This window comes from Mytilus californianus, unplaced genomic scaffold, assembly GCF_021869535.1.
Source record: "Mytilus californianus isolate M0D057914Y unplaced genomic scaffold, xbMytCali1.0.p SCAF_11, whole genome shotgun sequence".
In the NCBI taxonomy this organism is placed as follows: domain Eukaryota; kingdom Metazoa; phylum Mollusca; class Bivalvia; order Mytilida; family Mytilidae; genus Mytilus; species Mytilus californianus.
In genome coordinates this window covers 49297336-49441514 of record NW_026262593.1, presented here as the reverse complement: position 1 = coordinate 49441514, position 144179 = coordinate 49297336, and the positions used below count along the sequence as shown (strand labels likewise).

The following is a 144179-nucleotide window of genomic DNA, read 5'->3' as shown; positions in this document are numbered from 1 at the left end:
TAAGGAATTAAAATGAATTTGGTAATAAAACAATAACGCTCATGCATATAATAAATGTTAGCTTATAACATAACTCGTAAAATGTTGTTTCTCAAAGCTAAGATAACTACTAATAAAGAGATAATGTCTTGGCAAAAAACGGAAAACGACCAACATGCAAACATCAGTAAAACGAACAGAACGATGTTTTGTGCTCATATATATATGTATTGACAAATCTCATACACTCACGTTGTACAACAAATCTAATCATTATAAGACCAATATAATATGAAAATATTGCATTGCTTAGCTGCATCTGTTAATTTAGAATAAAAGATGAATTTCAATCATATTAAAAGCTTTAAATAAGAAAGATTAAATGCAATACGTACTGACTTCCTGACAAATTCTTCAATTACGCATATGTGCCTGATCAAGTCGTTTGTGAAGATGATAAATTTCAATAATAGAAAATAAATAGATGTGGTAATTTTGTCATTGAGACGACTATCCTCCGCAGATCAATGGAAGAATTATATAACTAATGAGAATTGAATAGTATTTAACAATAATCAAAATTTACTAGGACTGCTCCTTCTCATAGATTTTGAAAAAGCTTTTGACTCTGTATCATGGAATTTCATTGAAAACGTTTTGGACTTTTTCAATTTTGGCCCCTCTATAAAACACTGCATAAGGACCTTTTACAAAAATATGAGATCTGCAGTTTCTCAAAATTGTTTTTTATCTACATTTTTTGAAATTCAAAGAGGTTGTCGACAAGGGGATCCCATTATATCTTTCTTTTATGTGCAGAAATACTTGGAATATTAATTAGAAAAAATAAAGAAATAAAGGAAATTAAAATAGATGATACCGAATATTTGATCTCTCAATATGCAGATGACACGTCAATTATTCTTGACGGTACACCAGAATCTCTGGATGCATCTCTCCGCCTATTACATAAATATGCTGAAATGTCTGGTCTCCATATGAACTTGGACAAGACAAAGGTGGTGTGGATGGGGAAGAAAAAATATAGTCAAGACACCATGTGTCTAAGGTGGGGATTGGAATGGGGTTCCAGTAGGTTCACACTACTAGGAATAAACTTTTCGGTCAATTTGCAAGAAATGGAATCTTTGAACTATTATCCTAAAATAAAAGAAATTGAAAATATAGTTAATATTTGGTCTAAACAAACACTTACCCCAGTGGGAAAGATAACAATTATCAAGACACTAATTATTTCAAAATTAAATCATCTGTTTTTAATATTACAAGCACCATGCTTTACTACTCTTAAACAACTTATTCGTACAATATACTCATTTATTTGGGAAAACAAGCATGACAACATTAAAAGGGAAATATTATGTCTGGATCATAAATTTGGGGGCTGAAAATGCTAGAAATTGAATAATATATCAAAGGGTTAAAACTAACGTGGGTCCGACGGTTGTTAAAAAACAATAAACAACTCAAAAAGCTAGTAGAAAGCACAGAAAATATTAATATTAAAAACCTATTATTTCTAGGTCCTTCAAACAGATGTAAAAACCCCTTTTGGAAAGAGGTTTTAAAAGCGTGGACAGAAATGCAAAATAAAATTATACCAAAAAATGAAGAATATTTTTTAGCAGACTCACTTTAGAATAATGAAAATATTAAAATAGGAAACACATCTGTTTTCTATAAAGACTGGGCTGATAATAGTGTTTTGTTGATAAATGATCTGGTAGATAATAAGGGTAAATTAATGTCTTTTGAGCAATGCAAATATATATTTACGAAATTAAATCTAATTTTCTGGTTTATAATGGGGTTATATCAGCAATAAAATCATATCAAAATTATCTCAAACATAATGACTCTATAGACAGTCTTTATAAATTTCATGGACCAATTCTTCCATATAATTTAAGAACATTTTTTTATCAAAAAAAAGGTCAAAAGATATATATAACGTTTTATTAGAAAAAAAAAATAGTACAGGGCTTAACTGTGAAGATAAATAATCTCTAAGATTAAATGAAAAATTTGATTGGAAAAAAGTGCATAATATACATTTTTACACCACAAAAAGCTCTAAAATTCATTGGTTCTTATACAGAATAGTACACAGAATCATAGGCACAAATGAATTTTTATTCAAAATTAAGACAAAACAAACAGATAAATGTACTTTCTGTAATGAAGCTATTGAACATATTGAACATTGAGCACATATTTTGGACATGCTATACAATTTCAGATTTATGGATTAAACTTAGTGATTGGATTTATAACCAAACACAAATAATAATTCCCTGTAATATAGATATTATTTTATTTGGAAATTTGGGATTCAAAGGAAATAATAAGATAAAAACTTAATAATACTCCTTACAAAATTCTATATTTATAGAACAAAACTCTGTGAAAATCAGGTAAATTTTACAGGACTAAAAAATTACCTCAAAGAATCTCTTACACTAGAAAGGAATGTATTTTTAAAAAGTAACCCTTTTCATATGGTCAATATCTGCTGGGACCCCTGGCTTCCAATATTAGAAGAAGAATTTTTTATTATAAAATAATAGGTACTTTGTGTGTACCTGAATTACTTTCACTTACATTTCTTTACCTTATCCACATCACCATCTATGTTATAATTTAATACTGTTATATAGATATAGGAAGATGTGGTATGAGTGCCACTGAGACAACTCTCCATCCAAGTTACAATTTATAAAAGTAAACAATTATAGGTCAAGGTACGGCCTTCAACACGGTGCAAACATTTGCAGCGGGATTAAACGTTTTAATGGTACCAAACCTTCTCCCTTTTCTGAAACAATAGTATAACATCACAACATAGAAAAACACACTATAAAATATCAATTGGAAGGCTTAACTCAATCAAAAAACGTAAATTAACACACAATGAACGAATAATTTTGACCTGTGACACCTGAATGCAAATACACAGTTAATAAAAAATTACAAGGGATAAATAAGTAAAGTCAAAAGTAAATAAACAGGTTCAAACAAAGTTAAAGTATGTTATCACTGTGAAATTTCAAACAATTTATAGAAAATCATCACTTTAAAAATTTGAAGAAACCTGCGTCATATTATACACAGGTAAATGAAAATAATTTTGTTGTTATGTATACTTCTTCTTCTGTGTGTATAAAATCTTCCGTTTAGGAATACCAAGAAATTTCTTTAATATCAATTAAACTAATCTAACACTTGGTACATATTGGGTGAATATCAACAATAAAAATATTCAATTAGTGCTAGATAAAACTCCCTGTACAGGTCCAAGAATAGCATCTAAGGAAAAATGAAATAATTTTGATGTTCATAGTTCGAAGAAGTGAAAATTTGTAGTAATTAAATACCAAATAATCAAAGCTGGTATATAGACAAGATCCATGTTAACATTAAATAACAAAAAAGCATTACAAATAGTATCAACAGGTCAAATTAAAAAGAAAGTACGATTTGAGAGTACTCGCAGTTACTAGTTCAAAGCCAAAACAATTAATAATAAAAAATCATGCATCAGAGACTAAAATCAACTAAAATACATGCCAGGGATTTAGTATTTTAACGTCATGAACAGTCAAAGAAGACATGACTTGTGCAATGCCAAAAATAAATGTATCGACAGGTAGTAGGATAGTTAGGAGTGACTTCTTTATAGATACAAATGAACGTGTGTTTGTCTCTATACATCCCGTTTGAAAAGAAAATACAAATTTAGTTATGTTTTAATTTGCTAACGACAAAATCGATATTAGTGCCAATGTAAACTATATTCAGAGATATAATTACAACATTGGTACGATAACCCTTACTAAAAAGTTTGTTTAAAGGTTCGATGAGTTTACACGGATCACATAATGATTTCCGCGCTTTAAGTACAATATTACCATAAAATTTAGGATGTGAAATACCATTTTTAATAAGTTTTTTACAGGTACAGCCAAATTTACTTATCAAATCTTTGTATCTAAGAAAGAATTTAGTAAAAGTTTTAAGTAATTTATGGTAACGAAATCCCTGACTTAATAATTTACCAGTGATGCATTGATTACGTTCGTTAAAATCTATGACATCACTACACACACGGGCATAACGAACGAGTTGGGATATATAGACACCGTATGATGGAGCCAAAGGCACATCGCCGTCTAAAAAAGGAAAATTTACAATAGGGAATGAAAAATCGTCTCTTTTGTTGTAAATTTTAGTATGGAATTTCCCTTTAGAAATTGAAATGTCTAAATCTAGAAAAGGACAACTGCTGCTGTTTATGTTAGATTTAGTTAAAATAAGTTCTTTTGGGTAAATTTTGGTAGTATATTTAGAGAACTGTTGGTTTATATGTATGCTTGATGTTTCGTCTATGTTTATTACTACATTTATGTTCCTCTTAGTTATTGCCTGAACGAAAATAATCGAAAAAAATCCTTTGTGAGCTGTAATGAATGCTGTAAGTAAGACATACTTTTTTGTTTTTTGTTTTTGCTTTTTCCCAAAATTCCTAATTTCTGTGATTTTTGTTTATTTATTTATTTATGTTTCTATTCTTTTTCAAATAATATGGATCATTCTATATTGATAATGTATTATTTGGATATATTATAATTTATAAATGTATATATTACATGTACAGATAAAATAAAGTATAAGTACTAACCAAATTAATTATATACTACTAATGGTTAACGAGGCCTGGATAAGGTACCGGTATTTGATGTATCCACTAACAAATGTCAAAATTACGAATAAAGTATGATTTACTATGAACAAAAAGAATAATCAAAATCTATACCGTGTAATTAGCTATAAAATGCCCATGAAGAACGAAAGGGACGTTGTAATGGTGATCACTAAAGTCTTCAAGCTGATACAGAATAGTCGTTTAGTATAAAAGATAAAGAAATCAGACTATCAAATAGTATGAATATCAATCAGTCCATTTACTTAATAAACAAACGATTTAGTCTTGGATGCATGATTTTTTTTTATTAGTTGTCATTGGCTTTGAACTAGCTGTCAGTAACTGCGAGTAATCTCAGATCCTTACTAAGTGTCTTTTTGTTGTTGAGATGTACAAGTACCCGGTCACGTCCATTCTGTGTTTTTCTTAATTGTATTTCTATTATTATTCCACTGTTTATACATATTGATAGTTTGATCAATATTTGATTGGTTGAAACTATCCCACGTGTCATTGAACAAATCTTCATATTCCCTTCTGAGGATCATATTCCCCTCTGAAATGTCAGGATTACATTACGTTACGCGCGGTTAATGTACATAACGTTTTGAACTTCTTATTCTTCTTAAAATAGTGATAGCAAAAATCATTATCATGTTCAAATTTATTTCAGACGATAAAACAAAAAGACTAATAATGAACTTTTGTTCCGTACTGTTTATCAATGTGAATGTCATGTATAGTTTAACTTATAAAAACAAGCGGATAAGAAAAAAAAATGTATGTAAGATAATAATTAAATTGTATTGATAGTAAACAAAGCATGGGCAGTGGAATAAAACATCCATTTCCCTTTGCCTCCGGAGATATGAAGATTTGCTTACCCTCGAAAAATCATATTCCCCTCGTGAAATATGAATATTCTTGGGTGAACAAATCTTCATATCTCCCTCAGGCATGGGAAACATGTTTAACCCCGCCACATTCTGTATGTATGTGCTTGTCCCAAGCCAAGAGCCTGTAATTCATTGAATGTCGTTTGTTGCTGTGTTACATATTTGTTTTTCCTTCATTTTTTGTACATTAATAAGGCCGTTAGTTTTCTCGTTTGAATTGTTTTACATTTATCATTTCGAGGCTGACTATGTGGTATGGGCTTTGCTCATTGTTGAAGGCCGTACGCTGACCATAGTTGTTAATTTCTGTGTCATTTGGTCTCTTGTGGAGTGTTGTCTCAATGGCAATCATTCCGCCTCTTATTTTTAATATTTGTCAGCGCTTATTGTAGAGCATATGATAAGTCCGCTAGAGAAACTAACCATAACATTATTTCTCTACCGTTTATTTAGTTTCCTTGTTCGAATCAGACATTTTAAAAAATGTAAGAACATAAAATAATATTCTCATTTACGAGAAAGTGTACAAATCAATGGCCGTAGTTATTTATGACAATACTCTGCAAGAATAAACGGACTGTGGAGAATATATGTTGATTGCGATAAGTATAGAATCTTAGTTTGATTTGGTTTTGTGATTGTCAGAAGAAGACGCCGAAAATTTACCACGAGATTCTAAAAGTGGTTGAGAGAGAACACGATAATAACTGCAGAATAAAATTAAACACATTCTCACCTCCGCAGCTGGTGGAAATTTTTTTAAATTCCTTCAAAATTTAGGTCTATATATTCAAAACTGCCAAAAAAGATTACTTTGGATATTTACGAAATTGTGTAACTGGAAACATAACATTAAGTGGTGATCAACCAGAGGACAAAATCTTCCCAAATATATAAAAGTATAGAGCTCTTTTGATCTAACGAAAACAAGACGTGGTAAACTCATCTGTAAAATGCAGCAAATGGTAAAAGAATGACTGTAAACAAGATCAATTCGGAGTAACTTGTGCTGTAGGCAATGCGGCAAATTATAGCACAAATCGATCGATTGTGACGAAGAATTTAGTCAAAAGGATGAAAAAAGTAAGGCAAAATGCTAAGAAAAAGAAATAACAAATCTTTGCAAAGTGTTGACCTAAAACTATTCGGAAATGTTTAAAACCGGTAAAATAGTGGAAGAGGCACAATACAGCTGTTTTTCGATACATAAGCTAACATGATGAGTAAAAAAAAATAAGAACCAAAGTAAAACTAATTTATATGGTTTATGGAAATTATATACAAACATGCAAACATGTGATATCTTTAAATGATAACCATCTTATAATAGCTGATGATTAAAGTAAATATAAGAAATAGAAAAAAAGAGTACTATGAAAATGTTTATTTCTCAAAAAGCATCATGTACAAGAATTCAAGAGAATTGATGACAACATCTTGTTTCAAGAAGTTACAAATTAAATAAAGCGATTGAAAGATCAAAATTAAGATGAAATTAAATATTCAATTAATGCTATAAAAGAAAAACTCAAAGAATATACAAACAGATTGTACAAAAAGACAGAGGATTAAACAGGATTAATTTCTTTGTAATCAATCAGAAAGAAGCATGCATAAATTCTTTAAAGATGGTATCTAGCCGGAAATGCATTGAATATTATTTATCACTGGAAGTAATTCTTCATAAATAAAGACAAATTAGATTAAATGTGTATTGCCATACAATTTCAACTTAAAACATTGTAAGAACTGACTTAGCTATTATGATTTTTGGCTCAATATTTTTCTGTGCCTTCCAAAAAGTTGTACCGCCACGCTAAAGAAAAAACGTTGCATTTCTTGTTCATAACTTACTAATATTTAATGTGTTTGGGATGATAACGGAAAAATAAAGAGACAAAGGTTCCTATGCTAGTACACATTTTTAAAACAGAGTATTTGATTTAATTGATTTCTTTTTGATCATTTAAAAAGAAGCGATCTCTATTGTTTAAAATATGGTATCTAGCCCGAATTGTCATTGAATATTATTTCTCTCTGGAGATATATTTTCATAAACAAAGACAAATTAAATGCTAATGACATATGATTTTAATTGAAATAGTTGTAATACCTGGCTTCCCGTTGGTTTTTTGTTGTTGTTGTTTTTGGCTCTTGTAATTAAGTCAATTCGGTAACACGGTCAACCTATATAAAAGCAATACATTCCAGATTCATTATTAAAACATCATCCATCGACTTATGTAAACGTTTGTCGTAATTTAAAAAAAACGACTTATATTAAATCGGTGTTATTATATTTATAGACTGACTAGATGCCAAAGACAGAAACCACCGGTAGATGCAATATAACAAATTTTAACAGTTGCTTTCCGTAAAGTAAATTACTAGATACTTTATCGAAATATGATATAGATTGACAAACAAATCGCTGTACTTGTACAGGCTTAACATTTTAATCAGAAAATGATATCTAAAGGATTCTGCACACAAAGAGGAGTTTTATGTTTACTCATTGGTATAGGTAAGTTTGAGGGTAATATTTCTAAGGGAATGTTTATTAGTGCAATCAGCAAACGATTGCAAAATTACATGTTTGCTATGCCTGGAGAGCATTGGCACGATTTCTGTCAAAAGCAATCGATTTATAACTAATAAGGAGTTTTTTGTAATCTATTATTTATTGGTTACTCTGTCTGCTTTTACTTTCTAATAGGTAATAACATTATATTTCGATTACTTTCAATTGCATGTTACAAAATAATTAGATAATTAAACCCAATAATGCCGCTCAATGTCCAGTTCATTTTATCGACGGGCATTTCAAACTTCTTATTTCGGGCATGGAATTATCATTTTGATTGTATAAATTCCACATTTAAAGGTTATAAAACTTTCATTTGAATAAAATATATAACCTAGGACAATACAATGTAATTCTTTATACTTAATAAGACATAAGTGAAAACCAAATCTTTATGTCAGTAATTTAATTTTTTTTATATTATCTGATCGGAAAAAAAAAATTAAAATTCTTCATCAACTATCTACATATATAAACATTATATATATTTGAGTATAAAAATGGGATATATTTATGAAGAACCGAACAAGAATTGCAATGCGTTTGTTCATTGCAGAGAAGCATTTGTATCTTTTCGTAATCTTTAAATTATATTATCACTAGTAACCCGATTTTGGATTGATCGACCAACTAATGCTTTAGTCCTATTAAATAAATATTATTGAATATATAACTACGATTAACAAAAACCCCCAATTTTTTTTAATTCATTTCAATTAATTTAAAATTATTTTATACCAGTCAAATAATTTCCTTTGTAGCCATTCAACTTAATAAACTACCTGGTTAAGCTCCGTCACATCAGTAAGCTACGCCCCCGTTCAACCAATATCAAGCTGGTATTTAATCGTTTAAAACATTATTCAGATCCGTTTAAATTCACGCATCGTTGTATTGGTAAATTACCGAAAAAAAAAAATACGCCGATCTGTTCAAAGACAAAAAGACCAAGTTGATAAATATTCCGTATCCACTTCTCAACTTCACAAATAATACACGATGGTCTTGGAGCATATATTCTAGGTACGGACGTTGTTTATCATCTTAATTACGTGTTATTTGTCTTTGTAAATTATTATTTTTACGGTCTATTTTTGGTAATATCCATTTGACGTGGCTCGGTACTTATACATCCCCTCATTGTGTTATTGTGCTATAATATTTTTTTGTATTCTTGTCTTTCGTTTTTGCTTATGTGCTTTGTCTATATGCCTTTTTGTTATTCTCTGATGACATATTTGTTCGTTTTTATAGTGATTAAGATTATAACACAGTGTTGACTGCTGTACCCATATTTTTGACATTTTTACCTATTATGTTTGTTTGTTTTGTTCACGCATTGTTGTCAATATAATGGAATTTTATGCAACTGTCATAAAAGTGAGAGGTTTAGCTAGTTATACAATCAGTTTAATCCATCATTTTCTACATCAGAAAATGCCTTGAACAAAGTTAGGAATATGACAGTCTTTATCCATTCGTTTGATATGTTTGAGCTTTTGATTTTGCCATTTGATTAGGGACTTTCCGTTTGAATTTTCCTCGGAGGTCGGTATGTATGTTATTTTACTTTTCCAAACGTTATCGATTTTAATCAAATTTTGTACTCTTTTTGATGGAGAAATGATATTTTAAATTTATATTCTTACCTTATTAGTCATTTTTATGTGCGGCATAAATGTATTCCAATCTCTCGTTTAGTTATAAATATATATATATATATATATTTAAAGTTACCGACAATTAAAATATTGTTTTTATCGAATAAAAAAACTTGATAGATAGTGAAAATGTTGAATGTATTTAATTCATTTTGTAAACAGTTAAGCCTTGGTTCAAGGGAAAGATAAATCAACAAAGCAATTTACTTTCAAATTTCCTGTAAAGTTGAAATACCGGTCACAGGTGCAAATGTGCATTCACAGTGTTAAAACTGCAAATATAGAAAAGAAATAAGCGTAGTTACGGTTGTATTTTAGTAATAGCATGTTGTCTACATGTGAAAGAATCTTTACAATAAATTGATTTAAATGAAACTGAGCGTATATACGCGACTAGTTGCAAGACACATTACAATACATTGCAAAAAGGTCCTCATTTTTGTTTCAATTGTTAGTTATATATTTAATCCTTCATCTCGTTCGACCCTTACACCTGACTTAATCGGCTATCAAATCGAATTCTTGATTTGATTTTGAGTAACACTGATTGTTCTTGACAATTGTCATTGGACATTACGCAAACAACATGCAATTAAAAAGAAAGTGTTTCCCGATCTTTTAAAAAAATCATATTGAAACATACGGTTTTATTTTTTATTCTATATACCCGGGAAACTAGTATTTCTGTTACTAGATAACAACTGATAATATCGCTCGAATATTAAATTGAAATTATTCATGAAGTGGATCATAAAACACCGATACCTTAAAGCTACTGTAATGATTCAAACGTATCAGTTGTCAAACCAAAAATGTTCAAAATATATTTAGATGATACCATGAATACCAGGAAATGGTACTTGTGTTTTTAATTTCTGCAATCTAGAAAGCCGTACCATAATACAATTTTATTAACTTTAACTACATCAACACATATCTTGATTCTCAAACAAACATCTTTCTTTTATACACTTTAATTTAAATTAAGTGTTGTCATTTTTTTTCGTATGTTCTTTATCTTTATTGATGAACTTATTTACGCAGACAATGCAGCCGGCACGTGTTAACACACGTTAAGGTTCATTCCTCGATGGTTCATGTTTTCGAGCAGATTTTCAGTGTTCATATTTTTGATTTATAAATATGTTTATTATCCTCCTTTACGATATTATGAATATGCATGAATATAAATACAAAATATAATATGATATTAAGATAACATTTTAATTGTGAGAAGATGATGATGAATATATAAAGAATTGAATAAAATGTATGAATGAATAAGTAAATACATAGTTCACTTGATAAACAGTTACATAGATAACTGAGTTGGTATATGAAATAAATAAATGTTCACATAAATCAATTATTGTCTATTTATATATCTTCAATGATCGCCTCAAAAACAAAAACAAATTAATTTTTCTATATATATATACAACAAGAAATTACTAACTACTACATTTGTTGCAACCTTACATATGTGTCACGTTGATGTCAAATATAGGGTTTTCAGATTTCAGCATATTCTTCTTAACTTCTGAAACAAACTAATAGCCACTGGATGTCATTTTGGCAAGTTCATCTAGAACATACGGCATGTTACGGAGTTACACAAGATTAAAATGGTATTCACTGAACATGTGATGAATTTATACAATGATAGCAGAATTTTGAATCTCTGTGAGTATTCAACTTTAGGAAATTGGATGCAAAAACACAAACATAGAGGCTTAGGTAAACATCATCCCTCTGTTTGATGGAAAAAATTCTTTAATTGTCTTAAAAAAATGAAAACAACACGTTATTAATTTCATGCTTCCGAAGCGCATTTAAACTTTTATATTAAATATATATATATCGATTTTAAGTCTGTTTTAATTTTCGTGTTGGAGTTCATTTAATTACATTTTTATAACTAATTCTTTCTCATTTATGGACAATAAAGAACGATTAAAACCGTAAATATAATGCATAACAGTGTTCATATTCGATAAAAAGAAAACTGGTCAGTGTTACATTGCGCAGAAAAACATTAATTTATTGAACCAGTCTTTTCACTCTGAATAAAAAATAAAGAGGTGTGGTATGGTTTCAAATGAGACAACCATCCACCAAGGGTCAAATGGCAGCGATAAAATCAATTATAGTTCACCGTATATCTTTCAGCAATGAGGAAATTCCATACCAAATAGCCAGCGATACAAGGTCCTTACATGAGGCATGGCAATGTCAAAAATTTTTTTTTTTTTTCATTTTGCTATGCGACATATTTTTTATGTAAGTAATTATTATCATGATATTTTCAAAAAAATATTGCAAAAAACAAACAGAAGATAGAGACCGTAAAGATACTTTTAAGTCGACTGTTTTTTTTTTATTATATTTTGTCTCTCCTTACTGTCATGATAATATGCGTTTTAAGAAATGTTCCTTTTAAAACCCGTAAAATCATTTTAATTCTTTCGTATTTATACTAAATACAAATACATATAATGTATGTTATAATTATTGTCAAACAAACAACAGTCATGTATGAATCTTTTTCTATCTTATGCTGTCGTTCTATTTAAGCAATACGCAAATTAATAAAATACCTGGTGATCTGGATAGGGCTTACGGAAAAGATAATAACGGAAAAAAAGTTGCAGAAAAAAGGGCAGGAGAAAAATAAGAATAGAAAAAAAAATAGGCCAAGAAATAAGGAATATTTAATAACGGGTGGTTAATATATAGAGAATAGGCAAGACAAAAGTAAAACATATATATAGAAATATTGTCTTAAATATTAGATAATGGAGAAATGAAGGATCCACATTAAGACCCTCATACATGTACCTGACATATTGAATGAGACAAATGAAATTTTACTGCTTCCGTAATTTACTCGTGAGTTCTTGTCCTTATCTAGTATAATAACAATTGCAAAAACACGCCATATTTACCTCGATATCTTTATCAATAACAGAATAAACAAGATAACATCAGTGAAGATTGACCCAAAATATTCTTCGGGCCCGATTAGGTGGTGTTACGTCTTACAAAGTCTATCAAAATTATTTTTGCAAAGAATTCCGGTGCTAGGGGCTGTCTTAAACTTGCATTGATGTTAGAGTTTTTTTTTAGCTCCGTGTTGAAGGCCTCACTGCGATTTTGAGATGAAGAACAGCAATAAAAGCGCTGTTTCTTTGCTTTTTGTGTGGATTTTTTTTGTTGCTGTGCATGTATTGATCTTGTGTCATGGATGGATACCCAGTATCCTTTGTTTTTCTATCAAAACGTAAAAGTTAAAGAAAAAGTCATAAGTTATGTTCTATATTTATTTGAATTGAAATATTCCTCGTTCGACAATGTATTTCTTGTTCAAAGGGCGATTTGCAATATTTTTCCATCTCACTTTCTATATGTCTTGATCCATTGGTTCTGTTATACAAAAATATGTATATCCTATGAGCTAGCCGAAAGAGTAGTTAAACGTCTCTATAAGTCCGGCCATTCGTTTGCGCATGCAAACAATTTAAATATCAGCAACAGTGGCGAAACGTGTTCCGGATGAGGTGTCGTATTTCAAACGCGCGTATGTAATGTAAGTTCAAAAATTAAACTATGATTATTTAATATATTAATGATAAATGAGTGTTGTAAGTACATGCAAATAAAGCTTGTATGATACAGTTGTTTTTAAGTGTTTTAATATCGAAACTGCATAACTATAAAATGATCATTGAAATTGAGCATACAAGATTATCTTAATGTATAAAAGTTTGGCAAGGCGGCTAATGTGTTTAAACAAATGCAGAGTAGTATAAATAATATATTTATTAATTGGCATGTATAACTACTACTTAGATATAGTAATAAATCATGAATTATTCTAATAACATAAACCACATATTGGTATATTCATATATAACTACAACGCTGATCATCCACAATGTATAACTATAAAATGAATAGTTTTCCCATACAATTTTAATGATAAATGCTACAAGGACAACACATGCATTTATAATTGAACCTTTATTATTGATTGTGGCGAGGTTTCTGTCATTTTACAAACTCCGTGGATTTCTTCATAATCTTTCGATCAGTTTATTTGATGTCTAGGGCTGTCATGTCAATAAATGCTGGTCGTCCTTTGTTAATGTATGTTTATCATTGTCATTTTGCTTACTCTCTTCTGTTACCTATTCTAACATCGAACTCAGACTTCTTTTAAACTGAGTTTTACTGTGTGTATGTTTATTTCACATTGACTAGAAATATACTGTGAGGGTTGAGAACTCACAAAACAGGTTTATTGGCCAGGTGATGCCCGCATCCGGGTGTGGAATTTTCTTAACGCGTTAAAGACCTATTGGTGGCCTTTGGTTTGATTGCTTGCTCTTTGACACCTTGCATGTTTCAATTCTCAATTCTTTATTATGAAAAAAAAATGTTGATGGTTTGCATAAAGAGCATAACAGGGCTTTCTAAACTATTTAGCACTAGGCTAGAGGTTATATAAATGCTATATTAAAAAAGCATGATGATTTATGATTACAATTTTTAAACCTTGACTTGCACAGACATTTAGCATTATTTTAAAACAGAAAACGGAAAGTCCGTTATCAAATGGCAAAATCAAAAGCTCAAACACATCAAACGAATGAATAACAACTGTCATATTCCTGACTTGGTACAGGCAGAATATGGTGGATTAAGCCCGGTTTTATAGCTAGCTAAACCTTACACTTGTATGACAGTCGCATACAACTCCATTATATTGGTTATAGATTAGCTGGATGGTACTACTTCAAAAGTATGGTTTATTGAATTTTATCTTGCAAATAACAAGAGTGCAAACAACTGTTTTCTCTGGTTTTCATAGAAAACAACAAACGTACACATACTATGTTTTGTATCTGTACAGTATAGATCGTTTATACTTAAGTCACCTTGCATTCTTGCTCTATGTCCTGCAAACCGTAATATTGAAAATACTGTTAACATTGTGGTTCGTTTTTGATGTCTTCAATATTTAGTTTTAATGGTTAAGACAATGATAACACCACACTATAGACGCAAATATGAATTATAAAGTCGTGTATGAAGTCAACTATTTCGGCAAAAAAATTCTACGAATTTCATCAGAGAGTTTCATCACAATACGGAGAGCTAAATCGTCTTTACAAAATACAACCTCGCTACATTGAAAATAAATGTTGAGCATGTTTATAATAAGTATTATGTGTTATAATGCATAATCTTGTTTATAAGATATATGGCCGAAAAAACAGGCAAATCATATGAATATTGTATAATGTATACTTTTTTGTGGACATTTAATTAAACATATATTATTTTGTTTTCATATAGGCTAGCATGTAAATGTTTTCATACAGGTATGTGTATAATTATTACACCTTTTTGTAATTTAGAATTTTAATATATTTTTAGACTCATTGAAGTATTCGACAGCGTACACTGCGAGTGATGCAAATACTATTCACGACTTATTGTTCAATCAGTCTGGTTACAATACACAAGTATTACCAGACTACCCAGTAAATGTAAAGGCAGAATACAACTTGATGACTGTCAATTCACTCGTAAGTATGTTCCTTTTTTCTCGCTGTGCTGGAAAGTTGTAAATATGTGCCAATTTAAAAAGAAAAAAAAAAACAAAAACAAACTTCAAATACATATAAAGACAACTGTGGATAGTTATGAAAAAGGCTGAAACAAAAGAAAAGGAATATTTGTGGCATGCAAACGTCGATAACAGCCGTTCATACAGGGCCAAAATTTTTTAAAATATAATATTTTACAACACAAAAGTCCCCTAATTAAACGTTGTTCAGTGGAAAACATCTTTAAATGTGTTCACGTAAACGATAGTAAAACCATGTGTTCTTGTGCTCTGAAAATATGTGTTATATTATAAAGGTATAATCGCACTTTGTAAATATTAATGTGTTTTGTACTGACTACTTGTAGATCTTTCCTAACAGCATTGTACTTTGGACATGATTTACTTTGAGAAATTACCACAAAGTAATGCATTCTGTATTCTGCAGAATAATTACAAAATAGAATTTCTCAACCCCAATAGCAAAATCTCGTGAAAAAATGAAAAAATTGTAACTAGGATACAAATGTTATAAATTATCTTTAAAAAGTCCAAAAAAAACTGACACAATTGAACGTTATCAACCAACGAAACAAGTAAAAATTGAATGTGCATTATTGTGTTTGAAATAGTTGTAAGTAACTTTATTTTAAATCGTGCAACTTGAAAACGGCAGATATTCTAAGTTTGAAATAAAAAAACCCTTGCCAGTTTATTGTAATAAATGATAAAACTAACAATGAAGACATCCACTGAAGTTAATCTATTACATGTTGCATGCATTTGGATGTTTACCAACATATAATTACATTTCGAGATTTCAGTATTCTTATATTAGTTTTTTTCTCTAGTTGTCCAAACTTTATACATGATTAAAACAATTGTATTTCCTTACAAATCAGTTTGCATTTGATATATCTAAACAAAGTTATTTCTAGTGTCAACTGTAATTTGAAAAATATCGTTGATTTAAAATCCGAGGTGTATCGGTTTATCTCCTGTAGTCATATTTAATTCCCAAAACGGATATTCTGCAATAATAAACAATAAACAATACACTAAACCCATTAAAATTAACATTTATTTATAACTTTCTTTAAATCAGATTCTACAGCAATATCTGTTCATGGCTTAAGAATAAGATACGCTCGATTTTCTGATTTAATTTAGTTTCAAATGGGTCACAAAAAGAGTACACACACCATATATCGGTTGTAACAGACAAAGAGTAGTTGCACCTGTAAAAATCAAATCAGATTGCAAATTTATATCTCTTTGTTTTTATATTTGTGTTTGTATGTCTTAATTGTTTTCATTTATAGCATTACATTATTTTAACGCATCTGATAATAAATACCAAAGTTATAAAAAAAAAAAAACGATAATTTTGCCATGTTTTTTTTAAATTTCTTGAAAGGTTACATATTATTTCAAAATCAAGATTTCAAAATAAAATAATCAGTTATGCAAAGGTTAAAAAATTGTTAGAGCAGATTTTTAAATGTACTCATTGCAAAAGTATGTGACACCCTTGGCTGTCCAGGTTGCCAATCTGCTCCATTACCCTCTCAGCTATGTGCGATTTACATATTGTTGTTTGAAAAACGTAACTCCTAACTAAGAGCAAACCTTTAAGTTGTACTTTTTTTCAATCTTAAATTTGAACCAACACTTTGAACAGAGAGTAGCAGTATTTGAAAACCGAGAACAGGGAAAATGTCGAATAGAAAAAATAAATAAAACAAAGACGATTATCATCTAAAACCTGCCAGTTTCATCTGTCTTTTTCGCTTGTTTTAGTACCACTTTACCTTATTTTATTTCACAAATTGGTTGAACTTTAATTGTGTTATCTATTTTAGGATCTTAAGTCACAGATATTGTCTACATCAGGATGGTTTACCGTGGTAAATATATCTATTCATGTTTTGATACATTTTAATTTGGTCATAGCGAAGGTGAAAAATGTAACTATTTTGTGCTGAAATGTACTAATAATGTTTTAATCATGGTAATTATATATCTTTTTTCATTCTATCTTTTTACAAATTATAATTTTTGCAAGCAAAGACTCAATGTTCTTGTGTTATGCAACAGACATATGTTTGAACAATACGTGTCGTCCATATGGGTAAACATGGAAACTCAACGACGAGAGAGAGCTGACTATAATTTCCTTTCTTGAAACTTTTGAATAATTGAGTTGTTCGATTCATTGGTTAAAGAACAAGATATGATATAGGCCGTTTTTGCAGAATTTTGCAACTTTGAAGTTAAAACCAATTCCGCCTGTGGAATGAATTGCAGTATCTGCTCGTCCGCGTAGCACCTTATTTTATTGTGTTATGTGCTTAAATCTGTGCAAACTTAAACATGTTAAACCTTGAAAAGGCTATGAACGACGAATCTACAATTTAGTCATGTTTGGAAACAAAATTTGACATCAGCGCCAACGTAGACCATCCTGAAATTATCAACCATCAACTCTACTCTTATGTATCTTTTATTTAATAAAATATCATGGTGGTCTACGTTGGCGCCCATGTCTTTAATTTTAAAAATAATCCGATTGTTAACAATTTTGTCAAATCCATGTAATACGTCAAACGAAACGGCACGGGTTACGAGATTATTCTGGGGTCCACAATTAATCAGAATATCACATACGAATAGCTTTTACGTCGTATCCAGCCATCAAGACATGTCACTCTTAAAGATAATATGTTGTACGTGTAATTAAACCCAGGCAAAAAAAGTCTACCACAGTAGAGACAACATCGCTTTATTACATAAACACAGAGTGGTGTCCCTTGAAATATGGTGAATTAATTTCCATTCATTTTTATTTTCAAACATTCAATTAAATCTTACAAATGAATTTTATAATAAGTTCTTAATACATTTAAACTCTTTTTGTAATTCTGAAGTGAATTGTTCATTTCCTCAAATATATTTTGCACTTCAAAATTTTCTATTTTACCATGTACAGAAAAAAAGATTTAGATATATTTATTTCTTCTACAACACAGACCTATAGAACAGACAAAATTCTTGTGCAAAGAACAGTTGATAACAAAGTAATGTAATAAAAAACATTGTTCCATGAAAAGTGCAGTTCCTTTACATAGTAGCATTTCATTAACTTAGCTCTTGTTTGGATTCTCAAATACACATACTACAAAAAAGGCTTAGTTTCAACATATTTTACTTGCATAAATGCAAATTGAATATGACCCATGGCAAACACACTTGAAGTCTGTGCTAAGTATTCGTGAATAAATATGTGTATTTATTTTTGCCATTTCAAACATTTATAACTATTTTGTCTAAAGTTCTATCTATAAAGAGAAAATCATTGCATGCCAAACCTATACCTTATCTCGGAATACACTGGTTCCTAGAAGCATGGTATTACAAAACAGGTACTTCTGAACTGATCAATATACAGATAAACTAAGCCCTTTTATTTCAATTTCATATTTTTATGACCCCTCCCCCCCCGCCCCCCACGAGAAAAAATGTCGAGCAGGCAGATTAATTTAGACCTGTCCGTCCATCCACCCGTACGTCCGTCTGTTTGTCCTTCCGTATATAGATACACGATATGTCTGGCTATCTCATCCTACAGTTTTTGAACTAACAGCTTTAATATTTTGTAACATGAATGGTTATATTTCTTTTGATCTTCTAGTGAGTTAAATTCAGTCATTTTTAGAGGAGTGCGTTAACTGAATGATTTTTTAGTTTGCACTCTCCAATCCCGCCTTTGATGGCTTCTCGTTTGAATAGTAAAGAATGAGAGGAGCTTAAACCAGTGCATTAACTTCCATCTCAAAAGTAATTAATGCACAGTCTGGCTCCGCCTCCTTAGGGTAGTAATTAATAAAAGACTAAAACAAAATGAAAAAGAAATGACTATAAAATTTCCTATGTACAGTTATTATGCTTGGATACCTGTTTTATCGTGTCGAAATTAAAAGTAGTCTAAGAAATATACGGCACTTGATATTTATTAATTTTCTTAATTTTTAAAGGTATATTTCCGTGTATTGATTATGCTTCAAATATTTGTCCCTGGACCTTTTACGCATTCAATACGGAACCATTTCAATCAATCAATCTTTTCCCAGTTCTTGGAAATGAAAGAAGATTATTAATTACTTTCATAATTGGTATTAGGAAATGTTTCCTTTTTATCACAAGGTCAATTGAAACAACACGCCTTTTTTCGGAGGCGAGGGCAAATAATTGAATCGAAAAAAATTTTGCATTAATGTTACAAATCATATATAGCCACGCCTTACTCATTAACATATTTATTCCACTCAAAGCTACGCTTTTCGTGAATTAAATAAGTTAATTTGTAAAAGGCGTGCTATATATATAACTTGTAGCATGTTTCTACACATAGTAGAGGTGTGCATGTCCACAGGATTTTAATTTTTTTTCAAATATTCTTAAAATGCCAGGTATTTGGGCTTAGTCATTTTTTTGGTACTAGCTGCATACAGAGATTGTGTTTTTTTTTTCGGCTCTCTCCTACAGTTTTTGAGCTACATCTTTATTATCTAATAGGTTTATTGTACACATAATGGAAGAGTGTATGTCCACAGGATTTAATTTTTTTCAAATACTCTCAAAATACCAGGTATTTGGACTTGAAACATGAAAGTTGAAACCTTTTGGCTGGACATTCAGTCCTGCAAATGTAGATATTCAGAAAAAAAATAAAAGATAGATCATCATACATAGTATTAAATTTATAATGTCTTATGATCAGGCGGGAGCATCATTTGTGTTTTACAGACAGCGCAACAATTTCCTGTTGTACTTCAACATCACTGTTTTTGAAATCTAAAGTATGTGGAACTATACTCATGCATATGACAGAGCAAAGGGGGGCATCGTTCATATCCATTTGTTTTTTTGTTTTGTTTTTATTATTCAATGGAAAATTTCAACAAAGTTTCAACTGGCCCGAATAAGTGGTTCTATATCTGTAAAAGCAAAGACTTGTCATCAAAATGTGTCAGCGTAAGGCTTTATGATACCCTGTGAAGAAGCACTCATATGTTCTGCTCCGAACGTTTGGTTAGTATACAGCACACTTTAATTGTTTTCTTGTGCTAATATGCATGATATATTTCTGATTGCATTTTAAACACAATTCAGTCATCATAATAAATATGGGCAACTGGTTCAAATATATGCACTTTCATAATAGCAAGAAATAATGTTAAATTATATCGTTTTTTCTATAATTTAGTATTAATATTATAGTCCTTTAAGAAGTTGCAGTGTTGACACTTTTGAATTTCTTAACTGGTTTTCGATGTCTTTAATCGGTTAATCTATATTTTCTAAAGAAACCACTTGACGGCTTTGTATAAATCAGGACTTTGCATGGTTGTGGTTCAAAGTGTGTCCTGTTATTGTGTCCATTTTCACTAATATTAATTAGCCGCAACATTAACGTTTTAATGCAGTATGTATTCGTTTCTAATCAAATTCAAATATTTGGGGGTTTCATAAAATATTTTTACCAAGCACATATGTATATGTTTCCATATAAACATTAGCGTCACATTTTGGATAAAATAAGGAGATGTGGTATGATTGTAAGTGATACTATTCATCGGCAATCAATGTGTTAATTTCAGGAAATCTCTCGTAGAAATAATGAATTTTCAGAGAAAGTTGAAAATGTTCATGAAGTTCGCCTTCTTCGGCTAAATCTTCGTCAGTGTTTTTTTACGTCTTGAATCCTGACTTCGACGAGAACTTTGAACTTTGCGTTCAGTATTACTTTATTTAAAATATTGCTTTTAGTGTTAAAAAGTTCACAGTGTAGGATAATTAATTTGACAAACAATGGCATTGCACAAGCAACGCGTATTTGTTATAAATACTTAAACCGTATTAATCAGATACTGAATTGTCAATAGTATGTTTCACCGCTATGTGTTTTTTTAATGTAATCATCATGTAAATGGTACTGCTAATGCTATATTCATAAATTCGACTATTATTTATGAATATGAGTGTCACTATAAAGCTTCATTTATTTTACCTAACTTGTTAATGTAAAGACTGTTCATTTCTTACTGTTTATTATTTGACAATCTGATTTGCATTTATGCATTTCTGTGGAATAATCTGACCAATTTCTTGATAGCTGTCTTTGATTTAATTCTGTTTTTTATGTTGCGGTTAACAACATATGAGTTAATATGCTCGATATTAACTTTATAAAAATACAATAATGATGTCAAAATCATACTTCAGGTAACAAAAAAAAAACATTTAACCGTTGCTAAGCACTATCTCGATTGCTAAATTGTTGATTAGCATGATGTAAAATTGAATTGCTTTCATTTCTTACTGCTCGTTATTCTTATAAACCAATCTGATCTGCTTTTAGTCTAATTTGTACAATAAAAAAACAACTGTATTTTTGTAGTTAAATTTAATTTTATCTTTTTTTGCTGTTGCTAAGCAACTTTTGGGTTGCTATGCTCAATATGAACTTCTTAATAAAGAATAATGATGACTTAGACATCATATATGAATGAAAATCATTTATGGCAGCTAAATCTTCAAACATTGCTATATTTATACCTCATATGGCAGAAATTACAAATTTTTGAACCGTTGCTAGGCAATATTTTTGTTGCTAGGTTGTTGCATTTATTAAACTAAAATTGAAGTGCCTATTCATTTGCAACTTCAATTTTTTGTTAAACAAATAATACTATTTTGAATTATGCTAATTTGTAATGAGAAAGCAATGCATAAGTGATAATTTGGCTATTTAATAAAACCGTTGCTAGGCAACCTTCCTTTCACCGGAACACAAAAATAAATTATTGTTTTGTCTAGTTTCTATACAAAGGCTATCAATGATCTATGTAAACTTATTCGGGAAGGGAGCCAAACGCGCCCCTTATCATACCTTGTCCTTTAAAGGCTAACGATTTGTACAACGACACTGATAAAGATAAAAAATACTACTAATAAGATGACATAAAATTGAATTGACAAATATTTTGGCACAAACAAATGGTATATCTAATATAGTAAATATGTGTCTATACGAATAATAAAATAACTATCTCGAACAACAACTGTATCAGTATTATTTGAATATTGTTGCACTAATCATTTAAATGTATTATGTTTTCCTGTATTCCGTATCATCAATTGACGATTCGATATATATGGTCATGCTTTTATGATGTTCAACACTTTATTGTAGCTATATATATCATATGAAATTATAGGTGTGGAATGATAGCCGATTAACCTGGCCAAAGTCATCTTATGGAAATAATGAATATATATATAAAACGGAGGACTTAGTTTGGCACCCTGAATTGATTGTACAGAATTCGTAAGTAATTAAAGCAGTCTTCTTCATTTCAATAATTTATAATACATGACAACGCGAGGCTTGCTAGGTTTGTTAGAAATAAGTTCATATAAATGTTTGTATGGATAAAAAAGTTAACATTGACAATAATTAACAGCGTATAAAGAATGAAAACATTTTCTACATGTGATTCGTCCGGGGCGTTTTTCTAGATTCACCTTCATCAGGAACACTTAAAGTCATTTAATTTATGATCTAGAAGAACCAAAACAGTTGTATAAAAACATGATCTAAAACATACCGAATTACTGACTACTGAGCTAATGATACCCTCGGGGACTGAAAGTCCACCAGTCGCAGTATCGACCAAGGATTGTAAAAGAAAAATAACACTTTATAAATTGTATGCGTCCGAAGCACGTTTTTGAATTGACTTTCATCAGGAACGCTCAAAGCCGAATAGTTTTAAACGGAGGATGAATAACAAGTAAAATAACACAAATACCGAACTCCAAGGAAAATTCAAATCGGAAAGTCCCTTATCAAATGATAAAATCAAAAGCTCAAACACGTCAAACGAATGCAAAACAACTGCCATATTCCTGACTTGGTATAGGCGTTTCCCTAAGTAGAAAATGTTGGATTAAACCTTCGTCTTGAATTTATTCAAACAATGTAAGATCGATTAATTTTAGTTTTTATCTCATTGGGATTCGAAACCCTGCATATGAAACATCATGACAACATCGCCGGAATTGTGTCCAGCACCATACGCAAATTATATATGAATCAGTTACCACACAAAAGATTGATTGTTCGAATATTTGTTGCATTACGTTACTATTACATGATATGACCACGTATAAAGTTTAAAAGTCTACGTCATGTGACATGGATGTCACATTTTTCCCATATGACAGTCAAACCTGTGACATAGAATTGGCTAGCTGGGGCTTCCCTGCAGACGCTGTCAACCTAACATTCTTCAAAATGAATGTAAATTTGGAAGCCTACAGAACAGATTAAGAATGGAATCTTGTTTCGACCTCTCAGCATCCAAATGAGCTAATTGAAGACGACCTGGTGTTTTCAGAACTATCGTTCCGAATTGTTTTAAAAAGGCTTCCTGGTCATTACATTATGAGTGTCATATATCCGACCATTCTTACTGCCGTATTGACATTCGTGACATTTTTTCTGCCGCTTGAGTCCGGACACAAGATCGGATACATTCTGACAGTGTTACTTGCCTTGGCGGTTTTGTTGACGTTATTTTCAGACAGTATGCCTACAACATCAAAACATACGTCAGTTCTAGGTAAAGTTACATGTAAAGATATGCATGCACAATAATTGTTATGTCTACATTTTTAACCAGATTCCGTTGTTACAGTTATGTCATTCTAATAATGTATCGAACATAGTGACAAGGTACGGAGATGTAAGATACATTTTTGGAATTTGGTCCATTATGGTGGTAACTCAGTTGTATATTATTATACTTTTCACTATGGTTTGGACACGTGTTTGATTATAATTATTTCAAGGTTCTATTAATGTTCTTCAGACTGTTGAGTATACTGAATTATCCCAAAAGCTTCCGAATAGTACTTAATGGACTGGAAGCAAATTATCTGATCAGTACTGAAATGACCGCAATGAATACGTCTGAAAATTGTCTGAAAAAATGAACATGACTGAATAATTTATTGTTCAGACTTTTCGGATTATTTTAAGGTCACAATTACCGATTGAGAATTAAATCATATTATATGTAATCTCATCTCTTACGATTCTAAACCTGCAGTTAAAGTTTTTATCAACAACGATTAGTAAAACTGTTATATTTTTTTCGAATAAAAACTATTGGTTTTCATTTTTGTGATTTCAGTGGTATTTCTAACAGTAACATTAGGAATGGCCTGTCTTGTGATTATCTTCACGATATTTATCATAAGACTCTTTCATCAACCAGAACACGACAAGGCTCCAAAATGGATGCATTTCTTGGCAAGGAAATTTTTGAAGCTAAAATGCAGATCCGAAAGAATAAATCATCTTGATCATCTTGAGCAAAGTCAGATTACTGAAAATGACCCCCCAAAAGATGGAAGAGACTGCTTGGAGAGTAGAAAGCCATTTACACCATACACCAACAAGGAGTTAGCAGAATTTTTTGATTATTTTCTGTTAGGAGTTTTTACAGTTTTATATATTTTGGTTCTTATATGTTTCCCAATAGTTCTGAGCTCTTAAACATGATGTAAAAAGGACATTAAATGTAAAGAAAATGTATTTTTCAAATATATTATTATACAATTAGTTTAGTAACAGAAGTTCCTATTTTTTTGACATTCATAATGCAAGTTGAGTTTTGTCACTTACTGTATCACATACCATTGCACAAATCAGTTTAACTTCTGTTTTTCCTGCAGTTAGTGTAACTTGTTTGCACAAACGCTTTTGTAGTAATTCAAGGCATGCAATGGCTTCATTGCGCTTTATCGCTTTACTTATTTCAGTTATGCCTATTTGGACAATTGTTGCAGGCAACAACTATCCGACATGTCCAATGCATACATTATTTTAATGCAGCATGTTTTGATATTGTGCTTAAGCAATACACATGTGACCGATGTTTTCACTACGTCAGTTTTAAACAGTATCATTTATGTATAGCAAAACGCAACACATGAATTGTCGGTTTTTCAATTTTAGAATTGCGATGTTTTTGAAAACATTTTTGATAAAGTTTTTGATATTTTTTTTTCAACACATGCATGACTAACATCATATTGTTGTAACACGTGTAGCCCTGCACCACGCTGTATGTGTCTGTCCCAAGTTTTGAGCCTGTAACTCAGTGTTTGTCGATGATTAATGTATGTCAAACTCGATTTTCTTACTTATTTATTTTTATAAATAAGAACATTTGATTTCGCATCTTTGATTTTTAATAGCTGACTATAAAGGATTGGTTTTGCTCATTATTGAATAAAATTGGAAAATCTATTATTGCTAACATAACCACAATGCAAACTATAGTGGTCAAAGTCTCAATGTGAATCGTATCACATCTCCTGCAATTATATTACCTAAAACATAAATATATATATTATGATACAAAACACCAAGCCTTCTTTATATTAGAATCGATACATTAGAAAGCATGTAGATATTTCCATTCAATAGATAGTACGTATTGACTGCAGACGTATTATTGTGTACCATGTTAACACTAAAATACAGCTTGCAAATCCATCCAAATGACATGTTGGTATTTTATTGTGTGAACTTTTATTGTTTATTTGTTTGCCGCCGCCATCCAAACGCTCTTCGTTTGTTGTCAGTGCCTTAGGGATATATATATGTGTTATTATCTGTGTTGTAATTGCTATTACGTAGATTGAATTGATACTTTTGATTTTTAATTTTTAATGTAGATTTTAAGTTTATTAGGTTTGCTACATTTGATTGCAAATTATTTGATTGAGATTTATCCAGTACGTTTCTAACATGTCTAATATCCCATTCGAACTAAACTGACATATGATTTGAATGTTCTTATATACCATCCTTACATATAGGTTAATTGTTATTTTCCGACACCATTCGCATTTAAACTTAACTTTTTTTCTTTTTTTACACCATGCTGTGGAGTGTTTTATCTTCCCTGGTTGACTCCATGATAACGTATGATTTAACTGCCCTTTTGCCACTAAAATAACGTAAGGATTAAATCCATGTTTGTTACTATTCTGACTTATGACTCATCAAATCTTTCTCGCCATTTTGACGCATGGCTAATAACCATTTTGGTACCATGCTTACGTTCGGTTTACCTTCATGTTTCGATCTGTTCCAAGATAATGAAACAGTTGGAATTAAACCTGAATCTTTGTCCTATTGTCAACCTCAAATTTTACAGCAGTAACAAACCATTTACCCTGTTATGCATTTAAATCGAATTCCTATTTTACATCCATGACTTGGTATAGGGATTTTGTACAAAAAAGAGTTAGAATAGGATTAGGAGACTTATATTTGCTTATATATAAATAGATATTAGATACACGTCAGTGCAACACTACAACTTATAAAGACACGGTAAAGTTCTGTAAGCATAATACAGTTAGTCGCCAGCATTATGTATGTGCATGTCCAAAGTCAGGAGCCTCAAGTTCAGTGGTTGTTGTTAGTTGCTGTATATCATATTTGTTCATTATTTTGTACATAAAGCAGGCGGTTAGTTTTCTCGTTTGTATTGTTTTACATTTGTCATTTCTAGGCCTTTTATTGTTGTCTATGTGTTATGGGTTTTACTCATTGTAAAAGGCCGTATGGTAACCTATAGTTTATCTCTGTGTAAGTTGGTCTCTTGTGGAGCGTTGTCTCATTGGCCCTCATATCACATCTTCTTATATCTATTGATCATGTTATAGTTTATTATTTCAATTTCGACAATGCTGCTCGCCGTCGCCCGTCATTGCCATTGAGCAGTGGAACCATGAGTGAAATTAATTTGATTATTACTGCTAATGTGCTATGTATTCCAATTATTTGTTTAAAACAATGACATAACATTGAGTTTCTTGTACACACAGAACCTATTTATGTTATTGATATTAACACTTAATCATTACTACAAAAAATAAAAGAATTATAGCTGCTTCATTTTTATCACTCCTTGTTTTTACCCGTGTTATTAAACTTAAGTTGAATCAATAATTTGTTTTCTCTTATGGTTGTGGCCTGTTATCTATTTATTGCATGGAGAGATATTTCTCGTATTACACTTCATGGAGTGCGATACGACAAAGTGATGAGAAAACTGTTGGCTTAGACAGCATTATGAGACGATACTACAACATTTTTATTAATTTCGTTAGATCATTGGTGTTTCTCAAAGGTTACGACAATGTACACTTCGTCCATGACAGTGAACATATGCGATTCCTATAATAATATCAGGCGCGTTGCTACGTTTACGTCAAAACGCCCGGGCGTGCACATGATTTTTGGAGGAAAAATATTGTGATCCAGATCAATTTAGGAACTGTTTAAAGCACACTGCAATTGTAATGTATTCTTTGATGACTCGTAACTGAAGTGACGAAATTTACTTTTTATTCAAATTTGTTCATTTTCTGTCAAACTGTGAATCTACTGTGAATATTCTACTCAGATTACTATTGTTTAAAGCAATTTAGTATCTGCTGGGATAAAACATCTGTGGCTTGAATTTTTATGTTATATGAAAATTAATTATTTCATGCGTCCATTAACGAAATTTTTCCGTAAAAAGGTGTGAAAATTATATGAAGTTAAGCTAATTAATAAAACTTGCTTTTTTAACTATTTTTATAAGTTTTGATTTTTTTGTCGATTGATTGATTTACTCAACATCTCCTTTTAAACATATTCTAGAGTAACTGGTTTGGACATTTTCCTCTAAAATAAAGGACCATCATATTCCATATCAACTAGTGTTGTCAACGGTTAATCGGTTATCCGGACCTTTTTTCAATTTTAATAGATTTGATATAAATGGGTATTGTTGAATTTTAAAACCATCGTCGTGCTACTTAATGTACTAGTAACAGATCAATTGTCCAGTTTATTGATTACTATTGTTAACCTCGAAAACATTCCAATTAGTCAAAAATAATTAGCACAAAGAAAACTTGTCTAATCAGCTCGGAGCAAGATCTTAAGTAAACATAATTAGCTTACATGCATTTTTTATCAGTTAAAAGCTGATTTAATATTACGATTAACTTCAAAATTTCACTTCGATTTATTATTGTCCTCGGCGTTCTCATACTTTAAAGTCAATGCCGATTAAAGAATGGCGAAATACAAGTTATAAAATTTGAATTAATGTATACTGGGTGGTACTAGTAACACGCTTACTCTTCTGAAATTGAAACACTTCACAGAATTTTCAGAGACACCAGAACAAATGAAACAATCCTCGGTTTCAGATCTAGATTTTGTCACCTCGCCAAGATCGAGAGGATTTTAATTTTCTCAATCTCAAGATGATACAAACGCCATAGTAGTCATATACTTATTGGATTTATAAAACATAAACTTATCCGGGAATCCACAAAGCCAAGTCGTAAAATACCCATAAGTAAACTTCAGTTCATCGTATCATAAATCCGTGCATTTGTATAGTACTGAAGATAAGGCCTCTACGCATCTCCTAAACTACCGGTTAACCTGTTAATCGGTCGAAAGATTATCCGAGTAACCCGTTTGGCAAAACTGTTCAATTTGACAACACCAATATCAACACAATGAAATCAACATGAAAAAAACCCAAATCAAACTTTAAAAGAGAGGCGAAAGATACCAAAGGGATATTCAAACTCATCAGTCGAAAACAAACTGACAATGCCATTTCAAAAGACGAAAAACGACGAAAAGACAAACACCATTACATAAAAGACAACATAGAAAACTAAAAACTTGACTATACCAACACTACTTAAAACCTGGGGTGATTTCAGGGGTCCGGAATGGTAAGCATATCCTGATTCACATGCAGCTCTCATTGTGTTGCTCATGTAAGTAAAAACACGGTGATAAGTCTAAATCGGTAGGTCAAATTCGAGGAAAAGAGGACGCAATTCTGGTGTCATGGAACACGTCTGTCGTCATCAGTGAAACAGTCAACCAACTCATGATAGCGATCTTTAAATTTTCGAAGGTATTCTTTCAACTTCCCAACTTCTTTGTTAGTAGCAACCTCATTCAAGGAAATCATGATGCAAGTTCTGAAATATCGTATCAACTGGGAGATATATACTCCATATGTAGGTTCTACTTGAATGTTGCTACATAGAAATGGAAATTTCAAAACAGTAAAGCTGAAATTATCTCTTATGTAGTAAAGTTTTGTTCCCAACGGACCAAGTATGTTGCTATTGGTGAATTTTGAACTTTTTCACGATAACGCGTGAGCTAATGTGGGTTTCGCCCCTACCATGAGGTCCTCTACCCAGGGTTCGCTGGGGGCGGCCATCAGACCACTCGCCAAGGTTCGTGCGTGAACTTAAAAATAGCCTTGCTACTTCACTGAATACACGAAAAAAACACACTTTTCACCTGACAATCTTCTTTTTGTCATATTTCTTCACATTCTGAAGCGTACACAAAGTTTCGAAATGTCTAATGGTTAAGTTTGACTCTGGAACAGGACATATAACGTCATACCTGGTATGCGCAAAAGACCAGATCAAGGATTCACTGGTTTTTTAATTTAACACAATGAGAGTGCTGACCATACGAGAAATAGGTTTAACAACTCGTAAGAATTGGATATCGCTTGATATCAACTCTCGTTATTTAATTTAATTAGAAGTAACAAACTCGCCAAAGGCTCGTTTATTATTGTATTGAAATTAAATAACTCTAGCTGATATGAAGCTATATCCAATTCTCACTTGTTATGAAACCTATAATAATATCGCAGAAGTAAAGATTTGTTTTACATTAATGAAAATGTCAAAATCAATATCAGATATAAGCCCTGTTCCTATCATTTCTCATAAAAAAATTTCACTCAAATTTCATAATTTTATATATACTAAAATGTTCCTAAAACTGATTACTCCAGTTAGTGTTTTTGAGCTGAACGTTTTTACAAAAACAGTATTATTAACGTTTAGGTTTGTTGACAAAACCCTAGACACCAACTATAGGTGCGTATGATTGGATAATATCCCGTATGTAAATTGTGTTCTTTGTCATTTCATAGCGTACGTACTACATGTTTATTGTACATAATAACTACAGAAATCATATAAAATCAAGAAACTTCAGATGTCAAATTTCCAGTAGACTGAAAATACTTCAGATTACGGATTCAGTTCGACGCTTAAATGTATGACGATTTTCCAATTTAACTATTTGTGATTAATTCCATAGGGGTCTAAATCAAAACTCCAAGTGCTATGAACATTGTTAATCTGCACTATCGTATGCTGTGGAGGATTCGTTATGGTTTAAATTTGCTATCCAACGTGGAGTTTGCAAACATTACAGATGAAATGAAAAAATGCTATAATTAATCATAATGGTTGGAAATGTTTTGTATACATAATCAAGGAGTCTTAAAAATCTAAAGAACAATTGGTAAAGATCCAAGGTATACCAATTAGTTGGAGATTTTGTTTTTAATCAAAAGTACATGTAGGAAACTAGAATTATGTTTTAGTTTACGCTCACATTTCTCGCCTTCTTTACTAGTCATGATTTATTTATGTTGATTATTCTAAAGATATAATATTACTACACGTATCACCTACACTTAACATCACCAATGATCCACGAAAATAATACTGTCAAGCAAGATTTAATGTAAAGGGTTAATTAAACAAAGCCAGACAGACATGTGCACCTTACATACACCAAATATAGCTGATCTATTGCTTATAATATACAATAAACAGATCAAACCATGAACACGTGATATTGACAAATTAACCATGAAAATTCGGTCATGGGTAGATGAACCCTGCCAGACTGACATGGCACCTCAGAATAATTGTATATAGCAAATATACTTGAAATATTGCTTACAGTATCTTAAAAAAGGACATTTCTTCTGAAACATAACATTGACCTACAAACCATGGAAGTGAGGTCAATGACAGATGATACCTGCCAGACATACATGTACACCATACAATCATACCATACACCAAACATAGTTGACCTTCTGCTTACAGTATCTGAGAAACGGTCCTAATCATGTAATTGTAACCTTGATCTCAGATTCGTGCATTAAAGTTGAGATCAGGTAACCCTGTTTCACGAACATGGAGGCCTTGCAAGGAACCCATGTACCAAATATGATTATCCTGATTACTCATAATATCAAATGTGAAAAATTCACAAAGCAAAAAAAAATATTTTCAAGCAGTCGCTGAACAATGAAAATGAGATCATGGACAATGACAGACGGAAACTTCGTAAAATAAGGCATCTGTATACAAAATACGAAGTGGAAAAAAAACCCGACAAAACCACGTTGTTAACTAGTACACGTGTGTACGTTTGTGGAATTTAATTATGCATCCGAATTCTTTAAAAATGCTAATATTATCATTGATGCGTTAGGCTTGCGTTCATTTCAAATATATTCTTGAAGTAGTAACCGTAAAACGAACTATTCACACGCAATTGTGCTTTGTAAACGTCACAGAATTTACGTATCCGTCTCTGGTCCAGTATTGTATCATTGTCAAGTCAACATCCGGTCTTAGGAAAATGTTGTTTATAAAAACACATGTGAAGTTCTGACAGCGTGATATTCCATCAATAAAGAGTAAGATGAAGATGGAAGTACACTTATATTCAAATTGAAGATGGCAATGAGGAATCTGTCAAAGAGACAACAACCAGACCAAAGAGCAGAACACCGACGAATGCCACCAATGGGTCTTCAACACAGCGAGAAAATGTCGCATCCGAAAGCGGGCTTCAGCTGGCCCCTAAACAAAAATGTGCACTAGTTCAGCGAAAATGGACGTCATACTAAACTCCAGAACATATAAATAAACTAAAATTAAATATAATACAAGAATAACAAAGGCCAGAGGCTCCTGACTTGGGACAGGCGCAAAATAGCGACGGGGTTAAACATGTTTTAATAGATCTCAACCCTCCCCTATACCTCTAACCAATGTAGAAAAAAACAAACACACAACAATACGTACAGTTAAACTCAGTGTAAAAGAAGTCCGAGTCCGATGTCAGAATAGTTAAGAAAAGAAACTAAGCAAAAGACAATGATACATAAATTAACAAAGGACTACTAGCAGTTACTGACATGCTAACTCCAGACCTAAATTAAACTGATGGAAAGGTTATGTCTTTATCATTTGAAAATCAAGCACAATCCTTCCAGTTAGGGGTTTAGTATCATACCATCATAAAATATAATGAGAAGAACATAACCCGTATCATGTTAACAACTGCTTTTTGAATAAATATGTTTATTTCCGATGCAAAGACCATATGAGTGAATCAGTATTAATAACAAAATAAGCCATCTTTAATGACCTGACAACAGTATCGTAACTATATCACTTCTGAATAAGTGTTAAAGGTGTTTTATATTTACGAATGGTGATCAAATTTAGTAAATGTTGACTAGTGTCGAAAACCCTGTGTAATAATATTTCAGTAATACAGAGATTTCTTTCGTTTAAATCAAATAAGTTGTTACATACACAAGCGAATCGAACAAGTTAAGATATATAAACACCATAAGATGGTGACAGGGAAACTTCACCATCTAAAAATGGATAATTAACAATAGTAAATGAAAAATCATCTTTTTTATCATACATTTTGGTATCAAGCTTCCCGTTAAAGATATAGATATCAAGATCCAGGAAAGGGCAGTGTTCATTGTATTGTTAGTATTAGCCTTACTTAAAGTATGTTTAGCCTGATAAATCTTTTTAGTGTACATACTGAAGTCGTTATTATTGAATGTCAGGTATCTGCATTAGTGTTAATCGTGATAAAAAAATGTCGATATAGTAAATAAGTAGATGTAAGGTAAATATCACTAGTCTTTGTTAAATTTATTTGCAACATGTCAAGACTCTGTGCGAGATATAGTTTGTAATAGAGTTTGCCTTGTTGTATAACGAGTTTTCGTTTGATGAAGATGCAATTAAACTCATCATAGATACCAGGATTGCAATTTTGTATTTGCGACAAACGCGTGTGTCGTCTACAAAAGACTCATCAGTGACGTTCGAATCAAAAAAGTTAAAAAGGCCATATAAAGTACGAAGTTAAAGTGCATTGAGGACCAAAAATTCCTAAACGTTTTGCCAAATACAGCTTAGGTAATCTATTCCTGAGGTAGAAAAGCCTTCGTATTTCAAAAATGTAAAGTTTTGTAAACAGTTAATTTATATAAATTATCACCATATCAATTATAATTTATGTCAACACAGAAGTGCTGACTACTGGGCTGGTGATACCTCGCATATCTTCTTTTGCTTTGTTCTGTTGTTTTATAATTTATCTAAATTGTTGTTCTAACATCATACTCCCGAAAAACAAATATCGTTTAAAATGTGATGCAAGCAAATATACGGTTTATCAAAACAATTTTACTTTTATGGTAAAACACATGAAACTAAAAAAAACCTAATAAATTGTTTAGTAACAGGTTTCGAGTTTTAGAATGCATCTTACAGTTTTCAGATTTTTTAATTTTTCAACTAAAATAACACAAATATAGTTAGGTGTAGTAAAATTGATAATGATACAAATATCTTCCAGAGGCATATAAAGAGAATGTATAAACCATAAGCACTGGAAGGCATTCGGGAAATTAACAAAAGCCATATCGCAGTTAAAGCTATAACATGCCCGGCTGGACGAATGTGACATGAACTGATGAGGAAACCAAAGTGTAGATTTATTCTACAATCGACAACCAAAAGTACAAAAAAAGGCGAGACATCATCATGTCCTATAAGACATTGTCAAATATGTTAGTGTAAATCAAAATGCATTGCGAAAAAAAGAAAAAGATGTAACAAACTCTTAACGAGTCACATTCAATGAAGTAATATTTGTCCATAACATTTTAACTATTGATAACACTTTTTCGAAGGGCAATTATAAGTTTGTTAAAATGCATTTCCATAAAATGCATTTACGCTCATCAAGTGTTACTTTAAATTCATTTAAAACCCTACTCAGACCGTTTTTTTTGTTGTTGTCATATACAATTCTATTCATCCATCCTACAATGTCTTTGTTATCAAGTAGAAAGAAACAGGAAAATGAAATATAATATTTTAAAAGCTCCTTTTTAGACGGTATCTAACATTAAATGGCATTGCATAAAATTTCTCCTTGGAGGTAACTGCTCATAGAAATAATAACACTTAAATGAAAATTAATATACATGTAATTGTAAGGAAATTGAAAAAAAAAAATATATTTAAACTTCTATTTCTACCGAATTTACTTCATTTATTTCATCTCAAATTCTTTGTAATCAAATTGCAAAAAGCAAACTATAGTACTATAAAACTGTCATTTAGCAGGAAATGGAAATAAGATATTATTTCTGTTAGGAGATATTTATTTAAAAATATAGATAATTAAATGTTGTTTTGATAACATTGTTTCGCGCTCAATCAAGTATATGTTTCCTATATGTTAATATAGGAAACTTAGAAAACTTAAGTCTCGCAAATACCGCCAAGAGATTATAAATAGACTTGACACTTTATACAATACAAATCCAAAAGAATACTGGAAACTGCTTGATCAGCTTAAATCAAAAGATAAATTTAAAACTGATGATGAAAATAATGTATCTGAAACTGATTGGTAAGATTATTTCAGGAAATTGAACAAAGAGACATACTCAAATAAAGAAATGGATATACTTTTAGAAAATTTAGAAAAAAACAGAATTTTTAACGAATTAGTTTACATCATATCTGAGAATGAAATACATAAAGCAATAAAAGAGCTTAAGAATAATAAAGCAGCAGGCTTTGATGTAATAATAAATGAGATGCTTAAATGTGGCCAGTCGGTTTTGGTGAAACCACTTAATAAACTATTCAATACTATATTCTCATCAGGGGATTATCCAACTCAGTGGAGTCAAGGGTATATTTATCCTATTCATAAAAATGGAGATAAAGATCATCCATCTAATTATAGAGGCATTGTTATTAATAGCTGTGTTGGAAAATTATTCACAAAAGTCCTCAATTTACGGTTAGATAAATTTCTTTTCAAAAACAATATTATACCCCACGAACAAATAGGATTTACAAAGAAAAAACGTACTGTGGATCACATGTTTGTTCTAAGATCCCTTATTGAAAAACATACAAAAAAGGGAGTTAACCTTTGTATGTATGCTTTATTGATTTTAAAAAAAAGCTTTTGATTCAGTTTGGCTTCAGGGGCTTTTCTATAAACTGAGACAAATTGGCGTAAGTGATAAATTTTATCATATATTGAAAAACATGTATGCCAATACTAAACTATGTGTCAAATCAGGTCATAATTTGACTGAATTTTTTCAATCTCATGTTGGGGTAAGACAGGGAGACAATTTAAGCCCAAATTTATTCAAAATATTTATTAACGAAATAAAGAATGATTTTGATATCTCTAGTGACCCAGCATTATTAAATAAGAATCCATTGAGTTGTTTGCTGTATGCTGATGATATGGTATTGTTATCTTCAAGTGAAAAGAGACTACAGACCTCTCTTATTAAGCTGTCATCTTATTGCATGCAGTGGAACCTGAAAATAAACTATGAAAAAACTAAATGTGTGATATTTTACAAGTCTGGTCGCTTATTGGGTTCAAAATTTACAATCAATAATATCACATTAGAAAATGTTAAACATAATAGATATTTGGGAGTTGTATTTTTAGCATCTGGTGCATTTACAGAGACAAAATCTGAACTTTACAAAAAGGGGTTAAAGGCCTTTTTTAAACTAAAAAAATCATTTAATGATTCACTTTCAAAAATTTTACCCTTCATTCATATATTTGACCACACAATTCAGCCAATTTTACTTTACGGATCAGAAATATGGGGTGCTGGCAGTCCCTCAAAACTCAAGGATTCATCTAATTTTTATAAACTATGTAATGATTTTATACTTGAAAAATTGAATGTAAAAAGTTGTAAATATAAACTTGGTGTGAACAGAAAGAGCACAAACAATGCTGTCATGGCATAACTTGGACATTTACCCATACAATTGCCCATTTTAATAAGCATCCTTAAATATTGGATAACTTTAGAAAAATCTGAAGACATTTTACTAAAAGAAGCACTGGCACTGTCTAAAAACCTACATGAAAAAGGTCACACTTCATGGTATAGTTATATTATTAAAGTTTTGGAGCTTCTTGATCTCACTCCCAACAGTTTACTACATAAGAGTAAATATTGTATTAAAAATATAGTCATGGGAAAACTTAAAGGATTGTATATAAAAGAATGGAAGATTAACATTTTAATGATGTAAGAAGTATTAATAACCAAACAAATAAACTTCGTACCTTTCGTTTATTCAAAACAAATTTTAATTTTGAACCCTATTTAAACCTGCTAAACTTTAAACAAAGGCAGGCATTAACAAAACTAAGAATTGGGGACCATCAGCTTGAAATTGAAACAGGGAGACACAAAAACCTCCCAGCTCCTGAGCGTATTTGTAAACTTTGTGAGGAGGAGGTAGAAGATGAGATCCACTTTCTCCTTCAATGCAAAAAATTAGAAACTTATAGAAAAACATTTATAAAAGAACTTTGCATTTCTTATCCTAATCTAAAGAAATGTAGCACCGAAAATATTTTTATATGGCTAATGGGTTGTGAGAATCTAGAAGTTCTAAAACGCCTATGTAATTTAGTAATCAGTCTCTGGACTGAGAGGGATAATATTATGTTAAAAAAAGTAAATGATGCCGGTTAATTGACCCAGTGAATCATTCATAGGCCAAATTTGAATTTTATGGCACTAATGATATTCATAAACAGTTGAATATATGCCTCAACATTTCTATATGTTAAATATATATACATATCTGGGGTTTTGCTTTTTCTTTTGTGTTTATTTTTTCTCTGTATTTTGTCGTTATATATCATTAAGAATTAATAATAATCATTGTAATACATTATTTGTAATTATTCTGCTCTCTTAGGGCGTCCTTGATTGACAATAAACATATTGTATTGTATTGTATTGTTACCGGATAAGTTATATAAAAGCAGTGTTTTCTAGATTTATCATTTAAGCATTATCCGTTGATTTATGTAGATGTTTGTTGTAATTTAGAACACAGTTGGACTCATTTGATGTCGGAGTTCTTATGTTAATAGATTGATACGTTGCCGGAAACACACATACGTTGAAGAGACAATATAACATAAAGTTACTTTCATGTATTACTGAAAACAGTTTCGAAATATAAAAAAATAAGAAACGGATAAATGTGCTGCTGCATATCCTACTTGGAATATCATGTCTAAAGGAATCAACGCAAGAGGACTTTTACTTTTCCTTATTTATATAGGTAAGAGTTGACCTCGGAGTTCGGTATTAATATTTTATTCCACAGTTTCAACTTGACATAGGTCGTTATCTCCCTATATTCTACGGAGATATTTGAATTATTTTCTTCAGTTGTAGACGTTCCTAAATTTCACGTTTGATAGTATGCACATCAAGTATACTTTTTGTTTATTTCTATATAAATGTTTTCCTGATATTCGAATAAAATATAGTTTTAGTACTTAGACTCTGTGCCATAGATTCAATTGGGTTATATAACATGAAGATTTATAAGATTCCGCTTGTTTAATTTTTATGATTGATATGACTTGAATCGTATATGTTAAGATACACTTTCACCTAACACTAGAACAACATGGAAACAACTTGGATTGAAATTCCACGTTTAGATATTTTCCTAATGTGTCCTTTTAAGTCTAGAGATATTAATTGCTCCACTTGACTAGTGCTAAATCACCGGATATGACACAGATTAACAAAAGTAACACGGCGGGTTTCACACATTGAGCACAAATTGCTAACCAATCATGAGCACTTTGGTTCTACCCCGGTTTTGTTTGGATTATTTTTTTCTATCTTTAGTTTTCCTTGTAAAGAAGTGTCGTAGTAGTTTATATTTCGTGTTTTATTATAACCCCAGTGTTTGATCGATTTTACAAAGTGGTATGTAGGGGGTTCCTATCAAAATTTGCAATTTGTATATCTTTATATGAAATAAAAAAAAAACGTAATTTAATTAGAGGGTAGGGGCATGGAAATTTCCCTGTTTTTGCCACCTTAACCTTCGTAGCTAGATGAATATGTCTAAAGTATGGTATCCTCATCAGTGGTGCTCGTGATAAAAACTGTATTTGTGGTAAAGGTAGATAACAAGTCTTTGCTTACAACAAATTGCAATTTGTCAAAACTCTGTGCGATAAATAGCTTGTAATAAAGCTTGTTGTACAACCAGTTTTCTTTTGTTGAAGATGCAAGATATCTTCTTTGGCTATGCTTGGAGCTCACCAATTTATCAGTGTTGTGTTAATAGTATACTCCCGACAAAAACATCACTACCAAATGAGAGGCAAACAGATATATGGTGTTTCAAAACAAATTTTGCTTTTTATGGTAAAACAAATTTTAAACTAAAAAAACTCTGATAAATTGTTCAGTAACGGGTTTCGAGTTTTAAAATGCATCTAGCAGGCTCCAGATGGTTTTGATTGTACAATTAAAATAAAATAACAAAAAGTGGAATTTTCAATGCTACAAATATCTACCACAGACCTATAGGGATGATGTATCAAATATAAGCACTGAAAGGCTTTCACGAATAAACGAAATCCATAGCGTAATTAAATATATAAAATCCCTAGAAGGACAAATGTGACATGATCTGAAAAGGAAACCAATGTATTGATTTATATTACAACCAAATAAGAAAGAAAATAACGACAGACACTAACTGTTCTAAGAGGCGTTGTTACCTTGGTTCATGTAAATCAAAAGGCATTGTGAATAAGAAAAAGATGTCTCAAACAAATTTCGAGTCTCATTCGATGAAGTAACCTTAAGTTTGTCTATAACATATTAACAATGGGTCACTTTATCGCAGGACAATTACTCATATTTCCATAAAGTGCATTGTTAACACAATTTAATGCAGGACTATACGTTTGTTTATCCACATTTCCATGAATTGCATTTACGACCGTAAAATTTAACCTTAATGGAAACCACTTTATGGCGTCCTTCTAAGCCATTTCCACAAAAATAAATATCACTCAAAGCTAAAAATTATGCCAAAAAAAAATCCTACAATCATGACAATAATGCAATGAATTATTAACTTGATAATACAGTAATACAATACTTTTTTTGGTTTTATTTGCTTGTTGCTGTGTGGGAAAATAAAGTTGAGGGGAATGGACTAGCGGTTACTTTTGATACCATTTCAAAAGAATTAATTGTAATACGTGAAATTTAAATTATAAACTGTTTTCTTGTCATGTCAAATTTCCTTAATAAATCGTACAACATCTTTGTTATCAAGTAGAAAGAATAAGGAAAATAAAAACTTAATATTCGACCCTTCTTTGTGATCAATTAAAAAGAAGCATGCTTAAGTCCATTAAAGATGTAATCGAGCAGAAAATGACATTGCATATCATTTCTCTTTGGAGTTGACTGGTCAAAGATACCGATTAGTCAATCAAAATACATAATGACAAATAATTGTAAGAAAAGCAATTAGAAATATATAAACTTTGTAATCAATTGAAAAGCAATAAGCTAGAATACGTTAAACATGACATTTAGCAGGAAATGGAATTCGATAATATTTCTCTGTGGAGGTATATATTTATTAATACATATAAATAACATGTTGTATTGATAACATGATTTGGGAAACAATCCAGTATGCAATACCGGTCAACCTATATAAAAGCTGTGTATTCTAGATTCATGATTTAAATATTATCCGTTGATTTATGTAGACGTTAGTTGTAGCTAAGAACGAATTCGATTTATTTGATGTCGGCGTTTCTGTGTTTGTAGATTGATACGTTGCCGGAAAAAGACATTCGCGGTAGAGACAATATGACATAAAGTTGCTTACGATAACATAAATCACTAAATACTGTAATGAAATATCCAAAACATTGAGAAGCGGATAGTTGTGATGCTGCATATAGTACTTGAAAAAAAGATGTCTAAAGAATTGTGCACAAGAGAATTTTTACTTTTACTAATTTGCATAGGTAAGTTGAGGAATGTTTCTTTAAATGTAAGGTTTACTCCATTGGCTCACGTGGCTTAAAGGGCCAGTTTTAATTTCTCCATCACTTATCGTTCGTCGTCTGTAAACCATCACACAAATGTTTTCCTCTGCAAATACTTGGTCATAAAACCAAAGCTGGTTACAATACATCTAAAAGTATCCAGGTTAAACATGTATTCAAAGATCCCTCCTGCCAATCAACATGGCTACGAAGGCTAAATCTAGATAATAGGGGATAACACGCAGGATTTATAAAATATCTGTAAACCATAAGGCCTACATGGTGTCTATTTCATCTAAAATTGTGAAGGACTTCTTTTACGAAAAATTAAAATAACAAAAATACCGAACTCCAAGGAAAATTCAAAACTGAAAGTCCCTTAACAAATGACAAAATCTAAATCTCAAACACATCAAATGAACCGGAAACAACAGTCATATATGAATGGCAGTTTGTGTCATTGGCTGTATAAACATACCGTATGCAAATTTTTTTTGCGTTGGTTATACCTTTCGACGCGTTGGTTTTTTTTACTTTCAACCTGTTTGTTATCATTTTCAACGCGTTGGTTGTCAAAAATAACGCGTTGATTCGTAATTCATACGGTATGAAAAACCAATCCGTTGGTTTTCAATTCTACACCGTAACTTTTGCACTTTTGTCAACAAACAAAAACTTTCTGACAAAGTTTTATCTAAATATGGGTTATACTAATGACTGGACCGATGACAGGACAATGACAGGTCCAAATGAGAAATTATAACTTTGTTTATTTCTCAAAGGAATTACCTCAAATTTGAAATATAATAAGATTTCATCATTTAATACATAAATCATAAATATAAGGGGAAAAAACAAAAACAAATGTTAAAAGCTTGCGAAAACGGTACCTAACCAATGTTGACAATGACCTGACTAACATCGACAATGACAGGACCAAGCGAAAATGCAAATAACTTTTTTATTTCTCAAAGGATTTATATATAGTTTTTTTTTAAATATTTTCATAATGGTAAATAATTATTTTCGCGGACTATACTTGAGGTATGCCCGAGCCTTGAGCAGGATATCTTGGTAGTTTAAAATACTTTTATAAAAATAAATAAACATTTTCGCGGACTACTTGAGGTATGCCAGAGTCTTGTGCAGGATATCTTGGTAGTTTAAATGTTTTCATAAAAATAGATAAACATTTTGGCGGACTACTTGAGATATGCCCGAGCCTTGTGCAGGATATCTTTCTTAGTTTTAAACTTTCCCGAAAGTCAATAAATTTATCGTTTGTTAATATGTTTGATAATCGTATGCATGCATTACTTTTCACCTATTCTTATACACATGTTATAGGTAAAATAATTTCTATTGCATAATTTTGCTTTCTTATACTTCTCAAACATTGACGTAGTTTTTTTTTATTGTGATCTATACATTTAAAGTCTGAATTATGCTACAAAATCAGTATTAGGTTATACACAAATTTTAGATTTGAATTAAACGCTACTTTGACTTGTATTCTCTACTAGATGTCTATTGATCATAATTGGAATTCAGCAATCTAATTACAATAATCTGATATAATTAGATTAGTCTTGACAAGTTGAACATTTGGAAAATTGGTCAGGTCAAGTGTTTTGCTAGTGTTTTTTTATTTGATCAAAATGAAAGATTCAATCTTAATGTTTCTATGATTTGAAGCAATTCCTTTTACATTTTTCCTAGTCAGGATAACGATCAGGACACAGTCAACGTTGGTCAGGTCAAATTGTTTTCCCCAAAATGTATATTTTTCCCGATATTTAGTAATATCCTACGAGAAATACATCTGTTAGTTAGCAATTCTCATTTGGACCTGTCATTATCCTGTTATCGGTCCAGTTATTAGTGTAACCCATATTTAGATAATACTTTGTAAGAAAGTTTTTGATTGGTCGACAAAAGTGCAAAACTTACGGTATGGAATGAAAAACTTACGGTATAGAATTTAAAACCAACGCGTTGGTTTTTCATACCGTATGAATTACAAATCAACGCGTTAATTTTTACAATCATTGCGTTGAACATGATGACCAATGCTTTGAAATTGAAAACCAAAGCGTTGGAAGTAAAAACCAACGCGTTAAAAGTGACAACCAACGCGTTGAAAGTAAACATCAACGCGTTGAAAATTTCATACGGTATGTTTATACCGCCAGTGACACGAATGGCCACTCATAGTAATACTCCTAATTTGATACAGGCGTTTCCTTTTGTACAAATTAGTATATTATACCTGGTTTATAGCTAGCTGAACCTCTCACGTGTGTGACAGTCGCATACAATTCCATTATATTGACAAATATTTGTGAGCAAAACAGCAGATATAACAGGTAAAAATGTCAAAGATTGGAGGTACAGAAATCAACATTGAAATATAATCTTAATCGCTGTAATAGCTGAATAGCAGCAGTAAGCTCTTGAATATCGAATGAGTCGGGAAATGTATATTCCATATACAGGTAAAGTTATTTATATTGCTGCTAAGGTGGGGGAAATTTATTTTTAAAAAAAATCGTCTCGTTTGTCATACATTCTGGTACTGAGATGACCGCTCATGTTTAATTCGAGTTATTGTCCTTAAATGACATATAAATAATTTAGAACAAACGAAATTGCCAGTCGATTCCTTTAACATGGTGTTGTCCATAAATGACAATTTCAACCTATTTTTGCATTTTCGGACAAAAAAATATTTATAGTAGATAAAGAAATTCCTAACTGTAAACATGATAAGCAAATCAAGATCTACCAATAAAGCCGTAGTTGATTAATCTATATGCTAAAACATCATATTATTAAATGTCAACAAAGTCGAAAGTTTTTAGTTGACTCTTTATAGCAGTTATAACCATTGATTAATGATTGCACTATTGTTAAACCTATAGTAAAAGTATACAAATGGTAAACAGCAAAACAAATTGACAATATCTGAAAACACGAAACATATCCAAAGTGCGAGGCAATCCATTTTTGTATCAATCCTGAACTATATTAGATTCTATAACCTGGAAATATTGTAAAAAACAGATAGATACATGAATGTTGCCTTGTTTGAATAGAAAACTACAGATATACACATAGAGTTTTATTTTGTCTGTATAGTATACAAAACAGTCACTCTGTACCCTATCGTTCTTCATGTTGAGAGAACGTTAATATGAAAAGACACTATGTACGTTGCGGTTCAATTAAAATTCCCTAATATGAGTTCATAAAGTTTGGAAAAGGAAACCAGATAGACATGTTCGATTAACATTAAATCAGATCTTACAGGAAGACTTATATTTTATAACAGCACAGTAAACGTACAACTTTACTGGGTCCTTAACTTAGCTGTAACTAATTAATCTATATGCTCAAACATTCAAATATTATAAGATAATAAATATATTTTAACAATTCATGATTGAAAAACAAAGCACAAAAAATAGTTCTGTATAGTTTACCAGTGTTTTGTGTATATATTTCTACATACCTCAATTATAACACAAAGTAAAGCATTTAATGTTTGCAAACTGTTTTCTCGTGAATAATAAAAAAATGTATTTCCATTGGACGTAAAGCGACCAAAATCAATCAATATTTTTTGCATGTTCTGTTATGTATGATTTGTTCAGTTTGTGTTTTTTTTTTATCTTTGATAGTCTCTTTTTTTATTATTCAAAACTGATTTCTATTCATATTAAGGATTTGACATTAAGAAATACACACAATTAATAATGGAAACGGGGAATGTGCCAAAGAGACAAGAAGTCGACCAGACGGCAGAAGACAGCCCAAGGCCATCAATGGGTGTTCAACACAGTGAGAAAATTCTCACAATTGGGTTGGGCGTCAGCTTGCCCCTAATCAAAAAAGTGTACAATTCATCTAAAATGGACGTCACACTAAAATCATATAATTGAACCAAAACTAAAAAAAGCAAATAAGACTAACAAAGACTACTAGATGCTACTTACTTGGAACAGGCGCGAAAATACGGCGAATGATAGGGTAAAGGTAATGGGTCCGTACGAACTATTTGTTCTGCATGCATTATATACTTGCCGTTCGGTATTTTTAATATCTTTTTTTCTGAATTGGGCAAACACTTTTGTCAGCTTTTTGGTATAATAATAAATCAAAAATATATGAAAAAAACCAACACCGTTAACAATGAGTATCTATGTATCCAATATAATATATAAACTATTTGTTGGACTATGTTGAAATGTAAAATAAGTGTACTAAAAATATACGATTCTTACTATCTATTTTTTCAAATTAAATATGAGAAAATCTGGATTGAAAGAACACAAAAAGGAATTACCACCATTCTTCCTTTTCCAAGTTAACTGTTGAAATGTAAAATAAGTGTACTAAAATTTTTCGATTCTTACTATCTATTTTTTTCAAATTAAATATGAGAAAATCTGGATTGAAACAACACAAGAAGGAATTACCACCATTCTTCCTTTTCCAAGTTTTTCTCCTTTGAGTATCCAGCAAATGAATTGTCTGTAAGCAACAAGACGGTATTGCCTGTTTATCAAATATATGATAGATTTTGGAAATAAGAAAAATCCAAATTTCAACAGAACTGACAATAATGCATGTAGTTGAATTTATTTTTACTTGGTCACCAAAGATGAGAAAAGGTATATTAACCACTTTACTCCATCTGTCATTACATCTGTCCAGAAGACGACCTTGGGAATTAATTATGAAAAAGTCTCACAACATTGACGTTTTGACAACTAGGCAAACAGCAGACCTCAAAATAAAACATTGAAAACAAAAGACTGCGACAAGAACCCCTCAGAAACCACTTAACTCGGAAATGGTATGCTGATACTGCTCAAGACGTGACGTTTGATATAAGTCTTATATATAAGTACACATTTGTTGATTTCGGGATTTCATATTTGAAGAAAAATAGAAAGGGATTGTGGTTACGACATTCAAATATACATTGTATCATTCCACTTAAAGAAACTCGAACAATTGGTGAAATTTGTTTCTTGAACATGCAAATATTATATTTTCTTTTCCATAGAACGACAGTAAATAAAAGTCACAATCAGTGTGTACAGTTCCAAGTACAGTTGAACCACTCTGACTCATGGTTGAAATTTGCATTTGTTTGTGAAAAATTTGAAAAAAACACTAGTTTTTTTTGTAATTAACTTATTTTTTGTCTCATAGTGAGAGAACAATTTCAATTTATAGTAGGCAGTGTTCAAGTTGTCATTAATAATCGACGTGTAATTGATGGGAAATGACAATATTAAAGTTTTGAAGGAGCCGCCCCTCTCCACCCCCCCCCCCCCCCCCCCCAATATTTTTTTTTAATAAATTGTCTCTGTGTCTATTTTTTGCACAGACGACCTGATATAAGTTATTTTGAATGGAAACCTCTTTATTTAATTCTGATTGATGCAACTTTTTAAATGTTCAAAAGTTCACCTATTGCTCAATTCTTCCGGCGCTTGGCCTTGCTGCTCCTTATACATCATCATCTGAATCTAAGCCAGTTCTGATACATTGGGATTTAAAATTAAGGTGTCATAAGTATTGTGCATGGTTATGCAGTTGTGGTCTTCAATGTTCGTTAGCACCTAATCTGACCCCTACAACACACATTTTCTTCATGGGTCGGCATTTCCTTACAGTTCCCAGACTCGCACCATTCCGCCAATGTCTGAACTACAGCTTTAGAAGATGTTAATGCAGCTAGATTTATATCTTCAAATTCTTGAATAGTGAGCTCAGGTTCGAAGTGGTAAGCAACAAGACCCATCTGATTTTGGATACTTTCGTTTTCCATCGCGGTACGTGTGTAAATAAAATTAGGTTTGCAAAGTTACAGATGCTGGAACAGTTTAACCGGAACCGTAGGAGTGACGTCAGGGCTAAAATAAAAATGGCTGCCTACATGGAGGCGGGAATTTCAAAATTGATAATTATAAAATATTAATTTATTTCATACCGGTACACTTTTTTAACACAAACGTTGTTAGAAATATATTTATATAATAATTTTCTTTTAATTTATGCAAAAAATAAGTTTGGTTTCCTTCTCTTTTAAGTAAACATAGACATCAAACGCACTATTTTTTGCCAGGGAAGGGCTAATTTAACATTATATGAAGTGAGTGAATTGGTGGTTTGACACCTTTCAGTGCAAAATGTTGTGCTAAGATGTCGTAAAAGTGTTGGTACATGTAGTACCCCCGAATGATTGCGTACAAAAATAAAAATATAAAATAAGAAGAATGGTAAAAACTGTTTGAATTGGTGATAGGCATTTAGTATAATGAATTATGAGAGTGCATTAATTACACAGCATTTTTCAAATTCAACTGCTACTCGTAAGTGTGCAACACAAACTGGATTGAAGCTACACAAACTTTTTCTACTGACCAAAGGATCTCTTTGGCGTATTTCAGCTACAAGTATAAATTTGACTATCAATTAAATTTCGTCTAGTAAACGACCTAAAAACAATCGATTAATAATGCATAATCATTACCAATAAACTACATGTATGTTTTACATCATGATAAGTGTGTTCTCATACTTGATAAAATACCCCTTCCCCCAAAAAAACGTTTAAAATAATCATCAAATATTTAATGTGAATAGAAACACTATGTACAAAAATGTTCTTATGAACAAATCGGAAAATGTATAACACAAACCCCAGTAATTGAGTTAAAAAAACATCGTTCAATTAGAGAAAAGGGGGATGCAATATTTCATGTTTTGCCACCTGAACTATCATTGTTTGACAAATCTGTCCAAATATAATGGAAAAAGGAAATGGGGAAAACAAAGAGACAACAACCCGACCAAAGAATAGAATGATGCCGAAGGCAACCAATGGGTCTTCAACACAGCAAGCAAAAGACCCGTACTTGTAGCTGGGCTTTAGCTGGCACCTAACATAAACGTGTACAAGTTCTAAACTCCAAAACATATAAGTGAACTAAAAATAAAAATCCTTCAAGAATAACAAAGGCCAGAGGCTCCTTGCTTGGTTCAGGCGCAAAAATGCGGCTGGATTAAACATAATTAGTGAGATCTCAACATTCCCCCTATACCTCTAGCCAATGTAGAAAATGCAAACACACAGCAAACATTTAATGAAATACTCAGGAAATAAAACGTGTTTTATTTTTTCGTTTGCTTGTTACTATGTGAAGTGAGTAGGAGTGAGGGGATTGACTAGCAGATTTACTTAAACTTATATAATTTTATTAAATAATTGTTATACGTGAAATAAATACCCTACTATATGTAGGACTGGTTTTTATTTTGTCATATAAAATTCCCTTTATTCACCCTACAACGTCTTTGTCATCAAGTATAAAGAAACAAGAAAATGAAATATAATATTTTAAAAGTTCCTTCAAAATCGGTATCTAACATCAAATGACTTGCAGATTTATTCTCCTTGGGGGGGGTAAGTGCTCATAGAAAAAAATGACACCTAAATGCAAATTGATAAACATGTTATTGTAAGGAATTCAAAAATATATTTAAACTTCTAAACTCTTTGTAATTAAATAACAAATAGCAAACAATATTACTATAAAAGTGACATTTCGCAGGAAATTGAAATTAGATATTATTTCTCTGAGGAGATAAATATTTATAAATACAGATAATTAAAATGTTGTTTTGATAACATGGTTTCGCGCTCAATCAAGGATATGTCACCGGGCAAGCTATTTGAATACCGTGTGTTCTAGATTTATCATTCAATCATTGTCCGTTGATTATTGTAGACGTTTGTTGTAATTATGAACACAGTTTGACTCATTTGATGTCGGAGTTCTTATGCAAATAAATTGATACGTCGCCGGAAACACTTATCCTCGGAAGAGACAATATAACACAAAGTTACTTTCATTTATTTAGTAGAAGTGAGAGGTTTAGCTAGCTATAAAACCAGGTTCAATCCACCATTTTCTACATACGAAAATGCCTGTACCAGGTCAGGAATATGACAGTTGTTATCCATTCGATTGATGTGTTTGAGCTTTTGATTTTGCCATTTGATTATGACTTATATCTAGAAATTGACTATGAGGGTCGGGTGAAAACAATACTTTACGACAAAAGAGATGATTTCAGCTTCCCAATTGTGAATTTTCATTTTTAAACCAAGAGTTTCAAATTGTGAAGTTGAAATCATCACTTTGTAAATTTTACGGACACCATCACGAGTTGGTTGACCGTTATGGAATGTCCGTTTCACAGATGATATCGAATATGTTCCTTATGTCGTAGCTACAATCCCGTTCCCTTTTCACGAATGTGACCTACCGAATTAGACTATTTACCCCTATTTGTGACATTTTTACTCATTGTTTTTGTTTGTTTTGTTCACACATCGTTGTCAATATAATGGAATTTGATTCGACTGTCATACAAGTGAGAGGTTTAGCTAGCTTTAAAACCAGGTTCAATCCAACATTTCCTACATAAGAAAATAAAATTGAGAATGGAAATGGGGAATGTGTCAAAGAGACAACAACCCGACCATAGAACAGACAACAGCAGTACCAAGTCAGGAATATGACAGTTGTTATCCATTCGTGATTTTACTTTTTCTTACTACAAACTGTGTATTGTACTTAGAACATCATTGCTAATGGGTTTTGCACAAGAGGACTTTTAGTTATCCTTATTTATGTAGGTGAGTGTGGAGGATGCTACGTGAAATGTCAGGTTTATTCCATTAACTCAAGTTACATAAAAATTAAAGGGCCGGTATGAACGTTTTCCATTGACGTTTTACTTTTACAGAAATGTTTTCCTCTACAAATACTGGACCAATTTGAGCAAAGCTGGTCACAATTTTTCTAATAGTTACGAGTTTAAACATTAGTCCGATGATCCTTTATGTCAATCAACATGGCTGTTAAGGCTTTAACTTGATTATAAGAAGAAACACGCAAATGTTGTTGCTTGTGTGTAAACCATTGAAAATAGATAAAATGAGCAGACTAAAAAGATCTATATACTGTCTTTTTTATCAAACTGTTCTGACGACTACTTGGGGGAGTTGTTGTCCTTAAATGATGTGTAAATAATTCAGATAGAGAAAGTTAATAGTCGAATGCTTTAAAATGATGTTGCCCATAAATAACAGTTTCAACCTATTTTTGCATTTCGGGACAGTAAACTATAGAAGATAAAGAAACTCTAGACAGTAACAATGATAAGTCAATCATGATCTACCAAAAGCAACATAGCTATAATTGTCTATTGATACCTTATATACATGATAGCCGTTACTGTCATTATGTGATGATTGATGATTGCACTTGTTTTAACACATTAGTAAAATTATAGAGTGTAAACAGCAAACCTGATTGGCAATACTATAGTGGTATTAACTGGCTGCTGCTGTATTGGCCCTGTTATAGATTCGAGGTTAGCTGTATTGGACCCGGGACTCGAACAGCTGATCGGGAATCTATAACAGGGCCAATAAAGAAACAGCCAGTTCATAATACTTTTATTAAATGATTTTACGCTTCAATTAAACTAAGCAACCTACCTTAAAGTGGAAGAATTTACAGCAATTCATATCTGAACTTGTCTTTTCGAATTCACGATGGATATTTTGTCAACATTGTCAGATGTAATTTCTAATTTCTCGTCCAAATACTTAATCTAATGCTACTACAATTCATTTAATCTAGCAAAAAACAAGTATTTTGGAAGAATAAATCAGACAGTTTAACGATTCTTGCTCTAGAATCGTCTGTTTTCTGATAATGGATCAACGGAAATGAAACAGTAACAAATATGGGAAGTCGTACTCGAAAAGGCTAAGAAATATTTCCGTTTTAAGACGTTACAAAACACTGAACAAAATTTAAATTTTTGTTATGATATTAAGTTCATATATATGAATACAAATGCATTTTATGCATAACGGTACGTCCAAAGTTAGCTGTTAAGTAAGCTTAGGCGTAAGAAAATTGAAACCGAAAGTGAACGTCCCGTATTATCCCATGGGCTTAAACGGGGGCCAATGCGGATTTTTCCGTATTTGCCCTGTCCAAAAACCAATATTTACTCCGGATTTATTGTCGATAGGAAAACGTCACCAGTATTGTACTGTATTGTCATATCATTTAATGAAATATCATTACACGCAAGTTATTCCAAATTGCGAACCAATCCCTTGTTGGGCTATAAATATAGTATAGAGAGATTAGTAGAAGGCATAAGAAAAAGATGAGTAATTCAATTTCAACCAAAACTAACATAAATGCTGCCTTCTTTGTATAGAAAACAAATAGTATACAAATACGTTTGTGCAATCAATGTTCCTTGCAGATCATTTAAAGAGTCCCAGGTAAGTTTTGGGAGCGAAACCAAATAGATATATTCCATCAATATTAAATAAAATCGTAAAGGGAGAGTTACAAAATGTATATTTCGGCAGAACAAATATACATATAACTTTATTGGGAGCTTTACTAAGCCATAATCGATTAATCTATACAATTAAACCTCCACATCTTATTACATTTTTAAATAAGTTAATTGTATACTATTCAGGATCGAAAAACAATGCAAGAATAAATAAAAATTAATTGCTCAGAGAACAATTGAAGGTCTTTCCACATCAATGTTATAAATCATTGATGAGAAGCTACTCTCGGTTTACTCAAAGTTACTTTTAGCGTCCAAGCATAGGTTTCTTCATACTGATTCAATAAATAAATGTTTCTATATATTTTTACCTGAAATAAAGGAGATAATTGTCAACTTCTTGTTTAAAAATGTCACTTCCGGTCTCACATGATAGCTGTATGCACACTGATTGCAAAAATATATGGTTTCTATGTACTTTTGCCTATAATATAAGAGATACTAGGTACTTCCGGTTTAATTTTATTGACTTCCGGTCTCAAATGATAGGTTTATGTATACATATTTAAAAAATATTTAATTTCTAGGTACTTTTCCATGAGATAAGTGTAAATATAGCTACTTCTGGTTTACTCAAGGTCACTTTTGGTTGATATTTTTCAAGGTCACATGTCAAATAACAGTCTGCAAAAGACCCTATGGCTTTATCATGTACCAAGTTGGTTTAGTAATGATAACTTGAATCATTTCAGGTCCAATAACTCTTATAAGATGTCATTGGATTGTTTCAGACCAAATGTATCATATCTTAATCACAATCAGGCAAATAAAGGCAACAGTAGTATACCGCTGTTCGAAAGTCATAAATTGATTGAGAGAAAACAAATCCGGGTTACAAACTAAAACTGAGGGAAACATTTTGCAATAGTTCTTTTACATATATCTTTTAAAATGACAGAGTAGATCAAGGAACAAGGAAGAGTCAAAATTTAGAATTTAATCTTGACCTTTGACATTGACCTAGTTTTCTATTCTTTGGACCAAGGACCTCAAATCAACAGACCCTAGTTCTCTATCACTTATGATTTACCAGTTACAAATGCATATAACTTATTTCAAATGGATTAAGGGAAATAACTCTCAAAATTGAGTCTTCGTATCGCTTCTGTCAAAATTTGACAAACAATTCTGAAGATGTAGCAAAAAATTCGGTTAATTAATTTGTCGCTTTCTTTTACGGTTACGGGTGAGATCTCACCACAAAGAAAACAGTGTTTGGGGCGATAACTCTTTACATAAAAAGTCTTCGACTAAACAGGGTCTGTCTCAAAAGCGCAATAACTGTTTAAAATTGCAAAAAATATTAGCCACATCCTGCGAAACCACAAAACAGGGCACGTATCAAATCTGGCGGAAGAAGAAATAGAATAATCAGAACAATATACAATAGGTCTTTTCACAGAATAGTGGAAAGATATAATTAGTACTGAATATTGTGTTGTGTATTGATCGTTTTTTCCACACCTCTTGTACATCATATATTTAAGTACGTTTTTTTCGCATACTTTTATTTTCTGGATATGAAAGAAACAATACTGCCAAATGGACGTTAATAAACCACAATCAATCAATTAAATATGGTTATTCTGTTCTGTAACTTTTTGTCAGTAGTGATTTCAATGGTGCAGGGTTGATTTTTTTAAATACTTGATCAATCGTTATTGTTTTCCTGGCTTAGGTAAAAATCCTCGAATGTTGTAATTTTTACTTTTCATTATGTTGGGTTTTTTTCGTTTTTTTTTTTTTTTAAATTGGAAAGTTGATGGGGTTATTTTTGATCTTTGATAGTGACAAAACTGATTACGGCTCATATTTAGGACTTGACATTTATAAGATACATGTCTACAACTTGGTTACTGTATCCATCACGCTCTTTTTCAAAACAACTATACAAGCACACAAATACACATATATTCAAATGTAGCGTCATGGCGTATACATAATTCAGTTGTATCTAAAACATGAGTGCAGATAATTACTCCAGGTCATTGTTATTTTAATTTTCTTTTAGATTTATTCAACTCTTCAACATCGTACGTTGTGAATGACGCGAATGATATTTACGCCATGTTATCCAATGAGTCAAGATACAACAAACTTGTCCCACCAGACAACCTAGATACTGTATCTGCAGGATACACCTTGCACAATGTCAATTCATTAGTAAGTATATTCATTTGTTATGTTCGCCTATCTTCAAAAAGAGGGGCGAAAGATACCAGAGGGACAGTCAAACTCATAGATTGAAAATAAACTGACAACGCCATTCAAGGTTCCCAATAAACATTGCTTTACTGCCTAGCAAAAACAAAACTGCAAAAACAAATATCAGGAACCTATACAAGCAATTATGGGAAGCTTTTGTAACCTGTAAAACTGCAAAAAAACACGACAAATAATTACTGTTTCAATGAAGATATTATCTGAGCAGTCAACCACAGTCAACCAATACGAACTGTCACATATTTTCAAAACATTCATATATTACGATGGCTCTGCTGACTGATTATTGATTGCATGTACAACAGCATAATACTATGTTCGTGTTATCCTGTAATTTTTATTACACTGGATTATTCATATAAGTGTGAATCTTATACTGATGTATTTCCAATTTGGCAAATGGATGACAATTTAAATTAATTAAAGCTGAATATCATTAGTATTTGACTGAAACGTTGAAGTTATATAGGAATCAAAGTAACGTACATGAGGCGTAACTCTTTGTTCAATTGTCTTTAATAGACAAACAACCTAATCATCCTTTTTTTTTTAAATAGAACATTTCTCGTCAGCAATATAGTTTCAGAAATGTGTACCTATATTTCCAGTGTATATAGACCTTTTATTTTTAATACTTGTCATATTCCCAATTATGTACTGGTTGATTTGCAAAAAATAGTTGCGGATCCATAAATTTTCATAAGATGGGGCCCGCTCCAGTCATACTTCAGTGATTCCCTACATACTCAACCAAGTTTTTCCCACAAAAGTTGGACCCCGGTCCCCTGCCCTCCCCATAAATCTGCCTCTGAAAAAGGGTATAACAAAAATACCGAACTCCGATTATAAATTCAAAACGGTAAGTCCGCAATCAAATGGCAAAATCAATAGCTCAAACATGCCAAACGAATGGATAACAACAACCATATGTCTCACTAGGTAAAGACATTCTCTTACATAGAACACGGTGGATTAAACTTGGTTTTTTCACTAGTAAAACTTCTCATTTGTATGACAGTCGCATAACATTCCATTATATTGACAACGCCGTGTGAACAAAACAACCAGACATAATAGGTAGAAATACTCGTAGATTGAGTTCAAACCATGCAAACCAAGCAAACCAATTAATCATAGTATTACTAAGAAAATTCAGATAACAATGTTTGAAAGCAACAATACATAAGAAATAGAGGAGATACAAAAATAAATATATATATTTCTCTTAACAATCTATATGCATAGGCAATTATTGTCAAATGGGAGTGTTGAGATAAAACAGTGTAGTTCTGACCAAACTTCGTAGAGAGTGGAAATCTCATGTTATAGTTGAACAGGCAGATAATCATTAAACTTAAATTTCAAAAATGTAGCTATCTCTAATTTTATCAAAAGTGTACATATATCAATTTAGGATTCACACGAAGAGATATCTACGTTTCATCATCCAAAATTAAAATAATAAAAATACTGAAGTCCGAGGACAATTCAAAACGAAAAGTCCCTAATCAAATGGCACAATCAAAAGTTCAATCCCATCTAACGAATGGATAACAACTGTCATATTCCTGACTTAATACAGGAATTTGATGATGTAGAAAATGGTGTATTTTCTGATCTATTTGACCATTTATTTTTACGGGTAAGGAACTGAGGCATAAAAGCCTTAGTATTTCAAAAATGTCAAGTTTTGTAAACAGTTAATTTATAAATATGACCATCGATGATAGTGCATGTCAGCACAGAAGTTCTCACTACTGGGCTGGTGATACTCTCGGGGAATAAAACTCCACCAGCAGTGGCATCGACCCAGTGGTTGTAAATAAACTAATCATAGATACCAGGATATAAATTTTGTATTTGCACCATTCGCGCTTTTCGTCTAAAAAAGACTCATCAATGACGCTCGACGAATCAAACAATTTTAAAAAGGTTAAATAAAGTACAAAGTTGAAGTGCATAGAGGACAAAAAATTCCTAATAGTTTTGCTAAATACAGCTTAGGTAAATTTTCCTCAGATAGAAAAGCATTATTATTTCAAACACGTCACGTTCTGTAAACAGTTATTTTATACTTATGACCATATCAATGATAACTCATGTCAACTCATAAGTGCTGACTACCGGGCTTGTGATACACAAACGCGTGATAAGAGAAAAAAACCAGATGTATACATTTAGTATTCAGTTTATGTTTATGTTTCATAGCAAATTTGTCTTTTATTAGCAGCTGTTATCAAAAAGTCTGCTTCTTCTATAGATATAAGAAGATGTGGTATGAGTGCCAATAAGACTACTCTCTCATCCATGTCATAATTTGTAAAAGTAAACCATTATAGGTCAAAGTACGGTCTTCTATGCATATTTGGGTTTGTTTTTGTTGCACTTCAGTGTTTAAGTTTTCCGTTGTTTTCCCTTTATTGTTCATTTGTGGAACATTCAGTTGCATTCAGAATGATGTGATAAAGTGCATTATACATTGTCATTGCATGGAAGTATTATCATGATTATATTGAAAGGAACTCCAACAAACCGATTTTAAACGTTTAAAGTGTGATTCGGCAAAATCGGATGTATAATTAATTGTCACGGAAATGACATTAACCATCATGTCACTTCATGACAAATATGTCAGCTTTGACGGGTTTTGCTGCGTTAAAACAAATAAAAAGAAACGAAACGAAAACCCACGAATGCTTTCACAAAAAAACTGAAATGTAAAAATAACATTGAAGGTTTAGTTGCTATTAATCTAAATTGTAAGATTTTTATTCACACCAGGGCCGTTGGCTTAACATGCATAACTGTTATATAGGTTTAATACCACAATTGCTTTCCCCTATTAGTCTTTATTAAATTTGAATTTTTTGAAAACTTGTTCAGTATTTTTTTTTTTGTTTTAGATAAAAACATTCTTGACATGAGTAAAGTGTTATCCTGCCTAGTACTATAGACACCATTTCACATAACATTTCATTGCCTCAGTTTTAGTTTGTTACCCGGATTTTCTCTCAATCGATTTATGACTTTCGAACAGCGGTATACTAATGTTGCCTTTATCTATAACAAAATAACCACCAAATAACCACTAACAGTTAACCAATTAAATTTTCGCCTCTTTTTTTTACCTGTGTACAAGCTTCGGTAACCATGTAACCCCAAGTTTCCAAAAGATTTTATAGAAACCCCAAATAAAAAAAAGGTTGCTTTGTTATACCTAAGACATATGTTTATGACCCACAAATTGTTTACAGCAATGAAATATAGATTAATTACACACAACTGTCGAATTCAAGGGAATATCTTTGTTCGACCTTTTTTCGTATGCAACTGGATGTGACTTACTTTGATAGTATTACACCTATATACACGACAGGCTTGAAAAGTATAAAATTCTTATAAGAAGTTAAATGAAAAGTTTTTATCTACAATTCTTATCGAGGTTCACTGCTAACTTAGACACATATTATAATTACGTGTTAACTGAGTGTCAAGTGCCAACGTATTTCATGAAATTTAAACAAAAATAATTCGAACTTTAGTTCTCCGTATCGGCGGGCGAAGATGTTGTTTAAGGGCATTATCGAGAAAAAAAGATATCATATTTTAACATAATGAAATATCGCTTGGGCAATTATCTCAGATCTCCTTTTTGTAAATTAGCCTAAATAACAACGAATTCCTTGTTTAAGGAAAAAAAGTTTTAATCTGCATCTGTTATTGATGTTTATCGCTAAATTTTTTACAAATATTTTAATTGATTGTTTCACTGAAAGTCCAATGGCAAATATTTCATGCAATTAAACAAGAAACAAAAACATACATTGCCTAACATATGTTGTAAGTCGTTGTTTAAGAACTGTTAAGCATTTACACACAAAAATAAATATAAATCTGGTTCCACTAATAGAATTTTAAGAAGAAAAAAAATTTATATTACTGAGAGCCCATCATAATAATCGTTTATAAAATGCATCCCGACGTTTTTAAAGTTAAGCCATTCTAAAAAATAAATCTATCAGACGTCAGAGAAATATCGGATTAGGTTGAAGGTTGTTTTTAACTTTTGAATTATCATATAAGGTGTAACAAGTCATCCGTCACGTTATCTGATACAAGCCACATAGAAGTCATCACGTGCGTGTAATTATTATCGAGTTTTAGTCTTTAACACATATTTGTTATTGACGTTGATAACACTTTCTTCTATTGAGCATATTTGAAAAAAAAACATAAATAGTCTTGTAACATTCGATAAATATTTACATTATGTAACTTAAATTTGAGCTATCACCGCCATCTTACATATTACACGAGAAACACATTATTTCCGCAAACACGTTACTTGAGGTACATGGGAATTTTTATATTGGATATTTTCCGATTTCCAAGTTCCAATGATTAAAACTTATAAAAGTATTTATAATATTCTTGCCCTCTTTCCGAACGCAGTTGAATTTCTTTTGCCATTCTATTAAATTATTTTTTTTAATCTTTTTAGCTTTTGTCTTTATTTATTGAACGGTAACAGGTAATCGTTTTCATGTGGCGATTCACAAATAATCGTTGGTGTTTCCATGGTTATTCAATTTGGTAAGTAGATATGACACTCGATATCAAATCACGCGATACGACTAGATTTAGTACACAGAACAGGCGAAGGCGTCGCAGATACTACTCAAAGGAGTTATCACGTACTTGACATACTTGAATGGAACCTTTTGTTTTCTTCTTTAAAAAATCAATGTGATGCCAATGTGCTAATTTTGCATTGGAGTGTCAGTCAACATTATATTTCCATGGTTACATAAATAACTGAAAGACTTCTGAAATGGTTTTGTGAGAATTATTTTGAGTTGCTATAGATAATTTCTAGCCAAAAAAAATCGAAAAAAATTATCCTTTACATGCTTTAAAATCTATAAACACCATAACCTACCCAAATTACCCAAAGCCAAGCTTAAAGAATACACGTAAAACAGAAATTTCAAAATAATAACAAATCATTTTTATAGAATATTCATCATGCACAAAAGACAGGTTTCCAAGAATAATGTTTTAAATGAAACAAATCAAAAATTGATCTTTGTTACGCTATTTAGGTGTTTTCGTTACATTTGTGCTTCTTTTTTTCCGGATAAAACATGTACACAAATATTTTTTTTTATTCACTCATAGACACCTGAGTCTAGGTATTTGACTTACTATATGTAATCTTATATTTAGTTTTATGTTGATTAACACGAGTTCTAGCGACTACTAAAATTTGTCAGTATCATATGACGTTTTGAATTTATTTTATTTCATTGATCTGTTGATTTTTCTATTTATTTTAGGATTTGAAGTCACAGACGTTTTCGACAACAGGATTTTTCACTCTGGTCAGTAAATTTAATAATTTTCTTTTATTTTAATTTGGGCAAAAGTAAAAGTAACTGCTTTTTTTTTTTACTTTTTAGAAACTGTTTTGAATTGACTTATTTGTGTTTAAATGTTAATAGTTTTCAGACTAAGTAAACTATATGATATTTTCTTGGAGCGTTATAAAATTTCATTTTTATGCCGTTGTATGAATACATCCGTATTATTACAGACTTCTGTCGTTACAAGCTGTTTCCTAGTACCGATAAACCGTAAGATGATAAACGGTCTCTTAAAGTAAGCAATAAAAATGGAGGTATTGATTTTATAAATGTATCTAGTATATTCAATGAATCTACCATCAACAGCAAAATACCTCCATATATTGATAGTACATAGCCGAAACATCTAGTTTTAGATATGTTCCATATGGTCATGTCATTACAGGAGAACTCAACATCGATGGAGACCGTGATGTCAAATCTTTTATGACTTGATGACACCGTTTCCAATCTATAAAAATGGGGACGATATTTAGGTCGTTTTTTATAACAAAGTTTTGACATCACGGTCCCTATCGATTATGAGGTCTCTTGTAGTATTCAGGTCCATATGCTCCACAGAAAGTCAATTTGTAACCGAGAGTATTACTGTCACTACCCATCTTAAAGTTGAATCTTTTACCCACATGAATGTCCCGACTAAATACTGGTTACCTTATTAAAAAAAATTAACTGGTTACTTAATTACAAAAAAAACATGTGCATAGATATACACACATGTGTTGTGAACAATGAGTGGGTTACAGAAACTTTCAAAAATGCACTTTGAATATGACATGTATGTACTTATCAGCTCTTTTATTTGTATTGGCTATTGAAACTATTGCCCAGAGATTTAGGAATACTAAAAATGTAAATGGAAATGGAATAAATGTAAAACAAGACAGGAAAAGTCATTAAGTATTTCACAATTAGCAGACGACACAATACTGTTTTGTGGTACTTGCAATGAACGAAATTAAATGTTTTGTTTCTTTTTCAGGTGTTTTATTAAATAGAAATAAAACAGAGGGATTATGCGTTCGGAAATGAAAATCATGTAAAGATTAAATTGTCGGGACTAGGTGGGGAGATAAACAAATTAAAGGAGGGTGTTTTTCGGACATGATAAAGAGAAATGCCAAAAAATAGAGTGGAATTGTCAAGTAGAAAACATGAACAAATTATTTGTGAAATGGAAAAAACGAAATCTTAAGATTATAGGAAACATTCTAATTATAAAGACTTTAATATTACCTTTGTTTGCTCATAGGAAGCATCTGTCTAACTTCATAAAATTATCTAAAAGAAAAACAGAAAAAGTAGCTATAAATATATTTGGGATAGAAGAACAGATAAACTTAAAAGAAACCTGATGATAGGTCCATATGAAAAGGGGGGTCTAACAATGGTTGACTTTAAAAAGTTATTTTGTGACTTTAAAAGCATCATTGGTAATTAGGTTCACTTGGTAAATGTCGAACTTGGAAGCTTATACCATTTAAATATGTAAATGTTTCAAACGGAAGTTTGTCAATATTTAACATAGATTTTAGTGCCTGAGTTTTATAAAGGAGTAATAAAGTCTTGGAGTTTGACTGGCGGGGGTAAACAAAACAATCATACACGTTTGCTGATATAAGAAAACAAGTAATAATGGAAAATAAATCTATAAAATTTGGTAATAAACCAATTATATTTTAGAACTTAATTAAGAGTCATCTGATTTACATTTATATTATGATCGATAATGAAATGTCGTTATCGGAAATATACATTCTAACCAAATTGAAGTTCAAAATAAACTGGATCGCTGACTTTCATAAATAAAAAAAAATCTATCCCAAAAGAATGGACCCAAGTTGTTCAAAAATTAAATTTTGTTAAAACTACATTTAATATTCAGAGAAATAAGGTAATTTGGAGAAAAAAATCATACTGAGACTACATTATTAACAAATAACATGTTATATCACTCTTTAATAAGTATAAAACAAGAGCCATCAATAGGGATACACAGATTGCTTAGATTCTTAGAAATAAAAGAAAATATAATATGAATTCATTGTACCAATTAATTTTTTAAAATATGACTGAAAATAAACTTAAAATATTTAGATTGAAATTATAACAAGATATTGTTCCAACGAAAAAACACTGTTTTTGCAGTGGAAAATACATGTAACTAAAACCGTTAAGTATAATGTTTATAACCAAGAAGAAGATTATGCACACTATTTTCTGTATTATACATATTTGGCTAGATTTTTGCAAAGGCTAGATTTTTGTAAAAAAAAATCCATGACTTCTTTAAAAGAAGTAAAATTTTGTTATTGAATTACAACATCTTATATTTGGATATAAAATCACAGAGAGTAAAAACTATATTTTGAATTATCTAATAACGGTACCTAGTTTTTCTATTTATAAGTCACATTATGTATCCAAGCAGAGAACAAAAAGATGTTAGATGTTTTTAGTATTTTTGAAAATGATATCAATAAGCGAGTAGACACAGATAGCTTTAAATCAACAAGTTCAATGTTATTGTTTATTGAAAAAATGTTTACCAATTGTCTCTGTAGTAGACAATTGTGCATTTTTATATTATGTTCATAAGTTAATATTTAGTTAAGAAAATGTCACTTCCAGTCTACTTTGATGGCGTTGTCAGTTTGTTTTCGATCTATGAGTTTGACTGTCACTCTGGTATCTTTCGTCCCTCTTTAATAAGTTGGTTCAGCTGTTTATTCCCTTGGATACTGAGTAGAGTGTTACAGGGTAAATCAAGAGAAGATTGGACTCTTGATGAAATTTGTAACGAAATAGTTGATGAATAAATATTATTATGTTGTTTCACACAAATGTTTGAAAAAAGAACTTGTTATTAACTTTGTTATAACGATTATGCAAACAATAGTATTGAATATAATAACTTTTGGAGTTGTTACAATTCTTTTCGAGGTTTTAGATCAAATATTTGTTTTTAATGGTCCTTTTAATTATGTTGATAGTTATGATTTTGTTTTCTCTCTACGCAACCCTTCAGCACAATCTTTTCAAGAAAAGTTTTCATATTTATAGAAAGTACTTCCGGTTTACTCAAAGTTACTTTTGGCGTCGAAGCATAGTTTGTTATGCTGATTTAACAAAAAGATGGTTTCTTTATACGTATACCTGAACTAAGGGAAATAATCGCAAATTTCCGGTTAAAAAATTGTCACTTACGGTCTCATATGATAGCTGTATTTACACTGATTCCACAAATATATGTTTTATATATATACTTTTGCATTTAAAAAAAGGCGAACATTGGCTATTTTATTTAAGAAAATGTCACTTCCAGTCTACTTTGATAGCTGTATTCACACTGATTCCCAACATATATAGTTTGTTGATACTTATGACTGTAATAAAGGAGATGATTTGCTACTTCCGGTCACTTTTGATCTAAAATGATAAATTAAGTAATGCCCATTTAAAAAAAATATATTGATTCTATGTCCTTTTCATGAAATTTATGCATAAACCACTACTTCCTGTTCAATCAAGGTCACTTCCCCTTGATAATTTTACAAGGTCATACAAGTGTATGTCATCCAACATTTTCCCAAAGATCTTATGGTTTTATCATGTACCAATCTGAGGTAATAATCAATTTACATTAGAATACAAATTTTCAAGGGCAATTACTCTTATAAGATAAGATTGGATTGTTTCAGCCCAAATATATCATATCTTCACCACTTTTAAGTAAACATTTTATATATAACGTTAAAAGAGTGGTGATAGATACCAGAAGGACAGTCAAACTCATAGATCAAAAATAAACTGACAATGCCATGGCTAAAAAAGGAACAGACAAACAGCCAAATAATAGAACAAAAGACACAACATAGAAAACTTCAGACTAAGCAACACGAATCCCACCAAAACTGGGGATGATCTCAGGTACTCCGGAAGGGTGAGAAGATCCTGCTCCACATTTGGTACCCGTCGTGTTGTTCATTGTATTACAAACCCGGTAAATAGTCTAATTCGGTAGGTCACATTCGTAAAAGTATCAGAGATAATGCAAAAACTAGCAAAAGTCAAAATTGAGGACATGATCTTGACCTTTGAACTTGACTTCAATTTATATGTTACGACAAAAGGACATCAAATTAAAAGACTCTGTACGGCTTACTGTTTAAGAGTTACAAAATAATAACAAAAAAATAATTTAGTAAAGGTAGAAAACTCCTATAAGAGTTCACTTAATATTTTCGATTCAAACCAGTCAAAAATGTCTGAGTATGTAACGAATAAATATGAAAATGAAACTTGTCGTTATCTTTTATGTTTACGGAGTAGAGATACAAACAAAAAAACAGTGTTTGGGAGATAACTCTTACGATAAAAAAAGTATCTTACTTAAAAAGAAGAGTTTTAAAAGCACAATAACTGTTCGATATAATATCCAAAATATATAAGCGACATCTTGCGAAATTACTTTATACCACAAGAAAAGGGTTTCGCGGAAGAAGAAAATAATGATAATAATAATTAAAAATTAATTGTTCTGAGAATATTTGAAGGTCTTTCAAAATTAAATTTCTAAATTATTCAGGAGAAGCTAGTTCCGATTTATTCAAAGTTACTGTTGGTGTCTGAACAAAGGTTTCTGATTCAATAAATATATGTTTCTATATATTTTTGCCTGATATAAGGGAGATGATTGTCAATGTTCGGTTTAAAAAATGTCACTTCTGAACTCACATGATAGCTTTATTCACACTGATTCCAAAATATATTGTTTCTATATACGTTTGCCATAAATAAGAGAGAGATATAAGGTACTTCAGGTTTATTGAAGGTCGCATCTGGTCTTAAATGATAGGTTTGTGTATGCTTTAAAAAAAAATAGTTTCTTTGTATTTTTCATGAAAAAAGTGAAAAATAAGCTACTTCCTGTTTACTCAAGGTCACTTCCGGTTGTAATTTTTTCAAGGTCATATGTCAACCAACAGTTTGCAAAAGACCCTATGGCTTTAACATGTACCACGTTTGAGTAGGAATTAATTAACCTTAAATTTAATAATGTAAGGGACAGACAATAACTGCTGTCAGATGTCGTTGGATGGTTTCAGACCAAATGTATCATATCTTCACCACAATCAGGCAAACATTTTGCACCATTCTTTTTATATATCTTTAAAGACATATGACACGAGGGACTGGTAAGAAATAATGTTAATCCAATTTTCGTGAACCAATGCATGCATATATCATAAACTTAGTCTCCTGTGCACGATTCTATCATTTTTTACGGATCCATTTTTTTAATTGTCCAAAAAATATTTCACTCAGTCAGTATTTTTGTGAAAATATGGCAGCTATTAAATGGTCGTGTTTTTAGGCCGAAGTTTACCAATTGTTACCTTTGTAAACAATCAACAAAGAAGCATGGATATTCAGGTAAGCACGTGTATAAAATGTACAATAAGATATAGTTTATTTCGATGACGAAGCGATGTTTACGTTTGTTGACTCTCTCTACAAATTTGGTTTTTCGCTTCGCTTCCGGTTATTTATAGTAAACATATAACAATCAATTCAGAGACCAATTCATGATATTAGAAACCTAAAATATTTTTAACATCATTAAAGTCCAATGCGAATCCAAGATATTTAGTAATGAGGCGGGGAAATATCGACGTGTTGATATGCAGATTGTACGTCACACTTAAACATATATGAAATGGTATTAATGTATGGTTATGCAATACGCATATTTTCACAGTTTACACTCTGCTTTCATAAATGTCTGGTAATTTCTCTCTAATCTAATATTACACGTCTTTTGTTGTTTGACTGAACAGAAACAATCAAAGGATTCACAACAAAGGAAATATCTGACGTCTCCACAATTAAACCACTAGCTAATTAATCAGAATAGCCGAACCTCACACAATATGTATATTTGAAGTTGATAAATTACAATGTGTTCGAAACTATCTCGGCTAAACATGTTTGGACTCAATAGTATCTAATGTCCGGTACGGTGCAAGCAATCAACAGACAGAGAAAAGGTAGAATGTCTTTCATTTTCTTTTTATTTAAATGATTTTGAAGAATATACATACACATATAACTACCTTCGATTCTGAGATTCAATTTTTTCCACAACCGCTCTAGATTAATGGAGAAGAAAGTCAAAAGCCACATCAAAATGGTAAATTCAGTGAACCTCGCCACGAATTTGTTTAATCTCTTTCTAAATTGTACGTATTGTACGGAAAAAAGGTATGGACAGAAAGATATGAAGCTCACTATGAGCACCTCAGTATTTGTATTTCTGTTCATGGAACGAAAGAAATGGGTCATTTCAAAATGGGAGGACCCTGTTTTTTCAATGCTGTTTACTACATAAGGACTCGGTTTTGTCTGAATATAGAACCCATTTTTGTTTTGTTTTGAAACTACACATTTATGAAAAGCTACGTTTACACGGATCTGGACATGTCCCGTCGAAAGAAATGAAATATGTAAGTCAAAAAGATGTTGTGCATACGTTATTGAAATACAAACCTGTCGTATTACAATTCATTTTTCGAAATAAGGAGTAGTCACTTTCTAATGTTATACGTATACCTTATTGAACTTATCTTTGAACTAAGTTTAAATGAAAATAAATACTTTATAGCATGTACTTTCATTTATTCCTGATGACTTTTTTCTTTACTACTGTATTGGTGTAAAAATAAGCAGATGTGGCATATCAATGTTACCATATCAGTGGAGATAGTATGCTTAACTATACTATACGGTATGTTTACAATGTATTTACTCATCCATTCATTCATTGACGGACACTGAGAGAAAGACTTAAAAGTACTCAAGTTCTAAACTTTCCTATTAGAATCGAAATAATTCTATAATGCCATGCTCTGTGCTCATTTTAACATGGGTAGACATTATATTTGCCACTAATTTATACCTTGCTGACGCTTGGTCTAAAAATATTATCAAATATAATTCCTACCTATATTAAAATGATCACAGAACATGGCCTGAAAGAATTATTTCTTTTTATAATTAAAAGTTAGTTTGCAACATCATAATGGTCCAATATCTTTGTCTTATTTAGAACAGCCTAAGTTGCAATTCATTGTGAAAAAGTAAAAATAACAATGAGATGACTTTCCATCAGAGACCAAATGACGTTAAAGATAACAAATATAGGCCACTGTTTGGCATCTAACAACGAGAAACGCACATACGGCATAGAAATGTAATTTAGGTCCCAAATGAAAAATGTAAAAAAAAACGTGAAAACTAACGACCTGATTTATGTACAAAATTAAAAACGAAAAACAAATATGATATACAGCAACAAAAGGTTATTACCGATTTACAGGCTCCTGGATACGGTACTGGCACAAACAGAATGGCGGGGTTGAACGTGTTAGTGCCGCCTACTAACCCCCTAAAAAAGCAAAACGAATTAAAGGAACAAAAAAAAGAAACTGTAAGCAGCACAACATAGAAACAAACTTTAAAAAAGTTAACTCATTTGATTACAGAGCCTCTATAGTAAATGTGCGATTGTCATATGTCTCTGTTCATTTATTACATTTTGTGATGGTATTCGGATGCAGGGGAAGAAGAGATAGTATGCCTTCCCCACGTTTGGTGGCTAGAAATTATTATTTTATGATGTTTTTTACGATTTATATATATGATGTTTTGTTTAACATAAACTCGTCCCAAACAGTGCCCCTTGCTACCCTCGGCCGCACAAAATCAATTTTATGAATACGCCCCTTTCACAAATCTCCGGTCCGCCCTTGCATATTGACAATTTTATACTTGATCAACGTGCTTAAATTGTAGAACATTTGTCAATGTACGGTAATCATTACACCGTACAAAATGAAGAGATACACCTTTTATTTGTAAAATTACTAATAACATAATCATCATTGCAATTTCTATATGGCCTGAAACTATTATACTAATTTATACTTAGTATTTTTGTAACAAGTAGGGGTAAATAGATTTTTTATCTATTAATTATTGTGATCATTTGCGCCGCATCGAATTCACCTTTTTAAGGCTATTCTGCATGCATATACATTTGTCTTATTCTGTTGCTTTATAATGAACATTTAGTTCGGAATTTTTAATTTCAAATGATCATACTGCCTTCTCCTTTAGGCAGAGTGGAACATTACGACAACCATCTTATTTCCCCAGAAAACCACATATTAAATGTGCGTCCTTCAATTTTCAAGGTCGTACACTTTCTCAGTTTTAAAATTTTAATTCACGTAATAGATATACACAAATCTAAATGTAGTTTTTGTTATCTACAAAACATAATTAGCTTTAGTTCTTATATAGCAGGAATTCAGATATGTACGGATTCAAACAAATTATAAGTTATCCTCTGAAAGAAATTGTTTTCTAATGATTCCTGAAACTCCTATTGAACGCCCGATTTTTATTTTCGTCATGCGATTATGCATTATTTTCTATGAAATGATCTGCATTGTGACATTCAAGGACAAAACCGGGTCGTACACATTGACTAAACCGGGTGCGTCAATTTTGATATGACTGATTTCTTTCATTTTTATGCACAGACATACAAATGCCCGCTATTATATCTTTCTTTCCGTACACTGTGCTCAAATAAAAGAGAATCTAAACAAATTCGAGTCGAGTTTCACTCAATTCGACTTTTTGATGTGTTTGTTTTTTTACTTAACTCTCCATTAATCTAGAGCAGTTGCAGAAAATATTACATCTCAAAATCGAAAATAGTTATATGTGTATGTATATTCTTCAAAATCATTAAAAAAGCAAATAAATAACAGCAAATCTAACTTTACTCTGTCTGTTAATTGTCCGTCACCAGACATTTTATGCTATTGCCAGAGTAGTTTAGACACAGAGATTTATTTGACAAATAAACCGATATAGAATTTGAATAGAAGGATGAAATGTAACCATATCTTATAGTATCTATAATAAATTTATGCGCACCAATATCTATCCAAAATTGAATGTTTCTTCTAAGTCTAACCTTAAACAAAATATCAGATTAACCTAGTTCATATTCAAAATAAGTATTGGTCAAATTATAATTAATATAATTATTTATAAGTAAAAGATCAAAAGAATTATAATACTCACCTTTAAAAAAAATCACTGTGGCCTGGTTTTGGTTGCTGGTTTACTACTTTTGACGTATAGACAGCTAGACCGGTAGTGTAATTTGCACTGTCCCCTTTGAAAGGGAATTATGTTGAACCGAGGTTGTTAAGGCCAACGACAGAATGATTGCTGACCTTAGATTTGATACCAGTTCCTCTATCTGTGTAGCCTTCATGTTCTTCCTGTGGACAGTTCTATTATCAGTTCGAATAATTAAGCTTCATCTTCGGAATCTATCGGTGTCATATTGCTAGCGGTATCCCAATCTCCCTCAGAGGTGTCAGATATTTTGACAAGTTTGTTGCGGTGCTTCATCATGTCTATGGTAGATGATATCAAATCTCGTGCATAATCTACTTGCCCATTTCCTATGGCCTTCAAAGTCCGAACAACATCATGGAGAGTTTCAGTATAAGAGTTAAAATGAATCTTGTAATCTTTATATTTCCTCATCAAGTGTACGTTCACTAATTTTCTCTTTCACTTTAGCAAACAATCATTTCCTCAATATTTTTACTTTGTTGATTTACAGCAGTTAAAACAGTACGCAATGAGATATATGCTTCCCCTTCATTATCCATGATTATATTCAACGTACTTTAATCGACAACGACAGCTAGGTTTGTATACGTGACCTTTGGCGTAGACTCTGTCGTGCCGACAAAAATAAACCGTCAAGTCACACAAAGCACTTAAGCTAAAACTACATCTATAAGAAGACAATTTAGAAGAAAATAATTGCATTTTAATTCATAAAAAAATCCGGCTGAAGTTATATAAATATGTCAACAAAGAAAAACAGAATGAAATAAAGAAAATGTACACAAGAAACAATAAAAGTCAAGAATATAAAAATTACCATAGCACAACAAATTGGCAGGGTAAAGTCATAAAAAAGTGAAAGATTTTTCACATTTTTTTTATTTTGATGTTAATTTCAGGAGTGGCAGGACGACCGATTGAAATGGAACACTGGTTCTAGATATATATTTGTACCAGAGAATAAAGTTTGGCACCCCAACTTGATTGTGTTTAATTTGTACGTTTCTTAAACAATTCCACTACTAAAATATCTTTAAAATATAAGTATTGTAAAGTCTACAAAAATATTTTCATATACAAACCATCTATCTTTATGGATAATTAAACATGCATTACACCTAATCATATCTTCTGTTACCACATACGTGTAGATGTATATATATCTTTTGAATATTTGTGTTGCTGTTGTTCTGTCTGAATAAAATATATCTAGAAACTCTTCTTTAAACACTGTCAATATCTATATATACACATGTATATTTGTTCCCGTATTTTCTTGTATACAATTCTTATTTAAATAACTTTTTTTGTAATTTCAAACTAGAATTGAAGAATCACAGAAGAGTCTTGGTGCTGAAAGACCGGTCCAAGTATATAATAACGGAACACTAGTTTGGAAACAAATTGCAATCTTGTCCACGTTTTGTTCCATTAATGTCTTTTTCTTTCCATTTGACCGTCACAGATGCGAATTGCAATTAGTTAGCTTGGATCTACCTATATTCGAAATCGAGTTAAAGTTCTTAAAAACGCCTCTACATACTGTAGGAACACAATTTTCAGTGGGGGAATGGCGGATTGGAACCTCAATTAGTTACGACTTTATAACGATAGGCCCAGTGGATGAGTGGAAAAAGATGCTCACTTTCATCATAGAGGTAGCAAGGTATCCTAGTCATTACATAATGATCATCATAGTTCCGACCGCTGTGATTGCTGTATTAACATTTGTTACATTTTTCCTACCGCTAAAATCCGGAGTCAGAATTGGATATATTCTGACAGTGGTACTAGCTCTGGTGGTTTTACTGACGTTATTTGCGGAAACAATGCCTCAATCTTCACGATATCCTTCAATGCTAGGTAAAATTACAGTAATTATAGACATGTTCGTACACTCAATTATGTCGTGTTTATGCCTGAAGAATATTCTAATGTCAATGCCTTATGTCATTGTTTTGTTGTTTTAAAAAGTAGTGGCAAGGGACGCACGACACTTTCTTTAGATACTGGTCTATTATATCGATGTTCATAATAATTGTTTCTTACATGTATTTACTGTCTGTTTTAACGTCGTCTAATACAAACTAGGTATCAATTAAAATCAACTGTAAATGATTGAAATATGCTTACAAGAAATGACAATTCAATCGATTAGAGATTTTAGTCAATTACTTACAAAGATGTCATCCATTCAAGTTTCCAATACTACGCTTCTCTTTACAACGCCAGTGGTCAAACTGCAATTGAGCGTTTAGCATTTCAACCACATGTTTATCTGTACTCGATTTGTTCAATCTAACGTTTTCTGTGTAGTGTTTCATGGACTTTTGATGGTCTATTTACGTTAGTCAATTGTGTTGTATGAATTTTGTCGTCAATATATAATATATCTTTTCTTAATACTTTAATAGAATCATATTGAATTATTACTTCTATATGTCGTGTACAAGTTGCAATTTTGTACAGGTTATAACATATACAAAATTATTGTACATGTTATAATTTGAACAATGCTAAAATACAAGTTATAACATGTACAAAAGTACCTCGTACATGTTATAACATGTACAAAATGTTGCTTAAAGAACAATTGTGACAATAATAAAAAAACAATAATCAAAAGCAAAAGAGGGTGCATTCTTTACATCATGCATAAAATACTACATTTTCATACATTTTAGAAACAAGTTTTTTTCAATTGTTGCTACAAGACAGAGACATGTGAAACCTTGAGTTGAACAAAATTTTCATTCTTCTATATTTACACAAGCAAGACTTACAACTGCCTTTCTGAAACTGACAATGCACAAAACCTTGCCCGCCACTCTATAATATCTTACGCACTTTCTCTCTCACACTCATATCACTCATTGGGACTTTTAAAGTTGCATTTGCCAAACAAAAAGAACCTTGTTTCTACTCAAGTATCACTATATTAGTCCAACTTTAGTTCCAATTTTCAGAGCCGCCATGTTCATTCACATTCATCACCATGCCTTTTCGACAGGGCCCCGGTCAATGAACGGAATAGGAATGATAATGTTATCTTCTTGGGAGAGAACGGTTAATCCAGTTTTTGAGTTTTTTGTCAAGGTATCAGCTTGTATCTGCTGACCAGAAAGGGCACCCTTTCGTGCACGCTTGATGTCAATATTTGAAGTTTCAGAAAAACCCTCACTAGTATTGACAGCAGGAATATCACCGCCAGGAAGCGCCCTCTTGCGAGGAAGTATACCAGTAGATGTCATGCTGAAACTTGCTTCATTAACCATGTTAGCATCACCTAATTCGATTACCATTGTTTCTGTTTCTAACTCAATGGTTTGTTCATTCTTGTCTGCTGAATCATGACCATTCAATTCACCATCAGTTTCAATGTTTGTGACAGTGAAATTGTCCGTCTCTGACATTGTTTTGTCAGCTTCAATTTCAGTGTCGGTATTATGTTCTGTCTCGTTTAAAGGGTCTTTACTATGAGTATTATTCGATACAGAACTAATCACACTGATATGAATGGACTATAACTAAAAAATTATGAAGTTCTATTGAGGTTAATGGCATGTGTTGTATAATAGAAACATATTTTTATTTTCAAATTTTGTTCAAGTTAAAACCATTTTTAAGCAACATTTTGTACATGTTATAACATGTATGAGGTACTTTTGTACATGTTATAACTTGTATTTTTGCATTGTATTTGTTTGTAATTACAAATTATAACATGTACACAACTTTTGAACATGTTATAACCTGTACAAAATCGCAACTTGTACACGACATATATACAAAAAAAAACCAAACGAACTCCAAAGGAAATTCAAAACGGAAAGTCTCTACTCAAATGCAAACGAATGGATATTAACTGTCATATTCCTGACTTGATATGTCCCTGGTTCTCTGGTATCTTTCGCCCCTCTTTTGGTACAGGCATTTTTATTATGTAGAAAATTGTGGGTTAAACCTGTTTTATAACTAGCTTAGTAAACCACTTACTGGCATGGCAGTCGCTTTGAATTCTATTATAATGACAACGATATGTGAACAAAACAAACATACACAATAGGTAAAAATGTCATTGTGCTATAATCTTAATCATTATAAAAACTTATATATTACTTCTTATTTACATAATCAATTTCCATTAGATTTAAGGATTATCGAGAATGTGTTTTTTTTTTTATTTACTTGAAGTTTATATTCAATGAACGTTTTCTTCCAATACATAATGATTTATGATTATGCGTTTTTCATGTTTGAACATAAACCGATTGGAGGTATTTTTGCATTTGATATATATGGAAATATGGAGGCTTAGAAATCAAAGGTAGCAAAAAGATGACATATTCTTAAAATAAACAGCAATGTACATATTTGTTTGTAAATATTCTTCAAACCATTAATAGGGATAATGGAAGATTATCCTTGAATGATAAAAGCAAGTTGAATAGGTTTAAGAGTACCAAAACCTCACTTGTGTGAAAAAAGGGAAGAAAGATAATAGATGGACATTAAAACTTCTAAATCGACATGGCTAAAATAGAATAAAAACAAAAAATAAACAATGGTACATTAAAACAAAATAAAAAAACTAAAGACTAAGCAACACGAACCCTGCTAAAACTTGGCTTAATATCAGGTGCACCGGAAGGATATGGAGATTCTGATCAATATGTGGAGCCCGTAATGTTGCTCATGTAAGTACAAACCCAGTATTACGTCCCATTCAGTACATCACATTCGAAAAAGGGAACGGGATTGTATTTACGACATTTCGGACATCCGCTATCATCAGTATAACGGATAACAATCGACCAACACGTGATGAAGTCCGTACAACGTATGAAGGGGTGATTTCAACTTAACCACTTGGAACTCTTGATTTTATAGCTTCCTTGTACGAAACAACCCTCTACCAATAAGAAATGATATGAAATACAAGTGATGGACAATCAAATAAACTTGGAGATATGAACTACATTTACAGGAGATGCTGGAATGATAATTCATAGAAATGAAAAGTTCACAATAGGGAAGCTGAAATCATCTCTTCTGTCGTAAATTTTGGTTTTCAACCTAAGGGAACGACCACTTAAATTCCTAGGTGGGGGACGGATTATGGTTTTTCCTTCTGATCACCAATTTGAAGAGAACATATTTTGTGGTCAAGCTGATGATTCAGTGTTAAATTTTGACCCAAAAAAAATTTGATTGGTGACTCAGACAAAAATACATATCCCCCCACCTTTTGAAGTTAAATTGATGCTCCCTTAAGTGACACAGTTGCCTTGTAATCAATGTCCAAAGTGTTGCTGGTCAATTTTATTCGAAGATTGCGTAAAGTATATTTGGCTGACTGCTGATGACTGATTATTTGAAAGTTGATATATATTTATATTTTCAATTCGTATATTTCAATTTATATTATTTGTTCGGGGATAGTGACAAATTAAACTATATTATCGAAGGGAGATAAAAAAATAAAACGGCGGATAGCAAAAGTAATATTGCACGGTTATTTTTAGAATATCTATAAACTGATTTACTTTGTGAAAGTTTTGAAAAAATATATATATTTTTGATCGAATAATTGAAGAAACAAAATCATCAACTACATTAAAAATTATCGAAAAAATTCACTAATATGATGTAATTGTCAAAGAGATAATATGATATCTAAAAAACAAAATAATTTAATGATTGAAAAAAAAAACCAGAATATATTGCAATGACGATACAAATCTGGTCCGATATTAATAATATAACAATTATAATCTTTGTATGAGGTCAATTTAGTATATATCGACCCAAAGAAGTATATCGACCTCGGAATTCGTCCTCACGTCAATATACATCTTTCAGGTCAATATATCCTTGTATCGACCTCATACAAAGGCTATAATTGTATAGTATATATTATTTCAATTGCCGTCCTAACAAACAACAAGTGTATTCTAAGATTTAAGAAAACTGAAATACTTAAAAGGTTTATTAGCAAAACCGTGATCTTTTAATTTCATATATTTTTTATTTATTTTTCTTTTGTAGTGATAACAATAACGGTAGCATTAGGAATGGCCTTACTTTTGGTAATTATAACAATATTTCTCATGAGTCTGTACAATAAACCAAAACACTGCAAAGCTCCGAACTGGATGCACTCCTTGGTAAGGAAATCCCGGAAGTTTAAGTTAAAGTGCAGAGCTAGGAGAATAACACATCTGGAACAACATCAGGCTAAAGAAGCTGACCGACCAACGGGAGAAAGAGACAACGTGGAAAATAGTGCGCAATTGAAACCATACAGCAACAAGGAGCTTGCAGCATTCTTTGATTATTGTCTGTTTGTTGCTTATACAGTATTATATATTTTGGGTATTATAATATTGCTTATAATAGGAACATCATTGTATGTTATATTTTCATAATTCGACATTTTTACTCCGAAATGAGGAGTTTTCACTGCACGTTTTCCATTAAATTTTCATGTGCAATTTTGATTTTCGATCAAATTTTGAATATTATTAGAATATGTGGTATAATTGCCAATGAGACAATCCTCCACATGAGACTATATGACACAGAAATTAACAACTATTGGTCACCGTACAATAAATAAAATCCATGCGGCTCAGTGAGTTATAAGAGGCCCCGTGATGAAAAAATGTGAAACAAAACCAACAAGAAAACTTACGGACTGATTTATGTACACAAAAATGAACGAAAACAAATATGACAAACAGCGATAAATGACAATCACCGAATAACAGGCTATGTACTGACTGGGAAGACGCATATACAGAATGTGTTTAATGTTTTCAATACGTATATTCTAATATTATGATTGACGTAAAACAAAATAACACACAGTTTGCATTTTTTTCACTATTATCATGATTGTCAATTGTTATATCTTAATGATTATAAATCTTGAGGCTGTCAAAATTGTATCAATAGCCATCGAAATTGTTTAAAAGAGATATCTATAATAAAGCTTTAGCTCTTCAATTTTTGTTTTAGGTTTGAAATATTCAATTTTTTCCTCCCAAAGTATCACCAATGAGACAAAAATTGACGAAATGTGCATGTGTTAAAGTTAGATCTACTTACCTTTCCAAATCACCTGAGATCACCCTCAGTTTTTTATCACCCCCAGATTTTGGTGGGGTTCGTGTTTCTTAGTTTTTATTTTTTTCTATGTTGTGTTTTGTGTATTATTGTTTGTCTTTTTCTTTTTTAACTATGTCGTTGTCAGTTTGTTTTCGATTTGTGAGTTAGAATATCTCTCTTGTGTACCATGTGTGTAAATTATGTATTTTATATCTTACTATACGATTGAGGTTTTTGATTATTGTTGCAGGCTATTATAAATTACATTTTCTGTTCAACTGCAATGCATAGTGTTAGAAGGCAACAAATCAATTGAAGATAAAACGTTCAACTGCAGCATACTCCAGCTCGGTAAACATTATAACAAGCTATAACATTAAATATATATCCCAAAATCTAGAGAAATTGCAAAAAAAAAAAAAAAATATTCAACATTATCAACATGAATTTTAACAGACAAGCAACTATATTAAGAACAACCCCAGACTTGTCAAAATTTGAAGGTTAAGACGGAAGAACAGATGACAGCTGCCTTTTCGGACACGAGAAGGCGACGGAACAAATAATGTGGATAATTGTATAACATTTATATTTTTATTTTATTGTATTATATATTATTTTTTGCTCGACTTATATATTATTTTTGATGAGATAAAATGCAGTGGCCATGATTTGACTTTTTCCTTTCTTTTTTTTTTTGCTACTGAACCATATTCGGTCGACATTCAAAACGTATAACGCAGATGAAAAAAAACTAAATTCGGAAATATCTGATGTTTTGCAAATTTGTATTTGTTTTTCGAGCTGTAAAGGAAATTATATGAAAAACTATGTGCAACAGTGTATGCATTTTGATTTAAATAGAACAACTGACTTGTTACAAGACTTTTGTAATTCGTATGTAAAAGGTAATATGAAAACCAATTTTCGAGGAGGGAACAGACTTGATGCACATTTTAATGTTGGACGTTTGTCATTTCATTAACCTAATGCACGTTCAAGGTAAAATAAATAGGCAAGATTTTTTATCAGATTTATAACAATCATATCGGTAGAAACGTAAAATATAACTAGGATGATCAGAAAGTTCTCTGTATGTCAAGAGTAAATTTCCCGGTTACAATAAATAAATGCAAGGAAAACAACGCAGATATGTAAATGTTTTGACTCGACATATATTTTTTTTTTTACGAATAAACTCTTTGGCGTCGATTTTTTGTTGTTGCTTTCTTTATGCTATGAAACCGTCTTTGGTCGAAATTATCTTTACGATATTTATAATAAAACTTTTTCTATGTCATTCTTGGGCCATTGCGAAGACATTTTCGGAGTTAAAGTGAAGATCCGGACGAATAAATCATCTTAATCAAAGTCAGATTTCTGACATTGACCAACCAAAAGATGGAAGAGTCTGCTGGAATAGTATTTAGGCGTTTACACCGTACACCAACAAGGAGTGAGCTGATATTTTTTGATTTTTTCCTGTTTGGTGTTTTTCAAATTTTTTATATTTTGATTCTTTTGTGTTTTACCAATAGTTCTGAGATTCTCAACATGATGGAAACATGACATTCAATATAAACTACATGTATATTATATGATATGTGTAGTAAAACACATTCTTGTTTTTAACACGTGCATGTATAATGCAAGATAATAATTCCCACATTTGTATCGCATATCAATGCACCAACTATATTTACTAATGTTGTTTCCTAGAATTTGTATAACATGTTTACACAAACGTATCGTTGTAATTTAAGGCAAGGATTGTCTTTGTTGCACTTTATCTCTTTATTTTTCTGCAATGCATACCATATTTAAATGCAGCATGTTTTGATATTGTACTTAAGCAATCACACATGTGTTCGATGCAATCACTACGTTAGTTTTAAACATTATCATTCATGTCCAACAAAACGCTACAAATTGATTGTTGGTTTTTTTTTCTTTTAAAATTGCTATGTTTTACAAGCATACATATATATCTATATCCACTCGAGACAGTTAGATTTTCAAATTTAAAACGCGAGGCTCGCCGAGCGTTTTAAATATTTAAAATTTAACTGTCGAGAGTGGATAAATATCGTATTACACGAGATTTGGTGGCGGAATCTGTTTCTTTAATGATTTTCTAACAATATGCAGGCAAACTTATTCCTTCTGCAAGAAGATGTGTTCTTTCTATGTGACGTCATCAGGCATGGTCGCCTTTTTTTATGCTGTCACAATAGGAAATGCAGAGGAAAGCAAGAAAATTCGACGTCATAATCGAATTTTAAGCAATGAAGAACTGAGATCAAACGAACCACACGTTGATTAAATGTTTTTATACAATTGGTACAGAAAGGGATAAATTGACGAAGAATTAGAGAAATACATTTATATCACAATAGCGTTGTAACACCTGTAACCTTGCAACACTGCGTATGTTTCTGTCCAAGGTTTGATCCTGTAACTGATTGTTTGTCGATGATTCATGTATGTCAAACTCTTTTTCATACATTGTACTGTTTTAACTTATGACATCTTTGCTCATTTATAGGATTTTGCTTGATTTTCATATGATGCAGACATAAATTTGCACTCAGTTTAAATGAGGTCTGGAGCTAGCATGTTTCTTCTGCTAACTATTCTGATCGGACTCGGACTTCTTTTTAACTGTATACTGTGTGTTTATTCATTGTGCATTGGCTAAAGGTATAGGGGAAGGGTAGAGATATCACAAAACATGTTTAACCCCGCCACATTTTTGCACCTGTCCCAGGTCAAGAGACACTGGACTTTGCTAGTCTTTTATGTTTTTTTTATTTAAGTTTATTTATATGTTTTGGAGTTTAATATGACGTCCTTTTTCATTGAACTAATACACTTTTTTATTGAGGGGCCAAATGAGGCCCACCTCCGGATGCGGGATTTACTCGTTGCATTGCAGACAAGTTGATGGCCTTCGGCTGATTTTTTGTTTTGCTCGGGTTGTAGTCTCTTTGACATTTTTCCCATTTGCCTTGTCAATTTTATTAGGTATTAGTTCTGCTCATTATTGAATACCGTATATAAATCTATAATGCTTACATCCCATCATTTAAACTCTAGTGACTTATGTCTCATTGGGAATCATATCAAATCTGAAATTATATTACCTAAAATACAAATATATGCATTATGATACTAAACACCCAGTCTTTTTAATATTAAAATCGATACATAGGACGGTAGAAAGCATGTATATATTTTCGTTTTATAAATAATACGCTTTGACTGATGAAGTATGATACGGTACCGTTTTATCATTAAAATACAGCCTGTTGGTATTTTATTGTGTGAACCTTTATTGTTTAAATTTTTACCGCCGCCATCAAAACACTCTACGTTTGTTCCCGGTACCCTAGGGATATTTATTTATTTTATTCTGTGCTTTAATTGCTATTAAGTAGATTTACTTTATGTTAATTAGTTTTGCTACATTTAATTATTTTATATTATTTAATTGTCTTTCATCAAGTACGTTGCTAAAATATCTAATATCCAGTTCGATATGCTTTTATTGCTCTTAAACACCATGCTTCCATTTGTTTAATTGTTCGTTTTCAGCATCACTCGCAGTTGAACTTAACTTCCCTTTCAAACAATACTATGGCCGGGTTTATATCCCCGTGTTGACTGCATGCTAACGTATGATTTAACTGCTGTTTTAAGCACCAAGGATTTAATCCCTCTTTGATATTATGCTAGCTTATTACTCATCTTATCGTTCTCACCATTTTGACGCATGGCTAACACCCATTTTGGTACCGTGCTTCAGTATGGTCGACCTTTATGCTTCGATCATGTTTTGCAACGTAGAAGAACAAGTGATCAGTAAGCTGGAGTCTCTTATTGACAACATATTAGTTGAATTAGAAGGTAGACATTTTCAACAAATTGTCGGCATTCCTATGGGAATAAACTGTGCACCTTCCTTTGCCGATGTCTTGTTTTTTTATATGAGTCGGAGTTCCTTCAGACAATTGTCAAAAACTAAAAGATTAAAGAAGCCAGATCATTTAGTTTTATATCAAGATATATTGATGATATTCGTTCCATTGTTTATCAAAATTTTCCGATTTGGTTCCATTAATATGTTATCCAGAACAAAATAATTAAAGAAACAACATCACGGCTTTCTCTGTATCATTTTTTAGATTTATACTTAAGCAGTCATCTCACTACCAGAATCTATGACAAAGGAAACTATTTTGATTCAGAAATTATTAATTTCCCCCACGTTAGTAGCAATATACCAACCTCACCTGCATATAGGATATACATTTTCCAACTCATTGTGGTATTCTAGAGATTGCAGCTATTACTCAGACTTTGTAAAACGTCGCCAGTGTATGAGCAGAAAGGTGGTGAACCGGGTTTATGTCAAGGAACATCTCGTCCATTTAAAAAAATTCATCAAATAATATCAAGTAATAAATATTCCGTATCAACTTCACAATTAATTCACGATGATCTTGAAGTATAGATTCTAGGTACTGACGTTGTTTATTATCTTAATTATTTGTTATAGTGTTCTTTTATTTGTCTTTGTGAATAAGTACTTTTGCTGTTTAGTCTATTTAAGGTAATATCCGACGTGACTCCGTATATCCCGTCATTGTGTATTGTGTTATTGTAAATTTGTGTATTCTTGTATTTCGTTTTTGCTAATTTGCTTTTTCTTGATAGATATAAGAACATGTTTTTCCTTGTTGACATATGTGTTTGACTGCTATACCCCTTTTTCTGACATTTTTACCTATGATTTCTGTTTGTTTTGTTCACACACTGTTGTCGATATAATGTAATGGTATGCACTGTCATACCAGTTAGAGGTTTAGTTAGCGACTTAACCAGGTTAAAAACACAAAACAAAAAAAGAAATACCTGTACCAAGTCAGGAATATGACAGTTGTTATCCATTCGTTTGATGTGTTTGAGCTTTTGATTTTGCCATTTGATTAGGGACTTTCCGTTTTGAATTTTCCTCGGAGTTCAGTATTTTTGTGATTTTACTTTTTTTTAGCTTTTGGATTTTCCACTTTGAATTGTCCTCGTAGTTCGATATTTTTGTTATTTTCCCTTTTTTGGGGACACTACTAATTTTTGAGGCCCTTTATAGCTTGATGTTCCTTGTAAGCCAAGGCTCCGTGTTGAAGACCGTAGTTTGACCTATAATGGTTTACGTTTATAAATTGAGACTTGGATGGAGCGTTGTCTCATTGGCACTAATACCACATCTTCTTGTATCTAAATAACAGTACACAAGACACAACATAGAAAAACTAAAGACTAAGCAACACGAACCCCACCAAAAACTGGGGGTGATCTCATGTGCTCCGGACGGGTAAGCAGATACTGCTCTTCATGTGGCAACAGTCGTGTTGCTCATGTTATTACAAACCCGGTAAATAGTCTAATTCGGTAGGTCACATTTGTGAAAAGGGAACGGGATTGTAGTTAAGACATAAGGAACATATCCGATATCATCTGTGAAACGGATATTCCATAACGGTCAACCAACTCGTCATGGCGTCCGTAAAATTTACGAAGGGATGATTTCAACTCCACCATTTGGAACTCATGGTTTAATAGCTTCCTTGTGAGCAGCAACCCTCTTTCAAGGAAATCATGATAGAAAATACTGGCCGGGGAATATCGTATCAATTGGGAGATATATACTCCGTATGCAATCGCTGCTGGTATGTTGCTACAGCAAGTTCTATTAACATAATACAGTAAGTTGCCAGTTGTGCTTTCGATCTGATGAGTGATGCCCTTTTCAGCTAGATCAAGAATCAAGAATAAAATTATTCACCAAGACTAATATCGTGTTGGTTAGGTACTGTGTTGAGTCATTGCAATAAGTCAAATTGATGGATACTGATATAGAACTGTATCATAGGAATCTAGTAACAGCTATATTTTTAGAGAATATACTCAACTTTCCATTTTGTTCTATTTGCTTCAACCTTTCGCAACAATTAATCCAATTGCAAACACTAGAATTCAAGTCGCAATATATGTTTGTTATTGAAATATTTGTCTTTTTGGCTTTGTGGTGACAGTAACATACCACTGAAATATTTCCCAAGACATAATTTATCAACATTGGAAACTGTGGGGTTCATTTGTACTGGTTATTGAGTTATATCAGAATTAATTCTATGTTTTTAGAAGAAAAAACTTTATATGAAACCCATGACATAATAAGAGTTTGAGGGACAATGATACTACTATCCTCCAGAAAACAAACGACGAAGCTTAAGGAAATGATAAGCTATCGTACGCCCTTCAACAATAACAAAAATCAATACCGTATAGTTCGTCAACAAAAAAGAACCATCGACATACAAAATACGATACAACCCAAACAAGAAAAACTAACTGCTTAATAAAAGACACTACGAAAAACAAATATGACAGACATGAACTAACTCTAATCACTTAGTTACAAATTCCCAGATTTGGACGGGCACATTAAGAATGTGTCATTGTACTCCCATTTATCCGCAAATATAAAAATACAAAAAAATTATGCATCATTTATTAGTTGTTTTTAACAAAAAGTCAAATCACAAAAGTACTGAACTGCGAGTAAAATTCAAAACGGAAAGTCCCTAATCAAATGGCAAAATCAAAAGCTCAAACACGTCAAACGAATGGATAACAACTATCATTTTCTTGATTTTTAGTTATTAATTATTATTACTATGTTTTGTTTCATTCGTTGTTGTTTCATTTAATGTTAGATAAAAGATGACAAACATGAAATTAAAACTACTTTAACTTCCAAAGCCGGGGTTGTATTCCCGTTTAGTAAAATGTGTGGGATCGACCAAACATGCACACAATGAACTAGAGTGCAGATACAGTTATAATTAGTTTGGTGTTCTAGGATATGAAAATGCTCATATTATCTCACATAATTTCTACATTGTCCATATCACAGCGAGCAATATTCCAGAAATCATCACCAATTCATTCATAAACAAAAACAAATCTAGCCCTGTTGCATTTTATTTGATTGAATATGAAATCCAAGGAATAAATTAGTACTGTGTGACTGCACTTCTACTCGTGCAGAATACAATTTATAATGTTGTGAAACAAAGGATATACCCTTTATCTTTTTTTACATGCAATTTAATATTTATTATATTTCTCGTCACAAGGATATTCATAAGTTGCTTCCTTTCTTATTATTTATGCAACTAATTGCATCTTTTGAACACCTCCATAATAAATTGTCAGTTGATAGGGGATAGGACAAACGAAATTAGAGAATACACATGTAATGCACTACAACAATAGCTTCCTATCCCGGGTTAAAGACTTTGTAATCTATTTTTTAAATTTTGATACACAACGGATGTATGTTTTGTTAACTCTGACATCCAATTCAATATATCAAATAAATATGTAATGTTATCTTCGTAACCAGGATATTCTTTAATATATAATTTTGCTCAATTTCATACATTTAATTGTTGTTTTGTTAAAACTAAATAATGCATTCCTTGGTACAAATGTAGATAAAGGATATGACATACGAAATAGGAGCTAATTTTAAATTTTAAAGATTGATAATACAGTATGAATTATATGATATCGGATCTAACACTATTAGTTATACAATGTGTTAGTGACCTAGTACAATAATAAATATAGTGGCCTATCAAAAGTGATGAAGTCTTCTATAAAAAGTCTTCCTTATGAACACTTATTTACCGTATAAAAATAAGAAGATGTGATATGATTTCCAATGAGACAACTCTACAACCGAGACCAAATAAAATAGAATTTAACAATATAAGTTACCGTATGGCCTTCAACAATGAACAACCCACACCGTATAGTCGGCAACAAAATACCTCATAATGACAAATGTAAATCAAGAAACATATTGACCGATTTATGAACAAAACAGTGAACGAAAAACAAACAAATATGGTAGACTCTCGTGTTATTATTAAGACAGACTGAATGCCCTTTGTAGGGATATTGCAGGAAAATATGCAAACCATGTGGGTTTATAGAAGAAAAAACATTAACATTGCATGATCGTGTCAGGCAAAATATGTTTTAAAAGTCAACATAAGATACATAACGCTGCGTATTAACAGTCCAAATTGTATTTTTAAAAGTCTTTTGGGTTTTCAAAATATTTGGCTGTGAGCTATCCTGGTAAAAATTAAACCAGTAAAATCTTTCTTTCGGGGTGCACTGTAAAAGTATGTTAATCCGGTTTATGACAACGGATATTTATTTCATATATGTTTGCAATTTGTTGACAACATAATAATATATATTTTCATTTCACCAGAGAAAATATCCATCTAGCAGATTTTGTTTTTGTGTTGGTGCATGCATTGATATACTACGCCATTTTAACAATTGCAAAATTGGTTAGAATATGGATATATGAAAAGCAATAGGTGTTATTTGCTTAAATTTATAAAAGCGTTACAAATAATTACGGCAAAAGATACAATTTTCTGTTCCCTGTTTTTATTAGTTTTTTGTTTTTTTGCTGTAATGTCCTTTATGACACTTCTTACGGTGTAAATGTTTCCTAACTCGTTCGCTATACCACTTGTTTTCATTGAAAATTTATATTTTAATGAATGTAGTCTTTGAGTAACTAGAAAATCATTAAGTAAGGATATTGATTAAACTTTTATATAATTCTTCCATAGATACACATAATTGGTTTTTAAGTTAAGTATCTATATCGTTCTTATTTTAACGGAATACAGCGTACAATTTTACGGTATTGCTCTTTGTAAAGCCTGTTAATTTAGATACTATGTCTGCATATTATTGATCTATGAATTAAGGATGAAATAACGTAAAATTTACAGTTTGTTCTATTGATGTGTTGTTAAATCACGTTTACATGTTAGAAGAATTGAGCGCTCACATACTTTTCAAAAATCGAAACATGTTATTCTAAACAGATAATAAAAAGGTAACACTAAAAAAAATACAAGTTTAAAGTCAATGATATTATTTATATCGTCATGATCGAAAGGAACTACTGTAAAAGGTACATTTGTAGGTTTCAGGTATATGTGATTGGCTAAGAATATTTTTACTGAAATTCAAACGATATCATTAAAGACAATGCTGCATACCCTTCAGAAATAACATACACCTTTTAACAAAATTGCTGTTTTGTGATACAGCCGTAGAAACACTCCAAACGTATTATTGTTTTTTCGTATTAAAGTACATGTTTCTCATTGACGAAAGATATACAATTATAAAAAGACTCTTACATCGATCAGTTTCATTTTTTTAATGATGCTACCCAACATTGCCAGTAGTGATCAACGTTAAACCTAAAGAGTGTTGCTGCTCTAAATTAACCTCATTACTATATGATTACAGTCTTGGACAATATACGTCGTCATGTATATGATGAACCACTCGGTCATATAACTGTTAAATCTGAAACATCATTCACAACATTAGGATAAAGAACCGTTCGAGTATTTATAAATATTGTACTAAATAAAGACAACAGTTGTATACCGCTGTTCAAAAGTCATAAATCGATTGAGGGAAAACAAATCCGGGTTAACAACTAAAACCTAGAGAAACACATCAACTATAAGAGGAAAACAACGAAACAGCAGAAACATTACCATAAACAAAATTATTCTACTATTTAACCAGTTTCCTTGTTCGAATCAGACACATTTTTTTAAATGTAAGAGGATACAATAATGTTATCATTCATGAGAAAGTGTACAAAACAGTGGCCTTAGTTAATAATGAGGATACTCTGCAAGAATTGCAGAAGATGAACAGTTGTGGTACTGATGATGGACCTTTTTTTTAAGAATCTTGCATAAGTTAGGTCTAACTATTCATAGCTCACTCAGGATTCGAATTTGTCAAAATAATCTCCCCATTACCCCAGCTAATTTTTAAAACGGTAAAAATTAGAAGCCATTGTAGGGATGACGCGCTGCCAATTAAGCTCTTAAAAACCGATCAATTTATCCACGTAGCACCATTACGATCCGTACATGCCAGTTGTATTTGAAAAGGCAAATGTATGTACTAACAATTGAAGTTCATTTCTGCATTTAGACAACATAGAATAATTGTCTGACCGGTGTAATTATCAGGTGAAATTTTCGAAAGTTCAAAAATAATTAAAACGACTCTAATTAAATATGTCGTGGAAGGGCAGATTACAAATTATCAGAGGTTGAAGACTAATAAATCTAGATTTCACACACAACCAAATGAAGCATTTTTGAATATATGCATTTTTAAGATCCACTTGTAAAGTCGGTCGTCAATTAATTTTAGTAAACAATTGCCATTCGAACATACCGACTCTGGTGTTATGACTCATTAGAAAGGTATCTCACTTGACCCGTATATTTAATTGTTTAGCACTGTGAATATTTAATGTTATTTTAAAATCAACCTGCAGCCTGCCTAGATATATGAATATAATAGAATTAGAAGCGAGATGATATATCATATATTTTTGTTTCATACGTTTTCAAGATATAATAGTCGACTCAAACACACCCAAAACACAAAAAGGTGCACTCGACTCTCTCTTTTCGATGCAATTTTTGCCCATTTTTACGATTTGTTCCCAAAAACTGTCGCTGGTGGGGGGGGGGGGTGGTGGGGGGTTGATGGAGGGGTGGCAGAGATGCAATCCAATGCTTTAAAAAGATCAATTTACTATCTTTCGGGCGGAATTTATGTTTATGCACAACAAAGATCCACTTGCATTTGCACCTACCACAATCGACTGATTTTATTAAAATTTATTGTTAATTTAAAAGTTTACAAATATCTCAAAGCTCCATACTATAATTTAAGTAAAAACACGTATATTAGATGCCTAAAATCCTAAATTTGGCACCTTAGAAACAGATGTAAACAATTTAAATATACCAATTTTGCTTTATTACCTTTTCTAACAAAGAGTCCTTTTTCGTTTGTTTAATTTCAAATGGGTATCCGCTTGAGCTGACAAAGAGAAAACTCGGATGTTTACGACTTTCTCTTACTTCAGATAGAATCTAAGGTTGTTATCAACCAGAGGACAAATTCATCTTTCAATATCTTCAATGTATACAAATTGGAAAATACAAATTTTTGTTGATCTACCGTGAATGATAATCGTGAAGCGGGTAAAAAATAGCAAAATTACACACAATATGCATTCGGGAAATATGTAAATCTTGAAAATGACGCAAAAAATGGTTGAGATTGAGTCAGATAGGGAGGGGGGAATCAAAGAACATTCAATACATTCTATAGTCATTCTATATTGAAACCAAATCCTCGCAGAAGGCACGTCAAAATTGCTAGTAAATCACACATATCAAGACAAATAACTAATTAATCTAGGCAAAGTCATGAACTTAAACTATTGGTAACGTGACAAACCCAGTAAAATAATGAAAGAGGCACAACAGAACAGTTTTGAGATACATAGGGAGACATGATGATGCAGAACACAAAGTAGACATATTTTAGTTAATTGAATTTCTCGACAAACATGCAAAAATATTATCTCCTTAACATATAATTATCAACAAATAGCAGCCGTTTAAAGTAAATTTAAAACAAAACGTATGAGAATACTATGAACATGTTTCATAAAGAATATTTATGATTATATTTTATATCTTATCGCAAGCAGTAAGTTATCAATGAAAATAGCGGTTGAAAGATGAACGATCAAAATCAGCGTTAAAGTTAAATTAAATACATCTTCAGGAAAACCTGAATAACAGTAGAGTTTAATAGTAATGTTTGGTCATAAATTGTAGTTTATCTGTTCAATGCTTTTAAAAAAGAACTCAAAGAATATTCAAACGATTGGACTTATAACTAAAGATAATTATACAATTTATTCAAACGAATGGAAGATTAAACAGCCTTTATTGCAACGTGATCAATAAGAAAGACGAATGTTAAAGTTCCCAAAAGATTGCATCTAGCCGGATATGTAATCGTATATTATTTCTCACTGGAAGTAGATCTTAATAGATAATGTCAAATTAGACTAAATGCGTAATGGCATATAATTTCCAATTTAAAACATGGTAAGAAGCGATTTCGCGTCTGTATCTTTTGGCTCATTATCTATTTTTTAAATGTTTTAAATGTGGTATCTAGCCGGATATGTCATTAAATATTATTCGTCACTGGAGATAAATCTTCATTCACAAAGACTTATCAAATTAAATGTACAATTGCTAATCATCTATGCATGCTATTGAAATAATTGTAAAAATTTACTTCGCGTTGGTTGATTTGGATAAATTAAATTACTAAATATTTTATCGAAATATAAAATAGATTGAAAAAAAAGATCGGTGTACTTATACAGGCTTAATATATTCACCAGAAAATAATGTCTCAAGGATGCTGCACACACAGAGGAGTTTTGTTTAGGTTAGTTCGGTATTAATACGTCAAAGGAGCAGTTTATGTGGTTTAATTATGCAATCAGCAAACGATTGAAAAATGACAAGTATTGAGATAAATGTTTGCTATGCCTGCAAAGTTTTTACACGATTCATAAGGAGTTTGTATTTTTGTAATCGATTGCTAACTTATTACTCTGATTTTTGTATGTAATCGTTAACAATCGATTACTTTCCGAAATGTAATAAAATAACATTTCGATTAATTTATGAAAGGTAATACTATAACATTTCGATAACTTTAGATTGCATGATACACAAACCAGTTTTATTTGCTAATTGAAAATTAAGCTGAATAAAATAATTTAAGACAGCAGAGAAGATAATTCTGTTTTAATTGTTTAGATAACATGTTTTCACGTGCAGAGAAATTTCACTTATGACCAGTGCATGATTGGATTACATCTTTCTTATTGGTCACTGATCTTTCGGGGTCAGCACGAGTTCACGTGTAAGTGCGTTTTGGTCACTTCCTTTTATCATCAGCATTTGATGTGTTAACTTGTGATTCTTATCAAACAATTTTATGGATAATTTTGGACTGGAGTGATTTCCTTTTAGCAATTTGAGGTAAAATCGAACTTAACTTTTATTTTTTAGCTATTTTATGCTTACATTCTGAACAAACGTACAGTTAATTTTTTTACCATTCTTCCATTCGGATAGATCTCACAATTTTGATTTATTAATTAATTTGGGTGTTGGTGGCGACACTGTGCGTTTGCGATCAAAATGTAATTATTTACCATACTTGTAAAAAATGATAGCTGATGATTAACCCAATGTTGTAATTTTACAAGTTACTGAATCCTTGATAGCATCCTAATGTTTGCAGAACGTATATCCGCCTTGTGTATCTGTAGGAGACATGGTTCATTTAAATTTAACTACAAATACAAAAATGTTTGCATAACGATAATGATACCATACATGATAGAATGCAAAGTTACACACTTATAGACGATGTTATTCACGATTCCATACATTTAAACACTCTCATATGAAAGAGCAAGACAGTTTAATTTTAAGGCTATGCTAATATTTATTGTGCTACAAACCCATTTGCCTTACTTGTTTGGGTAAGGTGGACGATATTTCAAATTGTGCAGAGAGCTTGGATGCTTGTACTTATGACCTCTGTGTATTTCCATTTGCAATTATGTTTTATTTAGTGTTCATTGTTTTATGCTATGTCACGAAACTCATGCTACTTTCGTAAATCTCGTCACGGTGGTTTGTTTGGAGCTGATAATTTTGCAAGTCAGCCTAATCGCTATAATTGTTAGTATTTTAATGTATGCAGGTGTACCTTGTTTGCTTAATGTTAACGGTATAAAAAGGATATGTCTCTTACCTATATCGCAACCCAATGCTTATTTATTACGAACCAATTTACCTGTCTTTGCCTGTTTGGGTAATGTGGACGATATTTTAATTTTTGCAGAGGGCGAGGTTGCTTGTACTTATGCCCTCTGTGTATTGTTTTTGCAGAGGTCTAGTAGCTTGGTCTACGACCTCTGTGTATTTACTTTTGCAAATATGTTATTATGTAGTAGGTATTGTTTTATGCTTCGTCATGAAACTCATGCTACTTTTGCAGAGGTCGTAGTAGCTTGGTCTATGACCTCTGTGTATTTGCTTTTGTAAATATGTTAGTATGTAGTGGGTATTGTTTTATTCTTCGTCATGAAACTTATGCTACTTTTTTGCAGATGTCGTAGTAGCTTGGTCTATGATCTCTGTATTGTTTTATGCTTCGTCATGAAACTCATGCTACTTTTAATTATTATTTCGTCATGATGATTGGTTTGGAATAAATTATTTTTGTAATCAATCTTTTTGCTACTTACAAAATTGCCAGTATTTTGAGACATGTAGCTAGATTCACATGTTTGTCAGTTTATAATACATGTTTTTAATGTATTATTTTATTATAATTATGTTTACTAGTATAACTCATGTACATGATATAGTTTGGGTTGCGATGAACGTAATTGATAAATTTTATGCCAATACTGTAAGGTGGTTTGCTTTTACTTTATACTAGATTTATTATTAAAAATAACAATGGACAAGACATACTTATAATATTTCAAAGTTCATACTCTTCATTTAATACATAATATATAAAAATCATGTCTGTTTAATGGTTGATTATTGAAGAAGAAGAAACTATGATAATTAAATCATCGCATACTATTCCTTAATATGCGTTATGTTTGTGGTCCAAGAGTAAGATCAAGTTTGTTTTTTAATGAGAATTTAAGTTTTTCCATTCTTTTACATTCTAATTTTGTTTATTTCATGCTTTAACTATGGACAAAGAGCACTGAGTCTGGCATTGATCTACGAAAGAACGTTTTCCCATTGAATGAAATGTGCAATAAAGCGTGATATCAACAACTTACATATACTTTCATATATCAGCGGTATGCCATAGTTCCGATAATACAAACATACGAATTTTGATGGGTTGCTGTTTCACTGACCTTACTTAATGACACATACCTAATTTCGAGATTAGAATTTTGATCCAGACGTGCGAGTCATATCAACAAGAATCATTGACTTACCAAAGCCTACTTTGACTGTTTTATGAATACAAATTTACAAAATTCGACTTCGATCAGCATTTGGATACACAACTGGACCCTAGTTCCAATGAAAGTCTAAAGCACCAATTGCTATTATTCAACCATCTCTGTAAAGTTTGCTATGTCGTTAATTGTCTTGGACTCTCATAACTATACAGCTCTTAGTTTTAGAAGAAGGAAAAAGCAAAGACTTCTGCTGCAGTTCATGGATGGAATTTTCCTATCCGTGATTCAAGGATTGAAGTCAAATGCGTTTATGGAATTTTACAGCATAAAAAGAATTAAGTTAGTAACAGAACTTTATGTTTCAGCTGTTTCGGGTCAGTATTGCCTGAAAAAACGTTTATGATCTTTATTTCATACATTTACAACTATCTTGTTTTGGGTCAGCATTGCCTGCCAAAACGGTTTATATGATTTTTAGTAATAAAATGCTATGCTTCTGTTCTGGGTCAGCATTACCTGCCAAAACGTTTTATGATCTTTATTTCATATAATTGCAAATGTCTTGTTTTGGTCAGCATTGTCTGCCAACACGTTTACTAGTATATGATCTTTAGTAATAAAATGCTATGCTTGTTTTGCGTCAGTATTGCCAGCAAAACGTTTATGATCTTTATTTCATACGATTGGGGTCTATATTGCCTGCCCTCCTGACGATGCTGTCTTTACACATTATTCAGACTGTCAATGTGGACATTTGATAGGCTACCATTAAATCGTGTTTTTAAATTTTATGGCTCGGTTTAACCTCCTGTACGCATACATGGATTGTTCGCAAATCATGTTATGGTTTTCAATAGAAAAATCAAATTCCCGATTTATATTAAGTATATTTGAAGTGTACATTAAAAGTCCCCAAGCTTATCAGTGTTGGATAAGTAAGTTTGGTGGATTCCCGTTATTTTTATAGTGGTATTATCGATATAAATTATTACTATTAATATTGAATGGTGGTATTCACTAGTCATTAAATTTCTAAAAAGCTTAACTTTTTACCGACTCATGAGTTACGCAAAATATTTCTAAAATCTCATATCAATAATAACAAAAATAACTGTGAGTTAAAAAAGTCTACATTAGATATTTATTTACTAATTTCAATTTAAAAACTCTTTCCTTAAGAAATTTAATAAATCTATGATCTTTATACAATTTTGATTGAAAAATGTCAAATGTAGTATGAGAATCAGTTGATCATGATCCCATATAGAAATAGTCAGATATAAAACTTCGTATTTAGAAAGGATCCAGGGCTTCGTAAAAATGTACTTCTATTTTGTTTGAAGATTTAAGATTAAAGATAAAGTTTCGGTTAATTAATGTACTAATTCTCCGTACTAAAATATTTAAGGGATACTATTCTTAAATGTCTAGATGTAAGACGATTTAGGAATTCTGAAACATATACTTAACGCCGATTATATTGTAATTTTATTGCTGTGGTCCTGACCGGAATAAGTTTTACACCTTTAATCATTTATATCAGTAAGTGATAATTTAAAAGTAATATCTTGGTATATGATCATATGAACTTTTAATAATTCTGCTCAATATGGAAACGTTTTACAAAAATAAAGTGTTATTTTTGGTGTACATGTATGTGAATGTCATGCTCGTAAATTTTTCAAGTTATATATAAACTGTATTCACGTCGCCAGAGTCCTCGGGTGGGGAATCCTCTCTTTTAGCCTTAGAGTGGCTTTGGGGTCCACTCTTTCAGCTTAAGATCGGATTTGTGGCAGATTTTTCTCCCCACCTTTGCTATTCTTTGTCATTTATTCAATTGATATGATATTAGTTGATGTAATTTCGTATTAATTATGTTTTATTATTTCATATTAAATATAAACTTTTATGTCAAATGTTTTATTTGCAAAATGTATTATTTGCATTTTATGATTTTGAATAAATGACCTTTTTTCGTCAGTTTAGTTTTTTTATCATATAGCAAATCAAGCTCAGACTCTGGCATGTGTATATAGAGTATGTTTATGGTATCTAGCTGTCTGTCTTCAAACCAATTTTATTTGCTAATTGAAAATTAAGCTGAATAAAATAATTTAAGACAGCAGAGAAAATAATTCTGTTTTAATTGTTTATTACTAAGACTTAAATAAAGAGTGAACTATTTATACTGTAAATTTATGATGTCTCTAGTCTGGTCAAAGGGTCAGAGTGTCCTACTTAATCAAAAGATAAATTGTTGAAATTAGATAACATGTTTTCACGTTCAGAGAAATTTCACTTATGACCAGTGCATGATTGGATTACATCTTTCTTATTGGTCACTGATCTTTCGTGGTCAGCACGAGTTCACGTGTAAGTGCGTTGTGGTCACTTCCTTTTATCATCAGCATTTGATGTGTTAACTTGTGATTCTTATCAAACAATTTGTTAAAAATTCCCACCCACATAAATCCCTTAATTTTATCTTTTGAAGTAGATATGTATATATGTTTATTTGTGGGGCAGATTTTTCTCCCCACCTTTGCTATTCTTTGTCATTTATTCAATTGATATGATATTAGTTGATGTAATTTCGTAATAATTATGTTTTATTATTTCATATTAGATATGAACTTTTATGTCAAATGTTTTATTTGCAAAATGTATTTTTTACATTTTATGATTTTGAATAAATGACCTTTTTTCGTCAGTTTAGTTTTTATATCATATAGCAAATCAAGCTCCGACTCTGGTCCACATCTTATAGATTACAAATCTGTCAATGTAATAAAATGTATAATATATGGCAATACACATGATACTATGTAAATCGGTATACTAAACAAGACAAACTAATCTGCATGTTATTGATTTAAAACTTTTGATCATCTGATTGAAAAAACAAGAGGTAAATCAAAATTCTTTATTATCTGTTTAAATATATCAACATAATTACGTATTTTGAGTATCAAAATGGGATATATTTATCAAGAACTGAAAAAAAAAGACTTTCAATGCATCTGTTCATTTAAGAGCGGCAAATGTATCTTTTCTCAATCTATAAATTATAACTTTATCACTAGTAGCCCGAAATTAGCCCGATTGACCGAATATTTATTAACCCAGTTTAGAAATTATTAATGAATAAAAATGTTTTAAATTCATTTCAATCTATCTCAAATTATTTTAATACCAGTCGAATAGATTCCTTTGTGGCCATTTCACGATATTTACGATATGGTTGAACTCCGTAAAATTAATTAGCCACACCCCAGTTAAACAATATCCCACTTGTGTAAGTTCGTTTTAAACAATGTCCAGACCCGTTAACGTTCCTGTTTTGTTGTATATGTAAATCATTCAAGTTTAAAAAAATACCTCGGTCTGTTACATACTTTATCGATTTTAAACAAATGTGTTACTATTTTTTGTAGTGAAATGCTATTTCAAATTTGTGTGAACTCATTTTATAATTCCATGCTGTCAATTACGGCATTTGCAGACACGGGTTAAGAAAATAAACAACACTTTTTAATGAAATTAAACTACTCACTTATAAACCAAAATTATACCAAACTTATAATCTACCACTTATATTTCCCTTCACAACGTTTGTCCAAAGTAGTTATATTCTATGCACTTATCAAAGAACAAAGATCCGATTAAGGCTTGTTACTCGCTATAACCTCAAGACAAAAGGACAAATAGTAAATTTTTAGCATTCTTCAGCTGAAAAATAACATCAAAAAGAAAAATGTTTAAAACTCGTTATATACATGTTCCATGATTTGACGAAACTGTCATCTGCTTTTCAACAGAATCTTTAATAATACCGTCTTTAGCAAACTTGGTATGTCACCTTCCATGTTTCTCAATTAAACGATCAGAAACACAATTTCTTGCAGAGGCAGTTGCATCAACGCTGTGCAAACTATGCAGATACAATTGTTTAGAATCAAGACTAATCAGTTAATGTGTCCAAAAGTAATTCCCTAGCTTTTGTATAAGATAAACTTTCAAGAATGTTTTAACTTAAAAAGCCTAAAGAAACGAAAACGTTTTGATCAGAATCTAAAAGACAGCTTAGCTAAATAAACGTATGTCAATAAGCAGACGACTGGACAGTTAGGCAAATTTGTTCAAGAAAAATCAACATTATTTCCCCTTCTATATACTTCAGTTTTCCTGGATTAAATAATTTATGCAATTAAACATAAGTGTCAAACATTTTTATGTTAAACATATTAAATGTTGCAATTGCACTGTAGCGTAAAAAACCTGCATAAACAACTAACATCCTTGCACACACTCTAACATTCGGCAAATGAGAACGATCAATACCAATTTTGTCTCCTATCTTCTGATGCAATTGATTCTATTTTTTTTCTTACTATTGGTCTTATCAATCATCATCTTAGTTTATTCTCACACGGATTATATTCTAAAATGACATCACGATACCACTTTATGCTATAAAAATGAGCCGATAAAACTGATTCAGATACGAATTGCTGTACCAGGCCATTAATATAAACTGCAACGGATGATACATTTGCGGGCAACGGAATAACTTTATATGTAATACACCATTCTATATATTTTCTTTTTGGAGATACCATCGTACATTTTTGCTCTACAATATTGAAAATGTTCTGTTTTTTTTTTCACTTCCGGTAAACTGTTGATTTGAATTCGCAAATCGAGAAATTTTCCTCCATGTTGCACTGTCCTGTAATGATAAAACATGAATAAAAATAAGCGCAACGAATTATCCGAATAAGAAATATCCATCATAAAAACGCAACAATCGTGAAAAGTGCATATTTTTAACAACTGCTGAATGAACAATTTTTATCCAGTAACAACACGAAGTGTTTTATTTTATTGTTAAACCGCACAAGGATCATTTTTTATTCTTAAACCGTACAACGTGCATTTTTTGTACTGTAGCCGCACAATGTGCTTCTCAATTATAAACTGTACGAGGTGCATCTCCAGTCTCTCAATCTATAAATCTAATAATATATAGATATGTCATCGAATGGTACATTCCGTAGTAGTTACCTATTGAGATACATTGTATAATTATTTACTTCATAGTTAAATGTACACCTGATAGTAAAATTGTACATTAAACCGTGCAAAAGAATGAGATCTCCTAGGAAAAAACAAACAAGTTTAGAAACTGGGACCTTACTAATGAATGGGGATTGAGCGAAACAAATTTCTTTAGCTGAACTTGAACAATCAAATTCAACAAAATATGTTATAAATTCGTAGGATTTATTTCCTGTTTTCTTTTTTTATTTAACTATAAGCCAAAAACAGAGGACTTAGGAACTACCAATACAAAGGAGAAGGTTTACAAAGGATTAACATTGGCTCTGAATTTTTGATGTCTTTTAAATCGGGCCAAAAAATTACAAATTTCACATAAAAATACTTGTGATAATACTATTTAGACAAAAATATATATTTTTTGGCACCTTCTTTTAAAATTTATGAATCTATGACCCCTTCAAAAATTCATGATTTGTATTTTAGAGTCAATTTTGGTAAATTTTTCAATAATTTTAATTGTTTTTTGGCACAATTAACCATGGCCCCCATCCACGATCCAAAAAGTTTATATATTGATGAATTTTATATCAAATGTGGAATCCTTTGGTTACAAAATATTTTGAATCGTAGGTGGCGGTCAAAATGTTTCTAAAGCTTTTAGGTCTGAAAATTGCACAAAATCATCAGATTTGGACAGAATGTATAAAATAGCCTTACTTTGGAGAATATTATGTACTTTTATGAAAAGAACTGATTTATTTAGCATTAAGGCTTTTGAAATAGACCTATTTACGAACCAAATTGTGACATTTTTGGTGTTTTATGATAATGATGATATTTTGTGCCATAAGTGAACCTTGTTCGAAATGTTAACATAGAATAAAGTACTCTGCACACTAACATAACCAGGGGCACAATCCAGTTGTTTTCTCCTGATCAGTCGCAAGCAAATGCGTCGACTCCGTCGGATCCAAAGACCCATAGTTTTGAATTAAACCGACCAATATTTTGATTTTATCTTTAAATCTGTCAAAACTTTATTTTCCCCCATCTGTTATCAAAAATATGAAAAACAAAGTAGGCCAAAGCCCAGTCGCCAATATAAAAAAAATCTACTAAAGTAATCTGCCTATACATTCTTAGTATCCACTCAACTTCAATATGTATACTATTAACTATGCAAATAGTATAACTATTCATAAATCAGGTTTCTTGCTGCCCACCTGACATATTGCATTAGTCAGTATAAAGTTTTTCAAGTTTTCCTCCTAATTGTGCAAACATATTTTTTACTATAAACTGAACATATTTAAAATCTCTCCAGAAGCTCTTTAGTCTTTGTAGTTAACTAAACATATTATGAGCAATTGCTAAAACATTGACATCAATAAAACCTGCTCTTAGGTACATACCGTCGGAAAAAAAATAATACGTTCTTGAATCTTGTATATAGGAAAACTTATAGATTTGGTAGAGAGTTATAATTACTTTTTCAAAATTCTAGTTCGGTTGTGACTTGAGAGGGAATTTAAAAATACGAAACCAAAGTATTTCTTTGTAATCTGACATGAATCAATTGACAAACAGGGCCAAAAGCTGAAATCAAAGATATAATCTTCCCGAGAACACATGCCGAATTTCTAGCAGTTGAACGGATTTTTTTTTTATTTTGAACTGTAATTTATTTTGTCGGACCTTTAATAACACTAGATACTAGATTCGAAGAAAAACCTAACCAATATAATTTTTGCAGTGGTGAAAAAATTTATTTCTCCAAATTTGGTAAAAAAAAACAGATTTCAAATAAGTATTTAAAATATATTTGGACATATGTTAACACCTTTCCATGTTGTCAAAAGCCCATCCGTCGTCCAAATACACTTTGATCAGGAAATTTGTTGTCCTCCGAAAAAATAACTAATGTTCTAACAACTTTAGTGTAAATGTGTCCAGCAGAAGATAATCCAAAAGGTTAAACTGAGAAAATATAACATCTTTCTTGTCCATCAATTCCCTAGAAAAAAGTAGATATTTTTGATGTATGGATGTATATTTATGTGGTGATAACCAGAACATAAATCGACATTAAACATTAAAAAAAATTGTTTGCGTATTGCCTCTTTAACTCCTTCAACTTTTATTTTATGTTTGAGTAAATATTTGTTAACGTGTCTCGGATCTAAAAACTAATCTCTATTTCTAAAAATCGTTGATAGTAATTACAGGATTAATAACATTTGGCTTGTTTGAAACTTCAGTAATACAACCATTTCATCATTTAATGGATTTGGTACAGTCTTATTTCCAACTGTGTATTTATAACTATTTACATTGACATCAACAGACCTTCTCACAAAAAGGGCTGTTCAAATTCCCTTGTTCTTCCGTCTCGGAAATCTAAACATCTCTTTTTGTTCGAAGTTCTTTTAATTTCAAAATTAACTTAATCATTGAACTTTACTATTACTAAATTCTATATCATAGTCATTTTTGTTCATTAATACATTGGTGGGACACTTGAAATAGTGTCTGGTGCTGATTTAGTACTGCTGAAAATACGTCCTTTATAGGGGCAGACTTGGGCAGTGTGTCCTGGTCTTTTACCCAAAAGCACAGTACGTAGTCGTACTACTGTGGTAGTTTTTTTTGCTGACTGTTATATAAATAATTCAGGATATCTGAAGTTGACAGTCGACTCAATAAAAATGTTGTCCATAAATTACAATTTCAACCTATTTCGGCATTTTTAGATAAAACTATAGTGGATAAATTAACTATAAATAGTAACAATGATCAGCAAATCAAGAATCTTTAAACAAAGGCAATATAGCATTGTCAGGTCTTACCTTATATTGAGTTATTTTCCTTTAATGATAATTAATTTCAGATTTTTACATTTTGGGTAAAAAAAACATTTTGATAAATAAGGAAAATAGGAAATATGATTGACAATACAAGATTGAAATACACTTAGCATGTTCAAAATTGGGAAGTAATCTCTTTTTGGACCAAAACTTTAGTAAAAAGAGAAAAGTAGTAAACATATAAAACAAAAAAATTAGGAAAAAAGAAGACTTTTTTTTAATCCAAAATTATATTATGTTCTGTAATCTTTGAATATTGTAAATAAACAGGTATTCACGTAAATGCTGACTTGTTTGTATAACAAACGATAGGTAAACGCATACAATACAATAAAATATATCCGTCTTCCAGTTGAGAGAACGGTTATATGAAACAAAACAACACTGTTTACGTTGCAGTTTAATTGAGAATTGCATATATTAGTTCATAAAAGGTGGGAGACCTTTATTTCGGAACAAAAAAGTTAACGTACAACCTTATTAGGAGCTGTTAGTAGTTACTAAGGCTAAGTTGATTAATCTATACAATTAAAATATTAAAGGAAGATGTGGCATGATTGTTAAGAGACAACTCTTCACAAGAGACCAACTGACACAAAATTAACGACTATCGGTCACCGTACGGCATTTAACAATGTGCAAAGCCCATACCGCATAGTAACATAAAAAAAGTCCCAGAAATGACAAATGTAAAAACATTCAAACGAGAAACCTAACGGTCTAATTCATGTACAAAATAGTGAACGAAAAACAAATAATTAACACAGCAATAAACAACAACCACTGCATAACAGGCTCCTGACTTTGGACAGGCACATACAGAATAAACATGTTAATGGGAGCCGAACCCTTAACTAATCCTGGGACAGTGGTGAAACATAACAATACAAGAACTGTACAAACAATAAACAAAAACGCATATGATCAAAGCAACACACAACAACCACTCAATTACAGGCTCCTGAAATGGGACAGACACATGTAGAATATGGCAGGGTTAAACAAGTTAGCGGGCGCCCTCGCCACCCCCTACCTGCCCCTAACTATTACCTGGGACAGCGGTGTGACAGTACAATATGAGAACAAACTATGAAATAAGTCATCAGATGACACAAATAGAAATACATATAACAAAAACGCAGAGTGGAAGTCTCAAGGTATTTATACATCCAAACAACAAAAAGACACTTAGTAAAGAATCGGGAGTACTGACAGCTATTTCAAAGCCAAAAACAACTAATAAAAAAGTCTACACGTTATTAAATGAAAATCTCTTTGTACAGTTCATTATTAAAAAAGAAAGCAAACAATATCAGTATTGTATGGTTTACTGCAGTTTTGAGTATATATCTAATTTTTATATCCCTTTATTCTACAAATGAGTCTAGAACGTGTCTTTAGCTTATTTTTCTCTCCTGAATATTAAAAAAAAAATAATGCACTGGACGTAGAGTAACTAAATAAAAATATGCTATTATTTATATTCTGGTATGTACCTTTTGTCATTACTGTTTTCAAGGATGAAAGGTTGATATCTTAAAATACTGAGTCCATCGATATTCTTTTCCGTTTTAAGGCGGATTCCTTGTATACTGTTAATATTTGCATATCATTATGTTTATGTTGATTTGGACAGTCTTTTAATTGGTTACTGTCTCATTTACATGTACCTAACACGCATTTGTTCATAACATACATACACAAAACATACATACACACCTGTATGATAATATGTACACCATTCAGTTGTATTCAAAGATGTTTGCAAAAAAATACTGCAGCTTCATGTAATTTTGTCTCATTTTTTTTTAGACTTATTCAAATCTTCAACATCGTACAGTGTGAATGAGGCAACAAATCTTCACGCCAAGTTATTTAATGAATCTAGTTACAATAAACTTTTCCGATCAGACAACAGAGTAACTTTAGAAGTAAGATACAACTTACAGTATATAAACAAAGTGGTATGTATAACATTTTTTTTTTTGAATTTCGCCTATCATTTCTTGGGTGCCAAGTAAAAAACAAAGAACAGGAACACATTTTGACAATCATTGATGGATACGAAGAATGGTGCCAAAATATTTTTCTTATATATTAAATATAAAATAAAGAGCTGTGGTATGCTTACCAATAAGACAACTAAACCGAAAGTGTCCAATTAAATCGGACTCAATCAATTCTGAGTCACCTTTAATGATGACACTGCATGACCAAAACATATACCATATAATCAGTTCAAAAGTGCAACAACAAGAAGAAATATAAAAAAAAAACAGTTCCAACAAAAAAAGCCTCCATTTTTGACAAACCAATAAAAGAAGCAAAATATTAAATAGAACGGTAACAAACAACACCACTGTGAATAAATGAGATGATCCTGGCATGGGACGGAACAGGCACACATAGCAGCTCGTGGTCATATATGTAATCATATATCTCTCAATCCTGACTTGGTACAGGCATTTTTTTGTGTAGAATATGGAGGATTGAACCTAGTTTTATTGCTAGCTAAACCTCTCACTTGAATAACAGTCGCATCAAATTCCATTATATTGACAACGATGCGTAAACAAAACAACCTTCAAACTCATAAGTCGCAAATAATCCGACAACGCCATGTCTGAAGAAAAAAAACAGTACACATATGTAGATTCATATACAAATGTATAATTGTCAAAATGCAAAGGAGAAAATAAAATGTCAAAAAGATTTAATTGAATCAGCTTTTTGAAAGCTATGAATAGTTCACTGATCGAAACTTACACATTTATCACTGTAGAATTGTTTAGATTAAATTTTTGTTAACATTCGAAATGCAACAAGTTTGTGAAGACAATTTCAGATGTTTTTACTTGGATAAATATTTTACTTCGAGTTCATTCATTCATCATTATCAACTTTTGAACCAGTGTCTCAACTGTTAGTACTTGTCAATCGTTTATCGCATATCGAACAGTTGACCCTGGTCAACTCGTTCACTTTTGTTTACTGTAATATTAATTTTTATAAATAAGCTGCAGGCAATTCTTTAAAGAAATTTTAATACGATTTTAATTTTAAGACGAAATAATAAAACTTGAGGATGTTATAACAATATGAATACAATCTATAAGAACCATTTTTTTTAATTCTAAAAATGCGAAAGACATCTACCACTATCGTTGTAAGGAATAACAGGTTTGTAAGCTCGCATGTTCAGATAGATTGCAATTTTTTCCTTCTTTGTTTACTTTTTTATTGTTTAATTAAAAAAAAAATAACCGACTTTTGACTCCGGGTTCTATATTTTTCGACAGGTTACCTTCTTTGTGGTAAGACATCCTGGTACTTGGTCAATTACGAGCAACCAAAAGAAGTAAAATCAAATATATAAACGGTGCAATTTGGGGGTAAAGTTTACCGCTTTCTGATGATTTAGTCATGTATAGAGAGCATTAAACAGTAAAATTTCCCTCAAAATTGTACCGATAAAAATCTTGAATTTACTTACTTACATTTCTCTTTCTTGACTGAGTACCAGGATGTCCAATCACAGAGAAGGTAACCTGTCGAAAAATATAAATTCCGGTGTCAAAAGTTGGTAATATGAAAATGGTCTATTCTTCAACAGAGAATACATGCACCTTCACAAAGAATAACTGACCCTTATCATTTAATAATTCCTACGAATACGATCATGCAAAACTGCCTGTTTAAACTTCAGTTTATCCCTAATTAGAAATTATTTAACGACCAAATGTATTTGACAGTTTTAGTCTTACTTATCAGATATAGTGTTTTGATACACGTTCCTTCATGTTTGATCTCAAAATACCACGATATTTTATACCAAGTGATTTTTAATGTTTTTTTGTAAAACTCATAAACAAAGCGGTCTAATTGCATGACTTAAGTAGTTTCAATTCCTCGTCTGTTATTGGTAAATATAGAGTCTTCGGAAACATCATGTACCGTCGTATTAATTAAACTCATTATAGATACCAGGATTGTAATTGTGTATTATTGCCAGACGTGCATTTCGTCTACAAAAGACTCTTCAGTGACGTTTGAGTTTAAAAAAGTTAAAAATGCCAAATAAAATACGAAGTTGAAGAGCATTTAGGACCCAAAATTCCTATAAGTTTTGCCAAATACAGCTAAGGTAATCTATTCCTGAGGTAGAACAGCCTTAGTATTTCACAAATTCAAAGTTTTTGTAAATAGTTAATTTATAATTATGACCATATCAATGACTATTCATATCTTAAATGTGATAGAATGGATTTCCGGAACAGATGTAGACAGAAAAGAAATAATGATAGGTGAAAATGCTATTATCAAAATACAAATATAATTTAATAAATTGATTGTGTCTATATTTTGTTCAAATGGTCTTTTGGTTTTGTTGTTTATCGATCTTTACGGTTTCTACTATTAAGTTGGCTTTTTTATAACACAATTATTTTCAAAATGTTCTCGGAAATGCTTTCATGACATTGAGAATTGCATTAGTAACATTTCGTAACTAGAGAATGTCCTCCTGAAAATGTGAATGTGAATTCATGCGTTATAATCAAATCTAAAATTACTTTACTATTGCAAAACTCGACGCGCAATATATTTGACATAACTGCAAATTTATAACTTTTACCGACCGTGCAAGACCCTCATAGGTAGTCAAGCTGGTTAAAACCCATTCTCATCATCAACTTTATATCAAAAACGTAGATACAAATTAGAAAAAAATATAGCAAACATGACACACAAAAGTTTGTTCAAGCAGTCCTTAAATACCAAATCTGAGAAATAAATAAGTAAAGTGTTATTTCATTTGTATTTATCACAGGTTCCCGCTCGTATTTAAATGGTCCCGGATTTAGTTAAATTTACCAACCTCACGATCTACATTGAGTGAACTTTACTGGCTACGTGATCATTACTTTATGTTGATGATTATTAAAACTTTAAATAAGAGATGTCAAATAGCTATATATGTGTTCACTCGACTTATGAGTTTGAATGTCCCCCTGGTATCTTTCGCACCTTTTCTGAAAAGAAAAGCAAGTTACTTTTTTTCAGGGAGAAATTTTAAGCGTTAATATAAATTATAAGAAGAGATGTCAGATAGCTATATATGTGTTAACTCGACTTATGAGTTTGAATGTCCACCTGGTGTCTTTCGCATGTTTTTGAAGAGAAAAGCAAGTTAATTTTTGTCAGGTAGAAATTTTATAAATCAAAATACAACCTATAAGTACCTTAAAAAAGATTAAGTTTTTGTATTAAAGAGCCGGATATACATGTTATACCAAAAGCACATTCAGAACTAGAGAGTCGAAAAAATGACAACACCATGCATATGGCTCGTTTGATAACAGAAAAGTCCGCTGAAGTATTCTGCTTATATTTTAACCCAACTAGACCTTGATATATTGAATGGTACAACTTGAACATCCTTTGATAATGATAACAGCGTGCAGTATAATTTGACATTCTATAGTCTACACCCAAAAGACCTTAATTGACTGGCAACATGTTGTGTACTTTGGACCTACCATTTGAAGGACAAAAATATAACCTTTTCACACGTAAAACGAATGTTATCGAAAGCCAGTGACAATTGCGATTATCTTAGTCACACAGAGCTTAGCCAACGTATAACTTTATTTTTCATTATACTTATCTGTTTTGAAATACGTGGTATTTTTCACGGCATTCCGTGTTTTGTAACTTATAACAGGGTCAAGTTGGAAGTAAAAATATTTGAGCAGGTTTAAATCACTATTTTCTACATAAGGAAATGCCTATACCAAGTCAGGAATATGACAGTTGTTTTCCATTCATAAGGTATGTTTGAGCTTTTGATTTTTCCATTTTTAAAGGACATTTCGTTTAACTTTTATGTTTCGAGGCGATTCAGAACTTGAAATCTGAAAGGATTTATTGTTCAGAATCTTTTTCTTTTATCTTTATGTGTGTGTGGGTTTGCTTTGTCTTTTAGTGTGTTTGTGTTGATTTTTTTCGTCTCATTTTATTCAAAAAGTATTGTTTCTGATCAGTTTGTACACATCTAAATTTACGAAATGTTGATTTTAAAATACTTTTGAAGACGACACAAGGGTATTGTCGTTTTTTCTGAGACCTAGTTTCCGCTTCTAGTGCTTACTGTAGTTTTGATATCAATGTCGAATAATCAGAATTTGGAAATATATTTCATCTATTAGTTACTATTAATTAATGGGTAACACCTTTTTTAATTTATGCAAATGATTCATACTCGATATGTGAGTATCATCTGACGTTTTTATTTGTATTCTTTTTGTTTTATTTCACAGATCTGTTGTCTTATTTTATTTTTCAATTATTTTCTATTTTAGAATTGAAAGTCACGGATAATGTCCACAACAGGATAGTTCGACTTGGTAAGTAAATCAATTTACGCACTTATACCTTTTAATGGAGCAAAATATATTTAAGCAGGAGACAGATAAGAATAATTGTATTGGTTGAATCTTCTTTAAATAATTGTTTTGACTATATACAGTATGGGTTTCGTTGGCCCATAGTTGCTTACACATGTTACATCCATACCATTTTGCCTCTTGCTCATAGTTGTCTCATTGACAAGTATACCACATCCCCTTATTACAATACTGGTGACGTTACTGTCATTTTGATATTTCAGATGTTTCTTCATCTTTTACTGGATTTTAAGCGTTAATATAAAATATAAGAAGACGTAGTAAGATTGTCCTTAACAAAATTTCCATAATCCTAATAAAATTAAAAGCGATAGAGAAAGATGATTCGCTGTGGTATGAAAATTTAGGTATGGATTGAATACCAATTTGCCTGTATCAAATCCTCATTATATCTCAGTTTAAGATGCCAATATCATTACATTTAATTTAAGTACAATTATGAAGTGTAACATTTACTCTGCCATTCATTTTCTGGTTTGGTATGATAGCTGATTGATCTGGAACAAATCATCCTATGGAGATATTGAAGAAATATTCGTACCCGAAAAATTAATTTAGCACCTCGATTTGATTGTACTGAATTCGTACGTTTTTATAAACAATTTGCATATATCTTTATGGATAAAAATGAAATGTTACTTAAACATGAATATTGACGAGCTATGACAACGTATAAAAATCTGTATATTCATATATATTGTTTTTTTGGTTCTGTCTTTATGACGGTTACTTAACATCTTTTTTAATACAGCTGCAACTTGCAATTTATGCAAACACACTTTCAAGTCATACTTTCAACTTATTTAATTGGATATAAAGGTTACTGAAGAACTTTTTTTTTTGAATTAAGTATTCGTGAATTACAGAAGAATTTTGGTGCTGAAAGAACAATCCGTTGTCAATCTAGTGCAGGATATTTACGATGGAAACCAAATGCAGTGTTGTCCACGTCATGTGCCATGGTTGTCGCGTACTTCCCATTTGGCGCACAGTAGCAAAATACAACTAGGGAGCTTCGATCATCCTTCATACGCAGTTTTTACTGCAGTATTAACATATCTTGCATTTATTCTACCACTGAAATCCGGAGCCAGAATTGGATATATTGTTACAGTGGTACTTGCTATAGTGGTTTTATTGACAATATTTGCAGACAAAATTCCTTCTGCTGCGAAATATCCTTCAATTCTAGGTAAAGTTACATTTTTTTATAGACATGTTAAACAATCATTTCTGTCGTTTTCATAAATTATTAGAATCTTGGGTCATATTTTTTTTTACAATAATAATATGCATGCTTTAGAATCTAGTTGTTTATGTAGATGACTCACATGTGCCTTATAATTATGTTTCTCGTATCTATTTCATTGTCTATTCAACAGTTTTCAAATACAATCTTAGTAACAACTAAACTCAACTTTAATCGATTGAATTATGTTTACAAGTAATGAAAATTCCATCGATTGAAGAAGTTAGTCAAATACTAAGAAGGTCTTTTTGCATTTATCATGTTTATCAATGGTGTGTACTTTATTGAAGATTTATAATATCTACTGCTTATTTCTGTCTTCTAAAAAATGAGTTTTTAATGTTTAAGCATACACCTTTTGGAGTTTTAATATATTTGATATTCATATAAAGACTAAACAGGAAGAGTTTTTGTCTTTAATTTAATAAAATATACATGAATATGAATGGAGATAAGTATTTGTTTTCATTTTTGAGAATACTAGTATACCAAATGGATGTTTTCCAATTATTTGATATACATGAATATTAAAAAAGATGATTTTTTTTTATCTTTGAGCATACATTTCTGTACATTTGAGTTATATGAAGACTAGTGATGATTGGTTTTTCGCCTTCGATATTTAACCAAATAGAGGTTTTCCTTACATTTGATATACATGAAAGTATGGACGCTTTGAAATCAAAAGGACAAAATCTAGAGGCTCTGAAGACCCTGTGTCGCTCACCTTGGTCTATGTGCATATTAAACAAAGGACACAGATGGATTCATGACAAAATTGTTGTTTTGGTGATGGTGATGTGTTTGTAGATCTTACTTTACTGAACATTCTTGCTGCTTACAATTATCTCTATCTATAATGAACTTGGCCCAGTAGTTACAGTGGAAAATATTTTGTAAAAATTTACAAAAATTTACAAAATTTATGAAAATTGTAAAAAATTGACTATAAAGGGCAATAACTCCTTCAGGGGTCAATTGATAATTTTGGTCATGTTGACTTATTTGTAGATCTTATTTTGCTGTACATTATTGCTGTTTACAGTTTATCTCTATCTATAATAATATTCAAGATGATAACCAACTAGAGGCTCTAAAGAGCCTGTGTCGCTCACCTTGGTCTATGTGCATATTAAGCAAAGGACACAGATGGATTCATGACAAAATTGTGTTTTGGTGATGGTGATGTGTTTGTAGATCTTACTTTACTGAACATTCTTGCTGCTTACAATTATCTCTATCTATAATGAACTTGGCCCAGTAGTTACAGTGGAAGATATTTTGTAAACATTTACAAAAAATTACAAAATTTATGAAAATTGTAAAAATTGACTATAAAGGGCAATAACTCCTTAAGGGGTCAATTGACCATTTTGGTCATTTAACTTATTTGTAGATCTTACTTTGCTCAACATTATTGCTGTTTACAGTTTATCTCTATCTATAAAAATATTCAAGATAATAACCAAAAGCTGCAAAATTTTCTTAAAATTATCAATTCAGGGGCAGCAACCCAACAACGTGTTGCCTGATTGGTCTGAAAATTTCAGGGCAGATAGATCTAGACCTAATGAACAATTTTATCCTCCACAGATTTGCTCTAAATGCTTTGGTTTCAGAGATATGAGCCAAAAACTGCATTTTACCCTATGTACTATTTTTTAGCCATGTCGGCCATCTTGGTTCGCCAGCGGAGTCATCGAACAATTTTTTTAAACTAAATACCCTAATGATGATTATGGACAAGTTTGGTTAAATTTGTCTAAGTAGTTTCAGAGGAGAAGATTTTTGTAAAAGATTACAAAAATTTACGAAAATGGTTAAAAATTGACTATAAAGGGCAATAACTCCTTAAGGGGTCAACTGACCATTTTGGTCATTTGACTTATTTGTAGATCTTACTTTGCTCAACATTATTGCTGTTTACAGTTTATCTCTATCTATAATAATATTCAAGATAATAACCAAAAACGGCAAAATTTCCTTAAAATAACAAATTTATTGGCAGCAACCCAACAACAGGTTGCCTGATTCATCTGAAAATTTCATGGCAGATAGATCTTGACCTGATTAACAATTTTATCTCATGTCAGATTTGCTCTAAATGCTTTGGTTTCGGAGATATAAGCCAAAATCTACATTTTACCCCTATGCTCTATTTTTAGCCATGGCGGCCATCTTGGTTGGTTGGCCGGGTCACCGGACACATTTTTTAAACTAGATACCCCAATGATGATTGTGGCCAAGTTTGGTTTAATTTGGCCAGGTAGTTTCAGAGGAGAAGATTTTTGTAAAAGTTAACGACGACGGACGACGACGACGGACGACGGACGCCAAGTGATGAGAAAAGATCACTTGGCCCTTTGGGCCAGGTGAGCTAAAAAGGGGACAATTCGATGTGTGTATTCTTAAATTGCACATCAATTTAAATATATTGGAAACAAATCTCTTTAAACATTCAATTTGCTTAATGGAAGATTGACTGCCATTGTCCTAGGATGAAGATGGTAAGCTGAACTAGATTATTTAGAGTTTGAAAACCCTTACTCGTGTAAAAGATCTTTCAAATCCCCTGTAATCAATTGTTCAGATGTTGCGTTTCTATGTCACTCCTGGATTATGTAAAGTGAGAACTGACAGAGTGTTTATGACTAAATATTTGAAAGCTATTATAAAGAACAAAATATTTATACGAATTCCACTATGAATGCAAGCCAGACCTTCATCTCAGTCGACATTTGAGACCCCCTTGCCGCACTTAAGCAGATCTCAATCGACTGACACTTATAATCATAGATCGTAACACAGCTTGGTATAGGAAGAATAGACTCGCCGCTGTGGAAAATAAATTCAAATATTTGGCACCAAATGGGATCTATGAAAAGGTGTAGTTTTAATTCGCGCAGTGCGTTTCAGTTGGGCTTTATTTCATATTACTACGCAGTCTATTCCTTTACCTTTGCCAACTCTATTATTCTAGAATTATACCAGTTTAAATAAGGGTGCTAAACATTTGAGATGTACAAATACGCAGCAACGTTAAATTACTTAACCTTTCTCATTTTTTAAATTAATATCAAACTGCTGAAATTTTAGAAATGTATCAGTTCATATCGCATATTACTTTTTTTGTTAGTAGCAAATATGTCAAGATACATGTAAGAATCATTTGACACATTACTGATGAAGAATATTAGTAAATCGAAATATGTAGCACTTGTTCATAGTTGTACCCTTCAAGACTATACTATCTACGTGAGAATGCCTTCTTAATGCGATGAATGTATTTTAAAAAGTGAATAAAAGAGAAAAACTGTTTAGGTTCATTAGTGAAATAATGATCTTTAAATGTATTATCGTTTTTCTCTTTTCTTTTCTTTTGTAGTGGCAGTATTTACGGTTAAATTAGGAGTGGCTTTTCTTTTGATTATCATAACGATATTTGTAATGAGACTTTACAATAAACAAAACGCGACGTTGCTCCAAAACGGATGCATTCCATGGTAAGGAAGATTCGGATGTTAAATTTAAAGTTAGATTTAAAGTTAAAGTGCAGATCCAGAAAAACAGAACATCTTGAACAACATAAGGCTTTAGAAGATGGCCAAACAAAAGAAGAAACAGACAACGTAGAGAATAGTACGCTATTAAAACCATACAGCAACACGGAGCTAGCAGAATTATGTGATAATTTTCTCTTTGTTGCTTTTACAGTTTTATATATTTTGATTCTTTCAAGTGCCCCAATAGCAGCGATCATATGGAGAAATAATTCTAGAGCCAACTAAAAAACAGTTCGTCATTGCACGTTTTATTCCTTACTTTCATAGTTTTAATTTTGTGTTTCGGTTAACATACATTCAATTCAACCACCTAGTTTTTTTATATATTGCTTTACCTTTATTCATTAATATAATGCTATTTGAAATGGTTATCTCTCTACCATTTGTCTACGGGCATGAAGGATATAGCTGTTTAAAATGTACTAATGGCAATAGAAATTATGTAACAGAAACATTCATTTTCAAGTATTAGCTCTATTTTGTCTTTAATTTACAGATCTAACATTGTTAGCTAATATAAAATGCTTTGGCCAATGATTCGAAGCATGAATTTGTTATGAGGAAAAAAGATTAAAAATAACACACCATAAATTTTATGGACACCACCACGAATTGGTTGATCTATACGATGTGTCTGTGTCTGAACTAACTGATGACATGTTTTCCACGTTTTAGATTGGGATTTACCATTTACGTCGTCTGGTCTTTTTAGTACCGAACGTGACATATTCCCGAATATGACTGTTTAGCTGAGCGTGAATTCGCATTGCTATAAGACGTGTCTCGGTAATTGTTTATCCGGCGTTCGTGTATTTAGGTACGAATGTTTTATTTGTAATTCTGATCAGATATTGTCTTATGTATTGTCGTTTGTTGTTATTATTTTGTATTCGTATGTAAGAGAAAATATATCTAATCACCAAGTTCATTTGTATGATTTTAGTTTTAAGCAACTATGTGCACAGGATTTATTTGTTTAACACAGTTTGATTTGAAAGAAAGGCCGACATAGTTAGTTGCACAATTCTATACTAATATTCTTGTAATTGTTATAAAATACATTAAATGACATAATTAGAAAAACAATCTTTTATATTTATATCCAATTTTTAGAAATTTACCTGTGACTTTACTTTTTGTGGCGTTGATACATTCGCGTGACAGACACACAGTTCGTAATTCTATTAAGCTGTTTTTGTGTACAGTCCTAAATTAGTTTTAATTATTCGCTTTTATTCTGTGGTTAACATGTCGAAACTTAACCAGGTTCAACCCAACATTTTGTCTTAAAATATCTTGTACCAAGTCAGGTATATGGCAGTTGTTATCTAATAGTTCGTTTCTATGTTTGTTGCATTGTCGTTTGTTTTTGTTGCACTTCAGTTTTCTGTTGTTTCGTTGTTTTCCTCTTATAGTTGATGTGTTACCCTCAGTTTTAGTTTGTAACCCGGATTTGTTTTCTTTCAATCGATTAATGCCTTTTGAACAGCGGTATACTACTGTTGCCTTTATTTAAATTGGATGTTTAACAATTTCGTGATGGTTTTCGTGCTGAAATGGAAATTTAAAGAAGAACAAATCAACTGTGTAGGGATGTGCATTTACATTATATAAATGCTGAGGATATATGTGATATTTTTTGGTATAACGCACAAATCAAATGCCATATTTTTTTAGTGTGATCATTGTACGTCTTGCTCTACGAAAGAGCTCGATCATGGTCGTTTACTAGTGGTGCATCAATCTGATGTAATTTTCAGAGGTGACGATCTAATAAAATCTACGAAAGCCCAATTTACTTTGCAACCATTAGCTATACTATTTTTAATCACGAACCATAAACACACGTAAACAAAAAGCCTATTGGATTTCGCAAAAATTATTTGCAGTATTCACACATGATCAACATGCTGAACTGTGTTCTGTACTAATTCATAAGGTTATAGTCCACAGGAAGACATGTCTCCCTACCTCGACGTATTGTTTTGCCTTCCAGCCAACCAATCTTTGTGCTTACTCTTAAATGCTTTTCATCCATAGCTGGGAAACAGTAAAAAATTGAATCCACGACCGTTTGCACTCGATGCGAGCACGCTCCGACGAGACAACCAAAGGGGTTGATTAAAAAGGGAAGAAGCTAATACAGATAGTAAGACTGCTGATGACATTTCATAGATTAAGGTGTTTCCGAAAAAAAACCTTACGAGTCAACAAAAAGTCCAAAAAAAGGGATTGAATATCAGATGTTTAGCATTAAACGAATCCAGGATACGGGCATATAACAAACGTTTTACCGGTTACTAGAAAAAAAGAGACCTAGATACCAAGAGGACACTTAAAACTCAGAAATTGACAAAAAAGTCGACAAAGCTATGGCAAAAAACGAAACACGATGAAAAGACTAACACATCCAAAACCATTACATAACTGATTATCACAAACCATACCTGATCTCAGGTGTTCTATGAGGGTAGGTGTATCCTTCTCTAGCAGTAGTACATGTCCTGTCGTTTCATTTCAAACAGCTGTTTCTTCAATGAAATGTTCAAAATTATAAAACGTTGGTTCACAGTCAACATGGTAATCAAGGAGTTGTTTGCAAGGTCGTGCAAAATTACACTTTACATATTATTATAGACAATTACGAAAAATCCTTGTTATGTGTTACACATAAAAATAAATAGGCCAACGTAGGTCTTAAGTGATTAGCAAAACCATTACTGCATAATCGGATATAAAAGGCCCCGAAATGTCAACGGTAAAACTATTCAAACGAGAAAACTACCGTTTGTTTTTATATAAAAAAAAAACAATGAACGAAATACAAATATTATATACAGCATCAAACAATAACCATTGATTTACAGGCTCCTGACTTTGGACAGATACATACAAGATGTGGACGGGATAAACATGAGAGCTGGCGCCCAACTCTCTCCCTATCAGTTGATTGGATATCTATGGTAAGTAAATAGTTCGATGACCTCTGCATTTATAGTAAAAAAGGGGCGAACAATATTATATTACGTTTTTGACTTTCACGTATTGTAGTCTACGGCATCAATATAGAGACATTAATTGCCGAAATGTGCATCTATGCAGTTAAATATGTACCAGTTATGTCATTTGGCCTGCTGTCTAATTTATATCTAATTATACGGTATAGGTGTTGAAAAAAAAAATATCACATTGTCGTACCCTTAGTTTGTTATAGTATCATCAACACCTTTTAAAAAATTCACTAGAGTAGAATTAAATCACTTTACATGGAGGCCTAAAATATACAAATGAATACAGTTTACACTAGGCTTGTTGATTTTAACCTAGGAATTTTCCAATAATATATTACACTGTTCACATAATACTTTAAACTTGCAGACCCTGTCTACACCGACATACAAGTGTACGCGAAAAATTAGGTTTATTGCATATTCAATGTGCGCAATGAATATACAACTGCAGATTTGTTTTATTTCAGTCCTTCGCAAGAATAATATAAACAACAAACAAACAATTGAAATTTGAAATTTGGCTGATTATTTGTCATGGCATTTATTCAACAATATTCAACAATATAAACCAACAAACAACCAACATCAACAAACTGGCCAACAAGTTAAAACTTGATGACAATTGGTCACTGAAGGGAAACCAACAGTAAATGCATAACAATTTCTAGCTGCTGGGCAGTTCCATAACAACTTAATAGACGATATTTGAATAAGTCACTGCCAGTTGAATCATGTTGATGATGACATTCAACGCACTTTCCACATTGAACGGAATGCCATGACGATACACATTCTCTTTTTAATTATTCCTGCAAATTCCTTGAATATCCAGGTTTCATTGGATTTGCCGATGAATATTGAAACGTCTGACACTTTTGATGATACATTACAATCTAATTGGAACATTCAATACATTTGGATCTGTTCACCATGTTATCTGAAAAAATAAACTAAAAACAGCAGCAATTTTGTTTGTTAAAGGGGGGGAGGGTGGGTTGTGTAATCTTGTTGAAAAATACTCGTGGAATGAAAATTTAGCGGGAACACGTGTTTATATATGACCAAAGTCCACGAGGCGCGTCAAAGCATATTCTTTCGTATGTTCAACTATATGGTTGTAAGTATTAAATGGCAAAACGTAAATAATGGACTGACGTACATTTGAAACACAATAAACAAATAAATGTATTTTAATGCAATAAATTAATTCAATTATTAGATCATTAAATTTTAATATTATACCCTTAATCAGGTTAGTCAGGAGCCTGTACTTCAGCAGATTTCGTTTGTTGTGTGTATTAATTTGTTTTTGTTTGTTTCTTTTTTTGTACATAAATCAGGCCGTAAGATTTTTCGTTCAAATTTATTTACATTTTTCATTTTATCGCCTTTTATAGCTTGCTACACGGTATGAGTATGGTCTCATCGTTATAGGCCGCGTGGTTACCTATTATTAGGATTATAGTGGCTAGCTTCTATTTCGTTTTGGTCTTTGGTGAAGGTTGTCTCATTGGCATTCATTCCACATCTTCTAAATATACACTAGATAGGGTTTCAAACACATTGTTCAATATAAAAATTCGGATACTCATGATATAACTATCGTTTTAAGATTGACTGAATGATTGGTCTTTTCAGACACTTTCAACACTATAATGCTATTGTGTGGCGGTCAGTTTATATATGTGAAGGGATATGGGGTGCCCGGTGAGAGCAGCCGACATTCGGAAGTAAAACAGACAATCCTAGTCCATTAAGAATGTATTTGGACGCACCTGCCACGGTCGGGATTCGAACTCACCACCTCAGTGTTGACTGGTTATTGATACTACTTCGACCATAGACCGAAGGACAAAGATGTAAACATATATAAGTTATGGAGAAGTTTATCTGATAACGAATCGTTTCACAATAATAATTTTGTATTGCATTGATGGTTTCTACATTTTTCTACATAAGGAAATGTGTGTACCAATCAATAATATGACATTTGTTTTCCATTTTTTTGATATGTTTGACACTGTGATTTTGCCATTTGATAAGAACTTTCCTTTTTTAATTTGTTAGAGTTCGTTGATTTTTTTTGCTATTTTACTTTTTTTTAAAAGACAATGCCCGGCCCACTACAGCAAGGGTAACAATGGATTTTTTTATTTACAGATCTCAGTCATATTGCATTATATTGAAGCATTTGATTAGTTCATATGAGTTTTATGACTAAGAATAAAAGTTATTCACCTAGACCATAACTGTGTTGAAAAAGGTGCTGAATCCTCGCAGTAAGTCAATTTGATGGGTACGTACTGATATAAAACTGTATTCTAGGAATCTAGTATAACATGTATTAGCTTTATAAGCAAAATGCACCAAACTGTACTTCTTTCGTATTTCCTTTAACCCTTTGCAACAATTAATCCAATTGGAAACACCAGAATTCAAGAGTGAGCAAATATTTTTTATGGAATATATTTGCCTTTTTGACTGTGTAATGCTAAGAATGTATCTCTTAGATATTTCCCTAAGAGATAATATATCAGAATTGGAAACTGTCTGGTTAGGTTGTACTGTTTATGGAGTATCATCAGAATACTACCTTGTTTTAAGATAATAAATCAACACATTCTTTGTAAGAAACTCATGGCATAATGAGGGTACGCGTAACAATAATAACACTATCCACCAGATAACAAAATACCGTATAGTCAGCCAAAAAATGCACTGGCAAACGAGATGTGAAACAACTCAATAAAAGCAATAGTATTATACCGCTATTCAATAGTCCTAAATCGATTCAACTGAACTAAATCCGGGTCACAAACCAAAACTTGGAGAAACGCATCAAATATAAGAGGAAATAAAACGGAACAACAGAAACACTGACCTGCTACAAATACAAATGCCAACATACATAAAAACGGACTATGTGATAACAATTGCCATACTCCTGACTTGGTACAGGACATTTTAAGATAAAATGGTGGGTTGAGCCTGGTTTTATGGCATATATATTTATAATAGTCCATTTCAACATATATACCACAGAATAACAACAAACAGGTTCATTTCTAAAAATACAATATGAAGTTTGTAATGGTGTTATTCGATGTTTTTTTTCTAACCATGACAAGAATAGTAATATATAATTGTGATAGTAATTGTGTAATTATTCGTATTTTATAACAATAGTTTTTCTTCTAAATAAATAAAAAAAAACAAAAAAACAAATGAATTCTGTTCATATAGTTGTTTTTAACCTAAAAATCATATAAATGAACTAGTCGATTAAAATCTTTACTTTTACATACATTAAGAAAAAGAAAAGTTGAATTAAAACCATAAACGATAAGACATAAAACAACATCTAACCAGAATTACAAATGGAACATCATAACTAAATACGTGAATGTTGGATGTACAAATACCGAGACACGTCTAATATCAATGCGAATTTACACTCAGCAAAACAGTCATATTCGGAAATAGGTCACGTTCGGTACTTAGAAGACCAGACGACGTAGATAGTGAACCACAATCTAAAACTTAGTACAAGTACAAATGTCGGTAGTTAGTTTGGACACAAACACATCGTATAGATCAACCAATTCGTGATGGTGTTCATAACATTTACGGAGTGCACTTTTTAATCTTTCCTCCTCATATCTTTGTTGGAGCAGTTTCTGCGTAAGGAGCACACTCCTGTATATGAAGTCCGTAAAGTGTGAACATGCACGAGCATAACGTATCAACTGAGATATGTAAACACCATACGATTTGGTAGAGGGTATGTTACTGCTGAGATATGGGAAATTGATAATTGGGAAGTGTGAAATCGTCCAGTTTGTAATAGAATTTAGTGTGAAGTCGTCCATCTTTGTCAATATTGAGTAAAAAATAAAAGGTATGAATCAGTCCTCCTAGTATCAGTAGTATCCTTAATTTACAGTTCACTGGGATATATGAGATGTAAGTACTAGCTGAAATACGGGTTATTCAGTGATAGGACATTATCATAATATCTGAAAGTAAAATTAAAGCATTTTGCAAGGTGCTTTTTCTTTTTGTCTTTTAGAAGGTTTTGAATTAATTCTGCTTCATAAGAGTACAAAAACAAATAAGCCAGTAGGGGTGCACAATTAGTAACCATTGGAAGACCGACTGTCTGTTGAAATATCAATCCTCCAAACTCAACAAATATATTGTCGATCAAAAAACACATGCAGTTTGACAATATCATCTTCAGTATACTTTTTGGTAGAATCAGTGTGGTTCTTCAAAAAATAAGAACTATTATAACCCAAACGAGAAAGCTAACAGTTTAATACAAGATATTACAAAAAACAATATGACCGACACGAACCAACGCTTATCACTTGGATACAATTTTCCAGATTAGAACGGGCACATTAAATATTGTCATGGTAAACCCATTTACTCACAAATGTAAGAAGTCAACATCTCATGCATCAGATAAAAAAGGTTGATGGTTTAATTAGTTATATTTATTGTTTCATTCATTTCTGTTGCATGTAAATGTTACAATAAAAGTAGATAAAAGATAACAAACATGAAATGTGTAATACTTTAACGTTTAAAGCCGGTGTTTTAGTCAATCTAAGTAAAATGCGTGGGACCGACCATGCATGTAAAACATGAACGAGTGCGGAGATACAATTTTGATAAGTTTGGTGTTTTATGAACATGATGAATATAAAATGTTCTTGTAATCTCAAATAATGTTTGCATTGGTAATATTCCAAAATTCTTACCATCACATCCACAAATAAAATATAATATAGCCGTTTGGCATGTTATTTTATTGAATATGAAATGCAAATAATATATTAGTACCATGTGACTGCACTTCTACTCGTCCAGAATACGATGCCAAATTTTGTGAAACCACGGATATAACTCTTATCTTTTTTACATGTAATTTAATATTTATTACATATCTGATCGTTCATATGAATTTATTATTTACCTTGTCACTAAAATATTTGTTAGTTGATATCTTTAATCTATATCTTAATTTATATACTTGTGAAAGTTACATAACACGTTTTAGGTTGATAGCTATATAGGGGATATGACACACAGAATGGGGAACACAAATGTTATACACTGCAACAATGATTTTCCTTTCAATTGATATCTTCACTGTGAAGAGTGGATCTTATTTTTTGTTAATAAGATATGCAATTAAGATTAGCAGAAATCTGATCTATTATATACAAGTACTGTTTACTTCGTCGTCCGGATAATCGAAGGTTGCTTCCTTTGCATTATTTTATGCAATTAATTGTTGTTTTCCGAAATCTCTTTTATTGATACTGTGCTCTTTGTAGGGATATTGCAAAAAAAAAGGGAGAAAAATATGAGAATTTACAAATGTAGAAAAAGAACATTTACATTCCATGATCGTTTCACGCAAAATATGTTTTAAAAGTCCACATTAGATACATTAGACTTGCACATTAAGTCCAAATCGTATTTAAAAGTCTTTTTGGTTGTCCAAATCTTTGGCTCTGCGCTAGCTATTGTGATAAAAATTAGGCCAGTAGAATCTTTCTTTTGTGGTATTGTAGTGTTTTTTCCGAAGATATCGAAGCAGATATTGTGTTTTATAAATAGAAAACATTTGTGTAGTGTAATCAACGCAAGAAGGTACCAGGCTTATAATTTAATACGCTAAACGCGCGTTTCGTCTACATAAGACTCATCAGTGACGCTCAGATCAAAATAGTAAGAAAGCCAAACAAGTACAAAATTAAAGAGCATTGACGACCCGAAATTCCTAAAAGCTAAGGTTATCTATGCCTGGGATAAGAAAGTCCTTAGTTTTTCGAATAAATCATAGTTTTGCGAACAAAAAAATTATAAAAATTACCATATAGTTGATATTCATGTCAACACCAAAGTGCTGACCTCGGGGACGAAACAAACTTTTCTTGTTTCTGAATGCCCTTCGTAACCGTATAAGAAACTGACAAATTTTGTTTTCTGAAGATATAATCACAAACACATTGAGAGTAATGTTTACCAAATCAATCTGAAGTCACCTTATGAGAGTTATTCCTTTTCTATTTTATTTTAGCTAATAAACTGCGATTTATGAAAACTTTTGGTCATTCTATTTCAGATGCACTTGAAAAGTATGTTAGTCCTGTTAATGACAACGGATATTTATTTTATATTTTTGTGAATTTTGTTGACAACATAATAAAATATATTTTCATTTAATCAGAGGAAATATCTATCAAGCATCTTTTTGTTGTTGGTACTTGCATTGATATACTACGCCATTTTACCAATTAAGAACTTTGTTAGAATAAGACTACTTCAAAAGCAATAGGTGTTATTTTTATGACTTTGATCAAATCGGAACAAATAATTACGACAAAAGACTCAATTTTCTGTTCCATATTTGTGTTGTTGTTGCTGTTATGTCCTTTTTAACACTTCTAACAGTGTGTATGCTTCTTAACTCGTTCGATATGCGCCTTGTTTTCATTGACGATTTATATTTCAATGAAAGTAATCTTTGAATACCTGGAAAATCATTACATCAGTATATTATTTAAGAGGAAAACAACGGAACAGCAGAAACATAACCATGAACAAAATGTTTCTACTGTTTTACCAGTTTCCTTGTTCGAATCAGACATTTTTTCTAACATGTAAGACAATGAAATAATGTTATCATTCATAAGGAAGTGTACAAAACAATAGCCTTAGTTAATAATGAGGATACTCAAGAATTGCAGAGGATGATCAGTTGAGGTACTGATGATGAACATTTTTTTAAAAAGAATCTTGCAAAAGTTAAGTCTCAATATACATAGCTCATTCAGGAACTTACTTTGTCAAAATTATCTCCCCATTACGTCAGCTAATGTTTACAACGGTAAAAGTCGAAGCCATTGTAAGGATGACGCGCTGCCAGTTAAGCTCTTAAAAACCAATCAATTTATCCACATAGCATCATTACGATCCGTATATGCCAGTTGTATTTTAAAAGGTAAATGTATCTTCTAACAATTGAACTTCATTTCTGCATTTAGATAACATAGAATCATTGTCAGATCGGTGATACTGTCAGGTGGAATTTTCGAAAGTAGAAAAATATTTAAAACAACTCTTATTAAATATTTCGTGGAAGGGAAAATAACAAATTATCAGTGGTTGAACACTAATACACCTAGATAACAAACACAAAAAATGAAGTATTTTTGAGTATATGCATGTTTAAATGTTTGAGATCCAATTGTAAAGGCTGTCGTCAATTACTTTAATTAAACAATTGTTATTCGCATATACCTACTCTGTTGTTATGACTTTTAGACAGGTACCTCACTCGACCCATATATTTCATTTTTTAGCACTGTGAATTGTTAGACTTATTGAATCAACCTGCCTAAATATATGAAAATAGTATATTCAGAAGCGAGATGATGTATCAATTTTTTTTGTTTGATACGTTTCCAAGATAAAGTACAGATGGGTGCAGTCCTAACCTGTACAGCTAGTTAACTTAATAAGCAGACTTTATGACTGGTTAAAGTTAACTTAGGGCCGGTTTTATGACTGCTGTGACCGGTCCTAGGACAGAATTTGTGTTAACTTAAAAAGCAGACTTGGTCCTATGACTGTTTAATGATTGCCCGAAAAGTTAACTTCAGGACAGGTTCATATCCTGAATTGAAGTTAACTTTGGACGAAGTTAACTTTGCCACAAGCAGTCCTACACACAAGTTAACTTATGACCAGGTCTGCTATCAAAAGTCAGACAAGACCTGTTCTTATAAAAGTTAACTTTGGTTCGGTCCATGATAAAGTTAACATGATCCAAAGTTAACTTTGGTCTGGTCTGCTCCTCTAAGATAAAGTTAACTTGATCCAAAGTTAGCTTCGGTCTGGTCTGCTCTTCCAAAATAAAGTTAACATGATCCAAAGTTAACTTGTAAACAGGACTGATTTGTTGTATGTATCAACGTGGTAAAGAATATCCATAGGACCGATTAAAAAGCAGACCTGGTCCCATGACTGACAAGACTGCTCTGTTAAATACCAAACTTGTCCACAGGTCTGGTCTGGTCAAGCAGACCTGTCTATTGGTCTGGTCTGGTCAAGCAGACCTGTCCACAGGTCTTGTCTGGTCAAGCAGACCTGTCCAAAGGTCTGGACTGGTCAAGCAGACCTGTCTACAGGTCTGGTCTGGTCCGGTCAAGCAGTCCTGTCCTCAGGTCTGGTCTGGTCAAGCAGACCTGTCCACATTTCTGGTCTGGTCGAGCTGACCTGTCCTGGGAACAGGTCTGCTCTAGCAAACTTGTCCTTAGTCTGGTCTGCAGCAGTCCTATAAAAGCAGACATGAGGTCTGGTCTGCTAGGGATAAAGTTAACTTACAGGTCTGCTAAAATTTTCTAAAGTTTACCTATAGAGCAGTCGTAAGGACTGCTTTAAGTTAACTTGTGTACAGATTAGGACCGCACCCATCTGTAGTCATATCAAACACACCTAAAACACAAAACGGTGCACTCGACCTTCTGTTTTCGATGAAATATTGCCCAATTTTGTGATTTCTTCCCAAAAACTGTGGCTGGGGACAGAGATACAAAAAATGTTTAAAAAAGTTCAACCTAGTATCTTTCGGTGGAATTTATGCTCTTGCAAAACAGATTCACTTGCATTTGAACCTACCACAAGGGGATGTGTTTATTAAAATTTAACTTTAATTTAAAGGTTTACAAATATCTAAAAGCTCCATGCTATAATTTAAGTAAAAACACGTATAGTAGATGCCTAAAATCCAACATTTGCACTAAGTTAAACTTTTAAAGCCTATAGAAACATATGTAAACAATTCAAATATACCAATTTGGCTTTAATACCTTCTCTAACTAAGAGTTTTATTTCTTTTATTTAATTTAAAATAGGTATCCGTTTGAGCTGATAAAGAAAAAACCCGGATGTTTACGACTTTCTCTTGCTGGAGACAGAATTTAAGGTTGTTATCAACCAGGAGACAAAATAATCTTCAATGTATACAAATCTGTAAATACAAATTTGTGTTGATCCACCGAGAATGATAAACGTGAAGCGGGTAAAACTCAGCAAAATAACCCAAAATATGTATAAGGGAAATGTGTAAATCTTAAAAATGACACTACGAAGGATGAGGTTGAGTCGGAAGAGTGGCCAATTCACCTATAAACAATACATTGTATAGACATTCTATGTTGAAACCAAATTCTCGCGGAAAGCACGTCAAAATTACTAGTAAATCACACACACCAAGACAAATAATACATTAATCCTGGCAAAGTCATGAACTTAAACTGTTGGTAGCGTGACATACCCAGTAAAATAATGAAAGAGGCACAAAAGAACAGTTTTGCGATACATACATATACATGATGTTGCAGAACGAAAAAGGAGAACCAAAGAAGACATATTGTTTGGTTAATTGAATTTCTCGACAAACATGCAAAAATATTATCTCTTTAAGATATCACCATCGACAAATAGCAGCCGTTTGAAGTTAATATAAAACAAAATGTATGAGAATACTATGAACATGTGTCATCAAGAATATTCATGACTATATTGTATATCTTATCTCAAGCAGTAAGTTATCAATGAAGAAGGAGGTTGAAAGATGAATGTTCAAAATCAGCGTTAAACTTGAAACTAAATACATCTTCAGGATGACCTGAATAACAGTAGAGTTTAATAGGAATGTTTGGTCATAAATTGAAGTTGATCTGTGTAATCAATGCTGTAAAAAAAAAGGAACTCAAAGAATATTCAAAAGATTTGACTTATAAGATACTTATACAATTTATCCAAAGGAATGGAGGATTAAACAGCCTTGATTGTGATCAATAAGAAAGACGAATGTTAAAGTTCCAAAAAGATTGTATCCAGCCGGATATGTAAGCGTATATTATTCCTCACTAGAAGTAAATCATAATAGATAATGAAAAATCAGATTAAATGCGTAATGCCTTATAATTTTCCAATTAAAAACATGGTGAGAAGCGATTTTGCGTCTGTGTCTTTTGGCTCATTATTTTTTTTTGTATGTTTCTTCCAAGAAGAAGTAATACCACGCTATAACAGGACGACGTTACATTCCAAAATTAACAAAAACATAACGTGTCCGGATGATAAACAGAAAAAAAGACAAAAGGTCGTATGTTAGTACACATCTTACAAACAGTGGATTTGATTTAACTGATTTCTTTTTGATCATTTGAAAAGAAGCCATTTTAAAAGGTTTTAAATGTGGTATCTATCCGGATATGTCATTAAATGTTATGTGTCACTTGAGATAAATCTTTTTTTCAAAGACAAATCAAATTAAATTTATTATTTCTAATTGAAATAATTATAAAAAATAACTTTGCGTGAGTTTTTTTTGTGTGTTTTTTTTTGGCTCAGCCAATTTTGGGATTCAGTCAATTCGGATTTATTGGCAACCTATATATAAGCAATGCATTCTGGATTAACTATTAAAACATCATATATCGACATTGAAAACGTTTGTTCTGATTGAGAAAAAAAAAAACATTATATAACGTCGGTGTTATTATATCAATAGATTGACTAGATGTAAAGGACAGAAATTATCGGTAGATAAAATAGAACAAATCGTTGCTTTCGTTAAAGTAAAAACTTATCGAAATGTTAAATTGATAAACCAATAGCTGTTCTTGTTCAGGTTTAACAACTTAATGATAAAATAATGTCTAAAGGATTTTGCATACACAGAGGAGTTTGTGTTCTACTCATTTGTTTAGGTAAGTTTGAGGGTAATACTTCAAGGGAAAGTTTTATTGTTATTTATCATGCAATCAGCAAATGATTTAAATATGACAAGTCTAGAAATGACTTTTATAAGTAATTTGTAAAACATCGGTACGATTACTGTAAAAAGCAATCGATTAATAATTTATAAGGTTTTTTTTAATCGATTATTAAGTGATTGTTGAATGTAATCGATTATAATATGTAACTTTCTAAAAATTAATAAGATTGCATTTCTATTACTTTTAATTGCATGTTATAAAGTAATTAGATAATTTAACCTAATAAAGCCAATATTATTAACGGACATTTCAAACTCTAAATTACGGGTATGGAATTATCATTGTCATTGTATAAATTCCACATTAAAAGGTTATGGAACAGTCAATGTGTTAAAATATATATCCTAGGTCAATAATATGTTAGTTTTTTTTAATTAATAAAACTTTATTAAAAAGCAAAACCGAATCTGCATGTTATTGATTTAAACTTTTTGATTATCTGCTTGGAAAAACAAGAGGTATTTCCAAATAATTTATTCACTCTTATCATAGACAAAACAAATAGGCATAACTAAATTGTAGTACCCTACACCTAAGACATGTTAACTTGTCTTAGATACTTCTGACAGTTAAACTTTAACTGCAGATAATAAAAGTAGCCAATTGTTTAATTAGCCTTGCGTCATTAACTTTCTCTGTACACAAATCAACAGTACTAAAGCCAAATCAACTAGAGGTCATTTTTTACAAATCATAAAAATATTTCATTGCCTCCCTCTTTGAAAAATATGTGTCTCACATATAAAAACAAACAAAACTTTAACTAATTAAAGTGTGGAAGACCACTATTAAAAAAAAAATATGTAACAAAATGTACATGGAAAAATCAAAATGTATCAAAAACAAATTTACACTCTGGCACAAATAAACACTTGAATAATAAAATGCTTCAAATTATTCAATCATAATAAAGGCAAGCAATCTTCACGTCAATGTTCATTTCAATTATCATAGTTTATAAACTTCAAGAAAAATTCTAATCAGGTACGAATCTGTTAGGTGGACGCTTTTCACTATGTCTACGACTGTATTCAATACTGTCAATTAGAAAACTAAACATATCGCACTGTTTATTTTGACTCAATTCAATGTCAGACTCAATGTTGTTGTTTTTTTAATTTTGCGGTAGCATGAGACTCGGTTTCTTTTTGAATTACAGTTTTAATTAGCCAATTGTCAAAGTCTCCAATGATGAATTTTAGTCTGTTGTGATGAACAACACGAACAACTCTGGTTTTGCTGATTCTGACGTTTCAATGCGATATACCAAGTCACTTATACTGTTTGTATATAAACTAGATAAAGGTTTTGGAATATATTCGTTTTACGATCCTAGAAAACAAATATAGACTCGGTGAATATGGTTACTGCTTCACATGTTGCTGAAATTAATTTTTGATAGGTTCCTTACCAGACTTATCTTTTACGTTCAATTATCGAATCGGAACGACCTCTGATGATTAATTAAGTACCGTTTTATCGCCGACTGGAGCAAATATTTCTCTACAAAATTATCCGACGCTACTAACATGCTGCATTATGGAGCATAATCAATATCAATAACTTTAACCAAAATAAACTGCTGGACACCCGGCGGAATAACTGTTGTCTCATAATTTAAATTTTTTTTAGATTTTTTTAAATCTTCAATATCGTACACAGTGAGTTCCCGAAAAAATCTTCAAGACAATTTATTTAATGAAACTATCTACAATAAACTTTTCCGGCCAGAAAACACAGTAACTGTAGAAGCAAAATACAAATTGCAGTATGTCACTTCAGTGGTGAGTTTTACCATGTTTTGATTTCGCCTATTTTAAAGGTAAGATTACCAATAACACATTACTTGAATGCCAAGAAAAATCGAGCATCAACAACACATAAACATGATAAAGACAATTGTTAATAGATTCGAACAGTGGTGTTATATGAGTAGTATTTGTTATATGCTAAACTTAAAATAAAGAGATGTGGTATGATTATCAATAAGACAATTAAGCAATGCACGATTACAGACGTCAATTAACGACAAACACTGACGATATGGAATGTTCCTGCACATACAAATGGGGCGAGTTAAATAGTACATGGAAAGCTATATGAAATATTACTCAATCCGGTAAAATGTCACACTTATCCGGCAGTTGTCAGAGTTTTGTTTACACCTGATGTGGTATTACATATTTAATAGTTTTTATAAGGCTATATTTGGTTTCAAATGACTGGATTATCGATGCCGATTGAAAACATATGTGGTTTTGTTTTTTTTTTATTGTAAAATGGCAAAATGGCTACTTCCGGTTTACTAAAGATCACCTTCGGGTCACATTTTTCAATCACCATTTTGCAAACGACCTTATATCATATTTTATATTGAAATATAATTCAATTGAACTTACATCAAATCTTTTCAGGTGCAATTACTCCTTAAAGATGTCGTTGGATTTTTTCAGAGCAAGTGTATCATAGCATCATCACAATAAAAAAAACCATCTTGCATACGTTGTTTTATATCTATCTTAAAAAGTGTCAGAGGAGATGCAAGAACTTGCAAAAATCACAATATAGAACATGAAAATTACCTATATTTGTAAGTTAAGACCCAAAATTTTTTTGGTAAAGGTAAATAACTCCTATTAAAAGTCACAATGTGCCTAAGTCGCCGATTGGTCAAAGAAATCAAACTACAATCTAACTAGCCAGTCAAACACTGACGTTGATAGTTCCAATCCCGGCCGCACAGGTGCACTCGACTCTAATCTTAATTAACTAGAAGTTTCTACCGAAAGTCGACGGTTCTCTCAAAGCACTACATCTCCCTCAATCAATACAAATTGCCACGAACTAACAGTGTTGAAAGTAGCATTAAACACCAAACAAGCAATCAAGCAATAGAAGGAGTCACGATCCATATCAACCAAATATATCTAATTAAGAGCCAAATATTTTTTGAAATATGTTAATGCTTTATGATTTAGTGGCAGGATAGTATAGCGGTTTTTTTTAAAGTTTTCCCCCATTTTATGCCACAGACTGTTGATCTGTTGATCCTTTTTTTAATTTATTTATTTTAGGATATAAAGAAACAGATAATATCAACAACAGGATTGTTCAGCTTGGTAAATATATATTCTCGTTCAAATATCTTTAAATTGATCAAAAGTGAAGATCAGTTTAGAACTTATTTTGAATTACCAAAGAAATGTCTTCAAGATAATAAAATCTCAATTGTATATGGTCATTACAGATTTCGGTAGGAGACAGCTAAAACTAATTTTGTTTGTTGAATCTTCCCTAAAGAATTGAATTGACTATATAAAATGAGTTCTTTGAATGTCGCGCATTGGTCTAAAGTTGTTTCTCTGCATGCCATTTTGACTCCGGTGCATAGTTGTGTCATTAACAATCATATCTAAACCCGTATTTCAATAGTGATGACTTTATCGTCATTTTAGTAATCAGATGTGCATAATATTATACCGAATTTTAAGCGTCAATATAGAAAATAATCCTATTTGAAATGACTTTTCTTAACAACATTGCCATAATCCTTATAAGGTTGAAAGCGCCAGAGAAAGAAAACTCGTTGTGGTATGACATTTTAAGACGGAATTATTATCGATTGCATGGCCTGTATTAAATCATCATTATACAATCATGAAGTTAAACATTTACTGTGCAATACATTTTCAGTTTTGGGAAGATAGCCGATTGGCCTGGGACAAATCTTCCTATGGAAATATTGAATATATATACGTACCCGAAGACTTAGTTTGGCACCCCGACTTGATTGTGTTGAATTCGTACGTATTTTAAACAAATTTTCTTTATTACCATTAAACATTTGAAATAAATGTTTTTCATATAAAGTTGCCTGTATATTTCGAGATAACAAATATATATATATTGACATGATATATTATAAGACAATGTATAAATATCTTCTTTTACGTCTTCAACTATAAACATTTACAATTCATACATAAAAAGTTTTAACGTTTACTTTTCTTGTACTTCCTTGCATAACAAACTTACTTAGTAATTTTATAATTTCAATTTAGTATTATTGAATTAGAGAACAAATTGGGTGCTGGAAGAACAATCCGAATATCAAATAATGGACACTTACGATGGGAACCAATCGCTGTGTTGTCCACGGCATGTGCAATGATTCTTGCGTGGTTCCCATTTGACAGTCAAAGATGTTTCTTGAACTTAGCTAGCTTGGATCACTCTTCAAACGAAGTCTATTTGATATTTGATCCCACCGCAATAGATACAAGTTTACATGACACACAAGCAGATTGGGAGCTTGTAGAAACACATCATTATTATTATAATATATTGGATGATGGAGTGGCGTATCCGGTACTTCAGTTCGGAATTACTGTTAAAAGGCTTCCTCTTCATTACATTTTAATTGTTATATTACCGACAATTCTTACTGCAGTATTAACGTTTATTGCATTTTTTCTACCGCTGAAATCTGGAACCAGACTTGGATATATTGTTACAGTGGTACTGGCTTTAGTGGTATTATTGACATTATTTGCAGACACAATCCCTTCTGCTGCAAAATTTCCTTCAATTCTAGGTAAATTTACAGTTTCTTTCGTTTTCATTAATAATGAATCATTGTTTTATATCATTCTTCTGATGCTTTATAAATTGTGACAAAGAACGCAAGTGTTATATACAGGCTGTGTGATCTAGTTGATCGAACCAATGACTCGCTTGTACATAATGATAATGTTTCCGATATTTATTAAAATGTCTATTATTGTGTAAGATAAATACTTTTCTCTAATTGTTAGCCAAATTAATCCTTTCTGAACCCAAATTTAATCAACGTGTAGTTGTCGGTGATCTAAGAAGATGATTGAATGAATTTTGGGGTCATAACTTTTATCAGCTTACTGAAGGAATCAAAATATGCTAATATGTTAATGAAATTGACAACTTTTTGGAATGTGGAAGGTACTCGAAGAAGAATTCATTTTTCAATCATTAGAGAAACAGATTCTTACATAGTTACGCGTGGATTATCGGATTCATCCAATCTTGATAATTAAATTGTAAATTTTAAAGTTCCCGCCAAGGCTCGGACTTTAAAATTGATAATTTAACTATCTGAATTGGATACATCCGATTTTCCACTGGTCTCAATGTAAGAAGCTATATTTAGAGTGTTGATGACTGATTATTTGAAAGCTGTTATAAAGCAAATATATATTTATGAATATCTACTATCATAATACATTCCGAACAATGCAGTTAACCTACTTTAAAAACTTAAGGTAAAAGAAAAAAAAAGGCATTTAAGGTTCATTCATAAAAGAATCATTATCTATGTTTTTCTTTTGTAGTGGCAGTATTTACGGTAACATTAGGAATGGCCTTTCTTTTGATTGTCATAACGATATTTGTCATGAGACTTTACAATAAACCAAAACGCGACGTTGCTCCAAAATGGATGCACTCCATGGTAAGTAAGATTCGGAGGTTAAAAGTAAAATTAAAGTTAAAGTTAAAGTGCAGAGCAAGAAAAATAAAACATCTTGAACAAAATAAGGCTATAGAAGATGACCGACCGACAGAAGACATCGACAGCGTAGAGAAAAGTACGCCATTAAAACCATACAGCAACCAAGAGCTGGCAGAATTCTTTGACAATTTTTTGTTTGTTGCTTTTACAGTTTTATATATTTTGATTCTTGCAAGTGCACCAGTTGTAGCGATCATATGGAGAAATAATTCTATAGCAAACTAGTGTCGTTATGGCACATTTTAATTTTGTGTTTCGGTCATCATACATCCATTCAACCACTTAGTTTTTGTATATGTTGCTTCACCAATAATCATGTGTATTAAGTATTAATTCGTACATTTTTAACAGATTTATATAGGTACAACACAATAGTACACATAGATTATTGGTTCTTCAATATTTTAAATGGTTATCTCTCTACGGGCATGACGAATTTAACTGTCAAAAATGTACTGATCGCCATTGAAAGTATGTAACAGAAACATGAATTATCAAGTATTATGTCATCTTTTGTATTCTTGAATTTTGTTTAATATTGTTCAAATTTGTTATTTGCCCAAAATGTGCTTCTAAAGCAATTAAATTGGTACCGTTTATTGTTTTATTTTGGTCTACCAAGCTTTTAATATCTTATTACACTGTATATGTGTTGCTAATTGTTGCTTATTTATATTCTCGTTAAAACTCTAATTGACATGTTCCCAGTACTAACAATCATACTACTACTTATGTTTATGTAATGTTTATTGTCAAATTTAATATTTCGGGATCATATGCTAGACACGATATATAAATTCGCAGCCCGTTATTGAATTGTTTATTGTTTTTTTTTTAATTTGTTGTATATATTCTATTTTTCTAATAGTGCTTTCTTATGATTAGATATTTAACACTGATTAAATAAAAAAAGAACATATCTTCAACAAAAAAAGATATAATGTCAAGGTGAAACGTTCAACTGCAGCAGACTCGGTAGATAGTATAACTATAATACAAAATATTTATTGTAAAAAGTTTAGAACTTTCCAAATACTTTATTTGTATTTGAAAGGATTTATTGAAATTCACAGGTTTAGACAGAAGTAAAGGGGACAGCTGCCTTTCCCGACACTAGAAAGCAAATGGAAAGCAAAGGTGTAATAATTGTATAACATTAATAGTCTTTTTACTGTTTTTATTAATTACCATTTTGAGCTTGTATTTTTAGCTGAAATAAAATGCTTTGGCCACGATTTTGTTTTTTACTTTGTTTTTTGCTTCTGAACCATCTAAGGTCGACACGGAAAACGTACGACGCAGATAAGAAAACATCAATGAAAAATATCAGATGTTTTACAGAGGAGAAGGTCCGGTAAGGGCCGATTTTGGCCTCAAATTTCAGGTTCATCTGATGAAAGATTTTGGACACTTTTCAAACACTTAAGTGTCCAGTTCAGTCGATTCAATTAGTTCATGTGGAAGATTTTAACTGATTTAGTCATTTAAGACGCTCAAATTCAAGCTTAAATATGACAAAATCTATAAAATAAGCCATAATATATCACTTTTCAGATGGTTTTTGTCAAAAATGAAAGAGGTCGCATCCGTGTTCACTCTCAACCTTTATGTATGTTATGTATTATCATCAAATACAACTTACATTTAGATATTTAGAATGAACACAAATGCGGCCACTTCCATTTAAGACGAAAACCGTCTAAAATTTAACTCAAATGCTAAAATTGTGAAGATTTCAGTAATTTAGCATGACTTAATAATGCTAGTACCCGATATATGTGCATTGTATTGTCAAAAACAGCCTATATTTATGTAGCAGAAGTATTCTACTTTCCAATAAATAGCTAAAAGTTTACATTTTAAAAATTTTGTAAAACTGCTATATTTTGGGGCCAAAAATGGGTCTTACCTTTGTGTGGATTTTCTTGCTAATATGGAATATATTAGAATAACAATGTAAAACAGTGTATAGATATGCAACAGATTTTCCGACCTACATTATATAATTCCTGATAATACAATCATTTGTTTTTGATTCATCATACATATTTTATATAAGTCTTTTTTTTCTTGTAATCGTTTTGCAACTGAACTATCTTCTTTCGAAACTGAAATTGTAGGATGCAGATTGTAAATATTAATGTGTGAGATCAGATTTATATCAATTTCGTGATGGTTTTTTGTGTAGAAAAGGAACTATCTTATAAAGAAAAACAATGCAACTGTGTTGGAATCAGCATTAACATTATATAAATGCTGAGGATATACATTGGAAATATGTGACTTTTTTTGGTATAACGCACAAATTAAATGCATTATTTTCTAAGTTTGATCATTTTACTTCTTGCTCTTCAAAAGAGGTCGATCATGCTCGTGTACTAATAGTGTATACAATCTGAATTCTTTTTGAGAAGTGACGCTTTAATAAAATCTACAAAAGCCCAATTTACTTTGCAAACATTAGCTATACTGTTCTAAGGCACGAATCATAAACACACGTAAAGAAAAAGCCCATTGGACATCGCAAATATTATTTGCAATATTCACACAAGACCAGCACAAAGAATTGTGCTACGTGCTAATTCGAAAGGTTATAGTTCACAGGAAGACAGGTCTTCCTACCTGGACATATTGTTCTGACTCCGAGCCAACCAATCTTTGTTCTTACTCTTAAATGCCCTTTTACATAGCTGAGAAACAGCAAACAAATATTTTTAAAGTCTTTTGTTCTATTCGATTGTCGATCTAACACGACCGTCTGCACTCGATGAGAGCACGATACGTTGAGACCACAAAAGGGGTTGATTAAAAAAGGAAGAAGTCAGAAACGAGAAAAAAAATTTTGATTACGACAATTGAAACTTAGGGCATTGTTCATTTGTTAAAAAAATATATATTCTGAACATAAAATTAATGCAAGGTATTGAAAATTTCCATTTCATACATTTGTTTCTTAAATAATATGATAAAAATTATAAAACTCAGGTACACAGTTAACATGGTAGTCAAGGAATTGTTTGCATTGTCGTTCAAATTATGCTTAAGAGGTATTAGACATTTACGAAAAATCCTTTTTATGTGTTATAATAAATACAAAAACAGGATGTGACTGACTAGACGATCTGAAAAATACTACATGTTACAATTCTATATTTTAAAGTTTCTGATCATTCTTCAACACAAAATTAAAGATTCATTTAACGAACGATTCCATGTTTAATTGGATAAATTATTTACAAGGTATCTTCAAACTACTTTGAAGAGAAGATACTAGGAACGCAATCAAAAAGCAAATATCTGAGATATTCAGACAAAGTCATGGCAAAAAGAAGCAGTTCAAATAAACAACCGTATGTCCACAAAATACTACACGAAAAACTAAAAATTGAGACATACAAAACCGTGGGTCACTTTAAATTTTCCAGACTAATGAACATTTTCTGCTTGGCTTGTGATGAATGTTATCTGTAGAAAGAAAACATACATTGAAAATTAAAAAGCACAAATTATATATCTCAAAACTAAAGATTGAGCAACGCGATCTCATAACAAACCATATTTAGTGATTAAACGTTAATTCAGTTCCCGGGACAGCAAACAGTTCCTGTTCTACTAACGCCACCTGTTGATTTGGTCATGGCAAGTAAAAAGTTCGATAACTTCTAGACTTGGAAATGTCAAGAAAAAAAGTGGAACAATTAGACCAAATCCTCATGGCGTCCGTAAAACTGTATAAAGTACGATCATACTAATTTGTCATGAGGAATCCTTAATATTATGGCTTTCATGTAAGCAGCAAAATCCTCAATATAAAGAATTGGTGATATGAAAAACCAGTTCTAAATAACATATGAGATGTCAATTTTACTGCACAAGATGAGCGTAGCCATACTTATAAAGATGTCTCTTCATTGAAGAAATAGGATAAATATATTTGAACATTTATTGCTTTTTAGAAAATGAAAAAGCCGTTAAAACCACAAACAGTTTAGACAAAGCTAGGAAATGAATTAGAGATTTGCATGTGGGATATATATTTCGTTTTTTAAAATAATAAAATTGCCTTCTTTTTGTGTCATTACTAAAAGGTCCACACATGATAGACATGAACGAATAGGGACAGTCCGTATTGTGTGTCGCTAAATGTTTTATTCGGGTTTTCAAAATCTTTGGCACTTAGCATCCCTCGTAAAATTAAATCCAAAACAACCTTACGAGAGCATCTAATTGGTATATTTTTGATGCCGTCTTTACTACTACTGAATATTTTTCTATCCTACAACTTTTCACCGTACGATAACATTCATTTCTATCTCCTACGAGTGGTTTGTGATCAATTCAATCAGGACCAGTTTATTAAGATTTATAATAATGAGATGTGTCTTTTTATTGAAACTAATGTCCACCCGAGTCCACTTCGTGTCGGCGTAGGCAACTATAGGTCACCATACTGCCTTCGACCAGGTGAAAAACTCATACCGTTCAGACAACTATAAAACAGGATGCCGCAGGACTAATTGTTAAACTATAAAAGAAAAACCAGTCTAATGTATCAATATTTAACTATGGAGAACATCGATCTAATTTATATCGAAACACCTTTTGACAGTAACCAACAATCGTCAAATTACAGGCATCTACCTGGTGACAGGAACGTTAAGAGTGTGTCGAAATTAACCATGTTCGTGAATGCTCCAGATTATATATTCTCATAGACATATATATATATATATAATATATATATATGTCTATGAGAATATATAATCTGGAGCATTATATATATATGATCGTTTTAATTTATTTAAAGGATTTTTATGTCAAGATGTCATGTTTGCTTTTTCCTATGAAGTATCCCCAATTACTACTTTTTCTTGTTTCTACTTTCTTATACTTTTATTACTGGGAATGGAATGGGAAATACGACATGTATTGTGTAATTAACATTTAAACCTTTATATTTTAGTAAATATTCCTTAATAAAATCGAAAAAAACTGTATTACTGAAAGAAATAGGATTTAAGATCTTGTCTAAGACTTATTCGATATTAAACAATACCATGATGGTATGCCTGTACTTAAATGATTTATTGACTGCTTCATTTGTTGGATGAGCTATCAATAGAAACAAGAGAAAAACAGTTTAAAAACATAAGAAAACGTAGTGATTATCTACAGTTGTGAAACATAGAAATAACAATATACACGTACTACATTTAAAACATCAGAAGCCTCGGTGGTCGAGTGGTCTGAGTAGTTGAATAACTGTATCACTAGCCTGTCAACACTGATGTGAGTTCGAATCACGCACGTGGCAGGCGCACTCGACTCCAATCTTAATTAACTATGATTGTGAATTTTCCTACCGAAGGTCGGTGGTTCTCTCCGGACAATTCGGCTTCCTCCACGAATAAAAAATGACCGTCACTAAATAGTTCAATAGTGCTGAAAGTGGCGTTAATCACCAATCAATCAATCAATCAATCAATCAATCAATCTTAAACGGTTGCGTATGATGAATTCAAATTGCAGTTTGCGAGTTTCCTCTGTCAATAGTTGCGTTCAATACACTGAGTTTGACTCCTTTGAGATAGCGATTGCACACATTATTCTTTCACATAGGGTAAATGAAGTGGAGGTTAATACTATTCGCAAGCTTTAGTATCGTTCTGGTAAGCTTGCTTGTATCTCATATGTTACACTTGAAACTTTGCGTTCTGTTACCGATGTTAACATGATCTGTTATTTAACTTCTCGTCGGTTAAGTTAAATTAACATCCTTTACGACAGACAAAAAAACGCAGCTGATCTGCAAGATAAATACCATCTACTTGCAAGAATATTTCATGTAATGTGATGCAACACAAGACGACGTTGGTTACTGCGATATTTGGTGTCACGATATCTCAGTAGCATGAGTTCGAATCCCGGCGAGGGAAGAACAAATAATTTGCGAAAGCAAATTTACAGATCTAACATTGTTGTGCTGATGTTTAGACGAGTTGCATATATATATAGGGGTCTAAATACAGCACAGACAACATTTTCCAAAAGACCAAAATAGTGAAAAAGTATATTTTTAACAAAACGCATTTGACTAACAGGTTGAACAACGGATGTTCTTAAACCCTGCTGACTGCCAGTGGCGATTGCCAAATAAATTGATCACAAGTACAAAATGGATCTTAATATCAATTTAATACCAAACAAAAAACAATAAAATGTTGTACAAATTTCTGTTCTTCCCTCGCCGGGATTCGAACTCATGTTATTGTGATATCGAGACAACACCGCCTGCACTGTGTCCATCGCTCTAGACCCCTAGGCCACCTAGACTAAACTAATAACTCAGTTTTCGGTGGCCTAGTGTTACTTTTCCTCGTCAGTAGAATCTAGAATTGTAACACAGTACATGATATATTAGGCATGAAGATGATATCGATTGCAGATTACCTAAATATCTATCGTAAAGGATAGTCAGGTACAGTCACAGAAATAAATACTTTGAGTACGTCTAAAAAAGTGACTGTACGACAGATCCATGTATATGAGTTGTCAGTTTATTATTGCGGACCTGTTTTTGTATTGTTATGAGTTACAATTTATGACTAAAATCAGCAAAGACCCATCGAAACAACATCTGATACAAAAATTTAACAATACTTTTAGATATTTGGATGATATTTGGCTCTCAATAATGACGACTTCAGTATGTATACTAAAGAAATTTATCCTGTTGAACTTACTTTAAATAAAGCTAATACTAACAACGACCACAGCCCTTTCCTCGATCTTGATATCTATATCATTAACGGGAAGCTTAATACAAAAATGTATGATAAAAGAGATGATTTTTCATTTCCTATCGTTAATTATCCATTTTTAGATGGTGACGTTCCCTTGTCACCATCTTATGGTGTTTATATATCTCAACTTGTACGATTCGCTCGTGTATGTAACAACGTATTAGATTTTAGCGAAATAAATTTATGTATTACTGAAAAATCATTACATCAGGGTTTTCGATATCATAAACTAGTCAAAACATTTACTAAATTTTATCATCGGTATAAGGACATCATTCGTAAATATAACTCAACATGCAGACATCTTATACGTTCGGGTATTTCACATCCAATCTTTTATGGTAATATTCTTTACAAAGCACAAAAATGTCAGTATTCACCTCAAAAGCTAACAAAACCTTTAAACAGACTTATTAAGAAGGGATATAGTTACGATACTGTTGTCAGGTCATTAAAGATTGCATATTTTGGCTTTAATATTGATTCACTTATAGGGTCTTTGCATCGGAATTAAACATATTTATTCTAAAACCAGTTGTTGGCATGACACGGGTTATGTTTTTCTCATATATTATATGACGGTATAATACTAAACCCCTAACAGGAGGGATTGTGCCTGATATTCATATGATGAAGACATAATCTTTCAATCAGTTTAATTGAGGTCTGGAGCTGGCATGTCAGTAACTGCTAGTAGTCTGTTGTTATTTATGTATTATTGTCATTTTGTTTATTTTCTTTTGTTTCCTATTCTGACATCGGACTCGGACTTCTCTTGAACTGAGTTTTACTGTGCGTACTGTTGTACGTTTGTTTTTTCTACATTGGCTAGAGGTATAGGGGGAGGGTTGAGATCTCAAAAAACATATTAAACCCCGCCGCATTTTTGCGCCTGTCTCAAGTCAGGAGCCTCTGGCCTTTGTTAGTCTTGTATCATTTTTAATTTTAGTTTCTTGTGTATAATTTGGAGTTTAGTATGGCGTCCATTATCACTGAACTAGTATACATATTTGTTTAGGGGCCAGCTGAAGGACGCCTCCGGGTGCGGGAGTTTCTCGCTGCATTGAAGACCCATTGGTGGCCTTCGGCTGTTGTCTGATCTATGGTCGGGTTGTTGTCTCTTTGACACATTCCCCATTTCCATTCTCAATTTTATATATAGAAGTCTATAAAATGGACCAACCAGCAAATATGTACCGGATCGTATAGAATGGATGATACTGCGCAGATAAGGAAACAATTATATAAGTCTAAAGAATTGCACAACAGTATTAATATAAGATGGTAATATAGGAAGATGATGTTATAAAATCGTGTTGACAAATATTTTGGTTTAACAAATACTGTATATATATTTAAGTAGTTAAATTTATTTCCAAATTATCCGGACTCTGTACAGTACATGGTCTGCAAAGTTTATTTTATTGTATAAGAAAAAAAAATGTTTAAAATACACATTATCTTCTTTTTCTATGATTTGTTGTTTTCTATTTGAGGCGTATATCCTTCTATAAGAATAATTCCAAGGAAACATTATTAAAATGAAATGTGAAAATACTATATCCGATAAAACGTTTAATGTTAAAAAAAATTTTTTGTAATTAAAAAGCACTTATCAAATTGTTCAATAGCGGTTTTTAATGTTTTCGGCTGGATTTGATTTGAAAATTTAATTTACATCGAAACAAGAAGATGTGGTATGAGCGTTGATATACAGATTTCAAAGGCCTTCCACGATGGATATGGTGTATACGATATAAAAAGCTATCAAATGCCTGGCTTAAAATACGACAGGAGTCAGATCAGAAACCAGACGGCTTGATTCATAAACAAATACGACTGACTGAAATATTTTCGGTTACCATTTTAATAAGGTAAAGCAAAATGCATTTCGTTTGACAAAAAAGGTAAGAAAACACTTTACGAGTCACATTCAACGAATAGACCTTTGTCCATAACCTTTGAAGAATATGTAATTATTTGCGAAAGGCAATTATATAATATGCACTGGAAATAATCGTAATCAATGAAATTAAAATATATAAATTGCCTTTATTATCGGATCAATTTCACTTCTTTGTTCGCAGAAAGATCGTTCTGATTACCTAGAAACAATGTTTTATAAATGATTTTTAAAGGAAATTATAATTAAATATTTTTTCTGTCTGGAGGTGAAGGTTTGGAAATAAATATCGGTCAAAGTTAGATTTCTAAATAACAAGATTTCTCGTTCGTGTATTTTAGTTCAGCCTTTTTATGATTCAACCACGGAGATAATATCGTCAACATATATGAAAGGCATGTATACCTTTTTTACGATCAAAACATAATACATTGAATAAATTAAACGTTAGACGTAATTAACAAAAAAACCCACACAAACTTATATAAGATCGGTGTTCTTATGTTTAAAGATAGTTAAGTTTGGATGACACACTAGCTGAACAGAAAATAAAACCTACAGTTGCTTTCGATAAAATAAATTACGTAATACCGAATCGAGATATTTTAAAATAGTTGGAGATCAATATAATTGATCTTCCTGCTTGGTTAACATCTTATTCGGGAAATGCTGTCTAAGGGATTCTCAACAAGAATAGGATTTTTTTTCCAATTTGTACATGTTAGTTGGAGGGTACATGTTGATTTTAGTTTATCATGCAATCAGCCAACTATTATATAATATAAAAAACGGCATGTGAGTATCTTTGCTTATGTATAAAGGAACAGATACACACATAAAGTGTCGCTTTGTATGTATTTTATACAAATAAAATCCCTCTATATCCTATCCTTTCTATATGTTTTGCAAAACGTTTTATGCAGATTACTGTTTACTTTAACGTTCATTTTTTTGTCCTGAATATACGAAAGAACATAAAATTTTGGGGAACGATATCAACTTGAGACATCTGCGACACATATAACATTAAATCGTATAGGAAGACATATATTTGTGCACTTCAAAAAAAAAAGGAGTACAAACGTACTACTTTTAGTGGAGCTTAACTTAGGAATAAAGATATCGTTGATCAATCCGCCCAAAAGAATCCGTCCTGATATTAAAACATTTTTTTTTTTTGCAACAAGAAACTTGTCTTAAACTCCATTGATATTAAAGAATGTATGACTAAAAAAACATATGAGTACTTTATAGCTTTATTGCTTACTAGAGTATTTTTTATATTAACAGGTGTCTATCATATCATATGCCCTGCTCTTCAGCATACTTCGTCATTCGAAAATGCAAGAAACGCTTGTCACTGGACGTTAAGCAAGTACCAATCTATCGATCAATTATTAATTGTTTGTCCTTTATTAGTACTGTGTTCAAGTTTTAACACCTTTTAAGGCAGGAAGTCGAGAGCCTCATGAGCTTTTTTTTATGAATTTCATAATGTTTCGTTGTTTTGAGGGTTGGTGTTTATTTTGGATTTTGATAGTTTGTTAAATATATTAAAAACTGATTTTCGACTTATCTTGAGAGTTTATCATTTTAAAGCATATATGTCTATTATGTTGTAGATGTCTCTTTAACATTTACACAACAAATGTTTTTTTTTTTAAAACAGATATACAAGCACACAACTCACATACAAACAATTGCATCATATTCAATATAAACAAGTCAGTTGTATTCATGCATGTTCATGTGTGTATATAGATATTGCAGCTGTGTGTTATTCAGAATAATGAATAATTGATATGTGTTTTCTAAATTTATTAAGACATTCGACACCTTACACAAAGATGCAAAAAAAATGCACAAGATCTTTTTTAATCAGACTAATGATGGTTACAATAAACTGGTCCTACCTAACTTGCTGGCTATCAATTCAGTGGTATAGTATATTCTCAGGATTTTGTCGCAGATCTACAAAACTATAAATAGATAACCAAGCAATTAAAAGAATATCAAACAAAAAATCGATATTCACAATATCAAGTATGAATTCATACGACCATGATGCCATAAAAAAATGGTACAAGAGAGGCGAAAGATACCAGAGGCACATTCAAACTTATAAGTTGAAAACAAACTGAAAACGACCTGGCTAAAAAAGAAAACAGTACACAAAACACAAAGCACGACACAGAAAACTAAGGACTAAGCAACATGACTCAAAGCTAAAAACTGGGGGTGATCTCAAGTGTCCTGGAAGGGTAAGCAGATCCTGCTCCATTTGGTGATACAATTGATATCTTTTTAAATTTCTGGCGTGACATCTCTTTTCTCTAGACAATAGGTAAATGGATGTACGTCAAACCACTTCAAAACTTTTTTTGGAATAGTATTATCCCGATATAGTTTCTGTATTGGTTCAGTATCGGTCCTATGACATCTGCTTTGCAGTGATGCAATAAACATCATCACATATCAAGCATATTTGTTTTATCGTTTGGAGAATTTAAAATATCTTCATTTAAAAGATCAGCTGATAAACCTTCGGCTTATAAACAAATAACAGTTTTCTATCTATATTGGGATCTCTGCTATCTATCTGAGACCTGTAGATCAACTTCCGCTAACTTATAAAAAAATGAAAATTCTAACAGAACAAAACAGATATTGATATAGAATAACCATACATTGTATCGAAATATAGATTTTTTTTCTATACAAGACTTAGAAACAGGTAGAAAGCGAGGCTTTGCCTCCGATACACTTGTGGGCAACGGATTAACTGTATATGTATGACTACACTCTTAATTTGTTTTGAAACACACATCATATTTTTTCATTTGTAGAAATTGCTTTATTCTTGCCGCTCACAATATTGAATATGTATTTTTTTTTTACATCCGATCAATTGTTGATTCGACATCGCATCTGATAAATTTCCCTCAATGGTGCACTGTCCTGTCTGTAAAAACGGAACATAAATAAAACTAAGTGCAATCAATTAGTTAAATTTGAAGTTGTACAATTTTCTTTGATTTTTAAACACCATAACGTCAAAATCGCGCAAAGTGCATCTTTGTTACAATTTAAAAAAAAACTCTATTTTTTTTTTAAATGCACACGGTGCATCTTTATCTAATGTATATAGAACATGGTGCATCTTTAAGTAACAGCCGCACTAGGTGCCTTTTTTTATTTTTTAACCGCAATAGGTTCATTTTTTATTCTTAAACCGCACAAGATGACTCTCAGTCATAAAACGCACAAGCTGCATCTCTTTTTTATCAATCCATAACTAATAATCTATACAAATGTAAAAACGTATTATACATTCTGTTATGTTTACCTATTGACGTACGGTTATTGACCTCATAGTTCTAATTTCAAACCCGATAGTAAATATGTGCAATGGACAGTACAAAAGAACGTGACCTCCTAGTATAAACAATCAAGTTTAAAAACAAGGTCGTCACTGGTTAATGTAGATTGAGCTCAAATCTGTCTTTTGCTGAACCTGAAGAAAAAAATGACAAAATCTGTAATAAATTCATAAAATGTATTTTCTATGATCCTCCAAGCCATATCCAAAAAAAGCGGATTTCCACTGAGGAACTACCAATACACATTTTTGCTCAACAAATAAACATATGATTTAGTATTATGAAAACTAACCTAACTGGAGGCACAATCCAGTTGTTTTTGTGGACCAATGGAACCCAAGTTTTTGAATTAAACCGATTAATGTTATAACTTTTATCGGCTGCAAATCTGTTAATAATTTATTTCCCCTATCTGTTATTAAACGTACACAATACACTGTCGACCACAGTCCAATCGTCAAAATCAAAAATTCTACTTAAATGATACGCTGGTACTTTTGCAGATCGTGGAATCCACTCAACTTTAACAGTTACAATGTATACTATGAACTATGCAAGTTGTAAAATTAATCATAGCAAGTTCTTATAAATCAGGCTGCACGCTGCTCATAAGAGATATGCACAATATTTTATCTGTCAGTATGCATTCTTACAACTTTTCCTTCTAACTGTGCAAACATACTTTTTAATATGAACTTACCATATTTCAACTCTCTCCAGGTGGATCTCTTAAGTCTTTCCTGTTCACTAAATATATTATGAGCAACTTGTAAAACATTGTCATTAATAAAACCTGCTCCAGCATACATACTGGCATTGCTAAACATGATACATTGTGGAATCTTGTGTATAGGGCATACTAATAAATTTGGTATAGATCTACAACTACTTTTGCAAAATTCTAGTAAGGTTTTTACTTGAGATGTAATATTTTTCGATTTTGAACTTTTTTTTCTCTATCTTCTTTATTGAAACTGTCAGTTCCAATCTGCCTTAGAATTAGGCACTGGCGAAAACATGACAAATAAAAACCGACTAAAATTTATATTAATTTAAGTTAAAAAAATAAAATGATGCATGCAGGAACGACAACCTACCATTTCTAACTCAGGACGAGGGTAACTTCAAAATCGAATGTTTTGTCGGCGATTCCTCGAAAAACAAAACAAGTCTATTTTTGCAGCCAAGAACGTAAATCGAATTTAAACGTGAAAAAACACGTTTTTTTTTGTTTTTTTTTGTGTATTGCTTAGCCTCTTTAACGCCTTCAAATTTAATGTTCTGCTTTTTACATATCTCTTAAAATTTTTCATATCCAAAACTAATATCTTTGTTTAAGAATCACCGATAGACACAGTTAGACGATTTGTAACATATGGTTTATTTTAAACTTGAGTAATACAACCACTTATCTTTAATTCTGTAAAAGCTTTCAAAACAAATGAAGAATTATTAAAAGCTATCTGTTATTATTCAAATAAACTGATGGAGGCTTTGGAATTAATGCAATAATGTAACTTTATTTACAGTGCTTAAAACTCAATACGAAGGCTTTATACAATGCTCCCAAATCTCTTTTCTTAAATGAAGGCAACAGTAGAGTACATGTGTTCAAAAGTCATAAATCGATTGAGAGAAAACAAATCTAGGTTACAAACTAAAACTTAAACGATTTTATACAATCTGATTTTCAACAGTAAATTCATAACTATAAAAATTTGAAGAAAATGTAGTTGCTTTTGTCATCTTAGGTGTTACTCAACTTGTTCATTGGCTTGATTAAGACAGAGTTGTTTCGGAGTTGTTTGTTGACGATAGTCGTCATTCTTTGGTCAAGATTCTTTGGTACTAATTGTGCGCCTCTTCTGGCCGACTTGTTTTTGTACTGGTATGAAGCAGAATTCATTCAGAACCTTCTAAAAGACAAAAAGAAAAAGCACCTTGCAAAATTCTTTAATTTTACTTTCAGATATATTGATGATGTCCTATCACTGAATAACCCATATTTCAGTCAGTACTTGCATCTCATATATTCCAGTGAACTTAAAATTAAGGATACTACTGATATAAGAAGGACTGTTTCATACCTTGATCTTTTCCTCAATATTGACACAGATGGACGACATCACACTAAAATCTATGACAAACGGGATGATTTCAACTTCCCAATTATCAATTTCCCATTTCCCAGCAGTAACATACCCTCTGCTCCGTCATATGGTGTTTATATATCTCAATTGATACGTTATTCTCGAGCATGTTCACACTATACTGACTTCATATGCAGGAGTGTGCTCCTTACGCAGAAACTGCTCCAACAGAGTTACGAGGAGGAAAGATTAAACATGACACTCCGTAAATTTTATGGACACCATCACGAATTGGTTGATCTATTCGATGTGTCTGTGTCTAAACTAACTAATGAAATGTTTACCACGTCTTAGATTGTGGTTTAACATCTATGTCGTCTGTCTGTTAAGTACCGAACGTGACCTATTTCCGAATATGACTGTAATACCGAGTGTGAATTTGCATTACTATACGACGTGTCTCGGTATTTTGTACATCCATCATTCATGTATTTATTTTGAAGTTTTTGTTATCGTTTCGGTTGAATAATATTTTATGTCTTATCGTTTGTTGTCCAAATAATTATAAAATTGCCTTTCAATACCATCATTGTCATATTCCAGAATATTTACCGAGTGTGAATTTGCATTGCTATACGACGTGTCTTGGTATTTTGTATATCCAACATTCATGTATTTATTTTTGATGTTTGATGGTTTCGGTTGGATAATGTGTTATGTCTTATCGTTTGTAGTCCAAATGATTATGAAATTGCCTTTAAATACCATCATTGTCATGCATGAAAATTGTTTGGACGAGTATTGTGAAAATAATTGTATAAAGTTCAAGATTGCATGCTAGTTACGTAAGCGCGTCATTGTTTGTGATATCCTGTGGTGTTTGTCGTTGATGGAATATGTTCGTTTTTGTTCTGCGGTTTGAATGTTGTGTCGACTATTATATTCTTTCTCTGTGATGAATATCTCGCGTGTGTTTGTGCTGTATTTCTGTCATGTAGTGTTGTCATTTTAGCGATATTTTTTAATATTGTCATAAAGCGGGAGGTTTGGCTAGCAATTAAACCAGGTTCAAACTACCATTTATTTCTTAAAATGTCCTGTACCAAGTCAGGAATATGGCAGTTGTTATCAAATAGTTCGTTTCTATGTATGTTGGCGTTTGTTTTTGTTGCACTTTAGTGTTC

General features: G+C 31.6%; 1 protein-coding gene and 3 long non-coding RNA genes across 4 annotated transcripts; all 4 read left to right on the top strand.

Annotated features, from left to right (window-relative positions):
- Positions 1 to 23704: 23704 nt before the first annotated feature.
- LOC127720252 (uncharacterized) lies at positions 23705 to 25103 on the top strand. Its single transcript, XR_007990680.1, has 2 exons — positions 23705 to 24141; positions 24715 to 25103. It is a non-coding gene; the product is annotated as an uncharacterized LOC127720252 (long non-coding RNA).
- Positions 25104 to 40329: 15226 nt separating this feature from the next.
- LOC127720249 (acetylcholine receptor subunit alpha-like 1) lies at positions 40330 to 76360 on the top strand. The gene is made up of 6 exons (XM_052226736.1): positions 40330 to 40676; positions 53182 to 53333; positions 58730 to 58774; positions 68938 to 69035; positions 69363 to 69901; positions 74087 to 76360. Exons 1-6 carry the CDS (start codon positions 40598 to 40600, stop codon positions 74464 to 74466), a joined length of 1293 nt encoding a protein of 430 aa, XP_052082696.1. The 5' UTR covers positions 40330 to 40597; the 3' UTR covers positions 74467 to 76360.
- An 11177-nt stretch (positions 76361 to 87537) lies between these two features.
- On the top strand, positions 87538 to 92904 carry LOC127720254 (uncharacterized). Its single transcript, XR_007990682.1, has 2 exons — positions 87538 to 87619; positions 87997 to 92904. It is a non-coding gene; the product is annotated as an uncharacterized LOC127720254 (long non-coding RNA).
- A 34753-nt stretch (positions 92905 to 127657) lies between these two features.
- LOC127720253 (uncharacterized) lies at positions 127658 to 130054 on the top strand. The gene is made up of 2 exons (XR_007990681.1): positions 127658 to 127868; positions 128641 to 130054. It is a non-coding gene; the product is annotated as an uncharacterized LOC127720253 (long non-coding RNA).
- The last annotated feature ends 14125 nt before the right edge of the window (positions 130055 to 144179 follow it).

Excerpts from the sequence above, each read along its gene's own strand:
- LOC127720249 (XM_052226736.1), top strand. The coding sequence starts at position 40,598 with ATGCTGCATATAGTACTTGAAAAAAAGATGTCTAAAGAATTGTGCACA. Across the intron at positions 53,334-58,729 it reads TGCACAATGTCAATTCATTA|GATTTGAAGTCACAGACGTT; the intron begins GTAAGTATATTC and ends TATTTATTTTAG. Across the intron at positions 69,902-74,086 it reads ACGATATCCTTCAATGCTAG|TGATAACAATAACGGTAGCA; the intron begins GTAAAATTACAG and ends TTTCTTTTGTAG.